We start from the raw sequence: 142,119 nt of genomic DNA on the forward strand, positions 1-142,119 counted from the left end.
AAAAAACAAACTATTTTGTCAAACTTTCCCAAGCTGTCTTAGTTTTGAGTGGGTGATTTGGTATACTATAATTAGGAGCTCGTTTCGGAAATGTTCCTGTAGGCCACCATCACCGAGCGCTGTCGTATCCATAGCAACAGCGGTTGCCTGGATTCCTCCAAGAAGCTATTCGGTTCTTAAAAGGGACGGCCTCCGTTCTGACGTTGCTGTTTACATTCCCCCAAAGGCTTTTCCTGGCTTGGAGACAGCCATGGTACAGCTTTGCAGAGGAGAGAACATTATGGCAACAGATGACGTGAAACGGCTTTTTCTCCTACGTTCTCCCTTGGTACCTGGCTAAGTGTGAGCAACATAATTCTGTTTCATGCCGCCTGCTTTGGGATGCTTAGACAGCTCATAAAACAGAATTTGCCAGGGATGAGTCAAGCGGAAACAAGGGCACATCCGCCCCATACATTTAAAGCACACTTACGCCACTTTGGGACGCAGGTGGCGCTGTGGGTTAAGCCACAGAGCCTAGGACTTGCCAATCAGAAGGTCGGTGGTTCAAATCCCCACGACGGGATGAGCTCCCGTTGCTCGGTCCCTGCTCCTGCCAATCTAGCAGTTTGAAAGCACGTCAAAGTGCAAGTAGATAAATAGGTACCGCTCCAGCGGGAAGGTAAACGGCGTTTCTGTGCACTGCTCTGGTTCGCCAGAAGCGGCTCAGTCATGCTGGCCACATGACCTGGAAGCTGTATGCCGGCTCCCTTGGCCAATAAAGCGAGATGAGCACCGCAACCCAGAGTCGGTCACAACTGGACCAAATGGTCAGGGGTCCCTTTACCTTTACCTCTTTAACAATTCTGCCTTTCAACCCCCCCAAAAAAAGAATCCTGGGAAATGTAATTTCATAGGGAACTCTGGGAGTTCTAGCTCCGGGAGGGTAATAGGCATATCTAAGCAATGCTCAGCACCCTTAGCAAACTACAGCTCCCAGAATTCTGCTGGGGAAGCCATGACTGTTTATTGCCACTTCTCTAAATCTAACATTGAGTTAGATTTATGGGAACAATTGTGGAAAATGTTATGAGCTGAAGTTCTCACCCTGGGCCAGCAGGGGGATACCATAGATAGTTTTCATTCAGGTCCACATATGCAAATAAGGAATTGAAAGTGACGTTCAGTGATTGGATAGTTACAGAAATTTGTTACAGTTGCATTGTAGTGGAGCTCTATATAAGCAGACTGGCTGAACCCTTCAGTTCAGTTCTGTTCTGGGCCTGTGAATAAACAAGAGCTGTTTGAAGAATCGCTGTGTCATCTGATATGCTCACCCACAACTTAACAGAAAAGTGGATTGAAGTTCGCTGCATGTCATACACTAAAGGAAAACTACTTGAAGATGATCCATAGGTGGTATTTAACACCAAACAGACCAGCAAAGATGTTTAAATCAGAGGCAGGTAAATGCTGGAAGAGGTTGAAGGGTTGAAAGAGGTTGAAGGGTCATTTTTCCGCATGTGATGGTCTTGCAGCATACTTAAAGGTTATTGGGGAAAAATATATAATGAACTTTAAAAAATAATGTTTAAAAGAACATTTCCCCCCAAACCCAGAAGCTTTCCTCCTGGGTATAATAACATCAGAATCCCCCCCCCCCATCAGAATAACCTATTCATATATGCGACTACGGCCGCAAGGATGCTAGCAGCGCAAAAAATGGAAAACAGATGCAGGACCAATGAAAGAAGAGTGGCACGTTAAAATGTTAGAATATGTGGAATTAGCAGGAATCACCAGTAGAATAAGAAATTGAGATGAAAAATGGTTTAAGGAGGACTGGATAATATATAGATAGATAAATAGATTAGATGAAAAACAATGATAAGCAGGATGCTAGTAACTTCAGCAGTGTAAGTAAGAACAAGAAATAAGGAGAGTAAAAGAGAAAGGATTGGAAAACTAAGAAGATGCAAGGGGGGGGGGGGAGAGAGTGGATTATAAGAGGAGCCATGGAAGGAGAGGGAGGGAAGTCCACTAATGTTTGTACAGTGGTACCTCTGGTTGCGAACGGGATCCGTTCCGGAGGCCCGTTTGCAACATGAAAAGAGCGCAACCCGCAGCGCCGCGTCTGCACACACGCACGTTGCGATTCGCCGCTTCTGCGCATGCGCGTGACGTCATTTTGTGCTTCTGCACATGCGCAAGTGGCGAAACCCGGAAGTAACCCTTTCCAGTACTTCCGGGTCACCCCGGGACGTAACCTGAAAGAACGTAACATGAAGCGGACGTAACATGAGGTACGACTGTATCTTTGAAAGAAATAGAAGACATTACAATTTTGAATTGTATTTGAAATGCAAATAAATAAAATATGGGGGGGGGGAATAGAGCGGTGTCTATTGTTAGCATCTGTCTGTCTTGAGAGACAGTGCACTGCGCCTCCGGGGGTGAAGTCAAACCGCCACACAACTATGGGAAGGGAAGTGGCGAATTAGGGCCGGGGATACCAGACTGTTGCTATGTTCAGGCGGGATTAAATCACATGTGATATGCCACCCATTTTTAAAAGCGTGCTTAGAACTGGTCACTGTCTCCCCATCCCCTGAAATACCCACCACACAGGGTTTTAATCCAGATTGGAGCCACTTCCCTCCATTTCTGGGAATGGAGTTGAGAGACGACCTAACCTGGGGAGAAAACAGCAGAGACCTGGTGAAGAGAGCACAGCAGAGGTTATATTTTCTGAGAATCCTCCGGAAAAACACTCTCTCAAAGGACCCGTTGATGGCATTTTACCATTGCACTGTGGAGAGCGTACTAACTTATGGTCTGTGTGTGGTTTGGGAGCTGCACAGCCAGGGAAAAAACAATGCTATCCAGGGTTGTAAAGACTGCAGAGAGAATTATTGGGTGCACTCTTCCCACCTTAGATCAAATCTATGCTTCCAGGTACCATAAGAATGCGGCAGAGATAGCGCAGGATAGTGCACACCCTGGAAAGGATCTCTTTCAGCTTCTGCCTTCTGGAAGAAGGTATAGGGTTATAAAGGCCAGGACTAGCCGCCTGAGAAACAGTTTCTACACAAATGCAATTCTGGTTCTAAACGCAGAATAAGGGGTCTCTATAGTATAGTGTATTTTAAAATGGGGTTTTAGAGTTTTTAGGGTTTTTTAAAATTATTTATGTAGTTTTATGTAGTTTTTATGTGGTTTTATGTAGTTTTTCAATTTCATTGTTCTACATGGGACAATGACAATAAAGATATTGTATATATATAACATTTTACCCACTCAAAATCTATGCCAAACACACACACACACACACACACACACACACACACACACCTGTGTTGCTCTTTCTCCCGAAGGCGCTGTTTATTTCAAACAGCACATTGGGGGATAAACAGCAGTGGTCTTGCTCAATTAAAGTGCTCTGCATACATTCAAATTCGGGTTGACTTTTATTTGAAGGGCAAAGGGAACTCTCCCAAGTAGAACACAAAGCAACAAGAAAGTGTAATTCAGAAAACCGGAAGTTTATCGAGTCAGGACAGAACTTTGTATTGTTGTTTTTTTAAAACTTAAATATATGACATAAATGACTCTATAATACAATAAAATCAGATAAAAATTACAGAAAATTCATAAAAGAAAAATGTTTTGCTTTTCCAAATATATATATATATATATAAAAACCATCATTTACTGCTACTAGAAGAGATTCCACATATCAATGTTTGCTGAATATTCAGTGACATGGAGGAGGGGGAAAAACTTGTTCACAGCAGACAAGTAACAAGGTAAAAGATAATTTCACACCAATCAACCTACAATAATATCTTCAGGTTGATTAATCATATTTTATATCTGGATAAAAATATACAGTTTAATCACTGCAATGCTTTCCCACACTCTTATAATCAGTTAATTCATCTTTCACTAAACCTTCCTTGGAACCATGAGAACATATTGCAAATTACTAAAGGCTCATCTTACTTTTAGAATATTTGGTATAGCAATATCGCACTAAAATACTCTCATATTTGTTAACTACAAGGGAAGAATATATTTCAGTTCTTAAAAGTGCTCTGTACATCAACATTCAATTTCAGAATGTATCACAATCTGTAGCATAATAAATTCAAAATGCTTTCTTCTAGTATTGTCAACTGACCTCCCCCTCTCTCTGCCAGACACACACACATCAAATTGAAGACAATTGTGCAAGACTTAGGATATCAGTTTGTACCTTTTTAGGGGGACAATATTTCTTCTTGGTTGGCATATGGCTAAAATAAAATTATTGCTAGCCAGTATTAGAAAACAGAAAACACAAGTTAATTCCCTTAATTGCCCAGATACATTTTAACTCAAAACATTTTAATAACTCACACTATGTTTCCTAAATGCCACGGGGGCAGTCCTGTGTGCTATCAGCCATGCTCAAAATAAGTCAAACTCAGGGGGCTAAAATATGCCCAGAACTGTACTGGATCATGGCCATTACGTTAAAATGAAATATACGGTATTTTTTGCTCTATAAGACTCACTTTTTCCCTCCTAAGAAGTAAGGGGAAATGTGTGTGCATCTTATGGAGTGAATGCAGGCTGCACAGCTATCCCAGAAGCCAGAACAGCAAGAGGGATTGCTGCTTTCACTGCGCAGTGATCCCTCTTGCTGTTCTGGCTTCTGAGATTCAGAATATTTTTTTTTCTTGTTTTCCTCCTCCAAAAACTAGGTGCGTCTTGTGGTCTGGTGCGTCTTATAGAGTGAAAAATACGGTACTTGTAAGGAATTGTGCTTAGAATAATGGCCTCACATTCCTGATCCATTTAAGGTAATAACAGCTTCAATAGCCCAGAATCACTACAGGAATCCAAAATCTGCCAACCCACTACTTGTTGCCACTACAAGAGTCAAACCAAAACTTGAGAAGTTGAAGCATATGATGCTCACCCAGACCAGCAGTCTTCCAAAGTCTCAAGCAAAGAGCTTTTTGAGACCTGCTAGGATAATTTGTCCCTGGGAGTTTCACTATTTGTGATGGCAGCCAGTTCTCCCCACAATGCCGTTAAATGACTCAACTTCTGTGGCATTGTCAGAAATCCAAGATGGCGGCTGTGAATCTCCAAGGCAAAGGCTTCAGGGCCCATGGGACAGCTCCCCAATGATGGAGCTGGCCCTGTCTGTATGCAGTGCAAATGCCCCGTTAAGGTATCCAGTCCTGCCACACTGGGACAAATCCATTCAATTATGGCACCTGATACGAACTTGCTATCAATGCTTCCAAATGCTACAAAGGCCGGGTGGCCACATCTATGCTGTGTACTGTACAGTGCCGGTGTCAAAGCTTTGTCACAAAGCATGAGCTATGGTTGCAGAAGCACCCTTGGATTTAAATGCAGCTGGGTTAAACCACAGAGCCTAGGACTTGCCGATCAGAAGGTTGGCGGTTCGAATCCCCGTAAAGGGGTGAGCTCCCGTTGCTCGGTCCCTGCTCCTGCCAAACTAGCAGTTTGAAAGCACGTCAAAGTGCAAGTAGATAAATAGGTACCACTCCGGCGGGAAGGTAAACGGTGTTTCCGTGCGCTGCTCTGGTTCGCCAGAAGCGGCTTAGTCATGCTGGCCACATGAGCTGTACGCCGGCTCCCTCGGCCAGTAAAGCGAGATGAGCGCCGCAACCCAGAGTTGGTCACAACTGGACCAAATGGTCAGGGGTCCCTTTACCTTTACCTCTCCTCCTTCTACAATAGGTGGAAAGCAACACTAACCTCCCTCCCCAGGTTGTTGCAAGTATTACTCTGATGATGTTACATGAAGCACATTGAACACCTCAGGAAGAGCTACATATATAAATGCCAACAGTGATCTCAAGTGATCGACACACATCCATCCAGCTACTCTGGTTGCACTGTAACAAGTTACAAGACTGCAGATGGCTACATACTCCACTTAGAAGCCATGTTGGCTTATAAGCAGCATATAAATGAGTAAATAATAATTATTGCAAACTGAACTTGTCATTGTGCACCAGTTTCCCACAAGATATATTTTCATCCCTTAAAAGAGCGGTGTGTCTGCATGATTTCCACTAAGTGGTAAGGTTGACATCATTAGAGTGGGTTACTAACAGATCCCAGCAATTCATCTTTTGCCCCAGTCCAGCAATTTACATGAAGCGGCCTTCAGGTTATGATCGCAAGCACACTTTTGTGAAAGCACCACTGGAATCGATGGAAAGTTGCATCCAGGTAATTAGAATAATCTACAGGTACAGATGAAACACATAGTACAGAGCTTTGGGGATAGTTCCATTTCAAAACCACAGCTGGCGTAACTATCCCCATTTGAGTCCTTTCCATAGTAAAAGCAGCCTTCACACAAACACACCCTAATGTGAAATGGTACAGTCCAAAGAACCATGGGATTTACCTACAGAATGGCTCAGCGTTCTTAAGACCAGGGGTATAAGAAGCCAAAGCAATAGAAAGAAGCAATCTAGTAGGCAATCAATCGTTTACAAATATGCATATAAACTTTATGTGCATATATAGGCACCTTGATGATTTAAAAGTTAATTTCTACCTCTTCATTTTATCACAGTAAAATGTCATACTGGCTAGCCATTCTACAAACTCTATTCAACACTTCTTCCACCAACATAATATACTTATTTATATCAAGCGTATTAGCCAAGGGCTGTGGCCAACTAAGGTCTACTCAGAGTAAACCCACTGAAATGAATGAACCTAAGTTAGTCATGTCTATTAACTTCAGTGGGTCTACGTTGAGCAAGGCAAGCCTTGGTTACAACCCCAGCGTTCTTTAATAGATACCTTATATATAGTAAGTACCCTTTTTGACTCAAGGTATCTTATTACTACTGAACATAGCATACAGTATTTCAGACAATAACTTCTTCAAAATTGCTAGCCCACACACACACACCCCGGTCTGAAGATGGTGCTTTGGAGTGCCAGATCACTAAATGGAAAATTGACAGCCACCGAGGGGTTAATCCTGGATGAGAGAACTGTCAAAAGTTTCAATTTCCTGATCAGGGTACCAGACATATCAGGTTTTGGGTTTCGGGGCTTGTAATTGAGGATAAAGTAGCGAGAACAGAATGAGTATTTTGTGGGTATAACCTGCTCCCCAACTATCTCCCTAGCTTATCTAACCCGGGCGGTCTTAGGTGTGGTTTTGAAGACTGGTGGTGATGGGTGGACACGGGTGGTGCTGTGGGTTAAACCACAGAGCCTAGGGCTTGCCGATCAGAAGGTTGACGGTTCGAATCCCTGCGATGGGGTGAGCTCCCATTGCTCAGTCCCCACTCCTGCCAACCTAGCAGTTTGAAAGCATGTCAAAGTAGATAAACAGGTACCACTCCGGCGGGAAGGTAAACAGCATTTCCGTGCGCTGTTCTGGTTCGCCAGAAGCGGCTTAGTCATGCTGGCCACAAGACCCGGAATCTGTATACCGGCTCCCTCGGCCAGCAAAGTGAGATGAGTGCCGCAACCCCAGAGTCGGTCATGACTGGACCTAACGGTCAGGGGTCCCTTTACCTTTTAGTGCTGGGTGTCTTCAGCATTCAGGCTCCAGATGTCTCACAGGCTTGGATGGTCCACACCAGTTCTAACTGTGGGGATGCTTTTATGTCTTCTTCTCTACTGCCTTTGATCTGGGCTCCATGTTGCTGAACCAAATGGGCCCTTGCTTAGCCACACTGAAGCTGTTCCAAATGGAACTAACTGGTACTGTGCAAAGCATGAAATAATGCTATGCGTGAAAGCATCTCTTGGGCATTTTGATCCAGCCTGCCTTTGTTTACGCTGTGCTTGGGAAAAGTTTGTTGTTGGTTTTAAATTCATGACATTGCAATGCCAATTGTATTGTATTTGTTGACCATTGGTTATTATGCTCATTTTATGCACTTCAAATTTATTCTGCAAACCATCTTGTGAGGGCAATGCACCCTGAAAGTCTGGTTAGAAATCCATTCAGTTATGCAAATAAACCTGCTGAGGTCTGACTAGGTTCCTCTGAATTTTGGTAACTCTGAATTTCTTGTGTATCCAGTCTTAAGTCCCGTTCTCCACATCAGTTTGAGAAATGCACTTCCTCATGAAAGTTCACCAGCATTTTAGTGCAAATCCCTCTTAATATGTACACATACTTGTATGCAGTTTCCCATAAAATGCACATTTTTGCAAAGCAATTTACCCAAATATTGTAATTTTTTGTATACAGCTTATTTTCGCTTTACCCTGGAATATTCATTCTTTGTACCCATTACTTGCCTGTAGAACAGCATTGCAAAATTCAGAAATGCGTACATTCCAAAAGATGGCTGTGTTTCAATTTACTGTATTTTTTGCTCTATAAGACTCACTTTTTCCCTCCTAAAAAGTAAGGGGAAATGTGTGTGCGTCTTATGGAGCGAATGCAGGCTGCGCAGCTATCCCAGAAGCCAGAACAGCAAGAGGGATTGCTGCTTTCACTGTGCAGCGATCCCTCTTGCTGTTCTGGCTTCTGAGATTCAGAATATTTTTTTTCTTGTTTTCCTCCTCCAAAAATTAGGTGCGTCTTGTGGTCTGGTGCGTCTTATAGAGCTAAAAATACAGTATGTATTTGAATAGTGCAAATTATGTAGCTTCATTCACATTCAAATATGAACTGAATCAAATTTCTTACCCATCTCCAGGCATGCCATGCAAAGTCCTCAGGGAAACACAATGCTAGCATGGACCCTTTTTGCCATTTTTTAAATTGGGAGCAAGCATTTCCCACACCTTGAATAAGATATGGCAGCAGCACCTGAGGCTCCCCCAAATTGCTTTAGGAGCCAGATTCGGGGTACAGGAAGATGCAGCCTTATGATATCAGAATATTTGTTCATTTAGCCAATAGTGACTGACTGAATGCAACTGACAATTCTCCAGGGGAGAGTGGTTGTTATCATAACCTGCTACTTGACCCTTTTTAAATGCAAATGCTGGGGACTGAAGCTGGCATCACTGCATGCCCTCTACCAATGAGCAATGGTTCTAAGCACCACTTGATCCCAAATGATCTGGTTTGTGGTCGCTTCAAAAGAGGAGAAAATATCTATGATCAACTTCTTGAAATCTTTTGACTACTGCTAGGACAGCCCCACTTTCTGGGAAGACAGAGGTAGCCAACTTAATAGCACAACAAACGTGCCATCTCTCCTGGCCAACTTACCACTACACAAAACCAGTGCAGCAGATGGTTGACTAAGGAAGGGGCTGGGGTGTAAAAACACAGGCCTTTAAATGATTTTTGTAAAAAAATAAAATACAAGGCAGCCTTGGTGTCATTTATGGCAGCTGTAGGTTTTATAGAAGCCTGTTTTCAGTTCTAAAATGTCAAAGGCTTTGCTCCTGGCAAAGAACTGCCTCCGTGTTTTAATTGCCAAAGAAGAGGACATAACACAGAAGGCCAGTCCTGTCACCCTGTTGGCCTTGACCTGTGCTGCCCACATGCTCCTCATCTTGGCTTCAGCTCAGCCTAACACACCTAAGTCACCTGGCTCTGACCTGAAAGAGAAGCCCTTCACCGGCACCTGCACAGATAAAACTTGTGATCTTGGATCAGGAGCCTGTGAATTGTGGAAGAAGGGGAAAGTGGGTTAGGCGTAGGCTCAAAGCAGCGAGAAATCAGATTAGAGGCACGGGGTGGGTGAGTGGGCAGGAAATTTGGTTCCAAGGAGTTCAGTGGGAAAGGTTTACTGGTGAGCAGATGGCTTTGCTCTCAAGAGCAAAAGGAAGCAAAAATTAAGGAGAGCTGTGTGCTTTGGGTGCAGCCAAATGCTTGGCTTGCTATTTCAGATCTGTCTTGTTAACTCTGCTTGTGCATTCAGATCCTTGTGCCTCGTGCCTCTCTATGGACCACTCACTACTCTGAACCTCCTTTCCTAGGCCCATCTGCTAACCCTGCCTCTCTAGAATCTGAGAAGCTCACCCAATGGCAGCCAGACTCCTCTCTCCGCTCCCCACTATCCACCACGACATTAGGCAAAAGCTCAAGCAATCACGGACTCCGTCACCACCATAAAACCCCATGGCACACTGCAATATAGATATGCATATATATCAGCAGAAAGAATAGCTAACTGTTTTGGCAGTGGATCAGGTTTCATCAGCTAAGAAGCTGTTGCAAACTGCCCTCTTCATACTTTGCACCTTATGAGGAAATGGGAGAGTCACACAGTCCAAAATGAGAGCTTTATGTCCGCTTTTTCAATAGGAAGGTGGCTTTTTATGTTAAGAGCAGAGAAAATTGAATCACACACCCATGCAATGGCAGACACAAAAGGAGAGAGCGCTGCGAATGATGAGTTGAACTCCCTCCTGCAGTTCTAAAAGCAGTTAGGCACCGCAGGCGCTTAACACACAGGACAGAAAAATGGAAGAGGAGGCAGCCCACAGTTAGGCAGGGCACCTTTGAGCTTCCACACATCTGCCTAGCAGGCAAAGGAGGTGAGTTCAGGTAACTGCCAGTACTAAGATCCATAACGGGCATGACTAAGAAGTGTTTTCCAGTGTGATACAGTCTCAGTAGCTGACAGACATTTGTGTCAGCAGCCTTCCCCAGTGCCCTCTAGAAGTTTTAGACAACTCCCATCCGCCCCAGCTAGCACAGCCAGGGTGTTGGAAGATGTAGCCCCAAACATGTAGAAGGCACAAGATTGGGAAGGTTCGTACAGAGCTTAGTTTGAGATACGACTCTGCCCCAGGACCCGGTTTTTGTAATTCCAGGGGCTCAGCCCTGAAAGAAGCTGAAGGCGCTAACGGGAGTGTTTTGGAGCATGTGAAAATGACGTTCTCGTTTCATCCCAGCTGTGACCACCGCCAGCCTTGATTCGTCTGGAATTAAAGAGCGGGTCTTTGGGGACAGAGCAGAAACCTTCAAGGTGGGTTGATGTCCCAGGATGTTCCATTTTAGGTGGCCGTGTGTCTTGATGCTTAGTTTGAAGACACCCCCCTTGGATGGAGGACTCTTGGATGGAGACTTAATTCTAAAACCCAGTTGCTACCAGTGCCACTGTCTGCAACAACTCTTCCATTCCCTTCCCCTCCAATTCATGTCTGCTTGCTGCTGCATCTAATATCTTTACATCAGGCACCAACCTCATAGCCAGTACGGCACCAATTAAACACATTTTTCCCTTGTTGCCCAGACTTTTGGCAACAACTGAGAAATTCAGAACCATTTATTTATAATTTACCTGCTCCTTTGTCTTGCTTCCACCTTTATTTCCATGTCACTGATACTTTTGTTCTAACAGGCTCTTTAAATCCTTATGGTGGTTTAAAGCATGGGTAGACAAACTAAGACCCGGGGGCCAGATCCAGCCCAATCGCCTTCTAAATCCGGCCGGTGGACAGTCTGGGAATCAGTGTGTTTTTGCATGAGCAGAATGTGCCCTTTTATTTAAAATGCATCTCTGGGTTATTTGTGGGGCATAGGAATCCATTCATTTTTCTTCTTCTTCAAAATATAGTCCGGCCCCCCACAAGATCTGAGGGACAGTGAACCGGCCCCCTGCTGAAAAAGTTTGCTGACCCCTGGTTTAAAGTCTTTGTTGCAACCAACGTCTGAGGTTTCTCTGGGTGAAGAGGTGGCCCATAAATGGTTTTAAAACAAATACCTGTATCCTGAATGTAAAAATGGTGCTGCCAGCCAGTGCTAGGGGCAGCGACTTGCAGGGCCAACTGCTTACATCAGGGATGGGAAACCTGTTCTAGCCCAAGGGCCACATGGTCTTCTGGGCCCTTTCCAAGGGCTACATGCCAGTGGATGGAGCAAAGAACATTAATATTACCTCCGTGTAACAGGTTAGTTCCTATGCAGGCTCACACAGCCTGCTCTGTTCTCCCATCCAGAGAAGCAAAAGGCATTGCCAGAGTTCAAGGGCAAATTCCAGCCAGGCAAAAACACTTGTGGTACAAAGCAGGACCAGCGAGGGATGTGGTGTTGGAGAACTTCCAAGGGGCAGCTGGAGAGGCATTTGACTCCTGGGCGTGAGGTTCCCTACTTAACATCCTTTACTACGGGAGTGATCTGACCCTGGTTCCTAGGAAGAGTGCCCATTTCCCTGGCATTCAGATGGCTAATGTACAACATCTGCATTTCTAAACACCCTCAAAGGCTTGGAAACCGCCAACCAACTTTGGGTAACTACCTCCACGTCCATTCTACCAGAAGTGCAAAGGGCCACACCCGAACACATTGTGATTTCTACACTGATTTCAAATGCACATTGTTGAACATGGCAAATTCTGTATGAAAAGGCCTCGTGGGTATTTTTTTTTATTAAAAAAAAAAAAAGCCACCACTGAATTCTTCAAATGAGGCTTCACAATTTGATCCTAAGGCCATGAGCATCTACTAAAAGAATATTTCTCTACCTGCCAATGGCTGCTCCCAAGTGCACTTCTCTTTTTCAAGCCCATGGACAAATTGCAAGCATCTCCTCTCATCTTCACTGTGGTCTGTTACACACACACACAAATAAAACTGCACAGGGCTTGATAATCAAGATTAGGAAAAGGCTCGCTTCCTGTTTCTATGGTTGCAGCAGCCCTTAAGATAGAAATTTCCCTGCAACAACTAATGCATATTCATTTTAAGGTAGGTCTAGTTCCATTTTCCTGAGGCAAGAACCTTCCCCCACCTGTTCACAATCCGTTAAAGTCCAGAAGCAGCAAGATAAACAAAGCTCTACCTTAAAAAAGAAAAGTCAACAACAATTTTTGGAAAGAAAGAAAGAAAGAAAGAAAGAAAGAAAGAAAGAAAGAAAGAAAGAAAGAAAAGGAAGAGTGGGTAGTAGGGGAGAGAACCATTAAATCTTTAAATTCTATGTACAAATCACATTGCAAACAAGAAGAATACTCTGGTTATTTTTTTTGTGGAACAGACATTTAGGATTAAAATGCACACCCACCAAATGTTAGTTTACAAAAAGATATATGTTGCTATTCCCTAGTTATCAACTCCCAGTTTAGATAGTCCTTGCCGGAAGTCATGCAATTCATCAATCTTTCCATCTAGTACGTCTAAAAAAGTCTGTAACTCAGTCTTAAGGTTGTTTTGTCTGTGTTTGCTCTCTTCCACCTCTGTCCTTAGAGCTCTGACTTTCTCTTCCAGGTCTTTATTCCTTTTCTCAGCAGCCTTAAAAAAAAAAAAAAGTTCCATTAAAGTCTCAACAATAACAAAAGGAGCAATGGCCCTCCCCACACCTGCCCCATCGCTGCATCTCTTATTTATTGTGTCCATTGCAAACCTACCTGCAAGCAAACTCTGTCAGGGGAAAGGCTATTATTTTAATCTGACTCCTTCACGGAAGGATGTGGAAGAGATGCTTTGCCTTGAATGAGGTCACTTTGGGCAGCATTTGGCTGGAATTTACGTGCCCTGCTCTGCATATATTACTGCCATTGCTAGCACTTCAGAATTTGTTCTAAACATTATCTGAAGTTGGTTTGGGTCCTGGCTCACCCGTCCACAAATACAACCTGACAAAACAGCGCCTGGGAACTGATACTGTTTTGTTCTGGAACTCAATGTCGTTTTTTAAAAAAAATAGGAAAAAGAAATATCTGGAGTCTCCCTGGCTGAATGTGTAGGAAGACAGTGATAATCATCATCATCATCATCATCATCATCATCATCATCTTTAAGTTCCCTAGCAATGGAGTTTACATCATCAATATAAACCTGTACTTGAAATGCTTTGCCCGAGAGGATACAGTCCCATGCTGCTTCTCCTCAACAAATTCATGATGCATGGGTTGAGATGAAAGATTTACAGATGAAGCCGTTCCTAAATTGTGAAACAGGGTACATCTTCTACAGGCTTGAGCTTCCAAGGCAGAAGAAGGGTAAGTCAGTGGAGTGCCAGCAGCACAGAACAGCAACTAGGACTTTAGCACCGAAGGCTCTCTCATCCCTTGAGTAATCCAGGCCCCTCCCTGAACATACTGCTTTTATTGAAAAATATGTCTCCAGCCATGGGTGTAGCCAGAGGAGTGCAGGGGGGCAGCTGCCCCCTAATTAAATAAATCAAATAAATCAAAATATTTAACTGACCAATTGCATCACAGATTACTCGGTTCTGCTGCACCTAACATAAAGCCTGCCTCCCTCCCAAATAAATCCTTGTTGTTGTTGTTTAGTTGTTTAGTCGTGTCCGACTCTTCGTGACCCCATGGACCAGAGCACGCCAGGCCCTCCTGTCCTCCACTGCCTCCCGCAGTTGGGTCAAACTCATGCTGGTGGCTTCGAGAACACTGTCCAACCATCTCGTCCTCTGTTGTCCCCTTCTCCTTGTGCCCTCCATCTTTCCCAACATCAGGGTCTTGTCCAGGGAGTCTTCTCTTCTCATGAGGTGGCCAAAGTATTGGAGCCTCAGCTTCACGATCTGTCCTTCCAGTGAGCACTCAGGGCTGATTTCCTTAAGAATGGAGAGGTTTGATCTTCTTGCAGTCCATGGGAGTCTCAAGAGTTTCCTCCAGCACCATACTTCAAAAGCATCAATTCTTCAGCGATCAGCCTTCTTTATGGTCCAGCTCTCACTTCCATACATCACTACTGGGAAAATCTTAGCTACGCCCATTTCTCTAGCTCTTTTATTTTATGGAGATAAGGAACACAAAACATGGAGGTGGTATTCTACCCAATTGCACACTAATGCAATTAAATAAATGGAAGCATGAATTTATGATTTGGTTGTTCTGCAGTTATTCCCTGGTTCCCTTAGGTCCTGCAAAGACAGCATTGCACTAAGCCATTATTGTACTGTTGGCCTGAGCAGTTAAGGTGTCTTAATATTTTCCATCTGTGTTATGATTATACCTGCACTACAGTAACTTGCGTTCATGAATGGAAGGGAAAACGCTGTGGCTACTTCCTTACTGCTTGGCTCTCCAAGCAAGCAAGCAAGTAGCATTATCCTGACATGACCCCAGAGGAGTAGAGGACCAAGAGGAAAAACTGGGTGAAAGTTAAGAGGGAATCGTTTTTCCAACCTTCACTTCTCTACCTGAGCCATCATCATCCAGCATGAATCATACGCTTCAGTTTCTCCAACATAAACATTCTGGCTATAGGTCTTAAGTGGAGTATAATTTTCCTTTTAAAACTGAAAATACATACTGAATAATAATAACCATTCATACCTGCAATTTCTCAGATACTGTTTCACATTCTGTCATCAACTCTGGTATGATTTCACCCTGTTTCCGAAGATCCTCTATTTCCTAGAGAAAGTAACACAAAAATATAAAGGTTATGAATTTCAACCAGATAATAAAACTTTTTTTAAAAAAAAATCAGCATCAGCGATATACACATTACCCAGCCTTCAGAAATATATACAGGCATTCCCCGCCCCCCAATTTACGCACATTTAATTCACATGCGACTGTGCATACAAACAGCCCCAGAAACCCAGAGGTTGAGGGAGGGGAGGCCTGCAAAGGCTTGATGAAGTCCTACTGTGTCTCCAGCTTGCAAGGAGACTCTCCCTGAAGCCTGAAGGGGGTGTCCTCTTTGGGCTCCTAGGAAGGTCTCCATGTGAGCCAGAGGCACAGCGGGGGTTTGTCCAGCCTCCCAGCTAACAGCTGATGCGCATAAAAGCAACAGCGATAGCTGCTGCGCTTTCCCACATAGCAGCTGCTAGCAGGAATGTCCCCTGCGCCTCCGGCTCACGCAACCCGGATAGGTAGAGGGACTTAGCGGGGCTTTACTGAGCACAGCCTCAACAAGTCTCTGGCTCACTGAGACCCTCCCTCCCCAAAGAGGACGTCCCCTTCGGGTTCCGGGGAGGGTCTCCTCACGAGCAAGAGGCACCGTAGGACTTTGTTGAGGCTCTTCAGGCCTCTCCTCCCACTTCTGGGCTTCTGGGGCTGCTCCCCATTTGCACTCATTTCACGTATGTGTGCAAGGGGTCGGAGTGTAACAGTAGTGGCTACTGTCTGTGGAATAGTCTTCCAGGCAGGGAGATGTGCTTGGTGCCATCTCTGGCAGTTCTTAGGCACCAGGCTAAGACCTTTCTGTTTCTCCAAGTCATTAGTTAATTAATGCTTCCTTCTATGGTGGCGCTTACCTTTAAATAAATCTAAAGCAATCTGCATTAGGGTTTTTTATGTTTTTGTTTTACAAGTACTGCGGAAGCGGATTAGATAGATTTATTTATTGCGGCCATTGGCCCATATCGAAAACAATACATCAAAATTTATCCATAAACAATACAATTTAAACGCTTCCAAATTAAAACACCCATATAAAACCAATTTTACTTCAGTTAAGTAAACACTATACACAATAAGCTCCCTCTATGTAAACTGCAATTCAAATCCATCAGATTTTGGGGGGTATGCGTCTTAGTTCTGGCACTTATTGATGGTACTTAAGTTTAGCTAAGCTGTCAGAGTCATACAGTGATCCATTTCTCCTCTTTTGAAATAAAACATTAATCAGGTATCTAGCGACTGCAAGGGATCTACTTGTATCTTCGTCGTTTAATAAGTATATTATTTGGGCTTCCTGAGGTCTATCAGCAATTCTCGATAAATATGGGGCCAGAAACTTGGACCGTGAAGCCGAATATAATGGACAACAGAAGATTATATGGTATAACGATTCTATAGATCCACTTTTACAGTCACAGAGGAGTGAGATCTGTCCTTTGGAGAGTCTGTTACCCAACACGTTTGATGGGAAAACATTGAATCTAGCCTTTATAAAGGCATACCTGTGCGTCACCACAGATAAGGTAGTTAAATAAGATGGAAGTTTCATTGGTGGTGTTAAGCCAAGGCTAAGACCTTTCTGTTTCTCCAAGTCATTAGTTAATTAATGCTTCCTTCTATGGTGGCGCTTACCTTTCAGTGGGCTTGGCCCTTATTTTATTTTTTAAAATTTTATTTTCTAAATATTTTTTAAAAATAAATCTTTATTAAACATTCAACACATATTTACACAACAATTCACCATGTTACAATTTATGCACATACACTACATGGAAAAAAGAAAAATCTAACAAAAAATAGAGAAGAAGAAAAAAGAATAAAAAAAACTTCCGATTATTCTCAAAAAACTGAATCTCATTTGCTATTTTTTACACAGTATCATGTTATTGTATTTTGTTTCCTTAATTTCCTTCAGAGAAAAATTCTTTAGTTTATTATCTATACATTAGAAGAATCATTCAAGGTCTGCCAGGAGATTTTTGCTATCATAGTAGTTTTTCAAGTATTCGTTTAATACTATCCATTCTTTATTCACCCTCTGCATTGAGTATCCTAACTCTCCCCGTCATTATTGCCAATTGGATGTATTCTGTCATTTTTACCTGCCATTCATTCTGACTTTGTAGGTGTAATTTCACTCTTCCAATTCATTGTGAGCAGAATCCTGGCTGCAGATGTTGCTTACATAAAGAGTGGTCTTACTTCTTTATTGATTTCAGTTGACATTATCCCTAATAAGAAGGCCTCTGGTCTTTTTGTGAATGGGAATTTGAGTATCTTTTTAAATTCATTATATAAAATGTCCCAGAACTCTCTGATTTTTTCACATTCCCACCACATATGCATATATGAACCTCTCCCCTTTTTACATCTCCCAACAAGTTTCTTATACATTTTGGTCAGTTTGCCAAAGGTGCCACCGACAGAGCATTTTCATAACATTTTCTCTTAGATTGCAACACGCTATAAACCTAATATCCTCCCTCCTTGATCCTTATTAACATACTGCTAGATGGGCATTTTATGTATTCTGTATTTTGCTTTTCCCCCCTTTTCTTTTCAGCCTTTGAATAGCTTTTATGAGTTGTATTTTATTTTTGTCAAGTTGCTTTGAGATTTTTTTTTATTGTAAAAAACGATAAAGGAAACAACACACCCCAATTCAGATATCATCACCAAACTATGATGTGCATGTGTAAACACTTCAACACATACTTCCTCCTTTACACTCTGTTTCGCTTCCTGATTTGCACTGTACAAAGTTTGTCCCTAAAGCAGTATTGGAAAACAGCATTTAAATAAGATTTCCAGTCCTGCTTTGGAAGCAAGCTATAGTTTGTGCAAAACCTAATTTATTGGATTTGGTTGTTATACGAAACTATAGGAACTGCAACCATGAAGGGGAACGAGGGAGCATGGGAACCCAAATCCTGTGTTGATGGTCAAAATTTGGCCAGGTCACCTGAACCATACCTCTTGGAATTAAGGGGGCAGCAATTTGGAATTGCTATGGCTGCAGAATGAACTCATTTTGTGTACAAATAGGGTCTGTTTGATTTTCGCCCTTAATGTTCCCTAATGGCTCAAGGTGATGCAAACAATATGTATGCCAAAGCTCTTTTCAGGGATGATATTGCTAACACTCTCAACAATCAGGCTTGTTAAAAGAGCCCCAAGCACAAGGAAATTGATTAGGGCGATGGATTTTGATGGATTTTAAGACATCTCCCAGGGACACGGGTGGTGCTGTGGGTTAAACCACAGAGCCTAGGACTTGCCGATCAGAAGGTCGGTGGTTCGAATCCCCGCAACAGGGTGAGCTCCCGTTGTTTGGTCCCTGCTCCTGCCAACCTAGCAGTGCGAAAGCACATCAAAGTGCAAGTAGATAAATAGGTACCACTCCGGCGGGAAGGTAAACAGTGTTTCCGTGCGCTGCTCTGGTTCGCCAGAAGCAGCTTAGTCAAGCTGGCCACATGAACCGGAAACTGTATGCTGGCTCCCTCGGCCAATAAAGCGAGATGAGCGCCGCAACCCCAGAGTCCAGAGTCGACTGGACCTAATGGTCAAGGGTCCCTTACCTTTACCTTTAAGACAGCTTTTCCCAAAGAAAAAATGTCATGCTTTCTAACCCTGGCCCTTTGCGCTGGTAATAGCATTCACAAAGAGCAGTATTTTGTAACTTTCAGCACTCCCACTCAGCCGGAAAATGGGCTCATTAATATTACAGACTTCTTTCTCACTTGCTGTGGAGGGCTGCCCCAACTTGCTTCCAGGCTGTGTGCTCTTACACGAGCAGCCACAAAACAACCCAGACACAAGCTATTCTTGGCGTTGCAAGACAAGCCCAGTGTGCACTCTGCTCAGTGTGAAACTGCACGTAAGGAGCACCTTTGAAAACCTCATATTTAGAGGAACACCGGAAGGCCAAGGAAGAACGACAGAGCAGCAAGGCAGATGTAAATATTTTAAATTTTAATTGCAACTTGGAAACCTTGGCAAGCAGCAGCAGCAAGATGTACACCCCTCTACAGCATAGGAGAGTTGCCCCTTCCAAAAAGATGGTCGTCGCTGTCCACTTAAGACAGTGAGGATAATTGGTTGAGGAAACTGGGGTCCTGGAATCAGTCCACACTCTTCCAAGCAGGTGGTGGGCACAAGCAGAACTCACAGCATTGACAGTCAGTGGTGTACACCAAAACTGCAGCAGCTTGGACCCTCGGGTGCTGGAGGGGGAGAATTCCCTCCCCCAGCAATTCCCATTTTTGCATGTTTTGCAAAATGTCTGTCCAAGGATGAATCACCCCTACTATTCTGAGCCAAAAGTCTTTGTCACTTAATCACTTGCTGTAGGTCTCTGTTTATTACTACCTCAATCCATTTCCCCCCTTCCCACCTTGTGTAATATGAATTTTTATGTGTAGGTGTAACTGTGTGTGTGTGTGTTGATAATTTAATGAAGAACAAAATAGCTTGGATTCTTGGGAGTCGGATAAATGCTTAGGGTTGTGATAAAATAAAATAAAAATGAGTTGGTGTGAGTGCAAAACGTTTTAACTTTCTAATATATTCATTTTTCATTCTTCTGTAGCCACCCCCTACACCCCCCCTTGTGCAGGGTCCACAGAGAAGAGCCTCTGATGAAGACCACAAGGCAGGGGTGGCCCAGAATGTTTTGCCACTAGAGGCGAAAACCCTGGCTGTGATCCCACCTCCTGCCCCTCTTCCCACTGCTGGGTACTTGCTCCCTCCAGCTCAATCCTGCTGTTGTGCTCCTCTACCCCAGGCGAACTCAAAGAGGGTGAGCAGGAGGAAGACAGTGGCCCAGGAGCAAATAGAGGAGTTGCCACTTGAGCATGCTGCTGCAGCCCCCAGGGTTGTGGAGGTGGAAAGCACTGAGGAGCAATAAGTGTCTGGCAGTGGCAAGAGCTGGGAGCCAACCACCAGGTGCCCAGCAGTGGCAAGAGGCAGAAGGTAGCAGCAGGGGCACCAGATCATAGCTGTCAACTTTTCCCTTTTTTTAAAGGGAAATTCCCTTATTCCAAATAGGATTCCTTGCAAGAAAAGGGAAAAGTTGACAGCTATGCACGGCCAGCTCCACCTGTGCAGGGGGGAAGTGTGATGGTGTGGGGAGTGGTGGCACTGCTGCTGGTGGAGAGGCGACGGGAGGTGCAGCCCCAGCTATTAGCAGTGGCTTCTGCTCCTCCTCCTCTCAGGGTGATGCCCTCTCACAGCTTGCTTCAGACTGCTTCGTGGACTGCCTGCCTGTGTTGCAGGGTCTGGGCTGGTTTATAAGGTGGATGGGTGGTCCTTAAGGTTTCGTGGTACCAAGCTGAACTGAACCCAGAAACTAATTGGGGGTTTTGTGTGTGTAAATTCCAAAAAGGGACGTGGGTGGCGCTGTGGGTTAAACCACAGAACCTAGGACTTGCTGATCAGAAGGTCGGCAGTTCGAATCCCCGCGACGGGGTGAGCTCCCATTGCTCGGTCCCTGCCCCTGCCCCTGCCAACCTAGCAGTTCAAAAGCACATCAAAGTGCAAGTAGATAAATAGGTACCGCTCTGGCGGGAAGGTAAACGGCATTTCCGTGCACTGCTCTGGTTCGCCAGAAGCAGCTTAGTCATGCTGGCCACATCACCCGGAAGCTGTACGCCGGCTCCCTCGGCCAATAAAGCGAGATGAGCACCGCAACCCCAGGGTCGGCTGCGACTGGACCTAATGGTCAGGGGTCCCTTTACCTTTTACCTTTAAATTCCAAAACTAAACTCTATTTGTGTCTCTGCCTCGGCCCCATCAAGCCACCTCAATCCCTTATTCCAGTTCAATGAATATATGCATGCTACAACAAGAAGGTGTGGGGTTTTTTTGTTTTTTTGCGCTGTGTCACCATTATCCTAAGATGTCAATCTTCCTTCCAGCTGCAGCTGCTGAAAAGCAGGAAGAGGCGGGTGGGGAAACAAGAAGGAATAGATCTGAGACAGCTCCAACAAGTTTTCCAGACAGCTGTTAATTCAGTACAATGCAATTGTCTGTCAGGGACCAGGAGTCAGGTTCCTCTTCTGCAGGTGAGGAAGAGTCGAGGACTCTGAACAAGAAGAGGAAGGGCACACAAGGACAGCCTCAGAAGTGCTGCTTCCCAATGAGCCTGTACGGCCAGAGCCTCTCTGGTCTGAGAATGTGGCACTGTATCAGAGTTCTGGATTCCTAGAGTACAGGACAAGCACTGCTCTACCTTAAAACCTGCTCTGCCCTCATCAAGCCTGAGCCTCGCCTTACCTTCATCCAGTCAGAACCTTGTCCTGCATCCAGCATGAACATCACCTTGCCTTGACTTGCCCCTAGCATGAGCCATGCCTTGCGTTCAGCCTAGGCCTTGTTTCAGCACAGAAAAGGGTCATATCTTTTAGTACTGCTCTATTCTGCCTTGGTCAAGCCGCACCTGGAATAAGGTAAAGGTAAAGGACCCCTGGATGGTTTAGTCCAGTCAAAGGCGACTATGGGCTTGCGCCGCTCATCTCGCTTTCAGGCCGAGGGAGCCGGCATTCGTCCACAGACAGCTTTCCAGGTCATGTGGCCAGCAGGACTAAAACAACTTCTGGCACAACGGAACACCGTGACGGAAACCAGAGAGCATTGAAACAGCATTTACCTTCCCACTGCAGTGGTACCTATTTATCTACGTGCACTGGTGTGCTTTCGAACTGCTAGGTTGGCAGGAGCTGGGACAGAGCAACGGGAGCTCACCTTGTTGCGGGGATTCAAACTCCCAACCTTCTAATCAGCAAGCCCAAGAGGCTTAGTGGTTTAGACCACAGTGCCACCCACATCCCTGCTCTATTCTGCCTTGGTCAAGCCACACCTGGAATACTGTGTCTAGTTCTGGGCACCACAGTTTAAGGACTGTAGAGTTGGAAGGGACCACAAGGGTCATCTAGTCTATGAAGATGAAGAAGAAGAGTTTGAATTTGATATCCCACTTTATCACTATCCGAAGGAGTCTCAAAGCAGCTAATATTCTCCTTTCCCTTCCCCACAACAAACACTCTGTGAGGTGAGTGGGGCCAAGAGACTTCAAAGAAGTGTGACTAGCCCAAGGTGACCCAGCAGCTGCATGTGGAAGAGCAGTGACACCAACCTGGTTCACAAGATTACGAGTCCACCGCTCTTAACCACTACACCACACTGGCTCTCTATGTGCTACCAACTGATCCAGGATATTGACAAGGGGAAACATATGTAGAGGAAGGCGACCAAAATGATAAAGTGGCTGGAAACCAAGCCTTATGAGGAACAGTTGAGGGAGTTGGGTATGTTTCGAAGAGGAGACTGAGAGGTGAAAGGATAGCCGTCTTCAAATATCTAAAGGGCTGTCACATGGAAGATGGGGGAAGCTTGTTTTCAGCTGTTCCGGAGGGCAGGACCCGAACCAGTGGATTAAAATTAGGAGGAAGGTGATTCCAACTAAACTTTAGGAAGAACTTTCTGATTGTAAGAGTTACTTGACAGTGGAACAAACTGCCTCAGAAAGTGGTCAACTCTTCTTCATAGGAGGTTTTGAAGCAGCAGTTGGATGGCCATCTGTCAGGGATTCCTTAGGTGTGATCCCTGTGTTGCAGGGGGTTGGACTAGATGGCCCTTGGGAGCCCTTCCAACTCTACAATTCTATGCTCCTTTTTTGTCCCTTGTATTGAGCAGATGGAGTTGAAACCAAGCAGGAAATGTTGGTATAGACTTAATACAACGCGCAACAGCTTTCAAGAGATCTATATAAACGTCTTCCAACACTGGGTAGCTGTTGGATTGGTATAGCTTGACAACTCTGTGAGGTAGGTTAGGCTGAGAGGCCAGTGACTGCCCCAAGACCACCCAGTGAGCTTCAAGGCCGAGTGGTGATTTGGTCTCCCGGGTCCCTAGTTTGACACTCTAATCCAGAGAGCCAGTGTGGTGTAGTGGTTAAAAGCGGTGGACTCGTAATCTGTTGAACCAGGTTCGATTCCTCGCTCCTCCACATGCAGCTGCTGGGTGACCTTGGGCTAGTCACACTTCTCTGAAGGCTCTCAGCCTCACTCACCTCACAGAGTGTTTGTTGTGGGGGAGGAAGGGAAAGGAGAATGTTAGCCGCTTTGAGACTCCTTAGGGTAGTTATGAAGTGGGATATTAAATCCAAACTAAGGCCCGGGGGCTGGATAAGGCCCGAGGGACTCGTTTATCCAGCCCGCGGCAACCCCTGCCGCCCACTCTTACCGGCGCTGTGCTGCTGCCCACTTCCAGGTCAGAGGAGCACTGGAAATAGCTTGTGCGCATGCGCAAGCGTTATTTGCACATGCGCAAGCGTTATTTCTGGTGCACGTCTGGGTCGGAGGAGGCCCGTGCACATGCGCACAAGCTATTTCTGGTGCTCCTCCGACCCAGAAGTGCGCCGGACATAGCGTGTGCTCACATGTATGGGCAAGCGCTTCCCCGCCCTCCACACGATCGGCACTGGAGACACCAGCCCGAGGCGCGGTAAGTTTGCTGACCCCTGCTCTAAGTGCTCTATCCCACTGTGTCTCTCTGGTTTCCTCTGCGTAGAAGAAAAACACCTTCCTCACACATTTCTCAAAGGACAAATCCCCAGGGTTCTTTGGAGGAAGCTTGCAGTATACACGTATCTTAAGAAGGGTACCAACCATCACTTCTACCTGCCCCTGTGGGTTATCTAACCCTCCCAGCTCCCCCAGGAGGGCTCAGTTTGCTCACTTAGAAAAGAAAAACCATTCTACCCAACTTAAAATTTTGTCCAGCTTTTGTTACTACATTAAAACAGAACACCAAAAAAAAATGAGAATAAGGTCCCAAGGTAAAACAGACAGAGCACAAAAGCCTAATGTTTTGCTAGGAACCCATGGCATTTTCAGGAGCATCCGTCATGTCGTTGTGCCCAAAGCCTCCAGGGCCTGCTCAGCTTCTAAAGCAATCTGCATTAGGGTTTTTTATGTTTTTGTTTTACAAGTACTGCGGAAGCGGATTGATTCCCCAAAGATGTTGTGGCTGCATGTCCGCAGCTTTAAGCACTTCATTACCATTCTTTGTTTTACATACCAGCTCCTTGTCTTGCAGCTCTGTTTCCAATTCCTGGAGGCGCCTGCTCAGCTGCGCATTTCGTTCTCTCTCCTTATCTATTTCATTGCACTGCTCTTCCAGTTCGTCAATCTTAAAAGAAGGGTTGAAAGGAGCCAGTCTGAGTTCCCAATCCACTACAAATACTTATCATTTGCTTTTCACGTTTTTTAAATAATGGAAATCGTTGCAGGAAAATAAGGAGGTAGCAGCAGGTTGCTGAAGGGGCTGGGGAAGGCCTAGAGCAGGGTTTTTACCAAACTTGGGTCTCCAACTGTTTTGTGTACTGCAGTTCCCAGCGTCCCTGACCTGATAGCTAGGGATGATGAGAGTTGTAGTCCAAAAACAGCTAGAGACTGATTTAAAGCACTTGTTTGTTAAAGTTGCTAGAAACTGTAACTCTGAGGGATAAACTACAACACCCAGAATTCTTTGAGGGAAACAGTGTTCTTTGGATGTGCTTTGGAGGGAGAAGCAAAGAGGCTGCAACTGCGGCAAAAAGGTTTGTGTATAGGTCTGCTTATGAAGCCAAGATGCAATCATCCAAATGCAGCCAGTGTGTTCAAGGTGTAGGTCCTTATGAAGGAAAAAAAGAACTCATCTCTGCATAGTTCTCCCAGCACTGAGCAAAGCTGCCTTTCCCCACAGATCAAGTTCAGTGTTGTGGGATCCTTGCTACAAGTAGCATTGATGGAAACCAAAAAACTCTGCTGTCAATAAACTTCTGCCAGGAGTGTGTGGGTCAATTAAAAGCTTCTGAAATACCGCACCATATTATTTAATGGCAGTGCACACTACTATTCCTGGACTGCTCCAAAGTTTAGACCTTTTTGTTATTCTCCCCTGACATTTACATCCGGTACATCTAATATTGGGCAAAGCAGTTTTTAGGAGACAGGAATGATTGTGCCTTGACCTCACTCCCTCCAGCAATTTTTGGACTATCCCAGGGCAACTCAGCACAGCTAGGAATGCATGAAACGGCACCAGGATTTTTATATTGGTTAAAATATATTTTATTTTTGCAAGTTGCCAATGCATTAGATAAGTGAAATAAACGGATCTACCACCAAGGTTTGTTACGGACCAGGATCCGTAGGCTAGCTATTAAGTCTAGATACTAAAATATTCATCCCAGAGTAAGAACCAATTTATTTGTTACCACAAATGCTTAAGACCCCTATTCTTCTCCTCACAGAGCTATACAGTGGACCCTCCAGATATGAATTAAATTTGTTCCGGGGGTCCGTTGGCAACCCAAAAAGTCCATGGGCAGAGGCGCCGTTTCTGCGCATGTGCACGGCATGATTGAGTGCTTTTGCCCATGAGCGCGCATGGCGAAACCCGGAAGTATACACAACCCGAAAGTTACGTATCCTGAGCAGTACATAACTAGAAGGTCCACTGTAGTTCCCTGAATGGTTTAACAATAAATCTCTCTTCCCAAGGAACCCTCAGAACCCTGTGGTTCTTGTTCAATACTCCAGTCCAGAGATGGTGGCTCTCGGGTCCATGTGCCCCTCCTTTGGACACGCCCCCTCCTCAAGCCACACCCCTGACTAGCTGCTGCTGCTGGAGCAACATCTGAGCTCTCCTCTTCTGGAGCCTTCGCCCTGAGCCCTGCCTGGAGCTGTCCAGGGTACCACTGAAGCTTTGCCTCTGTAAATTGCCCAAACCATCATTCAGAAGAGAAGGTTTCCCAAAAGGAAATGCAGCCCTCAGGGTTGGAGAAGTTTCCTCACTCCTCATCTAATCATTACAGCACACTGGCATGTTTTCTGACTAATAAAATTAGTAAAGCACCACCGTTTCAATTTGCTGCATCCAGTACCTTGCTCCTAAGTTGATCGTTCTCATCTTTGCAGATGGAAAACTGCTTCTTCCAGTGTTCTATGCTGGCTGCAGATTCTTGGAGTGCAGAAGTCAGTCTGGCATTGCTCTCCCTAAGACTGTGGAGTTCTGTTTCCCATTTCTTTACATTGGAGGAGCTAAAAGAAAGAGGGGGGTGGGGAATCACACAAACATTGGAGATTTCTCTATAGTTTTTTCTATAGACCAGATAAGAGGCACTCATTATGCGGCATATAAAATACCTCAGAACTGGGAGGGGGAAGTAGTTTGAAATATACATAATCCTGATTAACAGGGATGGATTAAGCGTTTTTTAAGATTAATCACACACACACATATTCCAGCTCTCTCGCTCGCTCTCTCTCTCTCTCTCTCTCTCTCACACACACACACACACACACACATCATTCAAGTTTACTACAATACAACAGCTCTGTTCATGGTATAATACCTTTGTATTTGGTGAATATTACTCATATTCATATTTACTGTTACAGCAGGTCAAATAAAAAAACTTTATACCTCATGAATTGTGTGCCTTATTATGCAAACCTATTCCAGTTCTGCAAAAAAACTGTATTTTTTTTGGCTCCTTTCTTGCACCCTTATATAACTGGTAAGCTCTGTCATTATGAAATATCCATATTTTCTCAGTTCCCACTGTCACCTTATAAGTTTATAACCATTTGCTATGTCCAGCCTTCCAAGCATATTCCCAAACTGCAAATGTAACTTGATTACTCAAACCCTTGCAACATTTATTTTGGGCAGTCGTGGAACCAGGGAGTTTCCTAAAGAGAAAACACGTGCCATTTTGGCTGCTTTCACCCGGGCAATTTACTGGAATGGTCACACTTTGCACACCTACTTTGTGGCGGCAGGGTGCTAGAGTAAATGGCCCTACGCTCTTCTTTTGTTCTTAATGCTAGAAAATCTCTCTCATGGAAGTCTTTTGTTCTTAATACTAGAAAATCTCTCTCATGGAAGGCTGACTGTTAAACACCTCTCTCGTCAATATCATAAATACATCTGAGGGCATAACAGTGTCCAAGAACAGTATCGGTATTGCTTTAAATCCTTCCAGCAGGACAAATACATGTGGCGTGGCGAAACTTCTCTGATCCTCTTTAAACAGCATAAAGGTATAAAGTCTCTTAGCGAAACAAAACAAGGCACACAAAGTGACCCCAAAGCTTCTCTCTGTCTCTCTCTCACGCACAGAGCACTATTTGTATTGCTCTAGTATTGGTGGATCACAATAGACCTCCTACTTATTTGATTTTGGCTTCCAACAAGGTTGACCATGTTTGGGTGGGCCTGTGTTTAAAAGGGCAGGGGAGGAGATTGCCACATGGGGAACCTCCAGGTGTTCCCAGCTCCCAACTCGCATCAGTCTCAGCAAGGATGGGCAGTGGCCAGGGATTGCGGGAAGTGGAGTTCAACAACACTGCACACCACTGTAGGGAATGCTTAAGTCAGAGCATGGAGTTAAAAGGAGCATGGACTGGAAGCGGCCGCCGAGACAACATAACAATGGTCCTGAAAGACCTACATTGACTCCCAGTACGTTTCCAGGCACAATTCAAAGTGTTGGTACTGACCTTTAAAGCCCTAAACGGCCTCGGCCCAGTATAGCTGAAGGAGCGTCTCCACCCCCATCGTTCTGCCCGGAACACTGAGGTCCAGCGCCGAAGGCCTTCTGGTGGTTCCCTCGCTGCAAGAAGCCAAGTTACAGGGAACCAGGCAGAGGGCCTTCTTGGTAGTGGCACCCGCCCTGTGGAACGCCCTCCCACCAGATGTCAAAGAGAAAAACAACTACCAGACTTTTAGAAGACATCTGAAGGCAGCCCTGTTTAGGGAAGCTTTTAATATTTATTAATTATTGTATTTTAATATTTTGTTGGAAGCTGCCCAGAGTGGCTGGGGAAACCCAGCCAGGTGGGCAGGGTCTAAATAATAAATATTATTATTATTATTATTAAGTGAGTCAGTGTAATGTAGTGGTTAGGGGATTGGGCGGGGACCTGGGAGACCAGGGTTCAAAGCTCCATACAGCCAAAAAGCTCTATGGTTGACCTTGGGCCTGTCATAGTCTCTCAGCCTAACCCATTTCATGGGGTTGCTGTGAGGATGAAACTGAGAGGAAGAGAACCTCATGTGTCACCTCAAGCTCCTTGGAGGGAAAGTGGGATAACTGACAGTTGGGATGGTGGTGGGATTTTATTTTATTTTTCAGCTGACAATTTGAAAAACAAGAGGGTGGTAGTAGGTTTAAGAAGTTACTACAGTGGTACCTCGCAAGACGAAATTAATTCGTTCTGCGAGTTTTTCCGTCTTGTGAATTTTTCGTCTTGTGAAGCACGGATTCCCTGGGTATTAACGGTTTTAAGAAAAAGGAAACAAACTCGCAAGACGTTTTCGTCTTGCGAAGCAAGCCCACAGGGAAATTCGTCTTGCGAAGCAACTCAAAAAACGAAAAACTCTTTCGTCTTGCGAGTTTTTCGTCTTACGAGGCATTCGTCTTGCGAGGTACCACTGTAGTTCTAACTGCGTATCACCCTAAGCTTCACTTTACTGTGAATTTGGTTTTTTATATGGTCCTCCCAAAAACACTCCCTGTCAGGTTTATACCTTGGGTAATTGCCATGCTTAGAGGGCTTGGACACTTACCCTGATACCTATATTAATACAGTGCTGCTACCGCAGTAATAATGTGGCATGACTTTATCCCAACATGTTTGTAAGACATGCTTGTATTATGTGAATTGCAGAGCTAAGTTTATAACATGTCACAGTTACTGGTGTCCAGATCAGAAAATGACCAATCCACTTAAGAAATAGAAAATATCATAATAAAAACCATATAAAAAAGCAAGTTGTATCAGATTTAAAAGAGCAGCCTGTTAAAAACATAATTAAATTAAAAATGGATTAAAACACAGCGAAGCAGGAAAAAACAATCAGCTTGGTAGGCCAAACACCTGTTTAAATAAAGAGGGTTTTTGCCTTCTGGCAGGAGAATATCAACAAGAGAACTAGATGAGTTATCTCAGCAGGGAGTTTCAAAGTCAAATCAGAGCCCCACAACTCCCATAGGATAAAGTTAGCTCTCAACTCCTGCTTGCTATTTAACCAGGCATTTAAAGCACATGACTTCCCACAAAGAAACTTGGGAACTCTGTGTTGTTGAGGGTGTTGGGAATTGTAGTTCTGTTAAGGGAAACTACAGTTCCCATGATTCGGGGGGGGGGTTGTGCTTTAAATGTGGTGTGGATCTGCCCCAAGAAGTGGCCGTTGGTGCTAATTGGGACAGACAGGGTGGAAAGCAGGGAGGACCAACAGTAGGGGGAGCCAGAGCGCAGCCACTTCCCTGACTGTTTGTTTGTAAGTAGGCAGTGACTGGCTGAGGGCAGACTGAGGTTGTTTGGGCAATGCTTCATCCACCCTAATAGCCCAGCCCCCACCGTTAGTACAAAAGAAGTACCGTATTTTTTGCTCTATAAGACTCACTTTTTCCCTCTTAAAAAGTAAGGGGAAATGTGTGTGCGTCTTATGGAGCGAATGCAGGCTGCACAGCTATCCCAGAAGCCAGAACACCAAGAGGGATTGCTGCTTTCACTGTGCAGCGATCCCTCTTGCTGTTCTGGCTTCTGAGATTCAGAATTTTTTTTTTCTTGTTTTCCTCCTCCAAAAACTAGGTGCGTCTTGTGGTCTGGTGTGTCTTATAGAGCGAAAAATACGGTACTTTCCCACTAAAAAGCATGGGCACTTCTTTTGGCCTGGGAATGCAGTGACCAACAAATAGCCAACAATAATGTAAGTCATGAAAGCAGCTTCACCTCTGGGCTAAGGCAAGTTTCAGTTTGTCATTCTCTGTTTTCAGTTGTGCATCTGAGGGACCACCATGTGATGCCTTCTCATCGTCCGTCCCATTGACGCTGGACGCCCGAGTAGAACACGGAGTTTCACGGCCTGATTCCTGCACAAGGCATTCCGCAAACCAAAAAAATTGTTACGATAAAGGCCTGCTGCTTCTCAACGTGCTACAAGATGGCGCAGAACCCCCGCGGGCGCCCCCACCATCTTCCAAGCGACCCAAAGGGAACACCTTCTGCAAGAAAGGATAGTCATTGTATTTCAGAGGGCGGGTCAACGCAATCGGATCACTTGGCAAAATTGTTCCTGGACTGTATCACCTCAGCTTTGAATGCTATTGGAAAATTCCCCGTACGCAAAGATTTTCAAGCCAGGCTGGGAGATGGCTCGGCCCAAACTCTTCTCCTTAAGATGCAAAAATTTCTATTTCAGGGGCAGGCCGAAGGTAGATTTGGATCTACTGGTAGATTTCTAAGTGATTTGCAGTAGATTTCAAAATGTCTCTGCCTACCAATGCTTTAACAAGTTCAAGTAAAAATTGAAGTAAAAAAAAATAATCTATCATGGCTGGTCTTGTGTTAATTGCTTCTCTCTTAACATCAGTGTCCCTTGCTTGTCAAATGAGAGTACTAATTGGCTGCCATATGTCTTCATTCAGCAATGTGGGCCAGTTTGGGAGGGTTGTGTTAGAAGCATTGATGCCTGGAAACTTACAGGTAGATTTGTATGCATTCCAGTGTGCAGGTAAAACTGGCTTCACCATTTTGTGACTGGCTGTCGCTTGCAGACCTTGACATTCTAGCAAAACACAAAAAAAGATCCTGCACCTCTGAATTCTCCCTGCTATGAGTGCAAATGAAGGGAGCTCTGGAGATGCCTTTTTTAAGGATAGCGTGCCAAACATGTGACTCCCTTTACCTAAGGTCAGAAGTCGTACAGTCCAGGAACAGCTTTCTCAGCTCATCCGCTGTATGTGGCATCTGCCATCAGCCTGGGCCATTAGGTATCAAGCAAGCAAGCAGATCCACCAAAAGCAATTGCCAAGAATCATTTTTGTTGCTGCTGTTAAAATACTTTATTTCTTTGCTAACGCTCACCTGAAGCTGACCTTGGGTAGCACTTTCAACTGCTCTTCTCTTTCACAAAATCCATTTTCAAATCAACGAGATCATGTTCCCATATTCCACATTCAGATAAATCACTTACTTGGGAATGATTGCTAGAAGTCTCTGTTTTTTCTTGAGACCGGTCTCTTGCCAGTCTGGCAGCTTCTTTCACCTCTTGAAATTTCTCGGCAAACTGAACATAAACACATAAGCGAAGTGTTACATTAGGACAGCCGCAAATAACAGCTTACTCTAACTGATTTTAAATTAGCCTGCATGAATTATGAAGGTCCACAGATCAGGAATGTCCAGCTTTCAAGAGACTGAATCCACTCCCACTATAAAATAACTGGCAGTGATCTACCAAAGTTGTTGAGCCTTTTTTATATAAAAAAATTATTGGGTGGGGTGGGTGGTATCTGTGATCTACCGAAATCTACAACATACCCCCCACGATCTACCAGTAGATCACAATCTACCTGTTGGACATCCGTGGCATAGAGAAAAGTGAGCTTTAAGGTATTCCTCTGGGGGCATCCAAAACAATCAGAAATTGAGGTGGAGGGGTTCTAGTTTTGTTTCTATACAATGAGGTGCTGGTGGGGAACCTCAGGCCAGTAAAAATCAGGCTCTCCTATGCATGTTAATATATATATTTAATTTGCATTTTATTGGTATTCAGTTACAAATGAATTAAGATGTAAAAAAGGAGGAACGAAAAAATTCAGCAGCAACAGCAAAGGGTACACAAAAAGATATATAGCTGCAAGCTGCATAATTAAGATAACATTTAAATGTGGCCCTGAGACGATTGCAGAAAGCACACAATTAACATCTGGATGCTGAGAGCCGGAATCAGAGCTCCAGTTGTGTAACACTGCACACTGGCAGATCTCCTTTCCCCACAGATTAGCTGCAAACTTGGCTAATTCTGATTTATAGAAGGTCAAAATTAGAGACAAATCACACAGGATGCAAGATAATATATCTATATGTCTATTTATTTGTTTCCTATACCATCCTTGTGTCCAGCGGGGAGCTCAGAGCAATGTACTGCATCATTAAAACACAGTCAATTCAAAAACACTGTCTTAAAACTGATTCTAAAACTCTCCATACATGCAATGCAACTTAATTTAGAACTGTCCTTCCCTCCCTTTCTCTTAACAGGTTGGAGGGGTGTCCACATTTGATTGATGCAACAGTGCTGTGGGAAGCTGCGCTTCATACTCTCCCTGATCTAAAGACCACCGCCCATTCAATCCTACAAGGGGAAAATTAAAGGTTCAAATAAGACGGGGAATAGAAGGGGAATTTCCTGCTCCCACCCTTGGGTGTGGTGCCCACTCCCAATTCTGATCTTGAAACGTCAATTTAATGAAAGAGAAATGTCTGTGATGGTTTGAGGCGAAGGCAGGAGTGACAGGTAATGACAAATAATCATTTGAGAGCACATTTGGGGTATGTGTGTATGTGAGGAAAGCGCCTTAATAAATTCTTGCAGCTGACCATGAATGTAATTTGGCTGTCAGCCTTACAGTAACCTCTGGCCTCAGACATCATAAAAATAATGGATGTGAGGCTGTTAAATGTTGAAAATTTATTGCTGGGTTTAGGGAGCAACAAGAATACAGATCCATTATTTCATTATTGTCATCCCATTGTAATCCAGCAAGCCTAACTAATGCATGTCCTATTGTACAACTTACCTTAAGGTTGCACAATTCTCATTAAATAAAATAAGATAATATTATCCCTGCAATGCTTAGGGTCTCAGAATCCTGATCTGGATAAGGAATCCACCCCCTTTTAAAAATGCAAAACCAGACAGAATCACATGTTTCCATCTTGCATAAGTCTTCCACAGATTTTGACATTTAGCCTGCATGAAATTTTTATGATTCTTGCTTTGTGTGGGATTTAATGATGCAAGCCAGCAGGGAAAGCTACAGCTTTAAGAAGATGAGCCTATATCAAAAACTGTTTGCAAAACCTTTGAACTTCATTGTAATCCCATGCAGGCACATTCATAAATGACACTGAAGTCCAATTAACAGTTATCGCCGCATCCTCCTCCTCATTCCTGTGGACCGGCATGTCATTACTACTGTAATTTACTTCTTCCCAAATGGTAAACTAAGGCTCAATCAGAAGAATAATTTCTGACTTAGCTGGAGGGATCAACAGTGGTGGGCTTCTCTCTGTTTAAAAATAAATAAATCTTGAAATTGCTGCTTTAATTAATTCACAGCAATCCACATTGACAAAAGTTTGGAATTTGTGCATTGTGGGGCATCTCTTTAAGACACATCTACACCATGTATTTAAAACACCTTTTTACCACCTTAACGGTCACGTCTTCCCCCAAAGAATCCTAGGAACTGTAGTATACCAATCACAGAGCTACAATTCCCAGCATGGTTACAAGCTATAGTTCCCATGATTATTTGGGGAAAACCATGCACTCTGAATGCTATTTAAATGTACAGTGTGGAGCAATATAAACAATTCTGATAAGAGCAGAGCACATCATCCCTAAAAGTTTATCACAAATTTCTGATGCTATTACGCTATCACTATAGTTATGACACTACCTACTTTTTGAAGTTATTTCAGTTACTCTAGGACAGGGGTCGGCAACGTGTGGCCCATGGGCTGGATCCGGCCCATGAAGACCGTTTTACCGGCCCATGAGCCACCCCCAAACCAAGCCGCCCGCTCGGTGAGTCCCCTCTGCGCTATGCTAAACCAGCACAGCGCGGGGACTCGCTGAGCAGCACTGGAAATCGCGTCTGTGCATGCAGATACCGGAAATCACTTCTGCGCATGCCCTGACACTGAAAATCGCTTCCAGGATCTCAAGCCAGGAGACCAGCTTGAGATACAAGAGACTGAACATACAAAGCATTTTCGGCATGAAAAGCATGTGCTCTGTCCCTGAGCTATGACTCCCTCCCCTTCCGCCATATATGTTTCCAGGGCAGCTTCAGACTCTTGCCGGAGCACTGACACGGCCAACCCTATCATTAGGCCAAATGAAGCAGCTGCTTCAGATGGCAGGTGCTAAGGGGCAGGGAGTGGAGAGGAAGCACTGGGAGGATTGAACTGCACGCACCACACAACCTGCCCTTACAGCTCCAAAGCTGGGTGTGGTGGCAATGGACGTTTTCCCATCAGCAGTGTTGGAAGTATAGCCATAGCTGCACTATATACATTTAAAGCAGCATGCCAACTTAAACAGCTGTGGCTCCCTGCAAAGAATCCTGGGAACCGTAGTTTAAGGGTGCTGAGAGTTGTTAGGAAACCCCGGTTCCCCTGGCAGAGCTGCAATTTTCAGAGTGGTTTAACAAGAGCACCTCTTCCCAGAGAATTCTGGGAAGTGTAGCTCCACTAGGGGAATAGGGTTCTACTACAGTTCCCAGGATTCTTCATAGGAACCCATGATTGAAAAAGTGCTAGAATAGTGCTGAAAATTTACAGTGTGGCCTAAGAACCAGCGTGGCATAGCAGAATGTTGGGTTCGGACCTGGGTTCAAGGCAGCCTTTCCTTATAGATATTTAATTACAGAACAAAGACCACTCCTCCAATGCAAGTCAAAATAATTTAATAGAAGCAGAGAAGGTGCATTATGTCTGTGCATGCATTTGCTCTAGAATTCTGCTTTGTGCCTATTTTCTTATGGAGGTGGCATGGGGAATCTTTCAGGGAATTTCAGAAGGGGACCAGTCAAAGGAAAATGCAGGGGACTGGAAGAGTGTGAGCTGCAAGGTACCCATATGGTAAGCTTAGTCCAAGGGGAACAGAGAACGAACTGAGCAAAGGACTATTCTTTGGAACCTGGGAAAAGACTGGGAGGTTCACAGCTGACTGTTTAGTCTCTCACTCTGCCAATTTACATAGCCCTAAAATACAGTAGAAAAAAACAACAACATTGGCCCCATTCATAAGCCACAATTAATGGTTTATGGTCAATGCTCTGATCTTCTCACCTTTGCTCTTCCCCATTCCTGCCAGGAGGAATGAAAGCATTATGCCTGGCTTAGCATTATGTTCAAACTGGGGATCCCAGTCTGTCTAGCAACAAAACAAACCATGGTCTGCAGCCAAGGTTTGCTCTAGTTTGTTTGAATGAAATAAACCATGATCCCTGGTTTGGGCATAACACTAAGCCGGGAACCAGGGTTTCTTTCTTCCACACATTAGAGCAAAGCAGTGAGACAGGTGCCTGCATGGTAAACCATTAAATATGGTTTGTTGTGACGTGTGAACTAGGTCCTTGAGTTGCTTGGCCTTCAATTTGGGCTTCTTTAGGTTCTGTGACACACTTGCAGAGAAAGCAGTATTAGGCTAGACCCTCCAGACTAAGCCAGCTGAAATTAAGTCCCGTTGAACTCAGTGTACTTAATCATCATAACTTGGGTCCCATTAGGGAACCAAGTGGAACTAACCAGGAGTAGATCCAACCCGTAGTCTTTACTTGAGGTTCCAATTTTGTCTTTTGGATTTCTTCACATGGATGTTCATCACTGACCTGCTTGCAGAACTGTTCAGCGTACTTGAGGAGAAACCATTTCCTTGGAGTAAGCCCCATTGAACTCAGTGGGACCCAATTTTGAATAGACATGTATAGGAGTCTGCTGCAGGGCACCCCAGGAACCCCAAACGAAAAGCAACAATCCACAATGGTGCAGACATACTTGGGAAAGTACAAAGGATCTATTTGGAAGAACTAATTCACAGCCTGATTTAGTTTCAGTTATAGAAGCAGGGGTGCAGTGCGGGGACCCAAAGGTTGCTTTATCTACATTGCTAATATCAAAGGGAGAAAACTGCTGAGCACAAGCGGGTGGGTGGTTAAGTGCCTAATATTTAGATCAAATGCTTTTGGGTGGGGAATAGAGCTCTGCTCTCAAGACAGTTACAAAATTATTGCAGATCACAAGAACTGGAACAACCACTTATTGAAAATATAGATGGAAAGAATGCTACATTTCAGACCGAACCGGATTTGAAGCATGCTCCATGCACCCGCAGAAAAGTTCCTGTGAACAATGGTTATTTTCCCCAAGGTTCTCTTTGACAGGTGGCAAACTGAAGGGCACTGCATCGATTCTTAGGAAGATGTCCACAACTGTAGCAAACTATGCTGAGGATCTGTCAGAAGTAGCTAAATTACGCAACAATGAAACTGTATTTATTTATTTTCCGTACCACCGTTCATCCAAATATCACAGGGCGGGTTACAATATTAAAAAACCAAAACAAAAATACATACCATAGTAGCAAGTAAAAACAATAGCACCCCCCCCCCCACAGATTAAAAGTCCATTGCCAGGGAGAGCATTCCACAAGTGGGGAGCCACAGCAGAAAAAGGCCCATTCTCGTGTTGCTGACCTCCGGACCTCTCGTGGAGGTGGTACACGAAGAATTGCCTCCAGTGATGATTTTAAAGTCCTAAACGGCTTTGGCCGTATATACCTGAAGGAGCATCTCCACCCCCATCATTCAGCCCAGACACTGAGATTCAACTCCGAGGGCCTTCTGGTGGTTCCTTCACTGCGAGAATTGAGGCGACAGGGAACCAGACAGAGGGCCTTCTCAGTAGTGGCGCCCGCCCTGTGGAACGCCCTCCCATCAGATGTCAAGGAAATAAACTATCTGAGTTGTAGAAGACATCTGAAGGCCGTCCAGTATGGAGAAGTTTTTTAATGTTTGATGTCTTACTGTGTTTTAATTTGTGGGAAATTGCCCAGAGTGGCTGCATCATAATAATAATAATAATAATAATAATAATAATAATAATAATATTGCAGGGTCCGGGCCAGTTCATAAGAGGACAAGCATTCCTTGAGGTATTGCAGCCCTGAGCCATTTAAGGCTTTATAGGTCAGAACCAGCACTTTGAATTGGGCCCAGAAACTAATTGGCAGCCACGGCAGCCCAGTCCAGGATTGGCATTATACAGTGGTACCCTGATTTAAGAACAGCTTAGTTTATGAACAACTTGGATTAAGAATGCTGCAAACCCAGAAGGTGTTTTGGTTTGTGAACTTTGCCTTGGAAGCAGAACATATTCTGCTTCCTGTTGAGTGTGTTCCATTTGTAAATTGAGCCCCCCGCTGCTATGGGAAAGCACGCCTTGGTTTAAGAATGCTTTGGTTTAAGGATGGACTTCTGGAATGGATTAAGTTCGTAAACCAAGGTACCACTGTATACTCAATCCGTATTACCCTTTTCTGCCTGGCACAGCAAGCCAGATGTCTTGGGGATGGAGTGGGGTCCTCCCATGTGGTCGAAAGGGGGCAAAAGGTCTCCCCCATCCAGACGCTTGTCAAATCAAATCAAATCCATTTATTGTGAGGACCATGCCTGTGCACAAACATCAACACTACAATAGTTAAAAATATTAAAATTCATTACATACTATGCCAACAAAACCTTCTTCCCACAGAATAGAAAAGGAGGGAAAACGAGCAACAAGTTAAACAGACGATGAAGGGGTCTTTACATTGTCGTCCATAAATCTTTCCCTGGCTTTCATGGCCTTCATCACAAAAACCGCCACCACATGGGTAATGCGTGGGTTTGCATCAACTAACAAAAATTTTACTCTATCTTCAGGACTGGTTATAGAATTGGGTATAATTTGCAGCAATGCGTCTCTAAAGCCCGAGTAAATGGGGCAATAGAGGAGGTAATGTGTAAGATCCTCTTTAATTTTCATAAGGCAAGGACATAAACGGTGTTCTACTGGGGTTTTTGTGTATCTACCGGTCAAATAAGCAGTTGGCAATGTTTGGAACCGTGCCATAGTAAAAGCTCTCCGAAGGGTGGGATCAGTGATCTCCACCAAGTAGTTGGCACAGATTTTGACTGCTTTTACTCAAGGGAACCAGTAGGAAAACCCAGAGTTTTTTATCTTAGTGGAGTCCAAAAAGGCGTCTTTTTCAAAGATCCATTCCCGAACTTTATCAGGGCTCCACAATTTGAGAGTATTAAACTCAGGTAGGTTGTATCTAGATAAAATCAGACGCTTGTCAGTCTCGTGGGAAACTGGCCAGGACTCAGCCAATTGCAGATGGGTCAAGGGGCCAAGTGAGGGCAGAGGCCTGGCTGCAACTGGGACCGCCTCTCCCCTTTAAAGGGTGAGTGGAGTCCAAAGCTCAGCTTCTTGTCATTATTGTTGGATTGCCCCTTTTCCCACCCTGTATATATTCTCTTGTTGTAGGTGGTCCAGCCTAAAAGTGAGCCGCACATGGACACTGCTATGGAATAATAATTGTTATGTACTGAAGTTCTCACCCTGGGACAGCAGGGGGATACTGTAGATAGTTATGCAAATAAGGGATCGAAAGTGACGTTCAGTGATTGGATAGTTTTAGAAAGTTGTTACAATTATGTTGTACTGGAGCTCTGTATAAGCAGGCTGACTGAACCCTTCAGTTCTGTTCTGTCCTGGCCTGTGAATAAACAAGAGCTGTTTGAAGAATCGCTGTGTCGGCTGATATGTTCACCCACAACTTAACAATAATAATAATAAGTTTTTATTTATACTCTGCCCTTCCTAGTTCAAAAACCGGGCTCAGGGCGGCTAACAACAAATTTAAAACACTTTAAAACACTTAATTATAAAAGCAGCATAAAATACAGTATAAAAACAGGAATAACAATAAAAATCAAAAATCAAATACTCAGTCGCCGAAAATGGCTGCCATAGGCAGCAACAAAGAAAGTTCCGGTACTCTGTCCCAATGCATATTGTCACAAAAAAGGACTGTGGCTCTTCCTCCCGAAAGAGTCCAGAAGTATGAGGAGTCTGCACCATGTTTTCATCCAGCTGACAAACACAGCCACCACTTTTAGCTGTTTGATGCAGCAGCTGGGACTTCTGTTAACATGGCCTCTAATCGAACATCTCATGGCCTATAGCCTTCAAGGCTATGGAGGACAAGATTAATGAGGAAGTTGTGGAATGTTCAAGGGCATCACGTTTTGTGAACTAATGCGATCCGGAGACACTAATGGTGAGTAGTTCTTTTTTTAAAATGTCAACTATCTGTCCTGATAAGTGACTCATTTCTAGCCTGGGAAAAATTTGAAGTTTGGCTCAACAAATAGAGTGCACATTGTGTACACCATTGGGCTATTCATCACCAAGCTACTACTGCTAGTTTAAAAGGGTCTATAATAGGAAGACTCCCAAAGTAATAAAACATTTCTACGACATCCAATTCGCCTGGATCTACTGGTACCTAGGGTCCATCTGTGTTATACATTTAAAGCAGTATCTGAAAACTTTTGACCGTCACGGCTTCCTCCAAAGTATCCTTGTTATGTACTGAGTTGAATAGGATCCAAACTGCAGCAGTCTGATTGGTCCTAGAACAATAGGATCCAAAAGGCAGCAGTCTGATTGGTCCTAGAACAATAGGATTCAGAATGCAGCAGTCTGATTGGTCCTAGAACAATGCAGCAGTATGATTGGTTGGCAGGAACCACCCAATCATGCTCCAGATAGAAGTGAATCCACAACCTGATTGGCTTACAGTAGAATTCCGGAATTAGCCAATCATGTGCAGCCCATTGTGTAAATAATGTATATATAGCAGATACTTTGAGGGGACATTCATTCATTCCTCCTCACCACTATGAGCTGAATGAAGAGCATGAAATCACTTTGCGACTCTGAGTATATTTCAATCCTGGAAATGTAGTTTATAAGGTATGCTGAGAGGTTGTTACGAGACCCCTTAATCCACAACTACTGCACTATTATTGTATCAAGAACACAGCCCCATCTGCACCATACATTTAAAGCAGCACCATAAACAGCTATGGCTCCCCCCCAACTCCTGGGAAGTGTAGTTTGTTAAAAGGGGTTTATTGTTGTTAGTAGAACCCTTTTCTGCTTCCCGGAGCTACAGTTTCCAGAGTTCTCTGGGAAGATTGTAAAACCATTCTGGGAATTGCAGGTCTATAAGGGGAACAGCTCTCAGCATCCCTAAAGAAACTACACTTTCCAGGATACTTTGGAGCAAACCATGGCTGTTAAAGTGGTATGATGCTGCTTTAAATGTATAGTGCAGATGCAGTATGAGCAACACTGTAGCTCCACTGCCAAAGGCTAGATCTAGCACACGGTTCTTATGTTCTTAGATGGGATGTCGTGTTGAAGTGAGGAGCAGAACACACAGCTGTTCTGTTGAGCAATGCCTTTGCATATAGCCTAACACCTAGTTTGGCTTCAAGGCAGGCACAGAAAACTAGGCATAGAAAACCATATGATCAAACACACTCAGAAAATTTCTAGCTTGAACGTTAACACCTCCCACAAACTCTGGCCCACTCATTGATTACAGGAGATTAATCGTTTGCAAAGAGCCAAGTTGCTATTAATTAAGACTAAGTGGAAGAAATCCAGTTTCTCTCTCTCTCTCTCTCTCTCTCTCTCTCTCTCTCTCTCTCTCACACACACACACACGGAGAGAGAGACTCCCACAAGATCTATATGTTCCTTCTTTTAATTCATTGAGATTGCAGGAGATTTTACAAAAGCAACAAGAAGTGAAAAAGTAATTCAAACTCGTTACCTTTGTTAGCTGCTGTTCAGAAGAAAACCCCAGGCCAAACACAGTGTTTGCTCGGCTATCAGCCCACTGGCCAAACTTCTGTGATGTTTTGGTGAAGGTCATATTAGGTGTGATTGTGCTATTTATAATCACCTGGAGAGAGGGGGGGGGATGGAAACACAAAACAAAAAGAGGTACACAATTCAGAAAAGAATATCAGGATTACATATTATAGGAGAAACAGCAACTTGCAAAAAAGCTTGCTGTGCAAAAGAAATATTCAGATGAATAACAACAATCAGCATATTGGTACATGGGCTTCAGCTGCATACCATACTGATTTGACTTGTATATATGTATGTTTCTCCTTTAGTTTATTGTCTTGAATCAATCATTAAAAAAAAAAGAACAGATAAGAGATATTCATATCCATTGCTAGATTTGAAAATGGAATTCAACTGCAGAGGATTGATCTTCCAATTCTGAGTTCATTGAACCTACAAGTCAAAATCTTCCAAACAGTCAAAAGGTTGCTTTAACAGCAAGTTCAGACCAGAAGAGCAAGAACTAGACTTAATACCGGCACCTTAATTAAGATGGTGTTATGAAAAGCCGTAACAGTAGTCAGGGATAGGGCACTTCATAACTTTCAGTCTAGAAAGGAGACAACTTATTTTTTTAAAAAAAAACAACTCAAGGGTCTGGTGGCTCTGTCACTACCTAGTTGTAACCCCTACACACAACCCCATACATTAAGTCGTTATTATTCCTCATGTTGCAGGTAGGGGTCGGGGACTGAGGCTGTGAGCCATGTGATTTGCCTAAGGCCGCAAAGTAAGTTCATGGTAGAGGTGACATTTAAGCTCTTAGGCAGTGGCGTAGCGTGGGGGGTGCAGGGGGGGCGGGCCGCACCGGGCGCAACATCTGGGGTTAGGGCAAATCCATGGGTTAGGGGGCGCAAATCCATGGGTTAGGGGGCGCAAATCCACGGGTTAGGGGGCGCAAATTACTTGCCTTGCCCCGGGTGCTGACAACCCACGCTACGCCACTGCTCTTAGGCGCTACATTCCAACAGCATTTTCTCTTTTCAAAAGGAAAAACAGGTCAAAGGGTTGCATCCAACATAGTGCTAAGTTAAAGTTGCTTAGTGATATACAGTACTTGTTCTGCTGGCATAGTTGTGCAAGAGAATGCAAAAGCGGGTTGCTGGTAGCGCAGGTTGCAATTTGTTCTGCAATGAGTTTCTGCTAGGGTACTTGCTGCACTGGATTCCCCTGTTTCACAGCATTAAAACTCACCTGTCCAGTGGCGGGAAAAGAACGCTGGGTGGTGCCCAAGGTGGGCACAATAGAAACATTAAAACACAGGTGGGCCAAATGAAGCCAGTGGAAGGGCCCTCACTTTGTTTTCCTCTCTTGCTGAGTGGCAGACCACTGATGGAGGCAAGGGACTCAGTATCTTTAGGCAGCTGCCTGGGCTCACACTTCTCAGCAAGGCCCCTTGCCACCAGCCATCACTTTAAAAAATTCCCACAATGCCCAGAGAGAGACTGATCTGAGGTACTGATGTAGGCTGCCCAAGAGTGACACTGCTGTGTAAGCACACTTGGGAAGTGGGGGAGCAGTGGCAAACACAATCAACCTCAGCAAAGGCTGGATCCGGCGCTAGTGAGAAGGGAAGAGACCAGTGCAGCAGTTGGGCCAGGCAGGCAGGGAGGCAGGTGGACAGGAAAGGAAGATCTTATACTCTCTCCTTCTCCTACAGGCAAAGATGGAGAAGACCTGGGATGCACGCCAGTTCACGTTTGTTAAGAAGCACATTTGAAATAGTTTCCTTTTGCAGCAGCCGGGATTTAAAAGAGGAATATATTGCACAGGAAGCAGACACTGATAAGTCTCTGTGATTCACGCTAAGCGGCAATTAAGGCAAACTACTGGGGACCCAGCTTGAACCTGAATGGAGGAAGACGCAGTCCTGCCAATCATATGCAGAACAAAGGAGCTCCATTCTTGTTGCAAAAAATGAGACATAGCAAGAGAACATTGATGGGAGAGAAAAGGAGCTAAATTAGTCCAGGAATGCCTGCAAAACACAGAGCGCGTAGCACACCCACCCAACAACATTTTTTGACATGTAAAAAAGTTAATCAAACCTAGGAATAGGGGGCCACATCACCATCAGACCCAGAATCTGCAAGTCTTTCATGCAATTAAAATAGAGCTTATCTCTTGATCTGGGAAAACGTCAGCTGAAATATCTTTAAAACCTATTACGCTGCCCTTATTTTTAAGGAAATCCATCAAAATCTAAACTTGTGACATGGGTTGCCATATGTTCAGATTTTCCTGGACATTAAGTGATTTCTGCCTGGGACACTGTTTCTGAAGGCCAAATCCTGGCTACGTCTGGGATTTTCCGGACATATGGCAGCCCTAACTTCAGTGAACACTGAAGAAGTCCTTTTGGTTGAAATGTGTTGTGTCTTTTATATTTAAATTGTTTGGTTCTTTACCATTATATTTGTGTTATAAATCTTATCATAGCAGTGTCATAGCAATACTTTTTGTGATCCCAACTTGTTCGTTGTCATTGGAGGCAAGATTCATCACTGTTCGCTTTGCCGACCCCTGAACTGCTCCAGGAATCCAGGGACTGCTAGTTGTTTAACCTGACGACCTCACTTCTCTGATATTTCAACACCAGCTTCTTGTCCTTTGCTTTGCAGAAAGGATGAACAATTGCGACTGCTCTTTTTTTTGCCTTAGCATTACTTTAAAACAATGCATTTTTAAAACCAGGTATCTCTACCCATGAAAAGCTGAAGCAGTGTGTGAGATGAAGCCAGACAACTGCTAGATTTTATATGAGGGATGAGGGAGAGATTACCCATTGTTCTGAAACCTCATGCAACCTAATCTAATTAGGACTGCAACATCCTCCTACACTCCAACATTAGACAGTGACTAAATGCAGACTTGGTGGCTTCAACATCAAGCCCAGAATCTAGCCTGTTTTTGCTTAATATCCAGACTTGTAAAGAGCTCTCACTGCTTTACTTCCTTTTGGTTAGTCCAAATAATAAGCATTGCCCAGCTGTGGACCATACATATTGGCTATCAAAATGGATATGCAGATTAATATTTTTATTCAAGGCCGACAGAGGGTACCAATAGATCTCTTTGACAGCAACTTGCGGGGTAGGTTGGCATTCCAGGAGGATCCAGTCATTTGCAAATCCACACTGCAGAGGACAGTAAAATAGAATCCCTTTATCGCACCCACTCAAGGGCTTAATACGTTTGATAAATGAGGTCATTATTCTGCATGGTGCTTATTAGATTTACACTTCCTTCTTCTGTTCTCCAGTTTCATCACAGATTACATTAGTGCTCAGGGAACTCTTAAAGCATATTGGAGCAGCTATTGTTGACCAGATTGCTTAGTTTTTTTTGCCTTGTTATCTACCAGGAATGGAAGTTCAATGCATAGACAATCCTACTCATCCCAATAGTTTAAAAGCTCCTTTGCATATAGTTTTCCGGTTTCATAGGCCTCATAAACTGACAGGCCACTAAAACCCTAAGAAGAGCCTGCAGGATCAGGTCAATGGACCGTCTAGTCCAGCACTGTGTTCTCACAGTGGCAAATCAGATGCCTATAGGGACCCCACTAGGGTTAAGGCAGGGCCCTCGCCAATTCTGCCACAAGATCTCGCTAGTACCTGCCGCTGCCATCACCCCTTTGCGGGCAACACCACACCACCCTGCGAAGGTAGACTTTGGTCAGGAGAAGTGGGGCAGCACTTTCCTGTTTCACCTCAGGTAACAAAATGGGACGCCGCCCCCTGGACCCCGTCATGCACATCTCCTTTGCTAGAGTAGGGAAACAACAGATGCTGGCATAAGATAGTTTTATAGATTCCAAAAAAACCCCCAATTATCCCACCTTTCCCTCCCACTACAAAAATATGCATGGTACATTATAACTTTGGGTGAGCATAAACAACACATAAATGTATTTTTATGTATTTGAATGTATTTTAATTTGGATTTATTTAAAAAGTGTTTCTCCTTCCTCTTGGTTTTAGTGTATCTATGTGGTAGTACTGAGTGCTCACTGGAAGGACAGATCGTGAAGCTGAGGCTCCAATACTTTGGCCACCTCATGAGAAGAGAAGACTCCCTGGAAAAGACCCTGATGTTGGGAAAGATGGAGGGCACAAGGAGAAGGGGACGACAGAGGACGAGATGGTTGGATAGTGTCTTCGAAGCTACAAACATGAGTCTGAACAAACTGCGGGAGGCAGTGGAAGACAGAAGTGCCTGGCGTGCTCTGGTCCATGGGGTCACGAAGAGTCGGACACGACTAAACGACTAAACAACAACAATGTGGTAGTACATTGTCTGTTTGGTTGTAAGTTGCTTTGGGTTGCCCTGGACTAGACAAAATGACTGACAAGTTAATCCACCAAATTCCAATGGCTCTTATCCCTTCTGTCTTTGTTCCGTTATGCCTATTTTTCTATACTGTCAAATATTTAGCAAGGACTGTGTTCCACTTAGGGACTCGGGTGGTGCTGTGGGTTAAACCACAGAGCCTAGGACTTGCTGATCAGGAGGTCGACGGTTCGAATCCCCACGATGGGCTGAGCTCCCGTTGCTCGGTCCCTGCTCCTGCCATCCTAGCAGTTCAAAAGCACGTCAAAGTGCAAGTAGATAAATAGGTACCACTCCGGCGGGAAGGTAAACGGCGTTTCCGTGCGCTGCTCTAGTTTCGCCAGAAGCAGCTTAGTCACCCTGGCCACATGACCCGGAAGCTGTACACCAGCTCCCTCAGCCAATAAAGCGAGATGAGCGCCGCAACTCCAGAGTCGGTCACGACTGGACCTAATGGTCAGGGGTTCCTTTACCCTTTACCTTTACGTTCCACTTAACGTCTTAGGAAATGCAGCATTACAAATTATGTCAAAGAAACGGCAGCAAAGTTACTTGTGTGGGAGTTTTACGTGCCTTTGATGCAGGGTGCCAGGGAAGGTGCTGTGGCTCACTGGAAAAGTATCTGCTCTGCCTGCAGGATCAATCCCCAAAATTTCCAGGTAGGGGTGAGAATGTCTCCTCTCCGAAATGCTGGATTGCCACTGCCAGTCGCAGTAAACGATAGTGAACTAGATGGGTCTTAACTTGGTACAAGGCAGCTGCCTAGGTTCATATGAAGAATTCAAGAACACCTGCAGATATTACCTGGTCCAATATCTCTCAGTATTCTCAATGAGAAGACAGAGTTGTGAATGCCTGGGCCTTTAGGGGCTGCTCCTTTTTACTTTCAGCATGACAGCGGGAGGTTAGCCGCTGAAACCTCTCCTGTTACTAGCGCTGTGGCAGAAGAAACTATAAGCTTCTCCCTGGAGGAGACCTCAGTTGCTAAAGAGATGGGAAGAACCTTATTTAGACTAGCAGCTAGCAACCCCTTACAGATGGAGAACACAGAAGATGGGCTGATTTTTAAATCCGACATTTCAATCACAACTTACGTCACTGCATTCAATGCAATGCTCTTTGGGGTTTTTCTTCATTTGCCCTTTAGGCACTTGGCATAACCATATCAGCCAAATAACTCCATGTCTTATTTTTAAATATGTTAACTAATAATAACTGAAGTTGCCATTATCTGTGCGTTTTAGCATGGGAAAAGTAAGCAAATACTGTCGCATTTTATCTGTCTAGTTACCAATTTGCTCCTCTGTAAGCTGCTTTAGGGCAGGGAGAAAGCAGGAAGTTTAACCTATCAAGAGTCCTTTGGCACATTAAAAGGCAAGCAAATTTATTGTGGCATTAGCGTTCATGGTTGCAGCCTATTTTAAGGCACCACAGGAATCTCATTTTCGCTCCAACGTAGTGACATGGCTGCTCTCCAGAAATTTAGCAGGATGTCACTTTGCCTTCGGTAAGGCAAGCAGATGCTTGTGTCACAGAGCCAGAGTTGCATCCTATGCCATCCTATGGGGTGCGGCGCTGTTCTCGCTTTCAGGCCAAGGGAGTCGGTGTTTGTTCGCAGACAGCTTTCTGGATCATGTGGCCAGCATGACTAAACCATTTCTGGTGCAACGGAACACCATGACGGTAACCAGGGCACACGGAAATGCCATTTACCTTCCCAGCACAGCAGTACTATTTATCTACTTGCACTGGCGTGCTTTTGAACTGCTATCTTGGCAGGAGCTGGGACAGAGCAATGGGAACTCACCCCATCGCAGGGATTCGAACCGCCGACCTTCTGATCGGCAAGCCCAAGAGGCTCGGTGGTTTAGACCACAGCGCCACCTGCGTCACCACTCAGCATCTGAAAAGTCACACAATAGAAGCAAGAGGGGTTGTTGACCCTTTCCTCACCAGCCTTTTAATAGAAGTACATAAAGACTAGCCTGTTGGATCATGTCAATAGCCCATCCAGTCCAGCATCCTGTTCTCACAGTGGTCAACTGGATGCCTGTGGGAGACCAGGAAACAGAACATGAGCACAAGAGCAAACTCCCCTCCTGTGGTTTCCAGCAACTGGTATTCAGAAGCACTGCTTCCTCCAACTGTGGATGCAGAATATAGTTATCATGGCTCTCTCCTCCTTTTTTCAAAGCCATCCAGTGGTGGTGATCACTGCCTCCCTGTAAGAGCGAGTTCCATCGTGTGACTGCATTGCATGAAGGAGTACTTTCTTTTATTTGCCCCCAACCCTTCCAAAATTCAGCTTCATTGGATGTCCCCTACAACCCTTTCCACCTTTCTCCAGCAAGTGACAGGATGTTTGTAACATCCCAGTGAAAAACACTGCTGGAGACGCAATGTACAGGAAAAGCATAGGGCAGTGGAAAGGTTAAGTAATTCTTCATGCTCCACCACCAACCCCACCATCTTGCAGCAGCCTTGGAGACTCACATGCCTAGACTTTAGCATTCACCTGCTGCCAGTTTTCTACTGGGCTACGTTCAAGGTTTTAGTACTAACTTATAAGACAATATACAGCTCAGTACTGGGTTAGTTGACACTAGGGCTAGGTGGTATCTGTTTTTCAACATTGTGATATATCACCAGCTAAACATCGCAATATACTGATATATTACAATGTCTGAAATAAGGGTGCAGCTATGCAGAGGCATTGGCTGGCCTCCTGGTTTTTCCCATATCGTGATTTTTGCGCACACACACACACACACACACACACACACTTTGCAATATATTGCCAGGTCAAAAAATTATGAAACCAGGATCACAATATGGACTTCAAACCGGTTTTATGTGATCTATTGCCCGGCCCTACTTGACACATCCTCTTATCCTTTAGGCCCCCATTTTCTGCAAGAGACTCTAGAGCAACGTTTGAATTTTTGCACCTGGCTATCGGCCACTTGCAAACCATGTGGAGATGCCTGGGCGCCAGAATGGCGCATGACATCTTCACCATTTGGAGGTGCATGCCTGGGGATCCTTGGATGTTGACTGTTTTCAACAGTCAGAATGAATTTCAGGAACCAAAAAGTTGTACAGTGGTACCTCGGGTTAAGTATTTAATTCGTTCCGGAGGTCTGTTATTAACCTGAAACTGTTCTTAACCTGAAGCACCACTTTAGCTAATGGGGCCTCCTGCTGCTGCTGCACCGCCGGAGCACAATTTCTATTCTCATCCTGAAGCAAAGTTCTTAACCTGAAGCACTATTTCTGGGTTAGCGGAGTCTGTAACCTGAAGCATATGTAACCTGAAGCGTATGTAACCCAAGGTACCACTGTACTGAAAAATATGACTTTAGAGCCATATGGCCCCCAAATGGCAACGAGGCAATCTGTTTTTGCGACAAGACTATAACCTTGGTTTAAGGAGTCATTTGGCACCTAGCTTATATATCAGAGTTTCTAACAGTGCTGCAGACATTTTTGTTTTGACAAGTTATTCTCCTTGGATGAAAGGGAGTTCATTTTGTACTGTTTTCAAACTATTTTAGCTGTTTCTAGGATATGTCTGTAAACTGCCTTGAGACATACATAAAAGGTGATTTATAAACTAATAAAATTAACAAACCATAGCCATATTCTAAAATGTAGTGCCACCCTGCATAGTTCTCATTTCCATTTGGATATCTGAACAGGTTCCTCTTTTTTCCTCTCTCCCTTTTTTTAAATGATTCAAAGCATGCACAAATCCAGCCACTGATCTCCTGCGCAAATGGACCTCAGGTACTCACAGGAGAAACAGCAGCATCTAAATTGAATTAATAAAAATATGTTTTGCAAGGCAGCAGGCAAACACCTGAAAGCAGCTTCACTTGCACAGTTGCTTACAGGCTTCGCAAACACGCTCTTACAAAACACCCAGAGATACCTTAAATTACCTTCCCATGAGGCAGAGACAGAAGCTTTAAATGTTTTCCTGTGGGTCGTGGTAAGAAAAAAAAAATCACAGCAGGAGGAACAAATTTAGCAAATTAAAAAAGAAAAAGAAAAAACAAGGGGGGAGGATAATCAACACCCATTCTTGTAATTATAAGAAACAGAAATAGAATGGTTAAAATTAAGCAAATGTTTAAACCCAACCAAGAGTTGAGGTTTGTGAGGGATTGGGGGGAATTTATTCAGGGAGAGAAAACATGGAAGGGGCTACAGGTGTGTGACCGACAGCTGAACCAGACCAGAGTCTGGTGATGCTGGAGCTTCTCTCTGATGGACTACAGGGGTCAGCAAACTTTTTCAACAGGGGGACGGTCCACTGTCCATCAGACCTTGTGGGAGGCCAGACTATATTGGGGGAGGGGGCAATGAACGAATTCCTATGCCCCACAAATAACCCAGAGATGCATTTTAAATAAAAGGACACATTCTACTCATGTAAAAACACCAGGCAGGCCCCACAAATAACCCAGAGATGCATTTTAAATAAAAGCACACATTCTACTCGTGTAAAAACACGCTGATTCCTGGACCGTCTGTGGGCCTTAGGTTCCCTACACATGGACTACAGAGTCAGCTAGCCACAGAGAGGGGAGGAACAGCACTTTGGGTGGCGGTGATGGGGAGAATAAAAGGTACAGTTTCTGAGGGAGGAGGTTAGCTGGGCTGGATTTAAGATAAGGCTGGATTTGAGAAGAGGGAAAGGATTTGATTTGAGATGTTGGACAGGTTTCAGGTTGGGAGATAGGTGGTGAGATGGGGAGAACTGATTCCGAGCTAAGTTAAACATCCACACTGTGGAGACTATCCATAGCGAGAGTACAGAGCCTCTCAGCTTGGATAGGGAGACCGGGTTGAGGGCCTGGGAAAGGTATACAGACAGGACTATCCTGGGAGGGCTGTGACTGAACCGGGAGAGGTAGATCTCGTGTGAATTCAGGCTACCTGGGTGTCAGTATAGCCAGGAGGGGAGAGTTCTCCTAGGTACTGAAGACTCCCAACGCAGTAACAAGAAGATCCCCTCGCTCATGAACCAAGGTATTAATCGGTGAAGGAAGTGATATGGTGTTGAAAGTATTTAATTGTAATATCTAAGAAACAGAAACTGAGTTGAGCATTTTACCATCTAATCCAGAAACCTGAACATCTACACCTGAAGTGCAACAACTGCTTTTTAGTAACAAGTTGAAGAAGAGCTGTGCCTGTAGTGTTGTGTTTAAGCCTGAAACATCCTAAAGTAAACCAGCTAACTTCTACCTGAAAAAACGCATTTCCTGACCCACTTTGTTTCATAAACCCTTTTTGTTCAATAAAACTTTTGATTATTTTCTGCCTGAGACTCTAATCATTAAGTTTTCCCTCACACAAGTCCCCCACTAGGATAATCTGTGGTAAATTGTAGAAATCCATGTAATTGGTGTACCGTGAGGTGGGTGCACTATTATTAATTGGGGGTAGTTAGCGGGAGTGGATCAGCTGCATTATTTACAGGTGGCATTAAGTGGTTGGGTCCGCTACAAGGTATATTAATTAAAAGTTTTCATTTTTGGATCATTAGAGTGGCTGGGTGGATTGGAAACTAAGTTTTAAGGGGAGTTCAGGGAGGGTATACCTTGGGACCTACTTTCAGAGTCCCGTATGAAGAAGTCTTCCCCCCCCCCCCACTTCAGACTTGTGTATTGAATTTGCACAAAACATAAACATTAAATTGTTGTTCAGTATCACAACTTGCATTACATATTTGCTGTAACAAAACAATACACGGGTGCCCTTATTTTGGCTTTAGACAAATCAGTTATTTAGATAACCTCTCCAAAGATCTTTTTGAGTAGTGGGCAATGGGAAATCTCTTCCATGTTCATTGACAAAAGTAATAAATGGATGCCACACCACGTCAGACTTGTCGGTTTTGGAAGTTCCTTGTACAACCCTAGGTACTGAAGACTCCCAACCCAGATTCATGGGTATTTCTGACTGGTTTCCCTACTGCTGGGCTATCACCAGGCAGGCTGCAGTCAGAAGAAAACCCATTAATTCCTTATGATCCTTAAGACAACTTGAGCTAAGGTCCAGCGTGAGGAGTGCTTAATGCTTGATTAAGCTGCATGACTTGTTTAGTGATAACGGAAATAACCATGAAGACAGTGGTTCAGAGTTTTTGATAAAATAATACATTCCCATCATACACTGATATATTATACATCCATCTTTTATCCAGGGTTCCCATACCATTTCCAGCACAGAGGGGGCAGCTAGTGGTTTATTTTAGCTAGCCGTATCAGTATCCAGTACCAATGGAAGATGATTTTGAGGAAGGCTTCCAGAAGGCATGCTGATACCCTCTTTAAGTGGGGAGCTTTGCCAGATGGTGTCCCACCTGTTGGGCCTCTATCTTTACTCCTACCTTTTCCTCTCATATTTGCCTTAAACCAGGCATCCCCATACTTGGCCCTCCAGATGTTTTGGGACTACAGTTCCCATCATCCCTGACCACTGGTCCTGTTAGCTAGGGATGATGGGAGTTGTAGTCCCAAAACATCTGGAGGGCCAAGTTTCGGGGTGCCTGCCTTAAACCTTTAGCATTTCCCATACTGTGCTCCAGTATTACAATATAGATTAGGAAGGCTGCCCCTTTGCATTCAGAGTTTGAGTTAAAGCACAGAGACCCAAATGCAGTGAGGGGATTGTAATCCTTCCCCTTTATGCTCCAGGTAGCATACAAAAGAGTAGCCTTGTAATGCTCCAAACCGTGACTTGTGGGCACCCCCCAGCTCTTCCATCATTGTTCCCCTAGAGATTGCGCCCTCCCCACTGTTGAGAAGACCGCAAATTCTATACAGCTCCTTTGACTCCCAGTCACTTAACTGCTGGTGATCTACCAGTCTAGAATGGGAGTCAGGGGTGAGGAAGCCAGGGTTAAAACTTTATGCCGCTCTTTCAATTAGGTCTGAAAAGAGGTCCCCATTGCATCAGAGCGCTGGATGAAAATTCATGTACTCTTTCCAAAACCAGTGCCATGCCGTTACAGAATAATAATAAAAAAAAAAACAAGAAACACAAAACTTTGCTGAATAGGCTTAATGAGCATAAGGCAATGTCATAGTGGCGCTCCACCTTCTTGCCACCACTCGACTGGTGACAGCTGCCAAACACTTTGCGACCATCTATTTATATCCAGGGTCTGGGCACATCTACCCTTTGATTATCAAAGCATATGCCCTACAAAGAATGCCAGACATGAAACCTGGGATTATAAATCAGTTGGAGGCTTGGCAGCCTCTTTTAAAAAAATGCACAAGGGTTATTAAACAAAAATTCTAGTTTGTTCTGAACAGCTAATATTGGTTCTGCTCCCAATTGTGACTTCCAAAATGTGGATAAACGGAGAGCCCCCTATAACAATACGCATAGTTTCATATGCAATGAAACATATTCAGATTTAATCTTTATTTATTACATGCCACTTTTGGGGGTTTACATTGAATTGATCAACCAAGAGTCCCTTAATCAGATGGCAACTCTAGCCCTTTCGGTCCACATCTGCACTGTACATTTAAAGTAGTATTATACCACCATATATGTTTGTTCACTGTGCTGTGAGTTGTTAAAGGTAAAGGTAAAGGGACCCCTGACCATTAGGTCCAGTCGTGACCGACTCTGGGGTTGCGGCGCTCATCTCGCTTTACTGGCTGAGGGAGCCGGCGTACAGCTTCCGGGTCATGTGGCCAGCATGACTAAGCCGCTTCTGGCGAACCAGAGCAGTGCACGGAAACGCCATTTACCTTCCCGTTGGAGCGGTACCTATTTATCTACTTGCACTTTGACGTGCTTTCGAACTGCTAGGTTGGCAGGAGCTGGGACCGAGCAACGGGAGCTCACCCCGTTGCGGGGATTCGAACCGCCGACCTTCTGGTTGGCAAGTCCTAGGCTCTGTGGTTTAACCCACAGCGCCACCCACGTTAGGAGACATCTATTCCCCTCACCAGTAGAAGTAACATCTGTGCCCTTTGTCTGTTAAGCTAGAAAATGGGAACAGGCAGCCGCACTGTCTTAAGTTGGTGCCTTGTTATTGTAGTGTAAACTTTGGAGACAAACAAAAGGCAATCTCTGTTCACAATACAGGCAAATGCTATGAAGTCATTAAAAGCCATGGAAACCTAGGATTTCATACATGTCAGGAACAGTTACAGTTCAGCGGGGAGGAATACATTAGGGATCCCAACAGCTACATGAAGTTATAATATACATAACTGCTGCAAGCCATTCTTAAGCTGGATAGCCATGTGTGTTCCATTAAAATTACTTTGCGAAGATAAATACACCACCCCTGATCTTTCACTGTACTTCCCATAAGCCAGACCCTGTAATTCGCTGGTGTGCAGAACAAGCACTGTGACTAGTGAGCAGGCATCTACTGACGTATTTCAATTTATTGGAAGTTGGATAATGCTCTGCGGCGCAATGGCGAAGATGTAACAGCATGAAGCTTCCTTTCATGGGAAAATAAATCTCAAAAGCTTCATCCGAGATTTGAACAGCAAACTAGTGACAAACCGAGTTTTATAAAGAGACATTAGTGGGAACACAAAAAGTAAAACTCCCTCCCCCCCCCAAAAAAAACCTAGCCTAAGGAAGAAGAGGTGTTCATCGTCAGTATGTGCAGGACTGTGCGTAATTCTAATTGTGCCACCTCAAAAAAAGGTAAGCTGTACAGCTGGAAAAGAGCAACTAACATGTTCAAGAGGATGAGATGCCTTCTCTGCGAAGAAAGGGCTGCAACATTTGCACTTTTCATTTAGAAAGCAAGATGATTAAGAGGAGACATGACATTTATATAATCATGTATAGTGCGCAAAGAGACCACTTCGCCCTCTTTCAACACTAGAACAGCTCAAAGATAAATTCAGTGATAAAACAGTACAATTAAAAACGAAACATGCTTAAAACGTTTAAAAACAATTTAAAACATAATCAAACCATCACGTAAGTGTTCTAATCCCAGTCAGTACCACCCTGGGAGGTAGGACAACACGCTAATTTAAAATTAATGAAATCTCCTTCCACTCTTTTGTGAGAAAGCCTAATTTCTCAGTAAGCACACCGAGCTGAAAGACTTCAAACAGCTTGGGACTCAGCTACATTAGTAAAAAAAAAAAAAAAAAAAAAGGTGATCTGAATGCATTATAAGCATGCAACACCAGATGGTGCCAGAGAGCACAAAACATTTCTATAACTTTTTTACATAGATTTTTTTTCTTTTGTTATAATTCTTTAATTTCTGGCTTATTCATAGCATCCCCCCCCCGTGTGTAGATCCACCCATGAAGTGCTCAGTGCAATATATACTTCTATATTCCATTATGAAATGAAAAAATCTACTTTTTCTCACTGCAGTCCACAGAAGTTAATTTGTTTGAGCCCAGATATTCAGTGCTGCAGTTATTTTTCTCAACAGGTAACAATAGGTAACTTGATTAGAACAAAAAGAAGTTTGGGCAGCCTTGTCCTTTGCATGGCTCCCAAGGGGAAGAGAAGGCAACTGCTTGTGCTCTTTCAAATCTGCATTCTTTTAGGTCACCGTTGTTCTGAAGGAATAACAATGTAGGTCGATTTTAATGAGCTGTCTGGTGTGTAGTTTTCCCCATGCGCTGTGCAGTAATTTTCATGAGCTCATGCCGTTTCTCCAGAATAATCCCTCTGTTAATTCTCCCTCTCTCTTTTACCTGCAATATTCCTTTTTATCAGGTAGCAAAGACACAAGTTAAGAGTCCTCACAGCATGTTCTTCATCTGCTTTGCAAGTTTGGCATTGCAACCTGCATTGCAAGTTGCATTATTTCCCGCAAACCCATCCTGGGGTAAAAATGCCTTAAAATGTTCCAGTACAAGTTGAATGTTGGACCAACTGTCAAGTCAGTCAGTTTTTAATTGTGTGTAGGCAATGATTGTTACAATATAAGAATCACAAAAGCACATTTTTTAAAAATCAGTTTTCCGAACTGCAGATCATCAAAACTTAAAATCGCAACATTCTCCAAAATAATTTAGTTTTAAAAATCCCCCTGGCAGACAACACCGTTTGGGGTCCAAAAATTAGTCCAGAACCTTCATGTGGATTAAGTGCATATAAAACTACCCAGTAGGTAACAAACTTGTCTACATCCATCAGCAACCAAATAATTTTGAAAACATCTGATTGGCCCCTTGGAAAATTCTTTGATATAGATGAGCTGTATCAAGTGGCAACACAATATACACAGCACAGTGTCTTCAATCTGGCCTGATATGCAAGCACAAAGGTGGTCATTTGTTGATCTGTTAAATAATTTACCAGCCAGATTTCCAATTATGCTTGAAGAATTTCTAAGCTGAGTAAATGGGTTTTAATAGGAGGGGAACTGGTTTTTCAGTTTGCTCTGAAAGGGCAATGTGTCCAATGTAGAGAGGTTCTTTCAAACCAGTCCTACTGATCTCTAAGTATTACACTCATCTTCACTCTCATATGCCATAGTAAATACACACATACACAAAGTGGATTCTATGTCTTCTAATGTGTCTTTCTTTGACATTTAGTACATCCCTATTGAAGCAGCAAGGATGCTCATTAGTAAAAGAACAGAAATAATTTCTTAGTCACAGTGGAAACTTTCTCTGTAACCATGCTTTAATGGAATTGCTTCATTGCATATTTTAATTATGTGTGTTTATATTTTAATGGGATTGTTTTATTGTGTATCTTAATTGTGTATTTTAATTATGGATGTTTAACATTTCTGAGGTTGTGCAATTGGCTTTTATGCTTGTAAACCATCTAGAGGTCTATTGCAGCATAAAGCAGTATATTCATGAATTAATTGGTGATTATTCCTGGGGGGGGGGGGAATCAAGTGATTTCACTGGTGTTTTTCTTATGGTCAAGAGCTATCATGAAACATTACATGTAGCTATTATATGCATTGCCAAGTTACAGGGAACCAGGCAGAGGGCCTTCTCAGTAGTGGCGCCCTCCCTGTGGAACACCCTCCCACCAGATGTCAAAGAGAACAACTACTACCAGACTTTTAGAAGACATCTGAAGGCAGCCCTGTTTAGGGAAGCTTTTAATGTTTGATGTATCACAGTATTTTAATATTCTTTTGGAAGCCACCCAGAGTGGCTGGGGAAGCCCAGCCAGATGGACGGGGTATAAATAATAAATTATTATTATTATTATTATTATTATTATTATTATTATTATTATTGCCTTTTCTGCGAAAAATTAAAACGAGGTGCTAGTAGTCATAGATTGATTAAAGGGTCTGGTACTCTGTGCCACTAACTGCTGTCACAAAAGGGACCCTGGTTATATGTAGTCGTATCTAGAAAGGTTGTTCTGCCAATGCCAAGATAAATAGCAATAATGGGAGCCTGCCCCATTTGACAAGACTAGAGGTGGTCTGCATGTAATCCTCAGCCTAATTTCAGACAGGTGGCAAGGAGAAGGAAAAGAAGGTGGCAGAGATAGAAAAGTCGGGTGCCTCTCCCATCACCAGCTAGCAATCTCCCAACAGAATAAAAGATTCTCCGCCCCTAAACTAGGTCTACTAATAGGCACATTCCCTATTTTCTACACAATCTATTGAATGTTTTCCTCACAATGGAACTTACCTGCCAGTTGCATCACTTGGTTAGACAAAATACAACCTGGGAACTGAATCTCACAATCTTGCTAATGTAGTCTGGATGTTAACATCCATAAGATGGATGGTGAGGCAACAAGAAGGAAAATGCAAATTGGTGCAAATTGATGCTAACTCCAGGTGGGAATGTGCTTTCTGGTTGAAGGCGAATATGTATTTAGATGTTATTACATCAATAAAAAATGTGGCAAGGCATGGCAACAGATTACATGGAAGTAGCTGCCTCAGCAGCCGAAAGTCGGATGACATCAACAAATTTTGAACTCGCTTAAAATTAAGAGTACCGCTTTCCTCTGCCAAGTGTTGGAGGCTATGCACTCCACTCTTCAGGTAGCCACATTTATCACCTAGCTTCACCACAAGAAAGCTGGAGACAGACAAGTAAGAGGTGAGGAAAAGTGTTTGAGATAAGTTTCACATCCCATTGCGCGTGCATACGTCCCTCTTGTCCCACTGTTGCCTTTGAACAAAAAAGCTCCACAGGTTGGTTTTTTGATTATTATTTTTTTGGTGTTGTTGTTGTTTTGAAACAATAGAAAAACATGTCTAGGGACTCGGCTAAAGTAAAGGTAAAGGGACCCCTGACCATTAGGTCCAGTCACGGATGATTCTGGGGTTGCGGTGCTCATCTCGCTTTACTGGCCGAGGGAGCCGGTGTACAGCTTCCGGGTCATGTGGCCAGCATGAATAAGCTGCTTCTGGCGAACCAGAGCAGCACACAGAAATGCCGTTTACCTTCCCGCCAGAGTGGTACCTATTTATCTAGTTGCACTTTGACGTGCTTTCAAACTGCTAGGTTGGCAGGAGCAGGGACCGAGCAACAGGAGCTCAACCCGTCACGGGGATTCGAACCACCAACCTTCTGATTGGCAAGTCCTAGGCTCTGTGGTTTAACCCACAATGCCACCCACGTCCCTTCGGGACTCGGCTATACAGCTGCAAATAAAACATTTTAAGTGTGTTTTAAGTGCAATATACAATGTGACACTAGATGGTGATGGTGAGCCTTATGGAAAATTCAATGTATTTTTTAAAAGGCTTTTTTAAAAAAAGCATTTTCAGAACAGTTTTTATATGTGTGTAGATTCCACCATAGTCTCTACCCACAAGTAACACATGAAGGGGGCTTTTAGACGTGAAGGGAAGATGAATTAGTGAGTCCACAACCACACACCATGAACCGCAGAAACACTTTCAAACAAAACACCCTTAACACTTAGAGAGACATCTGCAGCAAACAAGCAGATTTTCTTGTCTATCTACCAGTGTTTTTCTTTTGCAGGCCCTGCAACATGCTACCCTAGGGCAACAGACCAGTTGCACTCAGCAGGCCTTGTCAAAACTTTAAAAGTCTGGTCTGCATTAAATGGCCACATATCAGGTGCAATTTTCAAGTTTAGTACAAACTTTTCTGAGAGATGCAGCTATTATTTTTTAAGCGGAAGATTGCAGGCACACTGGAACTCACAGCAAGCCTGCAGAGTATATAACACAGACTCCCATTTACCTCAGGGTAGAAGGCCATTGTTGGTGCATGCAACAGTACCCCAGCAAACTTTTAAAACTGGAAAAGCCACTTCCCACAGAAAAAGCAACAGCAGGGAGGGGAGAGCTGAGCATTCTCCCTGCCATTTATCTAACCCAAACTGTGCACGGTATGAATGTGACAATCAGTGGAGTTAGCAGCAAATTCAGAAGTGGGTGAATTTTGTGATAGTAATAGCCACACGCCCTCACAGCCACACCCAGTATACAACTTCCAAAAGCATTATTGCATAATTATAACAATGTTATGCAATCAGGGATGCGTTGCAATGATTAATGCAGTTCTCCATATATTGCCTTTCAAGCTAGTTCTACTATTTTCTGTGTACATACATACTCAAGTGATGTGAAGTGCTCCAATATATTCTTTCGGGGTGACTTAAGTTGTGTTTCCCCAGAAGTTCCCTTGCACCTAAAATAACTTGCACACCATACTCTTGAAACTGAAGCACCTTGTGGTTTCAGTGTTTTTAAATGCTCAGCTTTAAATGCGCGCCACTGGTGGCAACCAAGTTTGCACGCATGAGCGTGGGTGTGTGAACACATGTGCAAACATACACAACCGGCTGCAGCACCCTGTCAATGCATGTTTGATGGCAAACCCCTTTGCAACACTATGCTTTTGTGCGGTGTGCAAAATGCCTCTTTATCCTCAGCAACAGATGGGCAAGAGAAACAAGCTTCTAGGCTGCCTACGAATTTCTCATGGGTAACCTGGAATTTGTCTGACACTCAGTTTCAAGTTGCGAATTTGACCTTGCCTTGCACAGAGGCAGAACACCAGCTTTACCTGCAGAAGATGCAGCTGGAGATGTACACATTTTTCGCTCTATAAGACGCACCAGACCATAAGACGCACCTAGTTTTTGGAGGAGGAAAACAAGAAAAAAAATATTCTGAATCCCAGAAGCCAGAACAGCAAGAGGGATCTGGCTTATGGGATAGCCGCGCGCAGCCTCTCCTGGGCAGCGGGATGAAGGCTCCACCAAGAGCCACGCTCCCTTTAAAGAGCGCATGGAGCGTGTGTGCGGCTCTTGGGGGCTTTTCCCCAAGGAGGGAGAAGGGCTGCCCTTCTCCCTCCTCGGGGTAAAGCCCCCAAGAGCCGCACACATGTTCCACGTGGCTCTTTAAAGGGAGCGCTGAGCAGAGCCTCCCACCTGCATTCGCTCCATAAGACGCACACACATTTCCCCTTACTTTTTAGGAGGGGAAAAGTGTGTCTTATGGAGCGAAAAATATAGTAAATGTCCCCTTCCCTGAAACCCATCACCAGTCAGTGTAGGAAGTACTGCCCTAGATGGACCAGTGGTCTGACTCAGCAGAAGGCAGTTTCCGTGTTCCTATGAGTCAACAACTTCACTCCTCCTATGCATTTAGCACTGTAACTGGCTCAAGTGGTATTAAAAATAGGTTAGAAACCCTTCCTCTCCTAATCCTCCGTATGTTCTATTCTGTGATGTCTTTACACATACACCTTCCCTGCGTTTCTCTTGGGGGAGTGCCATAGCTAAGCGGCAGAACACCTGTTTCATATGCAGAAGGTCCCGGCTTCAAACTGGTATCTCCAAGCAGGGTTTGGAAACTCTGGAGAGCGGCCATAAGTCAGTGTAGATAGACCGATAGCATAAGGTAGCTTCTTGTGTTAAAACTTCAGGGTTTCACTACAAGGGCATTGGGGTCAAATTCCACAGCACTACATTATCATCTAAATCAAGCCACATCCCTGATTACCTTTAGAAACAGGGTTCCTGATGAAGGCGACATTACTGCCAAACCATGGTTTAGTGCTGCGTGAATGAGTTGGTTGCGGCGGGGAGCAATCTATGGCTTGTGCAAACCACAGTTTGCAAGCAACAGCAAAATATGATTTTTCTAAAACTCAGAAATAAGGTGAGCAATGGGCTGGCCCAAGGAGAGGCAATGTTGCAGGCATATAGCTCGCTGCTATGCCTGAATGACGCCAGAGACCGCTGCTGTGATCATAAAATGAGGCAACGGTCGCAGCCAGTTTTTGGAAGTTACCTTGAACTTAGGAAGCTCAAGTCATAACATTAAGTATTGCAACAAAAAAAAAACACCCAACCAAAGCAACATCCTGTATCAAATAGATTCTTAGACTCACATACTATCTCTGTCTAGAGATCCAAACCTTGAGATAAAACTCCCATATTTTTACCTCCAAAATAAGTTTCTACAACCAATTCTGCTTGGAAGGGAGAGGAGAGAAAGAGAGGAGCAATATCCCTTTGTCCATTAAACAAAACGGTTAAGTAATGCACCCACACAATTAAAATGTATTTATGAAATGCCGTTAGCAAAGAGCTATTACTGATCATAGCTTTTCTGCAACACTAAAATTACAGTCTCATAATTCATGTCTTCCTTTAAGAACTCACAGAACAGCTTAACAAAAACTCCCAGTAATTTCCCATCTAGGCACTGAAAGGAGCTCCTCAGCTCCACCATTGCCACAATATGAGAACCTTACTAGACAATTTACCGAGGTACCTTTTATTCCAGCCTTGTAAATAAGCTAAAAAAAGTTGATAGCAATGTTTGTTTGTTTGTTGGTTTTACTAGTTTGGTAAGAGACTAGTAGCCTGTTTTTCCATGCTGCCCACCAAGGGTTATTATGGGATAGGGAACTCTCAGCAGCCAGCTGTCTTCTTAGCAGACATTGTGTGTATCGTAGGGGGAGGAACCTACATTTTATCAAACATACTGGTAAAGGAGAGATGGGTTTCCTGTCCTCCACAGCCAGATGGAATCCAAACAGACTGAAGAATAGAGAGGTCTGTCCCTCCTCCTCCTCCAGGACTCACTTGCAAGAAATTCCTGGCTGCCTGCGGCTATCAGGTGAGTTGGTAAGTAAAAGCCTCTCTAAGTCATCCTATGCTTTTCTTCCAATGAAATGCATACGTTTTCATGATTAACCATACACCCCAACTTTCCTGCAACAACTAAAGTTTATGAAATATGGACAAGCCTATTAAAGTTTCTCGTATATATATATATATATATATATATATATATATATATATATATGAATGAGAGAGAGAGAAATGTACATGAGTCACATTCATACAAATTTTCCCACTTCAATGATATTTCAATTCTGCAAGCATGCCAGATGTATCTGCGGCAACCTCCTACCTTGGTGCCATCCACACTGATTATCCGATAGCTGTTTCTTGTGCTGTCATAGAAGTAGGAAACAGTTACAGCCTGCTTGCTTGCAGGTACCCAGTTCTTCTTGGTGGTGTGGTCAATTTGGAACACATGCGCTCTGGTGGTGAAGATGGGCTGCTCTCTGGAATAGGGAGGGACAGGAGAAATGGAATGCATCATGAGTTTGTGAAAGATGGAAATGCTGCGTCTGTTCTGCCCTTGATCAACAACGTAAAGTTGATCAAGTCTAGCCCAGTGTTGAAACAGCTCAAGATGAGAACTCTGGAATTCTGAAGCAGGAGAGCAAAGCTACAAAGAGTTACACCACTCAAGTCTTATACCTATTCTGACCCATATCACCTTATATTTTACCTCCTCCTTATCCTGCGAAGTGTCAAAACTTGCTAGCACTGAGCTGCTTCTTCTTAAATTCCCACACTATTACCAAATAGCCAAATTCCACAGCTCCCTTTTCTGCATGTGTCACCCACCACTCACAGCTGTGAAGTTATAAGGTTTAAGTAGCTGTTTTCTTCTGGGATAAATGGTTGTGTGTGCGTGTAAAGAGAAAAGATCATGAGATCCTTGAAAGGATGATGGAATAAATATGTCAGATAGTTATGTGCTCCATGATCACATTCTCTTACCACCGCCACTTTGAAAGACAATAATGATTTTTAAAATATATATTTTTAAAGCTTTTAGATGTCGACACTTAAAACGGGAAAACATCCCATGCCCAGACCTGTGGCCAACTTTATGACAAATGTGTGTATTTTCAGCTAATGCTAGAAATTACCTTGTGCAAATACCAGAGACAACTGAAGCTTAGTACTGTAATTCAGGTACATAGTTTATACACAACACACGTTTCTAAGCAGGTGGCTCTGGTGAATGCTAATGCAGCAGGACGATAAAATGAATTCAAATATAATGTGAACAGCCAAATGGCATACAGGAAGCACCATCACTCTTCCCCAATCCCCTCCTGCATTCTAATAAGCAATCTCCAATGTAGATCCACGCATATAAAAATGACCAGTAACTAGATGGTCGAGAAGAAGATTGTGCCATGCATTTTATCTACAAAATGCAAAGGTTCCCTAGAGTAAAGCTTAATTTAAAAAACCCACAGTTTGAGGGATTAAAATTCTGCTTCTTGGTTTCATTCCAGGTGCAGGATTCTTATAGCAGGTATACCTCACAAACAAGTAAAGAACTAGTTTCCACCAGTTCTTGCAATTCTCCCTTTTACTTTGCCTTTTTGTAAGCGACTCGGTACAACCTACAAAAGTAAAAAAGGAATATGAGGTATCAACCACATGTAGTGCGCTCATTTTAAAGCTACATATGTATTCTTCCTCAACATTCCCAAGTGCCACAAGTTCCAGGGCAGTTTAAAAAAACAAACAAACTAAGGTCAGCGTCCTTCTGGAGAGAGGGAGAGAGAGAACGTGCTGCAAACAGGCATATGTGTGTGTGCGCGTGTGTGTTGAGCACAAGCACCCAAAAAACCATCAAGTCTCCAAAACACAAAGAATGCTCTTGGAAATTCAGCCAGCTGCACAACTCAAGCTTCTTTCTCCTTCACTGACCACAACACAACTGCTCTTCTGTTTCTTCTCTAGCCCCTAATCAAGCAAGATGTGGACCACAGCTAGTAGCCAAGAACCATCAATAAGGAAACAGTTTCTAGTCATCAAGGATGACTGAAGCAGCATTTTTGATAAAGACTCTTCCACCTACAGAGAAGGCTCCACATGCATAATAACCAAAACCTTGTCCTTAAATGTCCCCCTGCAGTAACACTCCTTGATATAGACACATAACTCCACCTTTTAACGGGGCTCAGACTAACAGACCCCCAAGTGTCCCTATTTTCCAGGGACAGACCCAGATTAACAGATGCTGTCCCAGTTTCTGATTTGATCCTGGAATGTCCCACTTTTCCTTAGGACGTCCCTATTTTCATCGGAGAAATGTTGAGGGGGATGGAGTTATGTGACCTCCAAGCCAAGGAGATAACTATACAACCTTTAGAAGACATCTGAAGGCAGCCCTATATAGGGACTTTTTAAATGTTTACTGTTTTATTGTGCTTATATATATGTTGAAAGTCTCCCAGAGTAGCTGGGGCAACCCAGTCAGATGGGAGAGGTGTTGTTGTCGATGATGATGATATGAACAGGATGTCCCTATTTTCATCAGATAAATGTTGGGGGGTAGGGACTAAACTCCTTACAGGCAAACACAGACAATGCTCTTTGACAGATACTTGCTAAGGGCAGAGGAAGGACATGGGAAACTGCTTTAGATCAAGTCAGACCATTCGTTAAGTGAGCTCAATATTGTCTATAAGGTAAAGGTAAAGGGACCCCTGACTATTAGGTCCAGTCGTGGTCAACTCTGGGGTTGCGGCGCTGATCTCACTTTATTGGCTGAGGGAGCCGGCGTACAGTTTCCAGGTCATGTGGCCAGCATGGCTAAGCCGCTTCTGGCAAACCAGAGCAGCGCACGGAAACGCTGCTTACCTTCCCGCTGGAGCGGTACCTATTTATCTACTTGCATTGTGACGTGCTTTCGAACTGCTAGGTGAGCAGGAGCAGGGACCGAGCAACAGGAGCTCACCCCGTCACGGGGATTCGAACTGCCGACCTTCTGATTGGCAAGTCCTAGGCTCTGTGGTTTAACCCACAGCGCCACCCGCATCCCTCTATACTGACTGACTAATATTGTCTATACTGACTGGCAATGGGTTTTAGGGAGGAGTCTTTCCCAGCCCTACCTGGCGATGCTGGGCACTGAACTCAGGACCTTTTGCATGCAAAACAGATGCTCTGCTACTGAGCTAAGTCCCTTCTCCAAAGGCCCAATCAGGTCTATCGTCTTCTAAATGAGCCATGAAGGCTAACCATTTAACAGACAACCATTCTACCCAAGGCTGCTTGATGCAGGAAAAATTATAACAAGTTTTCTTTTTCGTAAGTCACTGTGAGAGTTATTTTAGATGAAAAGCAACTAATTTACACCACACACCTGGGTATGCACTTAAATCATTACGAGCCAGGTGATCATTAATTGAAGCAATCTTTATTTGTGAAATATATCTGGGGAGTGCCTGATCACCTCATCTGCCTCCTGAGAAATCTCTATGTGGGACAAGAAGCCACAGTTAGAACTGGATATGGAACAACTGATTGGTTCAAAATTGGGAAAGGAGTATGACAAGGCTGTATACTGTCTCCCTGCTTATTTAACTTATATGCAGAATTCATCATGCGAAAGGCTGGGCTGGATGAATCCCAAGCCGGAATTAAGATTGCTGGAAGAAATATCAACAACCTCAGATATGCAGATGACACAACCTTGATGGCAGAAAGTGAGGAGGAATTAAAGAACCTTTTAATGAGGGTGAAAGAGGAGAGCGCAAAATATGGTCTGAAGCTCAACATCAAAAAAATGAAGATCATGGCCACTGGGCCCATCACCTCCTGGCAAATAGAAGGGGAAGAAATGGAGGCAGTGAGAGATTTTACTTTCTTGGGCTCCATGATCACTGCAAATGGTGACAGCAGTCACGAAATTAAAAGACGCCTGCTTAAAAAGCAGAGACATCAACTTGCCAACAAAGGTCTGTATAGTGAAAGCTATGGTTTTCCCAGTAGTGATGTATGGAAGTGAGAGCTGAACCATAAAGAAGGCTGATCGCCGAAGAATTGATGCTTTTGAATTATGGTGCTGGAGGAGACTCTTGAGAGTCCCATGGACTGCAAGAAGATCAAACCTCTCCATTCTTAAGGAAATCAGCCCTGAGTGCTCACTGGAAGGACAGATCGTGAAGCTGAGGCTCCAATACTTTGGTGACCTCATGAGAAGAGTAGACTCCCTGGAAAAGACCCTGATGTTGGGAAAGATGGAGGGCACAAGGAGAAGGGGACGACAGAGGATGAGATGGTTGGACAGTGTTGTCGAAGCTACCAGCATGAGTTTGACCAAACTGCGGGAGGCAGTGGAAGACAGGAGTGCCTGGCATGCTCTGGTCCATGGGGTCACAAAGAGTCAGACACGACTAAACAACTAAACAACAACAACAACAACAACATATCTGGGGAAACTAAGAGTTGTGGTGCTGTTTTGAAAATCAACCCTCTGATGAACCACCATGCTTCTAACACCTTGGTGTTCAAACCAATAGCAGCTCTGGAGTTCTTTCAACAGGGGCTCCATGAAGCCTACACACTTGAAAGTGTTGAGCCTATCACAGGAGATCAGGGGTCACCAACACAGCTCCAGGCGCCTGCAGAAGGCTTTAGTAAATGTGTCCTCAAAAATCAATCAGTCACTATAGTTGTATGCTACCTTCCCAAACTTAAAACCATGCTAAAGGCAGCTTACAACATACAAAAAATGACATAACCACAAACACAACATTAGTATTCATAAACAATGAAGAAAACATGAAAATGTGCACAACCAGGCTGAGCAATTTCCACCTGACTCATAGCACCTAAAATAAAGATGCAGAATTAACAGCAACCACCCTCTGCCAACAAACACCCCTTAACAACACCCCAGCCCAAGCATCTGTTCAGCAGACTCAGCTTTTGTAGCTGGAGTCAGTCCAGGCCCTGCCTTCCCAGGCCAGGTGGAAAAAGGCCTGCCTGCAAGACAGGGGTCAGGTCTTCCAAGCCAAGATGCATGAGACTGCTTGCTCTTTTGATTCACTTGCTCAGCTTCTCCTACACGGAACATGGTCCCTTCATCAAATCCACCTTTTCCTGGATGCCAGAATAGGACACCTACCTTCCTCTTCCTTCTGAATGGAAGTAGTGTGAAAGACCTTCTCCCTATGACCTAGTGCAGCGGTAGCTGATGTACGTGCCTCAGTCTATTGATTAGGGGGAAACCTGCCTGTTTCTGTACTTTTAAGGTGTGGTGACTATTTGTGACTGGCACCCACTGAACTTCCTCAAAATTCCCAATGTGCCAAGAAAGGATGGAGGCCCCTTCAATAGATAATGATGGCCACTGACATCAAGCATACACGTTACCAGCTTTTAACGTTTCCAAACCAGCCCTCATTAAACAGCTCTACATAGCGAATTTTCTCCAAGCATCCTACACACCCACAATGCCAGGGGAAGGGAAGAAATGGTATATGTACAAAAAAAGCTGAAAATCCAATAATGACAAAACAGTGGGTGGAACAAATGGTGAGTCTTCTTAAAGAGTTTCACTTGCTCAAGCTGCCTTACATCTTGTGTACACCTTCAGCTTCTGAACCAGAGCCAGATTTTTAAAAGCCTACATACCCAAGATTTATCCTTTAGCTAAAGAACAAGCTTACATCTGATGATTCGATTATAATTTGAACATATTTAGGTGTTCAGAAGCATGCCAGGTGTCAGGTGGTAAGGTAGCTGAAATGCTCTGTTCTGGGTTTGTAAACATTCCCAACAGCCAGGCATAAGCCAGCATGGCAGAGTGGCTAGTATAGGGGCAGGGAACCTGTAGCTCTCCAGATGATCATGAATCATAGCGTTGGAAGGGATCCTGAGAATCATCTAGGCAACCCCCTGCAATGCAGAAATATGCAGTTGCCCTATACAGTGGTACCTCGGGTTACATACACTTCAGGTTACAGACTCCGCTAACCCAGAAATAGTACCTTGGGTTAAGAACTTTGCTTCAGGATGAGAACAGAAATCGTGCTCCGGCGGCGCGGCAGCAGCAGGAGGCCCCATTAGCTAAAGTGGTGCTTCAGATTAAGAACAGTTTCGGGTTAAGAACGGACCTCCGGAACGAATTAAGTACTTAACCTGAGGTACCACTGTACAGGGATCAGACTTTGGCATTATCAGTGCCATGCTCTAACCAAATGAGCTATGGTGGTCATCTTGGACCCCAACTCATATCAATCAGGCTGAGATGGCCCAGCCAATGGTCAGGAACAGCAGGAGTTGGGAGCATAATAGCAGTCCTGCCAGATGAGACGAAAAGGCACATCTTTTGTCCAACATCCTGTTCTCACGATGGCCAACCAGAGGGATATAGGAAGCCTGCATATCTTAGTTCTTTGATAACTTTCTGGACAATGCCACCCAAGACCCAGGGATTTGTTCATTTTTAATATCACCTTTATAAGCCCTATGTGTTACAGTGCAACTCAGTTTATTAGACAGCAGTGCACATGTAAAAGTTTGTTTACTGAGCAGGTATCCTTCCCCATGCCCTGGTTCTTTCAAATGCTCACATCTGATGCCCAAAAATGTCTTTTGCGCCCAAACAGATGACAAGAGGGACAAGCTGAATACAAAATGGCCCCCTATTATATAATATAATCTTATGTGCGCACGCACACACACACACTTTAAGATTATTTTGTTTTTGTTGCAACAGACAAACACGGTTACCCGTCTGAAAATTGTTAGCTATAACTTATTTTAAATATGATAAAAGCAGAGCAATCATGTGTTTTAAAAAATGGATTTGGAGTTATTAATTCATGCCTGCAATTAATAATAGGCCTGGAGTGTATCAGCATAACTTGCCTATGTATATTCAGGAAGGAGGGGGTGAATGGATGAACCAGTTCACAACTTCAAAAATTAAAATGCATTTAAAAAAAGGGGGGGGAGCCTGTTCTTGTGCCTGAAGGCAAAGCTGAAGAAATATGTTAATTATGATGTAGTTATAAATCCTATTTTGTGTGGCCCTGAACTAAGCATAAACGAGACTCCACAGCCCATGTATACTTGAATTTTACACAAGGCTAGAAATTGTTCGGAAAGAAGCTGTGACAATGTATTTGGACACCTCAGATACCAACCAGGACACAGTATTAAAATGAAGAATATAAACCTGCCTGGCGCTCAGCTTCCTCCACTTCTAATTTATTTCTGTGCTCTTCACATGAAAATGAAGCTCCCCTGTCCACATCTATGCTTGCTAGCAGCAGGCCTTAAGGTAGAGACCCATTCCCAGACTATTCTAAGCACCTTTTAATCCCAAGGAAGGGAAAGCTATAGCCTTTCAGGGGTTGGACTACAACTCCCATCATCCTTCACCACCCATGGCCCCATCTGAGCTGTACATTTAAAGCGGTATCATTCATAGCTTCCCCCAGAAAACCCTGGGTAATGTAATTTATTAATAATGCTGAGAAGTTGCTTGTTGACCCCTATTCCCTTCACAGAGCTACAATTCCAAGAGTTCTCTGGGAAAAGAGGGATTGACTGTTAAACCAAGCCTATAAAGCTTCTCAACCTTCAACAAAAAGTTGAAAGGTTGGAGTTCTGTTCTGTTGTTGTGGCTGTTCCATTTCATTTGAATATTGATCCTAATAGGAGAAGACAGGTAGGCCAATCAAGCCTTTTATACTGCCAGCAACCAGCACTGCGAGGGATGTGAGCAGTGTCACTTATAGATTGACAAATGGAACAGATAGACTAATTGTATTTTAGTTGTCTTTGGACAGCTTGCAAAAATCACATAACCATATGGCGATTATTTCCACTGTGTTGGAAATAAATTTAACACTTACCACCCTCAAAAAACCATGTGGGTTTCTTTTTCACTGCCGCTGTTGTTGGAAAAAGTTAGAATCTAGGGTAAATGGAACACTGTCAAGCACTGATCAACAAACCGAGCACAGAACATTTCCTCCAGAATCCTAGTTCAGTATTAATCCCAGAGCCTGAGGGGAGCACAATCATTGATCCTGCTGCCTGTGTGATGGGTCGCTCTGCTTGTGTTCTGTACTGTCGGAGCAGCTGGATAATTTATCAGAGGAAGGATGCACAGCTGCTGCCCGCTCATTTGGTGGTCCATCATCCAAAAAGTGTGCCCTGGTACTGAATTCCAGGAACAGCAACACCCACACCAATAAATCTGCAATTGCAACCACTTTAGGACAGGCTTCTAATACACAGAGCTGACTGCCTTGACAGCTGAAACAATGAGGGTCTTATGAGGACAGACACACTTCAGGAGCCCTGTTAAGGAGGAAAGCAGATCAGGGGAAAGGTTTTGAAGTGGAAAACTGGTTGTAGGGGAAAGGATTCGTATATGCACATACTACTGCTTATCTCCACTCAGAAACTCAGTTGCTTTTTATTTTAAAAAAGCTGTGGGAGCATTTTTGCATATATTTGCATGCATCACATGGTCCCAGTGAATATCCTCAGGCAGACTGTGGTTGCTGCTTTTAGTGTGTTTTAAGGTGCCATGATAGAAGCATCATTGAGCATGGTATGTATGCTCACCTTACCGCCATCACTTGTCAATAAGGGGTTAAAAAAACATTTCCACGCACAAAAAACCTCAAAACCTTGGAAAGCCTATTTTGATGAGAATGGAGAAAAAAATATCAGAAAAACATACAAATGCCACAGAGGTGGGCCACAGAGCCTGTTTAACTTCCAGAATGAACAAATTCTCTCCTTTTAGCAGCACCATCACTTATTATTGGGACTGCAACAGGATTAAACAATTTTGTTAAAATGACTAATGCATGGTTTTTAGAGTGACTTTCAATTAAAGTTGAAGAAAGGTATGGCCTAAAGGCACATGAGGCCACCACCACCAGCGTTATTTAAGTGACTTTGCTAATAACCCTAGTTTTAAATACCAGTCTCTGCTATCAGCAGCAAACCCACTTATTGCACTCAGAACCCCAGTGGCAAGGCAGTTACAGGGCTCACAATGCTGAGAAAATGTGCAATTTTGGCACACTTATCCATGCACACAAGCGCAATCTTATTTATTGCCCTTTCAATGGGAATTAACCAACTGTCCCACGGATAATAAACCATGAAACATTTCCCCAGCCTGAGCTTGTATAAGCACATTCTTTTCGTTTTATTTATTAATTTAAGTGAGTGATTAACTCGCTCACCAACATTTGTACCCCACTGAAGCACTTAGGCACAATCTCTTTTCAATGCCAAAATTGCACTACCTTCATCCATTTGAATAAGCAGCAGCAGAACCTGACAAGATGCCAAAAATGTCAAACGAATGCGTCCTTCATTTCCATGGCAACTTCCACGCGTAAAGAATGTACAGAATTGCAAAGCTCATAAAAATAACTCTGCACTCTGTCCAAACATGCATATACTGTATACATCCCCCCCCCCCATTTCTCACTGCCCCATCTGCCTTCCTCGCATACCAGTTCATCAACAACAATCTATAATCAGAGACCAGAAAGAAGGTGAAATATGTCCAGATTCAACTTTCTTCAAGATTTGGTTCAAATCTCTTCCCCTCTTGGGATAGGACAGGATGCACCTGTTTGGATAAATTGCTCTTTTCATTCTGAACGCTCTAATTGTGCACCCCAAGTTTGTCCAGCATTACATTATACCCTTTCTCTGCTTCCCTCAGCAAGTCTGCATTATCCACACCCTAATTGCTGCCACACCCTGATCTACAGGAACTCATTCATACCTTCTGAATCAGGACTTAGCTGCAGCACTCCCATTTTTCACCTGCAACTGGGATGACAAGCACTCCTTAAAACTAAAGGTGTATCCAGATGCACAAAGCTTAGAGGGGCAAGCCCACTGCAGAACAGCACCCACTGCATTGTGTTAAGGCAGTAAGCCAACATGGTGCCATCCAGATGTTGGACTCCGAACCTCCCATCTAACGTGATCCAAGGAACTAGCCAATTTCCCTTCCACTCCAGAGGGGCTTCTGAACTTAAAAAAAAAAGATTTCTGGTGTGTGTTTTTAAAATGGGAAGAGAAATGAACATTCAGGCAAAGTGATACACATGTTCTACTCCAAAAGATTAATGCAGACAGTCTACCTGGAGGAAGAGCAACTAAGCAAATGCATATTCGGTGTGCACATAGATACATCTGTCATCATGGCATTTTGAATGCAGGAGCACACCAGGCTTACCCAAATGGGGAAACATATGCTGTTAACACCCATTTTGTTGTCATTTTATAAGTTTGAATGCACCCTGCAAAAAGGAATTCTTATGCTCTTCCGAGCAGTTTAGTAATGGCATGTTGAATAGAGTGCTGCAGACTCAACAGGTTTCACACCACATGCAACACGAGTGAAGAAAACTGCAATAAGCAGGCAATCCTCACCTAAAGCTCTGGCAGATTTGAGGCAATGCCTTCAGAGAACTTTCCTTCACCACACCAGTGGGTCTAGGAGACCATTTTGTGTGTGTTAAGCCTGTGGAACTGCGGAAATAAAGCAAGAACTCTAGAAATCCCTCTTTTATAAAAGAAAGCTGCATTTTAAGTTTTCTAAAGCATGGGTCCTATGTCGTAGCTAGGCTTTTGTGTATCTGTGACTCCTTGCAACAAGGAAGGGGGGGGAGAATATGCAGAATTCAGTTTCCTTCAATAATAATAATAATAATAATAATAATAATAATAATAATAATAATAGCTTTAAAAATGATTTTAATAGTATGTGGGACCTCAGTGCCAGCACTGCTTCTTGACTAGAAGATGTAAAATAAAGTTGCTCTCATAACACCTTGGTTATTAGGAAATCTAGCAGATGTAGTGCTACAATATGGCTAAAGGAAGCCTTGGAAGAGGAGAGTTCAGCTGGAAGGGCGAGCCCATGACACAATTCCAATCTCCTAACCATGCTTAGCAGATCAGGAAAGTTATGCCTTAGCAGAAATTAGTTTACAGCCGAGTTTTATTTTGAGGCGCGGATGAGGACTACAAAAGGTGGGTGGAGGCAGTCAACCTCACATCAGTTACAACTTGGAAGTTACTGTTTCAAATCGTTTGTCAATTTAATGCAAGTCTACACTAACAAGGAAAGAAAGGGCAACACACTTTAACCTTAAGCATCTACCGCTTGTTTGGTCAGAATACATCTGTATCTTCTCTCTCTCTATCTATCATCTGACATACACAATGCAGAGGTTATCAGAGGGCAGAGAAACAGAACACAGCAAGGTCTCTCTCTTCACCACTGGAATTCTGTGCCCCACTCCAAATCTATCTACAGTGCCATTAATATCAGTTTCAGTGTCTGTAGGCAAAAACAATGCAACAGAATACTTGTAATTCACAGGGGAAGCCTCTTATGGTCCTCAACAGAGCTAACACTTAATACAACACCACTTAATACAAATTCTACTTCACACATTACAGCACTTGTCACAGCTGAGACCCAACACAAAAAGGGGGTGAAATATCATGAGGATCAGGACTATTATTATTTTTTAAAGTCTAGATTACTGGCAAATCTTTGAGATGAACTTTTAGCTTTGCTTAAAGCCACCTCTTAAAGGGAGACGCCTTCCTTTCATCCTCTTCTTCCAACTTCCTCATTGTCTTCCACTAATTATTTTAAGCATTAAACAATACAAGGGAAAGTTATGGCAAATTTAACTGGGAATATTAAAGAGCATGCGGAGGGGTGGGGAAGGGAGGGGAGAGAATAAATCATGCAGCCAGCCTTTTCAGACAAGTATTCATCTCTAGCCCTACTTCAGTTCCTCGTGAGAATCTAATCCAACAGCCAAAGGGAAAATATAATGTAGCTAAACTGCTCATTATCCTGCCACTTTCAGTCGGCACAAAGAACTATCTGTTGAGCTATGCCTTACGCTGAGCACGGCGCTTTGGCCAACTCCACCCAGAACCAAATTGGCAACATTGCAAATGCATGCTGAGGAGAGCTCAAACATTACAGAGTACAAAATACAGTGGTGAAGGACAGGCATAGGTTTACTTAGCTCAGGAGCAGAGCACTTGCTTTGCATGCAGAAGGTGTCAGGTTCAATCCCAGTCATCTCCAGTTAAACTTGCAATGTATATAGCAGGAACAGAGAACCTTGAACCTTTTTCTGCATGAGGGTTGCACGCCGTTGTGGCCAATGTTTTGGGGACACCAATTCCAGGGATGGGCAAGGCCATTGGGAACAGTGGAAGTGGAGCAGTGGCTGTGACCTTTAGCTTTGTACAGTAGACTACATTTCAGCCACCCAGAAGGTAGACACACACACCTATCTATGAAAGGTTGCAGGATTTGGGACTCTTTCATTTTTAGAGGAAACGCAAGTTCGAGGTGATGTGAAAGATGTTTATTATTATTTAAATTTGCATACCGCCCTATCCCCACAGGTCTCAGGGCGGTTCACAAGATAAAATCACAAAATACAAACATAAAATACATAATAAAAACAAAACAACCCAATAACCCCCCATCTCCCCAACACATTTTAAAAAGGCACTGGATGCCAATCAGCCAAAGGCCTGGTTGATGAGGAACATTTTTGACTGGCACCTAAAAGGTCTATCATGAAGGCGCTAGCTCAACCTCCCTGGGGAGAGCATTGCACAAACGGGGAGCCACTGCAGAAAAGGCCTGTTCTCGTGTTGCCACCCTCTGGACCTCTTGTTGAGGAGGCACATGAAGAAGGGCCTCAGAAGATGATCTCAGGTAGGTTCATATAGAGAGAGGTAGTCCTTGAGGTTTAATAAAATTTCCTTTTGGAAAAGTGGCACAGCAGAGACTGTGGTGTCTTTAAGATATATGGTTTATTTACACATACAGTGGTACCTCGGGTTACAGACGCTTCAGGTTACAGACTCCGCTAACCCAGAAATAGTACCTCGGGTTAAGAACTTTGCTTCAGGATGAGAACAGAAATCGTGCGCCGGCGGCACACTGGCAGAGGGAGGCCCCATTAGCTAAAGTGGTACCTCAGGTTGAGAACAGTTTTAGGTTAAGAACAGACCTTCGGAGTGAATTAAGTTCTTAACCCGAGGTACCACTGTATATACATCCTGAGCCTAGTGGATAGCGATGTTTTTCTCCATCTCTCACAACGCTAGAACTCATGGTCATCCAGTGACGCTGAATCTTTGAAAATACAGGACAGACAAAAGGAAGCACTTCCACAAACCAGCATAGAGTCGAACGTATGGAATGGCTGCCAACTTGGAGAGCTTTAAAAAGCAAACCAGACAAATGTATGGAGGTGAAGGCTATCAATGGCTGCTAGCCATGATGCCTATGCTCTGCGCTTCCATGATCAGAGGCAAAAATGCTTCTGAATGTACTTGCTGGAAAGCACAGGAGACGAGAATGCTCCTGCCCTTGGGTCTTCCTTTCAGGTTTCCCACAGCATCTGATTGGCCACTGTGAGAACAGGATGCCAGACTAGATTGGCCACCAGCTCTTCTTTTTCCAGTTGCATTCTAAATAAAAGAAATATGCTGATACCACAGGTATGCATCTCTACAGCCTCCTCAGGAGCTTTTGCCTGAGTGAAACGTGTATTGCGGTAACATGCTCATTCAGGCAAGCAGGACGCATGATCACAAGACACATTCCAGTCAGGCAAAAGCTCTTGCGGGGGGTGTGGTGGTGTGGCCTTGAGAGCAGGGCTGATGACTGCAGAGGGTCCCAAGGGCCAGACAGAAAGGAATGGAGGGCCACATTTGAAGTCCCCCGCATCAGGTACATATAGTGGCATCCGTGTATTTCTTTTATTCAAAACATTAGTTGCTCTTCAGCCACAGCCCTCAAAGCAGCTTACAAAGAAAAACATAAAAATACCAGGAACGGCAGCCAATTCAGCTTTGAGCCTAGACAAATTGGCACCAGGCAAACCTCTCTGGGAAGAGAATTCCACAACTGAAAAAGATTCTTCCGTGTCTGATCTTCACCCCTCACCTGCCTTACTTCGAATGGCAGGGAGATGCAGAGCCTCCAAGACTAATTTTTACAGTCTTGCAGGTTAATGTAGCAGCAGGCAGTTTATCAGACTGTCCCCTGGTCCCAATCCATTAACTGCTTTGTTCAATGGAACTAACTTGCAAGCAGCAAACATGTATAAGATTACAACCTAGGTGCAAGAAAAAGAGGGTGCCAAGATCCTAAGGAGGTTTTATTTATGTTATATTTTGCTTACAGCTCCCTTTCCGTTTTTGTGCTCTTACTCAAGCTGACATACAGCCAGTTTGGACTTTATGATAAGCCATGATTTATCATGGCAGGGATGAGTCACATCAAGTCTCAGCCTCCTGTGCTCCGTGCTCCCCTCTCCCACTTTCCTCCCCTGGTATGGCTGCAAGGAGGAGATGTGGAAGCTTTCACTTCTGTTTTCCCTTAACCTCAGCTTGTCATTTTGTCCAAACTCAACAAACTGTGGTTAACGTTAACTGCAGCTCATTGGAAATAGGCCCACTTCAAAGCAAGTGAAGCTGTCTTATTTCAGCACACCATAAAGAGTAACCACAGTTTAGGGTTCAGACATATCACTAAACAGGAGTCAATCAAAACAGAGATGAAAGCTTCTGATCTCCTCCTCATGGCTGCAACAGACAAGGGAGAATTGTGGGGAGTGTGTGAGCACAAGACATGGTTTACTGTGATGTCTGGACCCACTCAATACATTTGCTCAAGAATCAGAGAGAAGGAAGGTGACTTGGGAAACCTACACATATTATTTTCATGTTAAGCAAGTCAAATCCATTTATCCCTGTTCGTTGTAGTTTTGTGATGGAATACCAGTCTCTCTGCTGAACAAGTGTCTTCTTGTTTGTAACATCAGACTCATAATCACATTCTTGGTACTCGCTGGTAATGAGTAGCTTCTGGGAAATTAGGAAGAGTCGTTCTTCCTTCTCACAGTATTGATGTGCCACAATTACCTAACACAGGTACTGGTAGGCAGACAAAGATGTTATGGGCTAGTGATTTTTGTGAACTAATTTACAAGGATATGTAGCACAGCATCTCTCCGCTCACTATTTTTAAGCAAGACGTTTCCCACAAATCCCTGACAGTTTTTTTTCACCTACACAATACTGCGTGGCAATCCCCTCTGAGTCATGCATGCAATCAGTGATGTGATCCGGTAATATCTCTTATATAAACCTCTGAAATTAGATTCTTAAGAACAATAACTTGAAGTGCCTTCTCTCTTCCAGAACCAGGCCTGAAGCATTTTGGCACATCTAAGAGTTTCAACAATGCTGGTATTGTCCATGGCAAGAATCACCGTTTGTACTCAACTTAAAATTGTTTGATGTCTTACTCACAAATTGTTGCTTCCTTTTCAGTTTACAAAGGCCTTTTCCATCTACAGGTAGATGAAGAATTACTTTGCTGCAGAAAACAGAAGTGCTTCAATTTCTAGCTAGGGATTTCCAATTGTTCTAAAAATAGTGGTGGGGATTTATAGCGCTCTGTCAATCGTCATAGCAGTAACAGACCACAAATACGCCATAAGGATATATGAAGAGTCTGCTGAATCATCCCAATGGCCCACTGAGTCCAGCATACACAAAAGACTAAGACTGGATATGACCCACAGGATTTTATTCCTAAACCACATCAGCACCATACATTTACAGCACTAATATACCATGTTGGCAGTCATGCCTTCACCCAAAGAACCCTGGGAACCTGAGTTTCTTGAGGATGCTAAGAGTTGTTAGGTTGAAGGATAGCTCAGTTGGTAGAGCATGAGACTGTTAATCTCAGGATCTTGGATTTCAGCCCCACCATGGGCAAAATATTCCTGCATTGCATGGGGTTGGACTAGATGACCATCGTGACCCCTTCCAATTCTATGACGACCAATTTCCCCCTTAAAGGTAAAGGGGCCCCTGACCATAGGTCCAGTCGTGACCGACTCTCGCTTTACTGGCCAAGGGAGCCGGCGTACAGCTTCTGGGTCATGTGGCCAGCATGACTAAGCCGCTTCTGGCGAACCAGAGCAGCGCACGGAAACGCCGTTTACCTTCCCGCCGGAGCGGTACCTATTTATCTACTTGCACTTTGATGTGCTTTCGAACTGCTAGGTTGGCAGGAGCAGGGATGAGCAACGGGAGATCACCCCGTCGCGGGGATTCGAACCGCCAACCTTCTGATCAGCAAGTGCTAGGCTCTGTGGTTTAACCCACAGCGCCACCCGCATCCCAAATTTCCCCCTTACAGAGCTTCAATTCCCAGAGTTCCCTGGACAGAGAGATTCCTTTTTTTGAAACCTTTCTGAGAACCGCAGTTCTGTGAGGGGAATAGGGGTCTCCTAACAATTCTCAGCACCCTTTACAAACTACTGTCCGCATGGTTCTTTCAGGGGGAGTCATGGCTGTTTAAAGTGGCACCATAGTGCTTTCAATGTATGGTGCAGATTTAGCCCTAGTCACAGGAGGGAAAATGCTATTCTCTCATCCAATTCTATACCCCCCCATCCTACCTGCAGCATCAAAGTGCCCCATTATCCAGCATTACCACTGATGGCTCAATCTAACAAGTTCTGAACAAGATGCTACAGAGCTTCAGTGACCCTCCTCCTTGGCATTAATGGCCTCCTTCCTGGTTTTCTTTGCGCATTAAGAATCTCCACCCACCCACCCACAAGCCCTCCAGAGCTAAAAGCTTCCTGTCCCTAGCGGCAGGCCACTGCCACTTGCCCTTGCCACATTTGGAAATTTAATCACAGCCTTCTTGACTGTTTTAGGGCAGTAGCATTCAACTGCTTGAGAGATGCAAATTATAAGGTTCCCCCACCTCCAACACCCCAAACACAACCACAACCAAGCAAATTCCAAGATGCTATTTAAGGGAAGCTGGCTTGCGGTATTTAGAAAATGGGTGGGGGGGAGAGAGGGGGGGAGAACAATATACATAAACATAGCTAGTAGTACACAGGGTGGGATGAGGAAAAAATAGACAATCAACTTTTATAGAAACCTTCCAGAACTGAACCAGCCCACACAAATCTGCACATCCAGCAAACTCCTTCTGTGCTGCAGCCATCATTACAGCAGCTGCTTTCTAAACATTCGCAAAATAATCACCTTTTCAAGGTTCAGATATTGCAGTGGTCTTCTAAAAGTCCTTTTAAATGTAGGGGCAGAGAAAGAGGTGCAAATCACAAGAAACTGGCGCATTAGCTGTTATCGTCTCTAAGCCATGTGTGCAAATGTTGTCACTCAAACAAGCCGCATACAACCCATAAGCTCTGTGTGACTTTCAGCTAGGGTAGGGATAGTGAGCGTGTGGCCATCCATACGTTGCTGGACCATAAACTGTGCTGGCTGGGGCTCATGGGAGTTGGAGTCCAATCAGAAACTGGTGGCCCAGAAGTTCCCCATCCTTGAACCAGGGGCCTGGAACTGCAAACAAAGGTGTTTCACCCCAAAGTGCATTTTCTACACTACAAATTTCAAACCACTTTGAAGCTGAGTTAACCAAGTCATGGATGGTTCCCCTAAATAACCCCTGCCAATTGTAGTTTTGAGACTATCCACTAGACACCCCTTATTAGGGTCAAACAAAATGGAAGGTTAAATGCATTATTATATTTAATGTGCACATTTGTAGGGGGGGTGCTATTAGTTGAAGTTGGGGATTCAAGTAGGATTGGGACCTTAACAGGTCCCAATGAAAACTGGAGTGCTCAGAGTGTTGGACTATGACCAGGGAGGCCAGGGTTCAAATCTTGACTCAGCCATGAAGCTCACTGGGCGACCCTGGTCCAGACGTTGTCTCTCAGCCTAACCTATCTCTTAGGGTTGTTGTGAAAATAAAATAGGGAGGGGGAGAGCTACGCATGCCACTCTGAGCTCCTTGAAGGATATAATTATTTAATACATACTGCCATTTTCACTGAGAGAAGGGCTCCTGGCGATGCCAATGGCAGTTTTACATCCAATGCAAATTAAGTTAGCATTTAGTTTGCAGACACAGTGAACACATAAAACACTTAAAATCAAAAACAACATGGCTTAAGAACGCCTTAACTTATACACTTGCTTCAAATATCAACAAGAAGATTACGGCATAAAACACTGTGCTCTACAACAAAGCATTGCAAAAGAAAGGAAAGCCTCCTCTAGCTGCTACATGTCCTGCTGTTAACTTTGGCAGAAGTAGATTCTTTTCTTCCCCATCCAAGATAGAAATGAACAAAGCCCATTATACCTCTGGAATGCTACACAACAGGCTTCCAAGTCCATCCACCTTTCTTTGCAGCCAAAGATTAAAATGTGTACAATTTCCTCCCTCCCTTCTGGCCCTTTACAATGCACAGCAGGTGGGGGGGGGAAGCCCCTAGGAAAAATCCCTGGCATCTCCAGGTAGGGCTTGGAAAGGCCCGTCTGAAATCCTGGAGAGACACTGCCAGTCAGAGCAGACAATATTGAGCTATATAGGCCAAGTGTCTGACTCAATATAAAGCAATTTCCTATGTTCCTATATTATTAGCTGCAGTGCAGAAGGTACTGGGTTAAATCCCTGACATCTCCAGAAAGTCGCTTACTTTAAACCCTGGAGAGCTGCCACCAGTCAGTATGGACCAGCTAGGTGGCAATTTATGTCCCTATTTATTTGTATTTCATAAAATTTACATACTGCTTGATTGTAACAAACCAAACCTCAAAGTGGTTTACTGAAGGGAAAAAAAAGTACTGTATCAGTAAAAACAGCTATTTTAAACACTCAAAAGAATAATTAAAATCAACGATAAGCTAAAAGCATATTGAAACATATGTCAACATTCTAGGCTTGTTTAAACAAACATGCTTTTAGCAGGTGTAAGAAAAGTGTACAATGGGGATGCCTGCTTTACGTCACTAGGTAGTGAGTTCCAAAGTAATGGGTGTTGCCACACTAGATCAATTTCTTATAAATACAGAATAAGTATTACGTGGCACCTGTAGCATTTCCAGTTCCGCAGATCAAAGCACTCCAGTGGGCATATAAGGGGCAAGGGAGCATCACGGTAAACCAGTCCCAAATTGTTAAAGCTTTGACTTATCAAGTGGTTAAGGGTGAAGGCCTCTTGTTTGTCCAGCATCAACAACCCAGTGAAGTAATTCCCTATTCTTTTGAAGACATCTAAATCCATCTGCGGATTCAAAGAGCCAGGCAGACAGTTCAAGATGCCCAAGGTGGTTTTGGGTTTGCGTTTCTCACCCATTTCTGAAAACAATGTGACTTGCAAAAGCAGTTGGGAAATAAAGTTTTTATAAAACAGTTTGCAGCAGAAGAGGGAGAGAGAAGGGGCTCAGGACCACTCCATCGGCCCTGCTTAAAGATCAGCTGGCTTTTGGCTCTTCCTCAATTGTGACCTAGCCATCAGCCATTCCATCAGGATGCTACAGAGGGAGAGATGAAAAGCAGGGTTACTGCACCGGCTGTGTTAAGAGAACAACTTATTTTAGGTCCCCTTTCCATTGAAGCTGATCCTTACAAAAACACTGTTAAAAACGGATGCCCAGGGTCAGGAACAGTCTTGATGACTTTGCGTTTTACTAATCGGTAAGCTGCCCAATGGGACACAGGTGGAGCTGTGGGTTAAACCACAGAGCCTAGGACTTGCCGATCAGAAGGTCGGCAGTTTGAATCCCCATGACGGGGTGAGCTCCCGTTGCTCGGTCCCTGCTCCTGCCAACCTAGCAGTTCAAAAGCACAAAGTGCAAGTAGATAAATAGGTACCGCTCCGGTGGGAAGGTAAACGGTGTTTCTGTGCGCTGCTCTGGTTTGCCAGAAGCGGCTTAGTCATGCTGACCACATGACCCAGAAGCTGTACGTCGGCTCCCTCCGCCAATAAAGCGAGATGAGCGCCGCTACCCCAGAGTTGGCCACGACTGGACCTAATGATCAGGGGTCCCTTTACCTTTAAGCTGCCCTAGGACTCTTTTTGCCAGAAGCATTGCGGGGGGGGGGGAAAGGTGTGTGCTTTAAATAAATAAGGCATTTGGGTGGGGTCTCTGCCTAGAGGAGTTCCTATGCAGCTTTCTCCATACACCCTTAATGCTTCAAAATTATCTCTGTAACTACCAGTCATATTCCAGCTTCCAATATAGCTTTCACCTCCTGTTCCTGCTTGATATTCATCTTGTTTGCTCAATTGTTCAGAGCTATGCCACTTCAGCACCATCACACAATTAACATTTATGCGCCCAATCTTCATAAATTCTGAACTGTGCATTTCCATGCTTAGAGTTGCATGAGTAGACAGAGAAGTGAGTGAACAGAAGGAGGGTGGAATATTTAAGGATGACTACTTGCCATGAAGGGCTAAATGAGAGGAGCAAGTAAGTCACAGGAGCACCATAACCTGAATCATAGAATCTTAAGAGTTGGAAGGGACCCGAAGGGTCATCTAGTCCAACCCCCTGTAATGCAGGAATCTCGACTAAAGCATCCATGACAGATGGCCATCCAACCTCTGTTTAAAAACCTCCAAGGAAGGAGAGTCTACCACCTCTTGTGGGAATCTGCTCCACTACTGAACAACTCTTACAGTCAGAAAGTTTTTCCGAACGCTTAATCAGAATCTCCTTTCTTGCTACTTGAAGCCATTGGTTCAAGTCCCACCCTCCAGAGCACAGTGCCCAGTGCGCCTGAACCAGTCGCACAACCATAAAACAGTCTCTGACCCAAATCTCCTTCCTGTCACCTCACCCCTCCCCATCACCTTGAGAACCTCTGTTTTACACAGACCTGAGAGATTCCTCTTTAGTGTGGTAACCTCAGTCTATTGTTTCATAATGACCTACATTCAACCAGCCCAGCCAGGCTACACCCAGGAGAACTGCTGCAGCTTGTACTTTGCATTCAACATCCCTCGTATTATGTATACTAATTTCTACTATTCACTAATAGACCCTGGTACCCCAAATCTGCAACACTATTTTTCCTTTGAAAATATCTGAACAGTATTCTAGGGCCAAGCATTTCAGGTTCGAGGTGGGGACTTGGGCAGAGTGCCATCTTAGGAAGATAGGAAGCTACCTTGTACAGAGTCAGGCCATTGCTCCAGCTAGCTCTGTATGGTCTACAACACTGACTGGCAGTGGCTCCCCAGCAGGTCAGGCAGGGGGTTCTCCCAGCCCTACCAGGAGATGTGGGGAATCAAACCTGAGACCTTCTGCATACAAAGCAGATACTCTACAACTGAGCCATGGCTCTTGGTCTGTGAGGCATGTCTGATTTACCTAGAGGCTGCCACGGCAGGCAGCAGCAACAGCACTCCAACAAAACCACTGCCTTAATTTCCCAAAATTCCCTGGTGTCACTGCTTTTTTTTTCAGGGGGTACTCGAGGGTACACAGTACTGACACCTCCTCTTCTTTTTTGTTAAAAAGTGTGGGACTTGCTGTAACAACTCCATGGTGAGTACCAGCACCTATTTTTCTAGGGGGGGAAGCAGTGCCTGGGCCCTGGAGCAACACTCTATGGGGCATTGTGGGAATTAAAACTGTGGGTCAAGGGCAGGCATCAGCTGTACTAGGGTGAAAACAGCTGCCCGAGAATGCTACAGGATGAGCTATGGCCTGAAATATTTCACCAAATCTTTTCTGGCCCGTCAAGTACCCATTCACTACCCAGTTTCGCAGACTGAAAACAAGGTGGCAAGGAGGACGGGTAGCTGGGGTCAGTAGGTGTGTTTCTGCTTGTTTCTATTTTCACACTTAGAAGAAGAGTTTGGATTTGAGATCCCGCTTTATCACTACCCGAAGGAGTCTCAAAGCGGCTAACATTCTCCTTTCCCTTCCTCCCCCACAACAAACACTCTGTGAGGTGAGTGGGGCTGAGAGACTTCAAAGAAGTGTGACTGGCCCAAGGTCACCCAGCAGCTGCATGTGGAGGAGCGGGGAAGCGAACCCGGTTCACCAGATTACGAGTCCACCGCTCTTAACCACTACACCACACTGCTTAGTGTTGTGTCAGCAGCTAACCTAGGTTTCCTAAGTATTCACTCCACAGGGAGTCCCAGCCAATTCCACCTCTCTGATGCGTCTTCCTATGCTTATGTAGTTCTTGGTCATGTTCAGAGCCTTCCCGCTTTTAGATGTATGCTTAAAAAAACACCTTTGATGCCCATCAGTGGTGGCGAGTGCTTTCTGTGCCAACTAATTCTAGCATTGTTCCCGTCCTCCTCCCTGTTGAGTCCTACAAAGGCAATACTTAGACTAAGGCTGGGGAAACTGATAGGTAGCAGCAGTTCCTGGACTGGTTTTAAGTAAGAAGGCAGGCAGGTGGGAGCTGCCTGAGGTTGGTGGGCAAGTCTTCTGGTCACCCTAATGAACCACATTGCACTGGTGTTTGCCCCCAAAATGTACAGCAATGTCCACAGTCAACAAGCTACTAAAGATTAAACAGCATATCCATCTCCAATACACTTATTTGGAAGCAGGTTTACTGATTTAAGTGGAACTTGCTTCCAAGTAAGCGAGATTTTAGGTTCCTAACACTTCTAAGAAACTCAAGCTAAAAATACTAGGAGAGATGCAAAGCCTAAATCTAGTTGCTTATGCAAGCAGACAGTATTCATATAAAGCAGCCGAAATACAAAAATCAACGCAATTTCTCTGATGAAAATATAAAGAAGTTGAAAATAAATCCCTAGCTCTGACATCACGTTAAATACTTGAAGGGTTTGTCACCTCGTGACATTTCACATTTACTTTTGCCAAATAGGTTTTAGTAATTCAACCCATAAAATGGGCTAATGAAGTCAAACATTTTACTTTCAAAGGCTGCCTGCCTGCTCACCTTGTGCAAAATGACATTCATTCAGCTATAATGACATTCATTCAGCTTAATATCAATGTCATGGGAGGCGTTTTGCTTAGCAAGAACCCAAGTCTTAAAAGCTTGTGCATGTCAAAAGCTACTTTTCCGTCACATGATTACCACTGAGAAAGTTAAAGAGGTTCCTAACATTCCCTTTGGCATGCAATAAGTTAATGGCCCAAGGCACCTCAGGCTACAACCTTAAGATTAGGTACCCTAAAATAATTATACTGAATTAACAGGAGTAACCTGAAGAAACTGGTCAGTGTACCTTAGAGAATTCAAGACTACTCTTCAAAGAAACATTTGGTACACTGATAATTGAAGTCTTAAGGATACAGAAGAACCCTTACAGGCACTGGAAATGGCAAGTCTTTTTTCCCCTTTTTGTAGGGAACATAGCTCAGCAGGAGAGCATATGGTTCGCACGCAGAAAGTCTAAGATTCAATCCCTGGCATCTCCAGTTTGGAACACAGGAAGCTGCCTTATCCCAGGAACTGATTATTTGTCCACCTTGTCTGGTACTCTCTGCTGTGGCTGATGGTGGCTCTCTAGAACCAGCTGTTATCCATTGAAACAAAGATGACAGGGAGAATCAAGTAGCAGCTGATGGGGGGAAAATCTTCCCGAGACCCATCAGAAGAGACAGTTCTGCGCTAGACAGCCAAATAAATCTAATAGGGTGTGAGACAGCTTCCTATTAGAGCAGTAAGCTAGACATCATACATGCTAGAATCCTGCAGGAATGTTGAGAAAGCTCAGAAGCTAGTGCTGAGTGTAGAAACAGAGTCCTAAGAATCTGGGAATTCCTTTTGGGGGAGGGAAATCAAGCTGCTAGTCCTTATGACTATGAAAATGTGTTTAAAGGTTTGTGGGCGACACCGGCTCAGATCTCAGCAGTCAGAAAGGTTTCCAGTGGTTGGGGTAGAGTTTCAACATACAGTGGTACCTCGGTTTATGAACTTAATCCGTTCCGGAAGTCCGTTCTTAAACCAAATCCGTTCTTAAACCGAGGTGCGCTTTCCCTAATAAGGCCTCCTGCTGCCGGTGCCCTTCCAGCATTCGGCTTCTGTTCTTAGACCGAAGTAAAGTTCACAAACCAAAACACTGCTTCCAGTTTTGCAGAGTTCTTAAACCGAACAGTTCATAAACAGGGCTGTTCTTAAACTGAGGTACCACTGTATCGTATTGCTCCTTGCCCCACTTCAAACCAGAACAAGAAGTAAAATGAGACAAATATTTTTATTTATTTTTAAAAGAATAAAAAGCACTGTGTAACATACCCCAATTTGCATCACCTATACAGGTTGCAGAATTCTTGGCATTAAGTAGTCACACAAAGGAAACTATGGAAGAGTTATTCCTATTTCCTAGATAAATGACGACGTGCTAATTTTCTCTTTTGGCAGACATTTTATGTAGGAAGCTGATTTTAAAAATAATTTTAAATGAAGCTGTGGCCTTCTAACTTGGTCACTCACTTCACACCTTCCTTTACATAACTCCCTGTCAAAGGCAGATAGCGGCCATTATTTCCTCTTTATCAGGGAGAATTTGGAAATCTCTCAGCTGCCAGACTTGCACTGCCTATTGTCCTTGACTTTTGTCCTTCAATTCAAAGTTCGAACTAGTCCACCAGTGCCTAAGGAAAACACCCACTTCTGTTCCCCCACAAAATGTATCCAAGTTTAAACATACATAGGTAAAGCAATTATAGGACAAATTACTCCTGGTCTAATCACTATGGTAAGCAACTGAGCAGTCTGAAGAGAGAGCTACTGTGATGTTAGTGGTTAGAGTAGCAGAGTAAAATGGGGAAAATTTCTTTGCCTAGCCTACCTTACAGGGCTGTTGTGAGGATAAAATGAGGTTGATATAAAATGAGGGGAGGCTATGTACACCATGCTCAGTTTTTTGAAGGAATGCTTTTTAAAATTATTATTAGCAAAAACAGTAGTGGACTTTTAAAAGGTACCACTGCTGAAATCTTAAGTTCAGTCACCCATGCTTTCAGTTAACTCTTCCAGCTCCTTCAGCTATTGAATGTACTGCACTGAGTCAGGCTGTAAATGCTGAGACTATGAAGATGCTACAATACTAGTCTGCCTGCACTTTCATCAAATCTCTGATCAATCAAATGCCTGGCTTTTTTGGAAACTTGGAAGCATGAGTAATTATTTCAGGTGGAAAACAAAATGTTACATGATTTTAGTACATGTCAATATGTTTCAGGAATTTTGGTGCCAGCTCCTATCCAGGCTGTGCCCAGGGAAAGTGGTTTTACTGGCCTAAATTCACTATTGCCAATATTCACCTGAAAAGCCCATCTCTTCCTATACCTTTAGAAGCTGCTAAGACTGCAGAAATCCAGCAGTAAAACTTTTCACGACGGGCAGATAAGCATTAACAAGTGTCAGGGAGCAGTCAAAGAGCCAGTAAACACACTGGTAATTCTACCTGTTGTGGATATTGTACTATGCTGTATGCCTTAAACCAGGCATCTTCCTCCCATCACATTGTCTGCAAGCCACAAATTATTTACCGTACAGTAATATAAATAACTGACTGGGCAATACTTCTGCGCAGATCACTGTTATGGTGGCCAACTCCTAAACCAGCCCCTGCAGCTATGCTTTAAAAGCGACGGTTATGTACTGAGTTGAAAGGATCCAAACTGCAGCAGTCTGATTGGTCCTAGAACAATAGGATCCAAAAGGCAGCAGTCTGATTGGTCCTAGAACAATAGGATTCAGAATGCAGCAGTCTGATTGGTCCTAGAACAATGCAGCAGTATGATTGGTTGGCAGGAACCACCCAATCATGCTCCAGATAGAAGTGAATCCACAACTTGATTGGCTTACAGTAGAATTCTGGAATTAGCCAATCATGTGCAGCCCATTGTGTAAATAATGTATATAAAGCAGATACTTTGAGGGGACTTTCATTCATTCATTCCTCCTCACCACTATGAGCTGAATAAAGAGCATGAAATCACTTTGCGACTCTGAGTATATTGCACTGGCGGCGAAGATGGGATCCCGCTGAGCTGACTGCCACACACAGCACCGCAACACCGCCACCTGCCGCACCGTTGCCTCGCACCATGTATCCAGGCTTCAGCTCTGGAACACAAGGAACTCAGAATGGCAACTGACAGCAGCTTCTCGCCGTTCAACCCAGCATCTGGAGACTGGGAAGCGTACGCCTCCCGTTTCACCTTCCTCCTAGAAGCCAAGGGGGTCACCGATGAAGAAGACGCCAAGAAGAGGGCAATATTCTTCAGCGTCTGCGGAGAGGAGATGTTTGAAATCGCCCGGGCTCTCCTTGCACCTGAAGACGTTGCTACTGTTCCATACAAAACAATAATGGAACAGCTGAAGGGGCACTTTTCGCCGCAGCCCTCAGTGGTGGCTCGTCGAAATGCCTTCTACGCAAAGCGGCAAGCCCCTGGGGAAACCATAACTGGGTTTGTGACCTCTCTCCGCCAAGCCGCCCGGTTCTGCAACTTCTCAGAGCTGGAGAACATGCTTCGTGACCGCCTCATCGGTGGCCTGAAGGATGAGAAGCTGCAACGACGCCTCTACGCTAAGAAGGACCTAACGTTCCAGGTCGCTCTGGAGGAGGCCCTGGCAACGGAAGCTGCCGAGAGGTCGACGCAAGAGGCACGGCCGAGCCTGCCATCCCAACCGAGGGTCCACCACAAAGACCTCACCGACAACTCAGGATCTGACAAGGAGGAGGTGCACCGAGTACAGCAGCGCACTCAAGCAGCCCACATACCACAGCTGCCTCGACGAGAAGGAGGGAACTGCGCAAGCTGCGGGGAAAGTCACGAGAGGAGGACCTGCCATTTCCGCAATGCAGAGTGCAGGCAGTGCAGAAAATTGCGACACATATCCCGGGTGTGTCGAGCTCGGCCCACCCGACGCCAGGCATCAGATGACCAATCCAAGAGCCCCAGGTCCCGGGGCCCAACACACCAAGGCAACTCGACGGAGCTCACGGACTTCCAGGTATACCAGTTGCCCCACCCCAACGTAGAGAAAATTTATGTAGAGGTACAGATAGAGGGGGCCCCATACCGCATGGAGCTTGACACGGGTTCAACTCTATCCATAATCTCGGCAAGGACCTTAAGGAAACTGTGTCCTACTGGGGGTCCCAAACTCAGGCTGGCCCCATTCACCCTCCGGGACTTCCAGAAACGTAAGGTCCCCACAATGGGGGTGGGGACCTTCAGGGTGCAATACCGAGGGCGGACGCGGCAACTGGACTTGCTTGTGGTCAAGGGCCCCTACATTAGCTTACTGGGATTGGCATGGTTTGGACCACTGGGGCTAGCCGTCACCGGGGTGAACCACACGAGCTTACAAGTGGACGTCGACGCCATATGCAAGGAATTTCCGGGGGTTTTTGATGGGAAATTGGGACAGTATACGGGCCCCCCCATTGCTCTACAGCTTGACCCCGCAGTACGACCAGTCAGGCTCAAGGCCCGCCGGGTCCCATTCGCCCTGAAACCCCGTATAGACGAGGAATTGGACCGACTCGTGGAGCAAGGAGTGCTGGAGCCGGTTGCCCCCTGGGAAACCCCAATCGTCACACCCGTCAAGCCTAATGGTTTGGTCCGCATCTGCGCAGGCTACAAATGTACCATAAACAAGGCCCTCACGGCCCATGCATACCCAGTGCCAGTGGTCAGCCATGTCCTTGCCACCCTGGCTGGGTCGAAAATTTTTGGCAAGCTGGACTTGGCCCAAGCATATCAACAGCTGCCAGTAGATGAGGCCACAGCAGAGGCACAGATGATTGTGACGCACAGAGGAGCGTTCAGGGTAAAGCGGCTGCAATTCGGTGTCAGCGTGGCACCAGGCATATTCCAGAATCTAATGGACTCTCTCCTTAAAGGGATTCCTGGCGTCACCCCCTTCTTCGATGATGTGTTGATTGCCGGGCCCACACCCGAGGAGTTTGAGGACCGCCTCTGCACCGTTCTGCACCGTTTCCAGACGGCGGGTCTCAAGGTGAAGCGGGAAAAATGTCTACTAGGAGTGCCTCAGGTGGACTTTCTGGGATTTATGGTGGACGCAGAAGGGGTCCACCCGACTGGGGACAAGGTACGGGCCATTTGTGATGCCCCAGCGCCCAAGAACAAGACTGAACTTCAGGCCTTCTTGGGACTATTGAACTTTTACCATTCCTTCCTTCCCCACAAGGCAGCGGTAGCGGAGCCCCTACACAGACTCCTGGACAAGCGGGCCCCTTGGGTGTGGGGCCAGCGCCAGGAGGCCGCATTCCAGGCAGTCAAGGACTTGCTGGTCTCAAACTCGGTCTTGGCACACTTCGACGAGAGGCTGCCGGTGGTGCTAGCATGCGACGCCTCACCCTATGGCATTGGCGCTGTCCTGGGACACCAACTACCGGATGGAAGAGAGGTACCGGTGGCATACTTTCCCCAGACACTCAACGCAACCGAGCGGAACTACTCGCAAATTGACAAGGAGGGTCTGGCAATCGTGAAGGGAGTAAAAAAATTCCATGATTTCTTGTACGGGCAGCCCTTCACCGTGGTGACTGACCACAAGCCGTTGCTTGGCTTGTTTGCCCCCGAAAAGCAGACCCCCCAAGTGCTGTCTCCTCGCGTCCTCAGGTGGTCAATTTTCCTTGCCAGCTACCAGTATGCACTGATTCCCCGCCCTGGGAAGGCGATGGGCCATGCGGACGCCCTCAGCAGGCTACCACTACCGGAAACAGGCCCCGACCCAGCACCTGCAAAGAGGTTATGAGCCTGGAGCTGCTTCCCGAGCGCCCCATTCAGGCACAAGAAGTTGCACACCATTCCAAGAAAGATAGGGTCATCTCCCAGGTCCTGGACTGGATGTGGAGGGGATGGCCCAGCAGCAGCCCCGGGCCAGAATTCGCCGGCTACACAACCCGCAAACATGAACTGTCGGCCCACAAGGGTTGCCTGTTATGGGGAAGCAGGGTCGTTGTTCCGCAGCCCCTCCGCAAAAGGGTCCTCACAGCCCTACACGAGAAACACCCAGGGGTAGTAAGAATGAAGGCCCTTGCCAGGAGTTATGTGTGGTGGCCGGGGATCGACGGAGAGATAGAGGCCTGGGTCAAACACTGCCAGGCCTGCCAAGAATCCTGCCCAGATCCCCCAAGGGCCCCAGTCCAGTCCTGGGAGTCCGCCCGAGCACCATGGTCACGCCTGCATGTGGACTTTGCTGGCCCCTTTCAGCGGAAAAGATTCTTCATAGTGGTGGACTCCTACACCAAATGGCTGGAAGTTGCACTGGTACCGTCCACTTCTACGTCCGCAGCCATCCGGGTACTACGCAGGCTGTTTGCAACCCACGGGCTCCCTGCCACTCTCGTCTCAGACAACGGGACTGCATTTACGCCAGGAGAATTCCAAACCTTCACAGCGCAGAACGCCATCCGCCACATCCGTTCGGTGCCATTCCACCCTGCCACCAATGGCCAAGCAGAACGCATGGTGCGGACCACCAAGGACACCCTTCGCCGCAGGACGCAAGGGGATTGGGAGTACCGCCTTGCCACATTCCTCCTAGCACAACACAGCACCCCCAGCTCAACGACTGGCCAGAGCCCCACTGAACTACTAATGGGTCGGCGCCTTGCAATCAGATTGGACTGCCTTCACCCCGATAGAGCTCAGGATGAGGTAGTGGTGGGGGAAGGCAGGAACCCCCGGACCTTCGAGGCCCAGGACCCAGTGTACACAGAGAATTTTGGGGCAGGCCCAGCATGGGTACCCGCCACAGTCACCAGGGTCACTGGTCCTGTGTCGTACGAGGATCTAACGGATGGGGGGCAATGCTGGCGCCGCCACTGCGACCAGATACGGCGACGATTCCCGGGAGAAAACCAGGAGGAGGAAAGGTCAGAGGAGTCCCAAGGGAACAGAGGGGCAGTGAGGCCCATAGAGCAGGAGGGGCCAGCAGGAGAGGCAGAATCAGTAAATACAGAGAGGACCCGCGAGGCCGAAAGGACACCGGAACCAGAACCACGACTGAGCGAGCCGGTTGCGCCAGACCAAACAGGCCCATCACAGCCAGCATCCTTGGAACACGAGCCAGAACCTGAACCCTGGACCAGGGAACACCACAGGCCGCAACGCACACGTAGGCCGCCAGCGTACCTCGAGGACTATGAATGCGACCTCCCGGGCAGGACTGGAACTTAGAGGGGAGGGGTGTTATGTACTGAGTTAAAAGGATCCAAACTGCAGCAGTCTGATTGGTCCTAGAACAATAGGATCCAAAAGGCAGCAGTCTGATTGGTCCTAGAACAATAGGATTCAGAATGCAGCAGTCTGATTGGTCCTAGAACAAGGCAGCAGCATGATTGGTTGGCAGGAACCACCCAATCATGCTCCAGATAGAAGTGAATCCACAACTTGATTGGCTTACAGTAGAATTCCGGAATTAGCCAATCATGTGCAGCCCATTGTGTAAATAATGTATATAAAGCAGATACTTTGAGGGGACTTTCATTCATTCATTCCTCCTCACCACTATGAGCTGAATAAAGAGCATGAAATCACTTTGCGACTCTGAGTATATTTCAGCGACTTAGTCAACACTCATTAGCGGGCGATCTAACCTGTTCTGTAGTTCTTAAACCAGTACAATCTACACTGGCCCAGCCTCACCCCCATGCCTTAACAACACATTTGTGCAGAGCAACACACAGCTTGTATCCTCCAGCAGCGGATTACACCCACTTTCAAGGAAGTCCGAACATGGCAAATGTTTGTGCCTTAGAAAGCTTCAATTGCCAAAGTCTGCTTTTAAAGGCACAACTACAGCAGCTTGTTGAGGAGTTGGTGACCTGACCCATAACCCAAATGGCACATGTTCAGATTTGGGAGGGGAGGGGCAAAAGCTTGACTGCTGGTTGTCTTATTGCCCCAGTCACAATACATCTCACTCCCCAATACTGGAATGCAACATGCAAAAATGTGAGCATGTAAAGTATTCATCCTCAGCATGCTCACTTGAAGGAAAACTCAATGGAAGTCCGCAGTGCTTATTTGCAGGTAAAGGATCAGAGTGCAAGTCAAACTGGTGGCAATCAAAACAGATGTTGAAAGTTGCCTGCCAAATTGCATCGAGTACTCACATCCCAACAAAACAGTATGCACACTATAGAACTTGCAAAAGGCAACTCTCCTGGCTGCCCATAGTGAGCGAAAGTCACATCCTGGTAACCAGCAGGAAATATGTAAAATGGGAAGGGTGTTGTTTCATCCACTCAGCCTCCAAGCCATCCATACAATCCCAACAGCTGTGCTGAAAGAAGGCTGAAAGAAGTGTTTTGTGAGCACCTAACTTTTGTAAAACTCATATGCAAAGCTACACTTTACCCTAGAGAAACATCTCAAGCACTTGCTTTGGACAGCAATATTTTTATTTTTAGGGGCAGACATGAAGCAGCATGCAATATGAGAGCCCTTGGGACTCTTTGCCACATCATGGAGAACGCTGGCGTGAAATCAGATGCCTTTTACCAGTCAGACCCAATGGTCCATCTAGCTCAGTATTGGCTACACCAGGGGTCAGCAAACCTTTCCAGCAGGGGGCCAGTCCACTGTCCCTCAGACCTTGTGGGGGGCCTGACTATATTTTGAAAAAAGAATGAACGAATTCTTATGTCCCACAAATAACCCAGAGATGCATTTTAAACAAAAGGACACATTCTACTCATGTAAAAATGCGCTGATTCCCGGACCGTCCGCAGGCTGGATTTAGAAGGCGACTGGGCCAGATCCGGCCCCCGGGCCTTAGTTTGCCTACCCATGGGCTACACCACTGGTCTACAACTGGTGGGCTGGGAACCACTACTGGGTCACGATCTGATCCAAGGTGCATCACAGCAGCAAATATATGGGGAGGGGAAAGTTTAAGAAATGGGTACCCAAATCCATGTTTGATTAAAGGTGGGTTCTGAGTCTGAAAAAGTTGAAGAATACTTACTGGTCTATATTGACTGGCAACAGCTCTCCAGAAACTGAGGCAGGAGACATTCTGCGCCCTCCCTGGAGATACCAGGGACTGAACCTGGGATCTTCTGCATGCAAAACGCGTAGTCTACCACTGAACTATGGCTCTTCTTCATGATGTCTGGAATTGCATCCTTGGCTGACACACTGTTGCACACTTGCAGCAGCATCTTTGCAATGGGAGTTTCTGGGAGGTGCATCTCCCGGATTGCACAGTGCAGCTTTTTGGGAGCCATTTCTGACCATACCAGCCAGTTCCTGTCCCCATAACCCAATCCCATGCAGGTTTATTCAGAAGTATAACTCCAATTGCATTCAGCGAAGTTTATTCCAGGTATACATGCAAAGAATTGGCGCCTTAGAGCACATGGACTCAATGCGTGAAACAGGCTTTACCCGAAGGTAAGCGAGTATAATATTTCACCTTTAGTGTTGTAGTATTAGATTGGAAGGTGTGGGAAATATGCTGCAAAAATGAGGTAACAATTGGGGGGCGGGGTTGTTAAGCTGCCACCTGCACCAGTCTTGCCAAGTCAATGTACTGTCTGGACCTGTTCCCTTCCTGTTCGCTTCCTGCGGGCAGGGCTTGTCTCTAGATTTCTATCACGGCAGAATGCCTAGCAGATTTCAATAACTTTCAAAATATTGCTCATATGAACAGCCAAGATCAGACTAAGGCTGACAGTCAGCCCCTGCTTGGCTTGACCCTGACACAACCAGATGATCTGAATCTGAGATTATTTTTTATTTAAATATAGTCCAGCTCTTGAGTCACACGACCCTTCCATTCCTCCCATTTAAGCAAGGCACCGGCTTCCTTTTTAGCCGTCCCAAAGCTAAGTGGCGATCTGAAAGCACACCCTGCTGAAGTCTATGAGACTTTTACTTCTGACACGGCTGCCAGGCAGAAAATCCTACAGGGACCAAGGCTGGACATCCTCTGCGAAAGGCGCAGGAGATCTAGAAGCATTCGAGCCAGAACCTGTACCTATTTACTCTGAAGTAACCCCCACTGTTTTCCAGGAGGCTTAAGTCTCGCATAGTGGGAAGGGCTCGATCCCGTCGAGCTCAGCTCAGCAGGACTCCTTTCAGAAAGGGAAAGGAGCCCAGGGCGCGCCGAGAGAAAGTGGCCAGGCGGCGCCGGAGAGCCGCGCCGAAGTTCGAGCGCCTCCTCCTCCGCAGGGCGCCCCCTCCCCCGCCAGGCCCCTTCCTCACAAGGAGCAATCCCCCCCCCCCGCGCGCGCGCGCGCTCCCTCCAAAAAGGCGCGAATTTCGAGGCGGGAAAGTGTCGCCCCCCACACTCCGTCGCTGGCGCCCGCACTCACCCCATCTCTCGGCACTTGTCGCCGGCCACGCAGCCCGGCGGCGACAGCGCGCTGGCCGGGGGAGTCTCTCCGCCGCCTCGGTCGCCGGCGGGGAGCGGAGGGCGCGTCCCGACTTCGCACATACGGCCGCCCCGGGGAGAGCTTTCTCTTCAGCTCCCTCTCGGGGTGTATGTGGAGGAGCTTCCGAGCTGTGGCGGCGGCGGCGGCGCGCGCAAAGCAGCCTCTGGCTTCGCGGCGACGGCGGCGGCACCCAACCTCTTCGGCGTCCTCGGAGCTGCCCGCCCTGCTCTTTAATTGCCTCTGGTCCTTTTACATAAGCGCCTCTCGCAGGCGGGGAGCGCAGCGAGGGCAGCCCGCTGCGTTGCGCGACTAGCGGCTGGGCTGGCGAGCCTGGAGCCGGGCGCGCTGCGCTGTCCTCTCCCGCTTCGGAAGTCGGCGCTTTGGAGCGGCGGCTCCGAGTTCCACCTGCTTTTGCGCGCCCGCTGCCGCCTCCCACTCGCTTACTGGCAGGGGGGGAGCGAGTCGCACACGCGGCCGCTGCCGCAGTTTCTCCCGAGGGCGAGGGGCGGGACGGCGCGCGACGCGTCCAATCAAAGCGGCAGCTGCCACCGCGCAGGGGCTCCCCCGCGCGCGATCCTGGGCGCCGGAGCGATTCCTCGGACCTCACCCCCGCCAGGCTCTCTCTGCGGACGGAGGGAAATCCACTGAGCGCGGTGGGGTTTTTAACTCGCGAGGCAACGGGCATAGGATCGGACTGCGCTACTTCGGAAACAAAAGGATACCGAGTGCTGCACCCAGGCTCAGAAATGTCTGGTCTCCCATGAAGTTCACAGCATGACCTTGCGCACACAGCACACTTTCTCTCCGCCTGACCTTCCTCGCAAGATTGTTGTTGTGAGGATAAGTTGGGAACAGGGGAAAGGAACAAAATAGGCCAGCTGGAGCTACTTGGAAGGAAGGTGCTATATGAATGCAATTAATAAAGAAGAATGTGCTAAGGCTGGCACACATCTGGAGGGCACCAGGTTGACAAAGACTGCTACAAAACTTGGTTTGAGCTGAAACCTGGGGGAAATGGGGTTTTGGTGTGAGCTCAGTTCTGAGAGCAAACAAATATTCACAGGTATATATATAAACAAAGATTTATCAGAAAAGGTTTTCTCGGGCTGATTTTAAACTAGCAAATGTAAATTTTATCCTGTGAAGCTGGGTTTTTTATGGGGGGAGGTGTTTTTAAAATATTGTATTTCCATTGAGTGAATAAACATAACATGCTTTACTGCCATTTTGGAAACTGTACAAAAAAACCTTCACATTGGGTGCCTTGGAAAGGACATTAATTTCTCTTGTTATTTATTAACCACCTTCCACATGTGTGTCTCAAGGCGAAGTACCTGTCTTTAATCCTCTCAGGAAAAGTTTCTAATTTGAAGTATGCCAAAGGGTGGGCCAACAAGTTATAAATTCATTCTCTAACTCCTGAATTGTGGATTCAAACATACAAGAGCAGTTTTCAAAAGCACCAGGACTGTGCTGCGTTTACTATGATAACAAAGTAACAACCATCATATGAACACAATAATTGGCATGTGGATTACTACAATTTGACAAACATTGCAGGCAGCTGTGTTGGTACAATAGTGGGGAAAACTGGAAAACAGTAGCATAAAAGCTTTATTAGGACCAACTGAAACATCATAAAGTAATAAGCAAAATTTCAAATTTCACCGGAATTCTAAGCACCCTCACTTTTCTTCCTTTCTTTGTTTCCCCCTTGCTTTGGGAGACTGCTTTCCATACAGAAGGACCCTGGTTCATTATCACTTCATGTTGGTGCAAAATGGGTATTACAGAGCAGCTTCACTCACTTCCAAAAGATGGTACCACTTGCATCAAAGATGCCTTGAATCGGGAGTTGCCAGAACTTGCCAGATTTAAGTTTCAGACATTCTGGAATCTAGAATGTGTGTTGGAAATGGACTTGAGCTACAATTCACAGAACTACGATTCGCAAAGTTCCCTATGAAGAGAGATTGATTGTCAAACTACTCTGTGAATTATAGCTCTGGGAGGGGAGAAGTGGTCTCTCTCTGTCTGGCACCCTTAACAAACCGCAGTTCCCATAATTCTTTGGGGGAAGCCATGGTTGCTGTTGTATAAGAGTGCTTTAAATATATGGCGCAAATGTGGCCTTTGAGGTTACATGGCAAGGATCTGAGATGACTCACAATATTAGGGCCGATGATGCTCGGAATATGAATGTGGGAATTCTCCCTTAGGCTGAAAAAATTCACGGACAGACATTTTAAATGTGTAAGACTTGCTGTTGGGTATTAGTGAGCAAGGCATTTCTACATCTATGTTCTGAAGCAAGACTGTGAGAGGACGAGCACGTATTTTTATGACGCGTGTTTAAAAGTTGATGTCATCTGTTTGAGTATAATAAATGGCTCGTTCATAAACAATCCAGTAATTGCTATATATGGTTCTTCCAATACGTTTTGGAGGCATAAACATTTCATTTTTGTCTTGTGACTTAGGAACACTTCTTCTGTGGAACCTCTGTTTCCAAAATAGTTTGAACACAGAAGTTCTTTTAACCTGCTTTGTGTTTCTACTAAAAAAAGAAAGAACAATAAAAGACTTCTTTCTCATGATGCCAGCAATTTGCAGACTGGGTCATATCCAACTAAGTTTCAACTCAAGAGTAGACCAATTCAAATTAACGAGTCTAAGTTAGTCATAGGGGGATGCGGATGGCGCTGTGGTCTAAACCACTGAGCCTAGGGCTTACCGATCAGAAAGTCGGCTGTTTGAATCCCCGCGACAGAGTGAGCTCCCGTTGCTCGGTCCCAGCTCCTGCCAACCTAGCAGTTTGAAAGCACGTCAAAGTGCAAGTAGATAAATAGGTACCGCTCCGGCGGGAAGGTAAACGGCATTTCCGTGTGCTGCTCTGGTTTCGCCAGAAGCGGCTTAGTCATGCTGGCCACATGACCCAGAAAAACTCTGCCGACAAACGTTGGCTCCCTTGGCCAGTAAAACGAGATGAGTGCCACAACCCTAGAGTCATTCACAACTGGACTTAACTGTCAGGGGTCCTTTACCTTTTTTAAAGTTAATCGTGCCCTGTAATTTCAATGGATTTACTCTGAGTAAAACCTAGTTGGCTACCACCCCATCTCCTAACCCTTTGTATCTTCCTGAAAGATCACACTGCAACGTTGTCTCTTAACCAAACAACGCTAAAACCATAGCCATGTTGGCCCATAAGATACAATCCAAAAGCAGGGCAACATCTTTCTTATGCCAACCAAACTAGTGCACAGTTTGCAGAGGTAGCCATCCCTTGGCTAGGCTGGCTGAGTTGCAGGCAGCCCTGGCTCCTGTAAAGGTGGATTGGGTCTTCTTAAAGGGATACCTAACGTAGAGGCCATTCTTCCCAAGGCAACCCCTGCAGACCATCACACTTGATTTTTAATGTTTTGTTTTTGCAGGGTAAATCACTTTGGGTGGGGGGGGGCAACAAAAGTGTGGTGCAGTGGTTAGAGTGTCAAACTAGGACCAGGAAGGTCAGAATTTGGCTCCCCACTTGGCCAGGAAGCTCACCAGGTGACCTTGGGCCACTCACTGCCTCCCAGCCTAACCTACCTCACCAGGTTGTTGCAGGGATTAAATGAGGAAGAGGAGACCCATGTGTGCCACCCTAAGCTCCTATGTGGGAAATAAACACACACATACAATCCTAACCAAATAATGGGGCTAGGAGGTGCTGCCCCACCAACCTCTGTCTACCCTCACCCAGGCCCCACCTGCCTGCCTTCTTAGTTACAACCAGCCCAGTGGGTGGCCCTGGATATCAGCTCCCCCCCCTACTTAGTCTCAGCGTTGCCCCTTGCAAAACTCAGCAGGTAGGAAGATGTATACAAACCTAAATTATAGTTGGCCCTGCCTGTAAGTGGCTCTGTCGCCACCTACTGTTGGTCTTCCTGCCTTCTGCCCTACCCATCCCAATGGGCACCAGCCACCACTGCTCCCAGGCAAGCGTGCATAGAGTTGCAGTCAGCTGGGTTTTAAAAAAATATATATGTATATATAAATATGAATTAAGGGTAGCTTTGTTAAAAGTTCTGTGTGAATTAGGGATATTGCCAAGCCAGAGAAAAGAGAGAGAAAGCGAGAAAGCAAAGTATAGCACCCACGCCACATAGCATCTTCTGCCAACTGTGCAGAATGAGGGTGAAATTCCATCTAGGTAGCGATATCGCCGACCACTCAAGTGAAGCTCAAGCCGTTTAATGTCACCAGAGCCCTCAGATGGAATTACATCCCCCGCCGTCCCCCTCCTCCATATGCATCATGCTAAGAGGTTTCAAGCGTTGCCATTAGCTGTAACGTTGAGACAGGCTTTCTGAAATATCTAGTGCAAATTCTGAAAAGCCTTCCAAGATAAGCAGCTGCACCATTCTGACACATGAGACGAATGTAGTTCAGCGGATTTTCCTCACATAAGCATTGTCAGACCCTCAACAGTCTAATGTACGCCCATAGATTTTAAACACTTGTAACTCCAGCCACTAAGTCTGCTTGAAGGAGATTTAAAGGCCATGATCCTCAAGGCAGATTTCCAAACAGCAGTCCTGGAAAAGTTGAAAAGGGGCACTGCAAAAAAGGGTACTGCAGAGTCAGTGATTTTTCTTCAGATTGCATTATACTCTGTGTGTGTGTGTGTGTGTGTGTGTGTGTGTGTGTGTACACACACACACACACACACACTTATTTGACACCTTCAATCAAAAAGATTTAAAGGCACTGTGAATAAAACCATTCACACAACATATGAATGCAGTATTAAAAGCAACAAATAAGCATAACAGCACACAGCATAAATGTATGGTAGAGCAAAATCATACAACTTAAGAGTGGAGTAAAGTAAAATTCCAGCTAAGGTTAAAGCATATTTAATGCACTTGGTCTTCTCCCAAATAAGTCTGAGAACTGTAGTTTGTTAAGGGTGCTGATCTCATACAGCTACAGTTCCCAGTGCCCTGTAACAAACTACAATTCCCAGGATTATCCATGACTGTTAAAAGTGGTTTAAGAGTCCTTTAAATATACAGTGTGGATATGATCAATGAATCAGCCTAGCATCCTTAGCCTCTAACCATTAAGGGCTTTAACCAGTCTTTCTGGCCACAATTAAGAGTTTTCTGTCCGAACCCAGATTCCTTCACAACAACCAAATAGCTATCCTAATAATCTAAGAACTGTGAATTAACCTGACATGCCTGTCCACAATATTCCAGCTGGGTCATCTATAGTCTAAACAAGGAGAGGGTGAAATCCATATATTTTATGAACATTTCCTTCCTTGGTCCTGGAGAAGTCTTACCCCACCTGGCTTACAAGACTAGTTTTGTAACGGTTTCCATCTAGGAGCTGCAAGCATGGGAAACCTTAGGCCCAGGGGCCAAATGCGGCTCCCAGGCCTCTCTTATATGGCCCTTCAGACTCTCCCCAAGCTACACCCTCTCATTCTCAGGACACACCCTTATTGTTCTTGCCTGGCTGGACTATGTCCCTGAACTCTTAATTTTTAACTGTTCCTTGCCTGGATGCAGGGAGGCTAGAGAGGGGTATATATAGAAACTAGCCTATGGTACAAAGGTGAATTCATTCCTCCCTTCCCTTTTGGTATGTGGGAGCTGAAAACATTTCCCCACCCCTTGCTCTAAATCTCACATACATGTACTGATGGTAACAGGCCAACTTTGATGATGTTAAGAGGGTAGCACAGCAGAGTTATGGATTATGCCCATAGAGCGCACAACCTTCCAGTTCCACACGTCTATGAACTGTAAAGGGACCATAGCCAGGACAACAAATTGTGGAACAACAGGGCAGACTATGCAGTTTTGGAGGACAGCAGCATAATTTTCAGGCTAATTAAATCACAGAATCATTTTGTTCTCCAAAATATTTTTCTCACATATCAACTTGTATGTTGTTCGGGTGTTTTGAATTCTCAGCCTCTTGTCACCATCTGTAACTCAAATCCCCGTGTCTTAAAGAAATGGTAGGCATCTGTTGAAAATATTCATCTCTTCTGTGGCATGGGAGGTTCATAATCCAAGCTTATCTAATAAAAACTGGGCTATATTTCAAAGCAACCAGGGAGAGATTGTCATTATTAGAGTTGTTCCCCCCCCAAAAAAAAATCTGCAATGGACATCATCCTGCATGTGATGTTGTCCTTCTACAACAGATTGAAAAGTCAAATGATGCTTCAATGGGAATATCACCATGTTGTATCAAGTGAAGAGGTCATCTTTAGACTTTTATACAGTTTGACAGCTTGCTTCATGGCATTGGATCACTAGTAGCTGGTGGATGCACCTCAAACTGGGGTGCTGCGGCTGCTTTTTTTCTTCACATAAAAATTGTCATTTAATAATATATTATGAACAACTTAACATGTGTTTTATCTGAGTTTTGCCAGTGGATGTCGAGGAGGAATCTTGGTGTGGACTGCAAGTTACTGTATTTTTCGCTCTATAAGACGCACCAGACCACAAGATGCACCTAGTTTTTGGAGGAGGAAAACAAGAAAAAAAAATATTCTGAATCTCAGAAGCCAGAACAGCAAGAGGGATCGCTGCGCAGTGAAAGCAGCAATCCCTCTTGCTGTTCTGGCTTCTGGGATAGCTGCACAGCCTGCATTCGCTCCATAAGACACACACACATTTCCCCTTACTTTTTAGGAGGGAAAAAGTGAGTCTTATAGAGCAAAAAATATGGTAATTCTGTTGCTTTGCTGGAGTGGGAACCAATGCTGCTTTAAAAACCGTATGGTTATTTGCTTGCTCAACCTGCATAGTTTGTAAATAAACTAATACCGCAACACTCAATTTTATATCTAGTTTTTTCTCTTCAGCTGAAAAATACAGCTGTTAGAATCATCACTTGAGGAGATGCGAAGCACAAAACAATACCTTTAATTTTCAAGAGGCATGCATGTGCAGGTGATTGTAAAATTCCAGACATCTTCCTGATTCCCTGCTTGCAAATGATGAGTATAGTCAGTTTATCAAAAGGCATTCTTTGGCACCTGCAGCCCATCAAAGCAAAACTCTGGTTTGGTTGTCATTCAGTTTGGCGGTGAAGATATGAATTATTTGAATCACATGTCCTTACATAATTAGAAAGTCACAGTGAGCTCTCTTATTAATTTCTGCTACCATTTTTCAAATATGACAGCTCCTGTATCTTTCCACTAACATAAGAAAAGCTCTTCTAGATCAGGCCAAAAGTGCATCTAGTCCACTATCCTTTTTCTAACAGTGGCCAAAGATATGGTTCTAGGAAGTCCACAAGAAGACACAAAAGCAACATCCTTCCCATTTGATTTTTTAGAAAATAAATCATATTTGAAAAGGTGGAAGGAACTAGGAATAATCAGCCCAAATAACAGAAGACTCAAGGGATGTTCACATTACTACTTATGCTACATCCACTGCTAGTTTTTGAAGCCACATTCCCATGGAGTTAGCTGCAATCCATAATGATCCAGTAGTTTCTTGACACATACTGCTATTTGATGTGCTTTCCTCAAATCAGTTTCAATCCAGCTAGAGTACAGTGGTCCCTTGGTTTACGAACTTAATCCGTTCCAGAAGTCCATTCTTAAACCAAAGCATTCTTAAACCAAGGCGTGCTTTCCCATAGCAGCGGGGGACTCAATTTACAAATGGAACACACTCAACAGGAAGCAGAACATGTTCTTATTCCAAGGCAAAGTTCGCGAACCAAAACACCTACTTCCAGGTTTGCAGCGTTCTTAATACAAGTTGTTCATAAACTAAGCTGCTCTTAAACCAAGGTACCACTGTAATGTGAATGTTTGAGACCACCATTGTGCACAGATGGCAGCTTCATGAATAGCAGTGTGTGTGTGTGTGTGTGTGTGTGTGTGTGTGTGTGTGTGTTGCAGGTGTGGGGAAACCAAAAAGGGCATTCACTTTTGGTGAAGACATCCCTGCTCCCTCTCTGATGTGAACAACACCGTCCCAATTCAGTTTGAAATACAGCAGGGGAAAAGGACCTTACCGTATTTGCTGGACTTAGGCTTGCAGTCCTTGGTTCAGGCTCACGGGCATCTGACATCTCAATTCCGGAAGGCTACGGCAGCTTGGCTTTGGGGATCTGCAGTAAGTGCCAATGCCTCAATGGTCATGGCAAGTACTTTGTTATCTCTTCAATGTAGGCTTCATTTAGCTGTCATGGTTCACAGCTGCTGCCAGATGAGGGATGGGAAACCCATGGCTTTCCATACATTGTTGGACCACAACTCTCACCTCCCACTGGCCACTGTTTATATGAGCCTTGAGAAATTAAGACTTGAAATCAAGAGCAAAAATCTGTTTTTCAGTCTTTATTTGCAGGGCTTGTACAAAGCACAGTTAGCTGAAATGACATGGCTTGCTGAAAATAATAAGTGATTAATTAAGTAAGGTCTGCTACCTGCTGAGTTTTGTCAATGAGCTTCCCATGCATATCCTTCCTCATTATTGTTGCACTAACCTTATCAGACTCGGCTAGTACTAGATTACTATACTTCAAGTATTTGTAGTCTGGCACTCCATGTTACTTGCTACTTAACTGGCTTGCACATATAACACTGTATATATTTCTCATGCAGCTTTTCACCCCAAATCAGTTTATACAACTGTGAACAAAAACAAGCCACAATGTTCCCTGACTGAATCAGCCTTTAGTGTACAAAGAAAACAGCATGATGCCACCTCATATGGCCACGTTTTATTTTTCCCATGCCAAAAAACAATGTATTCATTAAGATTAATAATTGAAATTTGCTTTAGGATAAGCTGCATTGATTTTTACCTCCTGGTAGGAGGCCAGCCTTCACCCAAGTCTTCAAATATGTTCATGTCCATCTGGCATGTCCCTGGCGCATCCTTCCTGTTGCTTTGTCCATCTGTTTTAAAATCACTTCCAAAATACTGCATGACTCCCCCCACCCCAAAATAGGTTAGACAAATCTTTGGTATAATCTGAAAATATCCAAGCCTGGCTCCAGGTTTGAGTATTCCTTTGGCAAAATGTCCTCTGGTGGGTCTCCCTAGCTGGTATATTTGGTTCTGGTGATAGCAGTGAGCAGCAGCAGAGCTCTGATGGAGTCAACTTCAGTGCCTCTGATCTATCGTCACCATTGTGGAAAATCTGAAAGATGGCTCCAGCTACCCAGCACACACAAAACATGATTAGAATGGGGGCACATGCAACAGGAATATCAGCTTAGTTTAAAGTAACTGTCCTGAAGCTCTACTGATTAGCCAAAGATGCAATCTATGGAAGTACGTTATGCTCACATCTACAATATTTAACCCTGACTTAAGAAAACAGAGTGTCTTATTGGGCTGTGCATACACATATATTTAAAGCACATGACTTCCCCCAAAGAGGCCTGGGAACTGTAGCTTCCCCTTCACAGAGGTACATTTCCCAGCACCCTTCCCCCTCTTTTGGGGGGGAAGGCATGTGTTTTAAATGTATGCTGTGTACACAACCTGGGTGCGAATTACTGGTAAATTCCATCTCTGTAAGTTTTAGTCTGTGAGAAATGCTTGGCGTCAGGGGGAGGTTTCCCCCCAAAAGCTCAACAATTAACTCCATCGACTTCAATGGGACTTACTCCAAAGTAAATGTGTAAATATTTGCAATCTAAATGTTACTTCCTAGGCTGCATACACTCTATACCTTTAAAGTACATCTGAGGCACATTTCTCCCTTCAAAAAATTATGGGTCCCATTGTTTATTAAAGGTTGATGGGAACTGTAACTCTGTGAGGGGTAAACTACAGTGCTCGGGGTTCTTTGAGCAAAATAATGTGATTTTAAAGGTACAGTTTGTGTGCAGTCCTCTTAGTTTTCCTTGGCCAGAGAGAGGTGGCCCTATGCCTCATCTCTTCATACATGTGGGCGGTGTTCCTGGAGCTGCTATGCTCCTGATGATGCACACTCCTCTTAATAGTGGCATTTAAGTTTTAACTGTCTAATTTTTGTGTGCTGTTGCTGCTTTTATAATAAAGAAATAGAAATAAAGCTTTTGCTTCCAGGACATTTATTCGTGCCTGGTGTTGTTGGCCTTGTTGTTGTTGCTGCCATTCTTTGCAAAAAGGGGGGATTGCTAAATTTTCAGATTAAATGCACCCCACAATGCACTACCATGATGTAACTTCTGCTTATCTAAATCCCAAAGCAAGAACCACTCACTCTGCTTTGTGAACTGCAGCCTGAGTCTTCCTGAGTCATAATAGGATTTTATTTACTCATATTTGAATCGGTAGCTCCTAAACTATGTGTCAGCAGCAAGAGGAAGGGGGACATTCGAGAAAGAAAGAAAGAAAGAAAGAAAGAGTTTGTGGTTTCTGTGGCCCTAAGGCACCCATTTACTGAAGAAAGTTACCCATTCTTCCTCTGCAATATCCACTCCTCTGGCCTTGCCTACTTCTAACCAACCTGTATTCAAAGCAAGTGAGTCTGTCACATTTCTCTGTCACAACTAGATCATTCAGTCACTTGGGCTGTGGAACCACTGCATCAAAGGGACATTACTGGTGCTGCAGTGGCGCAGCAGCCAAGGGATGAGAAGGAGCTGTGGTTCAGTGATAAAGCACATGTTTTGCATGTAAACGGTCCCAGGTGCAGTTTCCAGCAACTCCAGACAGGGCTAGAAAAAGACTCCTGTCTGAAACCCTGGAGAGCTGCAGCTGGTCAGTGCATACAAACTGAGCAAGGCGATCTGATTCTGTATAAGGAAATTCCCCATGTTGGCCCTACCGTTAGGTGAAGTGAGGCAGCTGCCTCAGGTAACTTATTAGACTGTCCTGAAACCACAGCACAATTTTAGTGGTTTAATTTACTTTTGTTGTTTCCCTTTTTTCAGCCAAGGAATGGAAAGAGGGGATGGTGAGATTTTCTGCCTCAGATGCAAAAAATAACTTGACTGTCTTGCAAGGGAGCATTTGTTGTTCTGCCTCAACCAGCAGAGACTCTCAAGTAGCACTTTAAGAACAGGTAGGAGCAGGAGCAGCTCTACCATTAGGTACTGAGACAGCCGCTTCAGACAGCAGATGCTGGGGAGGCAGGGAGTGGCAGGGATGTGTTGGTGGGCAGAGGCTGTGCGTCACTTGACCTGCTCTGCAGACTAGTCTGCTACCCTCAGGTGTGGTAGAAGACTGTCTCATTACCAGAACTGAAGCAAAATTCAACCAGTAAGTTTCTGTAAATGGAATTGGGTGGGGAGGGATCTCATCCTTTGTCTCATGCAGCATAAATGTCCTGAAATTGACCCCCACCCAGCTGATGGGAGGATGTCCATTGCATCTCTGCATGAGTCACAGGGTTGGGACTTGCCATGACTTTTTTCAGATTCTAATTATAAATCCAACTATAAATCAGAACTAAAGTGTACTTCAGTTGCCAGAGGTTTGGAGAACGCTGCCTAATATTATGAAGTTGACCCAGTGATGTACCCAAGTACGAGAGGGCAAGCGTGTATCCGAGCAGAGCAATCCTATCTGTGAATTAGGCCTATTGGACAGGAAAAGAAATTCCTTTGCACACTGGTGAGAAATAATATGTTGCAATGTAACTGAGATCTCTCTGCACCAGTAGAGGCTAAAGCCAGTGAAAGGCAGGGTGAGTGGTAATGGAATATGTAGCATTGAGGAGGGAAGAATGGAATTTGTAGAACCTTCTCCCCATGGAGGCTTGCCTGACACCTTCATTTCATATCTTTAGGCACCTGCCAAAAAACGTTCCTTTTTTCTCATGCCTTTGGCTGATTACACAATCTATTACCTTTTCATAGAATCACAGAATTGTAGAGTTGGAAGGGACCCTGAGGGTGATCTAGTCCAAACTCCGGTGTGTCTGTGGGGGCGGGCAGTATGGTTTTATTTTGTTACTGTTGTGTATTGTATGCTATTGTACTGTAAACCACCCTGTGATCATCAGATGAAGGGTGGCATATGAATGTAATAAATAATGATAACAATAAGAGTGAAATTTAGTTGGAATCTTATGCTTGTATCGGTCCCAAGGTGCAGCAATAAAATATTCTGGAAGCATTCACCACCAACCTCCCTGCTCCATTTCAGAAAATGTCTTCTCTTCAATATAAAAACAACTTTTTTCCTTTTTTGTTACACAGGCAGTTAACATTTAAAGGTCACTGTTAAGAGAAATGCTCTCCTAGCAAGTATTATATTGGAAACTCAAGTCTTATCAGGGCCTTTGGGATTGTACTCTGTGCTCTAAAGGTGCCTATTTTAAAAGCCGTACTAATGCACACACACCCGATCATGAAAGGCAATGTTGATTTAGCAGCTCTGTTGATTCCAGTGGGAACTTACTTGGAAGTAGCCTAGAATATTTAGGATTGCTGTCTATAACCAAAGCTTTTTCTGAACCAAGACTAACCTCTGGCCATTACACCTGTGGCAGCAGCTGGTCAGTGGTGGTGGACTCTCACCAGCCAGGCCTGCAGCAAATGACGTATATTCCAATATTTATTTGTTGGTTAGGTGCGGACTGGCCCTTCGCCTCAGGCAGCAGCAACACTCTTGCATCCTGGTATTTATTAACCGAACAGGTGGCAGATCCTTGACTGAAGCTGACTGGGGGTGGGCACCCATCCTTCATTGACAACGTTGCATTTCAATTTCATATTTGGGTGTAGCGGCAGTATCTCAATTTTGCCTCGGGCAGCCATTGGCAACAATTGATTTCTCTCCCTGCCGCCTCCAGGCAGCAGGGAAAAGTGCACAGTTAAACTACGGAACTCACTTCCACAGGATGGCCACCAACATGAATGGCTTTAAAGTCTGCGGTTGTCTTTGCTCCACAGTTAGCAATACTTTATGTATGAGAGAGCGTGCAATGAGGACTTGGTGCATAAAATATGAATATGAATAAAGGGGCGCGGGTGGCGGCGCTGAGGGTTAAACCACAGAGCCTTGGGCTTGCCGATCGGAAGGTTGGCAGTTCGAATCCCCGTGACGGGGTGAGCTCCCGTTGCTCGGTCCCTGCTCCTGCCAACCTAGCAGTTCGAAAGCACGTCAAAGTACAAGTAGATAAATAGGTACCACTCCGGCGGGAAGGTAAACGACGTTTCCATGCATTGCTCTGGTTCGCCAGAAGCAGCTTAGTCATGCTGGCCACATGACCCAGAAGCTGTACGCCGGCTCCCTCGGCCAGTAAAGCGAGATGAGCGCCGCAACCCCAGAGTCGGCCACGACTGGACCTAATGGTCAGGGGGTCCCTTTTGCTCAGTTGGTTAGAGCGCAGTGCTGATAATGCCAAAATTGCAGGTTCGATTCCTGCATTGCAGGGGGGTTGGACTGAATGACCCTCTGGGTCCCTTCCAGCTCTGCAGTTCTCTGATCCTTCGTGTCGTCTAAAAAGTGGGGGACGGACGGACGGACTCGCAGCTGGTGGTCAATTTCAACCTTGGAGGAATGGCTCCATAGTCTTCTTATTATTTATCCGATTTGTATACCCAACCTTTTATTTCGATATGTGTTGTTTTTCCGTGCTGAACCCTTGCCCTGAGTCGAGATTACTTCCCTCCCCGTCCCCTCAAACAACAAGGTTGGTGTTTCACTGTGTGAGGCGGCGGCGGGCGCACTTTTAGGGGGAAGAGCAATTCCCCGCCCCTCGGCCGCCGCCGCCTCGACTCGAGAGGTTTCCCTCGTCGTCAAAACTGTGTATTTTATTCGGATGTTAATCGCGCGAGTCCGCGAAGGGACACGAATCGAGCCGAAACCAGCCCGAAAGCTCAGCCCCTGAGGAGACTGAGAAGAGACGAGGCCCGCCTTTCCGATTTACCTCAGGCCGAGCAAGCCACGCCCACCGCCGGCGAGGCCAGTTGGGGAGGGCGGGACAAGGGGCGGAACCGGAAGCTGGAGGCCGCCGGCGCGCGGAAGAAGAAACAGGATCTCCTCCTGCTGCAGCCTCAGGTGAGGGGCTGCGGGTTCTCCTTCTCCTCAGGGTCGGGCTGAGTGCGGCGCATCCCCTTTTCGGGGGTTTGGACGGGGCTGTGTGCTCCTCAAGGTTTCATTTGAGCCCATATATTGCCACAGCGGGGCCAGCCCCTCAGCCGTGGGAAAGGGGACGAGAGCGCCTCTGGGCATGTCGAGAGGGCCTGTGCAGCACAGGCACGCGGTACTTTGCAGAGGGAGGGGGGCGGGCGGGTAGAGATGGGGGACGACGAGGGGCTCCAGGAGGGTCGCCGCCACCCCCTCTCTCTGCTTACCCCGCCCCCCAAACACACACACTGTGTCTCAGGACCTCTGAGGTTTTTGAGCAGAGGTTCGACGGCCACCTGCTGTGTATGATTAAGCTGAGAACTAGATGACCCCAGGGGGTCCCTTCCAACTGTACAGTGGTACCTCGGGTTACATACGCTTCAGGTTACAGACGCTTCAGGTTACACACTCCGCTAACCCAGAAATAGTACCTCGGGTTAAGAACTTTGCTTCAGGATGAGAACAGAAATCGCCTGGCAGCAGCAGCGGGAGGCCCCATTAGCCAAAGTGGTGCTTCAGCTTAAGAACAGTTTCAGGTTAAGTACGGACCTCCGGAACGAATTAAGTACTTAATCCGAGGTACCACTGTACATGTTTTACGATTCTGTGATCGGAACGAAACCGTCCTATATTGTATCAGACCATTTGGCCTGCGTAGGCCTGTGTTGTTTTGACTCCCAGCTATAAGCCTTAAGAATCTTAGGTCTCAGAATCAAGGCAAAGTCTTTTTAACTGGCAAGATTCTAGAGATTAAATTCGGACTTCAAAACTCAGTACAGTGGTACCTCGGGTTAAGAACTTAATTCGTTCTGGAAGTCTGTTCTTAACCTGAAACTGTTCTTAATCTGAGTTACCACTTTAACTAATGGGGCCTCCCACTGCCGCCACGCAATTTCTGTTCTCATCCTGAAGCAAAGTTCTTAACCCGAGGTTCTGTTTCTGGGTTAACAGAGTCTGTAACCTGAAGCATCTGTAACGCGAGGTACCACTGTACTGTTGTTATTTTTTACTTTTATATCCCAACTTTCCCCCCAGTGAGCTCGGGGTGCAGGTGTACATGGTTCTCTCTCTCATTTAACCCCCACAGCAACCCTGTAAGGTAGGTTGTTCTCCCACACAGTTCCATGGTTTAGTGCTCAGCCATCTCAGAAGCAGGTGGCTGAGCACTACGGTAATTATGGAGGAGTCTTGGAAGAGAGGGCTGTCGAAGGCTACTAGCCATGATAGCTATGCTCTGCTTCTAGCTAGAGGCACAAATGCATCTGAATACCAGTTTTTGGAAACCACCAGAGAGGAGTGTGCTATTGTACCCAAATTCTTCTTGCTGGTTTCTCACAGGCATCTGGTTGTTCACTTTAAAAACAAGATGCTGGAGTAGATGGGCCATTGGCCTGATCCAGCAGGCTCTCAGTATTTGTTTAGTATATTTGTATCTTACTTCTTGACTCAAGTTTCCAAAGCAGCTAACAGCATTGAACACTGTTCAAGTGTTCCAAAAGAACACTGTTGGAACAGAATGTGAGACTTGATGGACTTTTGACCTGATGCAGCAGTGTTTTTTTCTGTTACTATATTCACTCTCATTCACATCCACCATTGTTGAAGAAAAGTGAGTATGGATCTCTCCCTCCCTCCTCCCACCCCACTTTTGACTCATCTTCATTTATTTGAGTTGAAGCAGGTTTTCTGATCCATCTGAGTTAAGTGCAACTGCGGAACCATATATTGCAGTTCACTGTTCAGATCAATTAAGGCAGAGATGTGTAGTAAAAGATTAGAATCCACATGTTATCTACAATCATGCATTGAGAAGATGGTGAAAAGGCCACTTTCTTCCCACGCTTTTAACAGTTCTGGCAATACCTCGAGAAGATTAAAGCACGTTGGGGCAACTAATCCCAGTAACGAGGGGAATGTACTCTGAATATATTTAGAGTCATTTTCCTGGAAACAGCTGGGATGTTTCATTAGGTGGAGGATGAAAAAATCACATGTACTGAAGCAACCTGCACCATGTGCCTGCATAATACAGAACCCACAGAATACAAATGCCCACCTAACAAAATGTACAGGGATAGTATTCCCCATTGTATAACTTTGAGTGAGTGAGTGTGTTGGAGGGGGGCACTAAGAATCTTAATCCAAATTACGGAGAGGCTGACATTTTAAATTAACTATCTGTGATAATAGCTATAGAAAGGATAAACAGCAGACTTATTAGGTAGCAGTCAACTAAGTTTTACTCAGAGTGGACCAATGGCCCATGACGAAAGCCCATTAATTTCAATAGCTCTAATTAGTGTAAAAATTTAGTTGAATACCACCCATTGTTTGAAACAGAAAATTTAAGCTTTATGTTATATTTTTCACTCCATTCTGTAATCCACTTTGTTGACAGTTTCAACCCAATGATTTACACAAGTATTTGGTTTCCAAAGGTGGTCAAAATAATTTTTTTTCCATATTTGCAGAGATTATAGAATGGCTTCCACAATTGACATCCTTCAGAATTATAATAACCTGTTTGCTCATCGATATACTTCTGAAGATGAGGAGTATCAGAAATATGTCCAACGCCCTGCAGACCCACCTCCCATCGTGGAAGACTGGGCAAACAGGTCTGTTGAAAACATTCCCGTACCAACACTTTGCTTGTTTGGTGGTTGTAGGAGTACGCTATGCAATAAGGAAGCACCATAAACCAAAGCAAAGTGGCAAAAACCTAAATACAATTATGCCATTAATCTATTTGTTTAATTTTAATCCTGTGTCTACAGTTCTTTGGTGCCTCTCTTTTAACTGCTGACATATTAATGATTAAGAATAGAACATGCAAGTCACAGGCAAAGCAACACGCAACCTATTCAAATCTATAGAAGAGTGTTTTGAGTTATTAGCACGGTGAGAAACCGTAAAAGTTTTCTGCCCAGTTTGTGTTCTGTCCAGTGCTAATGCTACTCAGAGTAGACCCATTTAAATCAATGGACTAAAGGAGCCTTGAGTCACTTCCACAACATACATTTAAAGTACTCTTATACTGTAGAATCATAGAATCATAGAATCATAGAGTTGGAAGAGACCACAAGGGCCATCGAGTCCAACCCCCTGCCAAGCAGGAAACACCATCAGAGCACTCCTGACATATGGTTGTCAAGCCTCTGCTTAAAGACCTCCAAAGAAGGAGACTCCACCACACTCCTTGGCAGCAAATTCCACTGTCGAACAGCTCTTACTGTCAGGAAGTTCTTCCTAATGTTTAGGTGGAATCTTCTTTCTTGTAGTTTGGATCCATTGCTCCGTGTCCGCTTCTCTGGAGCAGCAGAAAACAACCTTTCTCCCTCCTCTATGTGACATCCTTTTATATATTTGAACATGGCTATCATATCACCCCTTAATCTCCTCTTCTCCAGGCTAAACATGCCCAGCTCCCTTAGCCGTTCCTCATAAGGCATCGTTTCCAGGCCTTTGACCATTTTGGTTGCCCTCCTCTGGACACGTTCCAGTTTGTCAATGTCCTTCTTGAACTGTGGTGCCCAGAACTGGACACAGTACTCCAGGTGAGGTCTGACCAGAGCAGAATACAGTGGCACTATTACTTCCCTTGATCTAGATGCTATACTCCTATTGATGCAGCCCAGAATTGCATTGGCTTTTTTAGCTGCCGCGTCACACTGTTGGCTCATGTCAAGTTTGTGGTCAACCAAGACTCCTAGATCCTTTTCACATGTAGTGCTCTCAAGCCAGGTGTCACCCATCTTGTATTTGTGCCTCTCATTTTTTTTGCCCAAGTGCAATACTTTACATTTCTCCCTGTTAAAATTCATCTTGTTTGTTTTGGCCCAGTTCTCTAATCTGTCAAGGTCGTTTTGAAGTATGATCCTGTCCTCTGGGGTGTTAGCCACCCCTCCCAGTTTGGTGTCATCTGCAAATTTGATCAGGATGCCCTTGAGTCCATCATCCAAGTCGTTGATAAAGATGTTGAATAAGACCGGGCCCAAGACAGAACCCTGTGGCACTCCACTAGTCACTCTTCTCCAGGATGAAGAGGAACCATTGATGAGCACCCTTTGGGTTCGGTCAGTCAGCCAGTTACAAATCCACTGAGTGGTAGCATAGTCAAGACCGCATTTTACCAGCTTCTTTACAAGAATATCATGGGGCACCCTGTCAAATGCCTTGCTGAAATCAAGGTAGGCTACATCCACTGTGTTCCCTTCATCTACCAGGCTTGTAATTCTGTCAAAAAACGAGATCAGGTTAGTCTGACATGACTTATTTTTCAGAAATCCATGCTGACTATTGGTGATCACAGCATTCCTTTCTAGGTGCTCACAGACTGTTTGCTTAATGATCTGCTCCAGAATCTTCCCTGGTATTGATGTCAGACTGACTGGGCGGTAATTATTTGGGTCCTCTCTTTTCCCCTTTTTGAAAATAGGGACAACATTTGCCCTCCTCCAGTCTGCCGGGACTTCGCCTGTTCTCCAGGAATTCTCAAAGATGACTGCCAGTGGTTCTGAGATCACATCTGCCAGTTCTTTTAATACTCTTGGATGTAGTTCATCTGGCCCTGGAGACTTGAATACATCTAGACTAGCCAAGTATTCTTGTACTATCTCCTTAGTTATTCTGGGCTGTGTTTCCTCTGCTGAATCATTTGCTCCAAATTCTTCAGGTCGGGCATTGTTTTCTTTATCGGAGAAGACTGAGGCAAAGAAGGCATTGAGGAGTTCAGCCCTTTCTGTGTCCCCTGTTTGCATTTCACCATCTTCTCCTCTGAGTGACCCCACTGTTTCTTTGTTCTTCCTTTTGCTACGAACATACCCATAAAAGCCTTTTTTGTTGCTTTTAACCTCTCTAGCAAGCCTGAGTTCATTCTGTGCTTTAGCTTTTCTGACTTTGTGTCGACACGTGCTGGCTATTTGTTTGAATTCCTCTTTGGTGGTTTCCCCCCTTTTCCATTTTTTGTACACATCCTTTTTTAATCTTAACTCAGTTAAAAGTTCTTTAGATAGCCACCCTGGCTTCTTTAGGCACCTTCCATGTTTCCGTCTCATTGGTATTGCGTGAAGTTGTGCTTTTACTATCTCCCTCTTAACAAACTCCCAGCCATCATGAACTCCCTTTCCTTTTAGTATTACTGTAGCACTTTAACTGTCATGGCTTCCCCCAAGGAATCCTGGGTTGTTTAGGGTGCTAGGAATTGTAGGTCTGTGAGGTGTCTCCTAATCACTCTCAAAGGCAAATTAGTGGTCCAGGTTGAATATCTCCCTGCTTGACTAGTGTTATAGCCTGTAACAAACCAGCCAGCGGAGCTATAGGCCTCCTGAGTGCTCCCCTGGTTAACATCAACAGAGTGTGTGTTTCTTGTGATGGGAGGGACGTATCTTCTCAAAAAAGTTTAATGCACTGTGGATTCAGTCTGTTTAACACAACCTCTTTGATTTCACACAATCTTTCTAACACAGGGAAATATTGAGTATTCTAATAGCTACCTTGAGAATACATGCTTTTCCTCTTTTATTTAGAAAATTTAGAAACTGTTTGATTAAAAAAAAGGTTCTCCCAGGAGGTCGAATGATGATAAATAAATAAATATGCATATATGCTTGAGGGGCAAATGCTTCATTTTTAGTTGTTCCAGAAATTACATAGATATGATAACATACCCTGGAGTTTGGAATAACTTCAGGTTCCATGATGGAAGAAAAGCAGGATATAAATGTGAGGAAATTAAAATAAATCAGCAAACCTCAAGATCATACAGGGAAAACCTGAACAATGTGTGAACTAAATCAAGCTTAATGCAAGATATCTAGGGGTGATTAGTAGCTTGCCAGGGGTTTAATAAACCTTCCAAGAGAGAGATGGAACTGTTCACCCTGGAAAGTGATGCCTTTCTGAAATCATGTTCAGTCACCGTGAGCACTGTTGTCTTGTCTTCAGCCATAGGGAGGTTGCCAAGCATCAGACAGGCCACAGTATGTAGTTGATGAGCTATATTCAACTTGATAGGCCAAAGGTTGAATAGCTTTGATTCAGAGTTTGTCAGTGTCTGATTTTCTACAAATAGCTTGTATACGTGGCTCGCCCACAATTGTGGAAATTCTTGTATGCATTGCTGAAAGCTGCAGATGGTTAAGTGCATGACATTTTGATTACTGCCTCGATCATAAGAAAAGTTTGAATTTGATATCCCACTTTATCTACCCTAAGGGGTCTCAAAGCAGCTAACATTCTCCTTTCCGTTCCTCCCCCACAACAAACACTCTGTGAGGTGAGTGGGGCTGAGAGACTTCAGAGAAGTGTGACTAGCCCAAGGTCACCCAGCAGCTGCATGTGGAGGAGCGGGGAATCGAACCCGGTTCACCAGATTACGAGTCCACCACTCTAACCACTACACCACACTGGCTCTCAAAGAAGAGCTGCTCTCAGTGTACCCTTGATGTATGAAACAAATCTCACTGGCAAATCCAGTTTGTAAACAACTTTAATCCACAAACTTCCACAGATAATGTAATTTAGGAGAGACTTTTTTTTTAAACTTCCAGAGAACCCACCGTGCCTTCTGTATCTGAGATACTTCAGAATTATGAAAAGATGTTTGCAAATCGATTTTCTTCAGAAGATGAAGAATATCAGAAATACGTCCAGCGTACTGCAGATCTACCTCCTCTAGTAGAGGACTGGAGAAATAGATCAGGTGGCAACCAGCGATACAGAGACAGGTATTTCTCTTATTTATTGGCTCTATATAAATGTTAACCTCTCCACTGATGCTCTCAGCAGCCACCATTTTTACTGTAAGAAACTAAAGCACAAGAGAATGACATCTAGCCTCCAATGCAAAACACAAAAGAGCAAGTTGGGGAAGGACAAAAGGAGAAATTGTGTGAACAGCTACCCATCAAATATGGTGGAGAGATAAAATTCAGTTCATGTCCCAGAGTGGCTGGGACAACCCAGTCAGATGGGCGGCATAACAATAGCAACATCATCAATAATAATACCACCTCCCAGGTCCCTCAAAGGAAGTGTGATTAGGCACTACCACAATGACAACTCAATTGGTAATATTTATCCTTTTACATGAGCGTGGCTTTGGATTTTTTACAGTGATTTGATTGCTATGAGGAGAGGTCATTTCCCCACATCATTGGGCATGTTGGCTAAGAGGCCGGATTCATGTTATAAGTTGTTCGATACTTTTTTGAGCCACTGAGGAAGACTTGTAGGGTAGAAACAAGTTTAGGTTTTGGTATATGCTATAATTTGTCACACAAGGTTTTTGACCACATATACAGACAGATTATTTTAATGTGTTTTTGTGCTAAAGCGTTTATGTTTTTCCTCTTCCTAAGATTTGAGTAGTAGCTGTTGCCATGGGGCTGTACCCAATGCTAGTCCTACTCGGAGTAGACATGTTGCAGTTAATCATCATTACTATCTTAGGTTCCTTATTTTCAAGGGGTCTGCTTTTGAGAAGGTCTAGCATTGGGTGCCTCCCACTGTGTGGAAATCAGCATCGCACTCTTCCAATAATCCTTCTGTATAAGCATGCCAGGTTGCCAGATGCAACAATGCCCCTTCTCCCCCACTCCATGGGTTTTTCTAGAGATTTCTCCTGACCTCCTCTCTTTGCTGAGCTAATGGTTAGGTGAACCCCACCCCTTGTTTTTACTTTTGCCCAGCATACTTTTACTGTAAGGCAATTATGCTGGTGATGGGCCCGGATCCTACTTTATAATCTCTGTAAAACAAGACGGTTACCTTTTGGTTGGCAACTGAGGACCATATAGTAAAAAGGTAAAGGACCCCTGGACAGTTAAGTCCAGTCAAAGGCGACTATGGGATTGTGGCGCTCATCTCACTTTCAGGCCGAGGGAGCCGGTGTTTGTCCACAGACAGCTTTCTGGGTCATGTCGCCAGCAGGACTAAATTGCTTCTTGCGCAACGGAACACCGTGACGGAAATCAGAGCGCATGGAGATGCCATTTACTTTCCTGCCTTTGATTGGACTTAACCATCCAGGGGTCCTTTACCTTACGTGGATCATATAGTATCCCTGATGGAGCCATCAGTTGCGGATGCTTTGGGTTAATTTTCTTTCTCTCTCCCCTCTCCCTTTTGCCAAGCCAGTAGCCACAGGGGTGGGGAATCTAGGCACTCTGCTTAAGCAACAGAGCCAGGGGTTTTAAATTCTGTGTGGAGCTGAATCAAAGTGCTGCTTATGCCAAAAGGAATGAACTGAAACTCTTGAAACAAATTGCCCTTGGGAACAGTTGCTTCCTTGGGCATGAAGTGATTTTTTTCCCCCCATGGCAAAGAAAAGAGATCCAGGCTTCACCTCGTCAGCCAAATAGCCTTTCTTCTGTGACATAATTATTAGCAGAAAAATGACTTTGCCAATCAGCAGGCTAAATATTTATATTTATTTTGGCCTTTTATTTTATAACATAAAATAAAATTCATTTGCATTCTTAGATAACATATCTCGCTGTGCGTGGTCTGATCTACGTTTCTTATGATTCTTTGTGACAAATGTATACTTCAGCCCCACTACAAGACACTTGGGATTTTCTACCTACTGAAAATATTCTGAGTCATATACTCCAGGCTGTACATACTGTGCTTCCTTAGTTTTAACTTAATCTTGGCTGCTGACACTAGGGAAACAAGAAAGGACATTGTGCATTAGATTTACTTGGTGCTTCTTGTGCTGCATTTCATAGTATTTGGGCCATGCGAGTGAGACAGTTTAGCTGTTGCTTGGATGTAACATTCTGAAACAAGAAACTTTAGCCCAGGGCTGTAGTCAAGTCCTACTCATAGTAGACCCATTAGCATGAATGGACATGACCACTGTAAATCTAATACTTTCACTGGGTCTACTCTGTAAGCCAAAACCTGGAGAGCCAAAGGCTCCCCATCCCAGGTTCAGATACAAAATTATTATTATTATTATTATTATTATTATTATTATTAATTGCTTACACCCCGCCCCTCTGGCTGGGCCTCCCCAGCCACTCCAACAGAATATTCCAACAGAATATTAAAAACACAATAAACATCAAACATTAAAAACTTCCCTAAACAGGACTGTTTCAAATACAAAATCTGCAAATCAGGTAGAGTGTAAATATGCACATTTGAGAAATGAGAAAACTGGTTCTTTGTTTACAAGGAAAAGCTTCTTTTAACTCTGTGCATCTGGCAGAAGGCAATGATTCAGATTAGATATTAAATCTAACATGCTTGTGCTCAGATTTTTTAAAAAAATATTAACCAAGTGCTTCTGTAAGAGAAACGTAAGTCTTTATACTTCAATTTTCAAATTGGATTTTTTTTTTTAAAGTGGCTGTATCCAATGTTCTCTGTTCACTTAACACAAATACAAGTTTAAATATTACGCAACAGAGGAATCCAGTGCAGTAGTTGCACTAACAGAAACCTGCTGTGCAACAGATTGCTGGTAACTTTGTCGCGCAAAAAGATTGAGCAATCTTCTTACGCATTCTCCCGTGCAACAACTTCCTGCTGGCAGACAACATCTTGCCAGCAGAATCTGTATTGTGCTAACTGACTTGAACATACCGCCACGTTGGATACAACCCAATATATTTTATCCACCCTACTGAGACAGTGTATGTCGATGCAATTTGAAAATAAATATTGTTAAAATGCATACCATTTGCTTCCTTCTACAGATTCAGAGACAGCAGACAGTTCAGAGGCAGAGGGGACAGATACGACCGGCAAGGAGGCTATAGATACGGTCAATGGCAAGAGAGAAGCTGGGGAAATAACTACCAGCAGCACAGACAAGGACAGTCTTCCTACTCCTATCATGGGCGACCGTCCCACTATGGCTATAGTTCTTATTCCCAGGGGTCACAGTATGGCCATTACTAGTATTGTCTCCATCCTGTCAGACATTGCTTTATTCCGTTTTACATTTTTTTAGGGAAAAGTGATGGTGTTGGTGCTTTAAAACAAATCTTGTTGATGTATTTTGGCAGTACTCACTTAACAAAGGAACCAGAGATAGGCTTGATGAATAAGCCATTTGCCTGTGCATGCAGCCCTTTCTGTTCCTTCGTGTGAGCTGCAATTAAAACAGTAAGTCTAACCATAGTCACCCGAACTGGGGAAATGCAGTTACCACCTTCAAGACAAGAAAAGACCTTAAACCGCAATATGAAGTTGGTTTAAGAACCTGGCTAGCTCCAAAGCTGGTAACCGTAGTCTCCTGGTTTGGATGAAATAGGAAGCAGTTGGTTAATTAGAAAGTTTCTGGTTTAATTGCGGCTTCAGTGAAGGAGCTGAATGCGTGGGCAAAACCTTATTCACATCTCCACTTATTAAGTCAAGATACCAATATGGCCACCGTGAAACTGATGTTCAAATGCTAAAGGGTAAACTTGTTACCTTACATTCCCTTTCCCCTTCAACATATTGGCTGTACAAATATGTAATAATTTGGGGGTGAGAAGGGATTGCTTTGCATCAGAAGAATTTGGCAGCGACCCTCAGCAAAAAGGGCTGTTCTTCCTGAAATTCTGACTCATACTATTTCATTGCAAATGGGTAGAAAAACGATTAACATTCACAATGCATCATGGCAGACAAATGTGCAGGTTGCAGGGAGTGGGGCTGGCTGTTGATAATAAGCAGGTTTAGCAGTTTTCATTTTGATTACTCTGAAACTTTTTTTTAGCCCCTTTAGCGCCGTTGGTTTAATTTTCTTTTTAACTCACTAATAACTGATGAGCAAAGATGTCAAAATAAGCAGGAAATGTAAAAGATGCAGTATTTGGGTTTGCTTGCTTTTTAGAAACTCCCCCACAAGATTCATCATGATTAAATGGTGTCCTCTTGAATATGTTTTTCCTGCCATTCATCTGATCATTTCTCACGTTAAATTGACTGTTGTGATTGTACACTGTGGAATAAAATCCAGTGGCTTAATGAAAATTCTGGACATGCATGTGAATGTTTCGTTTCAAGGGAAGGAGAGCACCTAGGGCAGATGTGGAAAACCTCTGGCGCTCCTGATGTTGCCAAACTACAGCTTCTATAGCCATTGGCTATGCTAGCTGGGGGCTGAGGGGAGTTGTAAAGCAACAACCTATGGAGAACCAAGCACAGGAAACTATGAGTATTTATTGCATTTATATCTCACCTTTCCATTCAAGGAACTCAAAGTGGCCTAGATAGTTCTCCCCCTCCTCATTTAATCCCCACAACTACTCTGTGAGGTAGGTTAGGCTGAGAGGCAGCGACTGGCCCAAGGTCAGTTATTATAGATAGATGATAGACAGATGGACAGACAGACAGACAGATAGATAGAGTTTTCAGTGCAGGATTACAACATAAAAGACAAATAAAATGAAACAATCAGAAAACCAATACAAAGAGTAAAAAAGAAATAAAAGAAAAACAACTATAACAAAACATAACCAGACACGTATACATACATTTTGACTTACTTCCATCCTTTAGCGACTTCCAATTTTCAATTTTTCATTGTGTTTTTTATATATATGTATGTGTGTGTGTGTGTGTGTACACACACACACACACACACACACACACACACTTATTACTTCCGGTTTTATGCCTTTATTTCCTTTCCTCAAGCCTACAAACTTCATTCCTCCATCTCGATATATTTATTCCAGAACAATGTTTTTTCATATACTCTTTGACACAGTGGCCCAAGGTCAGATATGTGACTCATGCACCAAGGCTCCTCTCAAGAATATGAGAAATCCACAAGAAAGTCTAGAATGTCCCTTTGAGGACGTTTGAGGAGGGCAGCACTCCGGACAGAGGACAAGTGTATCTTCTGATGCAACTTCCAGAGGAGTAGCTTTATAGCAGAGCCTTGCAGTACCTGAAAGCCTAACAGATTTATTGTGCCAATACCTTTTTCCATCCAGGAAGACTTATGCCACAACAGATCTGTTAAATTTAAGGTGTCACAAGATTATGTTTGTTTATTTATTTTAGAACAGCTTGTTTCTGTTTGATTTTCCGAAATCCATTACATGTCTTTCCGAAGTGAGACGAGGTCTGCGTTAGTTTTAAACCTTTTTAAGGGGTGGGGGAGTAGATGAAGGACACTTGGCCTCACTCCTCTCCATTCCAATTACAGTGGCTATTTAATTAAAATAGTGTCTTCTTCTTTACAGAAATAATCTGTGGTTGTCTTGGCAACCTTTCTTTGGCTCCTGGTAATCTTGCACGCAAGAAGAAGCGTGTACAATGTGCCACAGATTGCTTAACCTATTATCTCCTCCAGCGTTTTGGGGCACAGCCTTGCGTACGGGCCAAGGTGAAGTAGATTAAAAACTTGAAACACGGGGGGAGGGCTTAAGAATTCTCAGTGAAGCTTCCCAGAATGGGCCTAGCAGCGCTGTCTCAGGCCTAAGTGTGACGAAAGGTTGTGTCGAGGCTCACTTAAGGAGTTAAAACCAAAGTGCCAAAGAGTAAAGGTAAAGGGACCCCTGACCATTAGGTCCAGTCGTGGCCGACTCTGGGGTTGCAGCGCTCATCTCGCTTTATTGGCCGAGGGAGCCGGCGTACAGCTTCCGGGTCATGTGGCCAGCATGACTAAGCCGCTTCTGGCGAACCAGAGCAGCGCACGGAAAGACCGTTTACCTTCCTGCCGGAGCGGTACCTATTTATCTACTTGCACTTTGACGTGCTTTTGAACTGCTAGGTTGGCAGGAGCAGGAACCGAGCAACGGGAGCTCAACCCATCGCGGGGATTCGAACTGCCAACCTTCCGATCGGCAAGCCCAAGGCTCTGTGGTTTAACCCACAGCGCCACCCGCGTCCCTTTGCCAAAGAGTAGGGGCTGGCAAACTTTTAAGGCCTTTGGATCTTTGAGTGAGTGCTGTAGGTGCCACTCTGCATAATTGCTTCTCCCCCTATGTATTCAGAGAGGGAGAGTGCAGACATTTCACTTATCCAACGGAGCTGGTTTGGATTGAGTAGAAATAATATTGAGCCTTGAAAGGTGTAGAAAACTGCACTTTTCAAGGAGAAAAAGGTCACCACTGTTGGGTTTTTTTTTGGGGGGGGGGGCGGCTCCCTCAATGCCAGGGAAGACAAGGGCACTTAGATAGTGGGAACACATGGACCCTTTCCCTTATTCCTTGTCCTTTTACTGTTGGCTATTTGCAGATTACTTCCTCTGCAGAAGGCGTATTGGGGAGACCACACATTACAAGGAACGCAAAAAAACTTTAGCTAGGTTTTAATAACAAAAACTCCTTTTACATTAATTATAATATATCAATAAGCATGACCCAACCACGAGGGTACTGAGAGAGCTAGCTGCTGCTCTTTATATACTATACCCAACAGCTTAATTACCAGACCTTAACAGCACCTGCTATACTGCTAAAACTAGGTCATGTTATTTGCTTTAGCCCTTAAAGAAACACACATCTTGTGGAACAATAATGAACCTTCAAATTTAAAGAAACCATTCAACAAGCCCCCACATCCCCTTCCTCCTGGTTTTGACACTAGCCCTCAGTCAGGAGAGCATGAGACCCTTAACCTCAGGGCTGTGGGTTCAAGCCCCACATCAGGTGAAAAGGGGGGTTGGGTGAGATGACCCTCATGGTCCCATCCAACTTCTATGATTTGGTGTTCCTGCAAAGCTGGTGGCCATCATTGCCGTTTGTGGGAGCTAATTCCATAGTTTAACTCTGCACTGTGGGAAGAAGGACTTTCTTTTCGTGATATGTGAGATGAGGGGGGAATTCTCTTCGTTCACTTCCTCCATGCCACGCATAATTTTGTATACCTCCACCATGTCTCCTTGTCCTTGCCTTTTCTCTAAACTAAAAAGCTCTACCCCTTTTGTTATGTACTGAAGTTTTCACCCTGGGCCAGCAGGGGGAATACTGTAGATAGTTTTCACTCAGGTCCACATATGCAAATAAGGGATTGAAAGTGACGTTCAGTGATTGGATAGTTACAGAAAGTGGTTACTGTTGCGTTGCAGTGGAGCTCTGTATAAGCAGGCTGGCTGAACCCTTCAGTTCAGTTCTGTTCTGGCCTGTGAATAAACAAGAGCTGTTTGAAGAATCGCTGGGTCGTCAGATATGTTCACCCACAACTTAACACCTTTGATCATTGGCTGGGGAAACCCAGCCAGATGGGCAGGGTATAAATAATAAAATTATTGTTGTTATTTTGGTTGCCCTTTTCTGAACCTTTTCCAGCTCTACCTTATCCTTTTCGAGGTGAGGCTGTGGGAACCAGGCCGTTATTGTAAACTCAAGCGAAGGAACCTGGCTGACAACAGATGAGTTACTTAAGTTGCGGGGGTAAGAGGCAGAAATCCTTCGGTTTTACCATTCAGCTGATAAGCTCCTCTTACGGGAAGGAGGAGGCCATTTCATGCCATTTTCTTAAAAGTTCCCCAGCAGGATGCGTAAAGAGCTCAGCTGGCCCCGAAATAAATACCAAGATGCCCTGCTGTGAAGCCACGTCATGAATGACAGGGGTACACCTCTGTATAAACAAAACAGAGATGAGAAATGGTAAAAGGGTGACTAGAATTGAGTTTCCTCTGTTCCTCGGGATTTTATTTTCTTTCTTTTTTTAGATAGGAACACAGAAAGCTGCCTTCTGCTGAGTCAGAACATCAGTCCATTAATGTGTGAAGTAGGAGTTGGAATCTAGCCCAGTGATTGGTTAATTTTGTTGTTACCACCTCCGATGGCAGCTTCGTTTCCTTTCCCAGTGATTTTCTTGAGTCAAAATGAGAATACAGTGGTACCTCGGGTTATATATGCTTCAGGTTACATACGCTTCAGGTTACAGACTCTGCTAACCCAGAAATAGTACCTTGGGTTAAGAACTTTGCTTCAGGATGAGAACAGAAATCGTGCTCCGACGGCGCAGCAGCAGCAGGAGGCCCCATTAGCTAAAGTGGTGCTTCAGGTTAAGAACAGTTTCAGGTTAAGAACAGACCTCTGGAACGAATTAAGTACTTAAACTGAGGTACCATTGTACCCCTAAACATTTTTTAGGGAAAAAAAGCACTGGTTCTGACATGTCGTCCCTTTCTGAATATTTGGGTAGATGACAAGAAGAAGAAGAAGAAGAAGAAGAAGAAGAAGAAGAAGAAGAAGAAGAGGAGAAGAGTTTGGATTTGATATCCCGCCTTTCACTCCCCTTCAGGAGTCTCAAAGCGGCTAACATTCTCCTTTCCCTTCCTCCCCCACAACAAACACTCTGTGAGGTGAGTGGGGCTGAGAGACTTCAAAGAAGTGTGACTAGCCCAAGGTCACCCAGCAGCTGCATGTGGAGGAGCGGAGACGCGAACCCGGTTCCCCAGATTACGTGACTACCGCTCTTAACCACTACACCACAATGGCAGAGGAGGAGGAGGAGGAGGATGACGACAACGACATGACTACCCCCAAGGGTCAGGGACCTCTGGTCCTCTAGCTCAGGCATGGCCAAACTTGACCCTCCAGATGTTTTGGGACTACAATTCCCATCATCCCCAACCACTGGTCCTGTTAGCTATGGATGATGGGAGTTGTAGTCCCAAAACATCTGGAAGGCCAAGTTTGGCCATGCCTGAGCTAGCTGAATGTTGCCTGCATGGATCTTCAGAGGCTCTCCAAGGTTTCAGACAGTGGATATTCTCAGCCTTACCAGGAGAAGACAGGGTTTGAACCAAAGACAGTATACATGCAAAGCAGATGGTCTGCTGCCAAGCTGCATCCCTTCCCTTGCAGCTGGAAGAGAGATGCAGAAGCTGAGAAGTCTTCACTTGTTAAGAATTCATCCTTCCTTCCCCCCCTCCCCGCCAACTGTCAGTATTAATAGTTTTCCTCGCCTCGGTTGATAATTGTTTCCAGGGAGGCTGCTGTGTTTGTATGCGGCAGCAAAAACAAGAAAGAGGCTTCTGGCACCTTAATGACAGATAAATTATGGCTTCAGCTTTCATGGACTAGAGTCTTGTCCACATATGTATAAAGTGTTCTCCTGAATTGGCAGATTTTATACAGGGGTGCAGGTGGGAGCTGAACGCTGCAGCCTGCAAGGTCAAATGGCAACGAAGGCGAAAAGTGCAGTATCGGATAGGTCTTTACAGAGAATTGTCACAGGCTAGACTTTTTGTAGCGTGTTGGCATTTGACCTCACAGTTTACAATACACACCTCCCTCTGTGTGTGGGGTGGTTGGTGGTATGTGTATATATTTTCTTCTTCTATTATTGTTGTTGTTGTTATTTACATGCCCTTCACTCTAAGGTCCCAGAGTGGATTACAGCATTACAAGAACATTACAACACACTATTAAAAACAGGTTAAAACAATTATACAAATAAAGTAAAGGTAAAGGAACCCCTGACCATTAGGTCCAGTCGTGGCCGACTCTGGGGTTGCGGCGCTCATCTCGCTTTATTGGCCGAGGGAGCCGGCGTATAGCTTCCAGGTCATGTGGCCAGCATGACTAAGCCACTTCTAGCGAATCAGAGCAGCGCACGGAAACGCCGTTTACCTTCCTGCCGGATTGGTACCTATTTATCTACTTGCACTTTGACATGCTTTTGAACTGCTAGGTTGGCAGGAGCAGGGACCGAGCAGCAGGAGCTCACCCCGTTGCGGGGATTCGATAATTATACAAATAAGGTGGGTCCTAAAAACTATATTTTTTAATCTACATCTATACATATACACACACACACACACTATCTAGCTACCAACAGAGGATATCACTTCATGCATCTAGTGGTAGACTCTAGTCCATTAAAGTTTTTGCCATAATAGATATTTGAATAAATTGTGGGATTCAAACATAGGAATCTGCCTTCAACTGAGTCAGGCCGTTGGTCCATCTAGCTCAGTATTGTCTACACTGGCTGGCAGTAGTTCTCTGGCATCTCAGACAGGGAATGTTCCCCAGGCCTGCCTGGAGATGCCAGGGATTGTACCCAGGTCCTTCTGTGTACAAAGCAGTTGTTCTACCACTGAGCTATGGCTCTTCATTCCAGCTGGTCACATAAACCTGCTGGTTTGAGAAGGCGACGCTTGCTCTCTTGCTCTCTTTTCACCTGAAATAATAATAATAATAATAATTTATTTATTTATTTATTTATTTATTTATTTATTTATACCCCACCCATCTGGCTGGGCTTCCCCAGCCACTCTGGGCGGCTTCCAACAAAATAGTAAAATACTGTAATACATCAAACATTAAAAGTTTCCCTAAACAGGGCTGCCTTCAGATGTCTTCTAAAAGTCTGGTCGTTGTTGTTCTCTTTGATATCTGGTGGGAGGGCATTCCACAGGGCGGGCGCCACTACCGAGAAGGCCCTCTGCCTGGTTCCCTGTAACTAGGCTTCTTGCAGCGAGGGAACCGCCAGAAGGCCCTCAGCGCTGGACCTCAGTGTCCGGGCAGAACGATGGGGGTGGAGACGCTCCTTCAGCTATACTGGACCGAGGCCATTTAGGGCCTTAATGGTCAGCACCAACACTTTGAATTGTGCTCAGAAACGTACTGGGAGCCAATGTAGGTCTTTCAAGACCGGTGTTATGTGGTCTTGGCAGCCGCATAAACTCTTTCTTTGAGCATCCCTAGTGTGAAGAAGCCACTTGGCTCATGCCTGCCTCCTCTGGGGCAAGCACAACCTCTGCTTACCTAAGAGTTGGCAATCCCCAAGCTATATGGAAGTCATAAATGGCGCCAAGGCAACAAAGCACACTGATAAATGCTGTGTTTGCAGAATGAATTCATCACCATGATATTTAGTAGAGCAACCCTCCACCCACCGTCCCTGATCATTAGCCATGCTGACTAGGGCTGGTGCAAGTCGTGAGGCAACGCCTTGAATCCTCTGGTAGTCAAATGGCTTGGCTCCTGAATAAATCGGCTCCTGAATGCCGCAAACCCGGAAGTGAGTGTTCCGGTTTGCGAACATTTTTCGGAAGCTGAACGTCTGACGTGGCTTCCACGGCTTCCAATGGAGTGCAGGAAGCTCCTGCAGCCAATCAGAAGCCACGTCTTGGTTTTTGAACCGTTTCGGGAGTCAAACGGATTCCTGGAACGGATTAAGTTCGAGAACCAAGGTACCACTGTATACATTTAAACCACCATGATACCACAGTTATGGCTTCACCCAAAGAATTCTGGGAGCTGTAGTTTGTTAAGGGCGCTGAGAGTGGTTAGGAGGCCCCATTCTCCTCCCAGAGCTACAATTTCCAAAAGCCCTGTGAAGAATTGAAAACTGTAGCTCCGAGGTCTCCTCACGACTCTCAGCACCCTTAACAAACTACAGTTCCCAGAATTCTTTGGGGGGCAAGCCCTGCCTGTGCTTTAAATGTATGGTGTGAATGTGTCAGAGACGGGCAGCAATGCAAAAGGGGAAAGTGGAATATCTTGGAAATAAATCGTCAGGTGGTCACAATTCAAGAATGAATTGAGCGGCTTTTGATGTTTTAGAATGCAAGAGTCCAATATGGTAAAGTTGATGGGCCGGGAAGACATGGGACATTTGGCAGTTTATGATGGAGAGTGAATTTTGTTCGCACACAAACTTAGGAAATGAGTGATGCATTTTTCAGGAAAGACGAGTATTTGCCTGAAGATTTCTGGAAATAATGGTCCCAGCATCTGCAGCTGTGATCTCAAGAATTAGTAAATTCTTGCCGTTTTATCATTGCTGTCAGGGGCATGAACTTCATAAGGATAGATGTCACAAGGCTATGAACAAAGATATCCTGTTCACCTTCCTCTGGGCCAAACCTATCTATTTGTCAAAGGGAAGAAAAGATGTAGATAAACATGTCTTGAAGGTCATCCATTTATACTTGTCAAATTAATAACATGTTGCTGCTATCTGTCGAAAGATTTCTTACAGCCTCCAACAGGAGATTATTTATTGTTTTATTCTTGGTTATCTGAAATATATATATATATATATATATATATATATAATTAGTTTTTTAACATATCATTTTCAACAGTAATGAAACATACTTTTACATCTTATTCAATTTTTTTGACTTCCATCAATCCTGTCTGAAAATTTTCCAATCTAATCTCTTAGTATGCATTTCTTATCTTCCCTATTACATTTCAAACTCATAACCAATATCTCTGTCTTTTTCTACTTTGTAACACTTCGTATATTTCTCCTTACAAAACTTCTTGTTGTCCTACTAGTGTAATTTGCTGATTACAGTTGCTCTTCAAATAATTCATATACCGTATTTTTCGCCCTATAGGACGCACTTTTCCCCCTCCAAAAATGAAGGGGAAATGTGTGTGCGTTCTATGGGGCGAATGCAGGCTTTCGCTGAAGCCTGGAGAGCAAGAGGGGTGGGTGCGCCGGAAGTCGCGCCGGTCTCCCAAGGGTTGCGCAGAGCTGCCTGCATTCCAAAGCCTGGGGCACACTGAAGAGTGCGCCCGGGCTTCGCACAGCTCTCCACAAGCCTGGGGAGACTGGCGCGACTTCCCGTCGGGCTCCCTAGGCTTGCGGATAGCAGGCTGTTCTTGGGGCTGGGGTCGGGGGAAGCTCGGGCTTCCCCCGCGCCAGCCCCGCACCTGGGGGGGGGGAAATAATTTTTTTCCTTTATTCCCCCCCAAAAAAAACACTAGGTGCGTCCTATGGGGCGGTGTGCCCTATGGGGCGAAAAATACAGTACTTCTTCCAATCTTCTGTAAATCTCTGGTCCCACAGGTTTCAAATCCTTCCTGTCATTTTGTCCAATTCTGCATAGTCCATTAATTTCGTCTGCCATTCTTCTTTCGTTGGAATTTCTTCCTGTTTCCATTTCTGGGCTAACAATACTCTTGCCGAATATCTGAAATCCTTTTAAAGGAAGGATGAACTTGCTCATTGCTTTTTCTGGAATATGTTCCAGAGATTCCAAAACATGGATAGATGGGGGGTCTTATAGCTCTTCAAAATGTCCTAGCAGTATTCCAGTATTACCTTTTGCACCCCAACTTTCCTCCAAGGAGCTCAAAGTGATGGATGTAGTTTCCCCCACTTTATCCCCTCACGACAACCCTGGGAGGTAGGCTAGGGCAAGAGTTTGAGACTGGCCCAAGGTCACCCAGCAAGCTTCATGGCTAAGCAGGGTTTTGAAGCCCAGTCTCACAGGGCCTGATCCAACAACTAGCATAATAAAAATAATAAAAACAAATACAGTGGTACATCGGGTTACATACGCTTCAGGTTACATACGCTTCAGGTTACAGACTCCACTAACCCAGAAATAGTACTTCGGGTTAAGAACTTTGCTTCAGGATGAGAACAGAAATTGTGCTCCGGCAGCGTGGCGGCAGCGGGAGGCCCCATTAGCTAAAGTGGTGCTTCAGGTTAAGAACAGTTTCAGGTTAAGAACGGACCTCCGGAACGAATTAAGTACTTAACCCGAGGTACCACTATAATGAATAAAGCAATGAATTGCTTCAGAAGCGAAAGAGAGCTTATTAAGGGCATGCGTAGCTTTGCCTTCCTCTAAACTTACTCAGTACAAGAGATTATATCCTTTGACGCTCACAACTGCCCTAGGAGGTAGGCACAGAGAAATGGCGACTGGCCCTGGTACACCTCACAGCCGAGAGGCAGAAATGGAGCCCTGGTCTCTTCCACCCTCCAGTTCTGTCCAACAGCCTTAACACTGTGCTTCTTCATTCTTAGTGAAAGACTCTGAAATGGGAAAAATGGGAAATCCTGCTTTTTTTCTTTTTAAAAAAGAATATAAATACAGGGGCTAGGGACCTGTAGTTGGACTTGTCTACTGTCTATAATTATATGCAAATCAGAGCTAAAATAGGATAATCATGCAGAGCGCACTTGCACGAGCTGTTTTTTGGACGTCAGTGGCAGATTGAAGTCCCCAGCTCTAACCTGCCTTGGCTGAGCTGAAAAAGCATTTTGTTGCAGCCTTGGCTTCTTGCAGAAATCAGCCATTACTCTCTGACCCTCTGCTTTCTGGTTTTTCTCCAGCTTCTCGCTTGCATAACCACAAACTCTGCCCTGAAACTCCTGCTTTGTCGTACTAACTTTCTAAGAGAGGGAGGAGGGCCCCCACACATTTGTCATCGAGCACAGAACCCCCTTTCCTCTGTTTTCTTCCCCCCCCAATTTTTTTATTAAATTTTCCACAATTATAACACATATAACCTAACAAAAAAGAGAAAGAAAAAAACATACCAAAGGAAAAAACCAGTACAATACATTACAAGAAAAAACATGACCAGAACCACAACATAAAGAAATAATCTTAATCCCTTAAAACCCAACCTTGTTTACATATTAATTGACTTCCTCTAATCCTTCCCTTCTGAATTTCCTTGTATCTGTATGTAACAGCTTTCCAGTATCATTCTTAAACAAAGATGTTTCCAGTTATTATCTAACTTATTCACTTTTCTTACTATTCTGAACCCCATTTATTGAATAAATCCTAATCTAATCCTAGGCCTCTTTGGTACTTTCAAGTGATTTCTAATTTTTAATGTTACAATATTTGTTCAAATAGTCCTTGAATTTCTTCCAATCTTCTTGGTATTCCTCTTCTTTCTGGTCGCGGATTCTTCCTGTCAGGTCAGCTAGCTCCGAACCCTTTCCTCTGTTCTCTTAACAACCCATTACCTTTCCTCCCTCCCCCCAGGTGACCACCTCGCGAGGAAGCAAGCCTGGCAGTGGTGACTGGTGCCCATTGGGAATAGAAGGGTGGAAGTCAGGGAGATCAACAGATGAACAGGCTGTCCTGTTTTAAGGAAGGAAGCAGGGAGGTGGGGGCTGGCTGAGAGCAAACAGGTTGGTGGGGCAGCACCACATTTGTCCCAATGGTCCGGCCTCCGATGCATCTTGGTTAAGGGGTGGGTGGGTGAGAGAATCTACTTTTAACAAAATTAAAGGTGAATTGGCTCCAGGAGATAGAGAAGAAGAAAGTGTTGAAATGAAGAAAGGGGGACACTCTTTTCCCCCGTTTCTAGGAACAACATGCAAGAGTGCATTTTAATAAGCTGTTCCCTGAGCCAAGAAAGTGGCGTGAATGATAAGGCAGATGAAATAAAACGGAGGCAAAATAAAACCCCATCTCAAAGCCCAAACGGGTGACGAGAGTTGGAAGCAAGAAGAACTGGCGTCATTTTTTCCCCTTGGCACAAAACCCAGTCCAGATTGCATGTGTTTGTCATGAATGTTCTTGGGAAGATCAGAGATTTCTCAGTCTCTCTTCATAACTCTGGAATCAAAGCTGCTCTTCAAAGCACAGTGCCACCACTAATAATTATGATAACGTACACTTTTACATTGGAGGTCTCAATTGTTTCATATAGACTACAGTAGCAAGCTGTATAACAGCATAATGTTTCCAAATGGTTAGTGTTTTATTTTGCCTGTATTCTCCAACATGCTCTGGGCATAATAATAATAATAATAATAATAATAATAATAATAATAATAATAATAATAGTTTTTATTTATACCCCACCCTCCCCAGCCAAGGCCAGGCTCAGGGCGGCTTAATGCATTAGTTGTTGATTTATTCTGCTTTGTTAAGCTGTTCTGCAACACACTGGTGCAGTATAGTGGTTAGAATTTTGGGTTAGGACCTGGGAGACCAGGATTCAAATTCCCGCTCAGGCATGAAGCCTTGGGCCAGTCACTATCTCTCAGCCTAACCTACCAACCACAAGGGGCTGTTGTCAGAATAAAATGGGGAGCGAACCATGCATGCCCTTTTGAACACCTGGGAGGAAAAGTGGGATATAAATATAATAATAAATAACAACAACAACAATACTTTTAACAAATGTTTTCCCAATGCTCCCACAGTACTGCTGTCTAGGAGGGCTGTAGCACAATAAAAGCGGGACGGTAAAAAAAATCCCTGAACATTTGTGGCATGAAAAGTTATGCAATTTCATCAAGAAGCTGCAGAATAATACACACTGATTGGAAAACAAAGGGTATGACTGGCTTGAAAACATAGCAGGTTCAAATAATATTGAAAGCAGGATCGCGTACCTCGATAAGCACAAATAATCAAGAATGCATAGTGCGCCAGGAGGCACCCTTAATTTTTCGGCTCAAGATTTGAGTCAGGGACCCCCTGGATCACAATGGCTCACAGTTCTAGCTACCATGCTCACTATTTTCCTTGCCACCATCTTAGTCCTACTTTTCTATTTATCATGTCCAAAGCACAGCCACATGGGGCCATATCTCATGATACACCTGTGCCTGCTTTGTTGCTAGGATGGAAACTCTGTGGGGGAGATGGGAATGATGGGAATAAACTCTTCTTCCCCAAGGGAAAATCTCTCGTAAACATCCTGATGTAATAATAGCCTCTGGGGAACACCTGTACTCTAGTCATCAAAATAGATTGGGAAACTTGTGGTTGTTAGAAGTCACAAATCGAATCACCTGCACAGAAAACATTGCCACACAGGAATTTCCAAGCACCTCATGTAAATTATTACACAAGCCTTTTCCTTATGGGACAACCACATTTGCTAGGGTTCTGTGCCACATTTGGACGAAATCCAAGACAAACTGGGTCAAGATGGGTTGAGATAGCCACGAATGGCTTTGGGTCAGATGGCTCAGAGCAAATCAGGGCTGTCAGGTAAGGAGAGGCAGGCAAGACCAACCTGACTGCCAACTGTATCTTCCCTGGAGAAGATAAAAGGCAATGCCGCCTGACTCTCCTTCACGTCTGCTATCCCATTCCTGAAACAGCACTCACTATGATCAGTGAGTGGATTTCCCAGTAGTGATGTATGGAAGTGAGAGCTGGACCATAAAGAAGGCTGATCGCCGAAGAATTGATGCTTTTGAATTCTGGTGCTGGAGAAGACTCTTGAGAATCCCATGGACTGCAAGAAGATCAAACCTCTCCATTCTGAAGGAAATCAGCCCTGAGTGCTCACTGGAAGGACAGATCGTGAAGCTGAGGCTCCAATACTTTGGCCACCTCATGAGAAGAGAAGACTCCCTGGAAAAGTCCCTGATGCTGGGAAAGATGGAGGGCACAAGGAGAAGGGGACGACAGAGGACGAGATGGTTGGACAGTGTTCTTGAAGCTGCCAGCATGAATTTGACCAAACTGCGGGAGGCAGTGGAAGACAGGAGTGCCTGGCATGCTCTGGTCCATGGGGTCACGAAGAGTCGGACACGACTAAACGACTAAACAACAGCAAATGATCAGTGCCTCCATCATGCAACAGCTGTTCAGCAGATGCACTGATCCTGCACGGTGCAGGTTGCTCCTTCGCAAGCTGGAAGGAGCACGCTGCATAATTGACCCCTGGAACTGTCATGTGCTAGGAAGCCGTGATCAGGCCTGTGTGAATTTTTGATTCTGCAGAAGCATGGGGTGGGCTGGTGGTTGGGAAATAAGCGCTACATGTGGTATTGGGCATAGAATTCAGATTCTTGAGAATCCTTTCCTTTCCTAGCCCCTAGGACAGCAAAGATACACAGTACTTGAAAATGCGATTTGAAAGCATTGCCTGCTGAAATCTTGGAAGCCAGAGGGGTTGCTGAATAAAATTAAAAGTGATTAGGGTTGACTTTCAGTGCCCTGCACAGCTCATTGCTTCTTCAGAGGCAGCAATGCTTCTAACTACCAGTTGCTGAGAATTACAAGAGTGGACAGTGCTCTTGTGTTTGTGTGCTTCTCATGGGGTTCTGGTTGACCACTTTTTAAAATCCATCCTGGGACTTTAGGGTGAAGGGTGGGTAATTATCATCATTAACAAAAGTTAATGCATAATTAGAAAGCACAAATTGGCACGCTCAAGATGTGAATAAGTATCTATACCAGGGGTCAGCAAACTTTTTCAGCAGGGGGCCAGTCCACTGTTCCTCAGACCTTGTGGGGGGGGCCGGACTATACAGTGGCACCTCAGGTTACATACGCTTCAGGTTACATACCCTTCAGGTTACACACTGCGCTAACCCAGAAATAGTGCTTCAGATTAAGAACTTTGCTTCAGGATGAGAACAGAAATCGTGCTCCGGCGGCACAGCAGCAACAGGAGGCCCTATTAGCTAAAGTGGTGCTTCAGGTTAAGAACAGTTTCAGGTTAAGTACGGACCTCCGGAACGAATTAAGTACTTAACCCGAGGTACCACTGTATATATTTTTTTTTGGGGGGGGGGGAGAGAACGAATTCCCACAAATAAACCAGAGATGCATTTTAAATAAAAGGGCACATTCTACTCATGTAAAAACACGCTGATTCCCAGACCGTCCGTGAGCTGGATTGAGGTGGTGATCGGGCCAGATCCTGCCCCCATGCCTTATTTTGCCTACCCATGGCCTATACAGCTCCGACCACCGCTTTAGAGGGCTGCCTGCTGCCTGGCCTCATTTTAGGCATTAAAATTTGGCTTTCCGGTATTAATGATAAAAGGCCCTCCTCTTTATAGCAGTCTCCCCCACCGACCCCCTAAAATCTGTCATCATCCTGCCTCCTCTTGAACAGAACCAGTGCTTATGGAGGTAGTACGATTATCCAAGAGAAGATGATGGCAGGTAACTCTTCTGATGGAGTTACCAATTTAGCACAATGGGAATTTGCCACACTTTGCATTCACATTTAGCTGAAGATACCTCCACCCCCACCCCCACTTTGCCTCTTTGTTTGGCTCGTATGGCAGAGAGACTCTGCCAGCATCTCACAGTAATGACAGGGTGTTAGTTTTGCCTCACTGCAAAAGATAAGTGTCCCCCACACACATTGTGGTGGGAATGATCAGAACTTGGCAAATACCAAGAGCTTTGGATGAATCAAATGGATTTAATTAGATTTTGGGAGATGTGTGTGCATGTGGGAAGGTTGCAGGAGATGGAATTCTTTTGTAGGGGCTCCCTTTAATTTCATCAGATGTGGCCAATTTTCTTCTATTCCTAAAAAAGTCGAGGTCGTCTCAAGATGATGATTCACATGACTATTTTAGCAGGGACAGAAGAAGCTGGTTCCTCAGGCAGAAATGCAAGTTTTCTTCATTCAAGTTCATTTGATAGCTCCATTGGACCTGAGCATCTCAGCTTTGTGGTGGTTCTGGTCATACTTGGATGGTCATTTTTGGTAAGCAGTGCTTGAGGAATGTCATTTGGCCGTATGGAGCCTTCAATGTGGGGTTCCTCAGCTTTAATTTTATCCCTCATGCTGTTTAACATCTACATGAAACCACTGAGTGGGGTCATCTGGAGTTTCGGAGTATGTTGTCTTCAATATGCTGATGACACACAGCTCTACTTCTCCCTTACATCTGCAGGTGTGGCAATGGATGTGCTGGACCGTTGCCTTGCATCTATAATGGACTGGATGAGAGCCAACAAACTGAAGCTCAATCCAGAAAAGGTGGAGGCACTGTCAGTAGGGGGTTCCCTAGACCGGATGGAAGGGAGGTTGCCTGCTTTTGATGGGGTTACACTCCTTCTGAAGGAGCAGGTTTGTAGCTTACAGGCTCAGGTGGCCTTGGTGGCTTAGTTGCACCCCTATCTGGACAGGGATAGCCTAACTTCTGTCATCTAAGCTTTGGTAACCTCTAGGTTAGGTTACTGCAACACATTATATGTGGAGCTGTCTCTGAAGATGGTTTGGAAACTTCAGCTGGTGCAGAATTCAGTGGCCAGGTTTCTCACTGGGTCAAGATAGCTTGAGCATGTAATACCAATCTTGGCTCAACTACATGGACTGCCAATTAATTTCTGGGCCCAATTCAAAGTGCTAGTATTGACCTCTAAAGCTTTCAATGGCTCAGGACTGTAATTAATTTCTGGGCCCAATTCAAAGTGCTAGTATTGACCTCTAAAGCTTTCAATGGCTCAGGACTGTAATACCTCAAGGACTGCCTCTGCCCATATGAACTGACCCAGACTCTGTGATCATCAACTAAGGTCCCCTCCAGGGGAGGTCTGGTGGGTGGCAAACAAGAATGGACTTTTTTCTGCAGTGGCTCCTAGTTTGTGGAACATTCTCCCTAGGGAGACCCACCTGGCGCCTTCATTACATACAGACAAAAACATTCCTCTTCAACCAGGCCTTTGGCTGATTAAGCAATCCATGGCCTTTAAAATGTGTTGGGGTGGTTTTTGTTTTGTTTCGTTACCATGTTATATGCGTTGTGTTTTCATGTTGTAAATGGCCCTGTGTGCTGGTCCCGGGGGGGGGGGTACCGTGCGGCATGGTCCGTGTCCGGTCTGAGGCTGAAGCGGGCTCCAAGGCAGGGAGTCGGGCGTGGTCAGGAACTCTGGCAGAAAGCAGGACAGGGTGCCGGCAGGAACAGGTAACCAACAATGTTGTTCCCACAACCTGGGACTGGGCTGGCTGGCTTTTATCTGCCCCGAGGCATAGGGCGGCCTCGGTCCACAGGTGACTCGCCTCTCCTGGCCTGGAGGCGAGCACTCCTCCTGCAAGAACTTAGTTCCCTCCGCCTCTCTGCCCTGAGCCTCTGCAGCTCAGGAGAGGCTGGAGGGTTACTAGACCCAGAGGCAACCTCACCTTCCCAACAGGGTTGGGAGAGGAGCACCTGCAGGCAATGGGTCCTCGATCACCTCCGGAGCCAGAGCGGATTCAGCCTCTGAATCAGATTCCCAGGCCATCACACCCTGTGATCTTCAGACGAAAGGCAGTCTATAAATTTAATAAATAAGAAAAATAATAAACAAGAAGAATAATGAAGCGTCCTGCAAGGGGGTTTCGAGCAAGCACAAATAAGAACAAGAAGCACAGGCACCCCATTGTTGTGAAGGCAATAAAAATTTCCAGTATGGTGGCAGTTCTTTGGAAACTTGAAAGATGGACTTATTGCACTTGCAGAGAAGAGCCAGCATCTTAACCTGAAACTGGGGAATGTAGGAAGTCAGAACACTGGGCAATTAGCTCTGTATTGTCTCTACTGGAAGAGGCTCTCCAGGATTTCAGGCGGGGGGCAATTCCAGCCCTATAGTTGCCAGGGATTGAGCCTGGAGTCCTGCATATATAGCATGGGATCTGCCCACTGAGCCTTCGCCACTGCTAATTCTTTTTTTTTTTTTATTTTCCACCTTATTCTCCTGCCTGCGCTCTCAGCTCAGGAAGCTTTTCAAAAGGCACAGATGTCTCTTAGCTGTCCAGAAGGGATTAGCCGCTTAAGTTCCCCAATATACTCTAATAGGATCTTCCATCCCACAAACTGTCTGTCCATATGTACAAAAGCCTTAAGGTCTTAACAGAAACCGTGGGTTGTGTGTGTGGTGTTTTTTTGTTAAGTCGAAATGTGGCGTTTTGATCAGGATGTTCTGCCCATTAGGGAAGGGGAAAAACAAACTCAACACACCAGTGATATCCACTCACCAGCTATTCCTTGGGTTATTTGCAGGGCATTTTTGAGAGCTGTTGTGGTCATTCCTCTTCAGAAATGAAGGCTGGGGGAATGGGGGAAGAGAAATGTACAAAAGCAATCTGCTAGATGTTCCTACGAATATCTGGATGTACAAGTCTGCTGAAAACCAACATTATCCCCATCACAGATCCTTCCTTTCCTGTTCTGACACAAGTGCTTGAGCTGAAAGCCAGCTGCCAGGAGGCATTTCAATGTGCTCTCATCATGCACTTTGCAAAACATCCCTTTGGTAGAACACAGACACGGTGACATGTAGCAAATGCTACAAAAATTACTTCCAAAAAGCCAAACCGGATTGCTAAGAGCTCAATGACACAGGGAGCTACGGAGGGATCCGCAGAGCCTAATTTAAATGAAGCATGCCTTTATATTCATTTTATTTGGGGGGGGAAGGGGCATGGATAAATCCACATATCTCGCTGCTCCAGATATCTGTCACCGTGCGGGACCTAAAACAAGTTATTGGCTCTTCTCATCAGGATTAAGAAATGTAACCTATGAAGGACATGCCCTACTTCAGTGGGAGATATTCTGGGTGGGAATCGGGAGGGGCCGTTTTCAGTTGTTAGAGGTTAAGGCAGTCATTCTGTGTGCCATGAGAAACAGATTTGGTTTTTAAACAGTCAAGTCTGAGAGCCCAAAACAGCTGCCGGCTGTATCTCTGTATGAGTCACTGCTCTGGGCTTTCATCCTTTCAAACAGCCCTTGCTGGGGGCAGGTAATTCTCCTTTGTATCAGGTGTGCTTGGATCATCCAATCATTCCAGAAGAAAAGGTGAAGCTGAATGATCAGGCTTCAGAGCGCTGGCCAGCTGGGCTCTTCCCTGTGTGGGTGGGCAGGCGGCTCAGAGTGGCCCCTCTTTGCTGCGGTGGCGATGAGGACTGGGCTGATGCCCACCCAGTGCACACACCCATGTGCTCTCCCTGGCGAGCAGCAACTGATGGTACACCGCTGCCTCGAATGTTGCCTTTAGAGATTACCGCCTCTTCAGCCGACTCTCAAGGCATGCCACCCAGCTGCATCATATCAGCTATGAACAAAAGTCGAGGCAGAACTGCCTAGTTAGGTGCTGCTACGTGCCTACGGTTGCATATCTAGATTGATTAAAAGGCACACCCAAATTAACTTGCAGCGCTGAACTAAGCAGCTACGCGAAGCTGAATATTGTCAGCTAGGAAGGCCAAGTGTCCTACTTTACAGAGGGTATGAAGATCTGCTTGGTCCAAGTCCTGTTTGCTTATTTCAGAGTCTTAATACCACACCCTTCCTTCTGATGGGAGGTAAAGGATGGAATTCAAAGTAGCGCTAAGGAGATTGCTCCATCAAATGATCTCTCCTCTCCTCCCCCTGCAAGCTGTTCTGGTGGTTCTTCCCATTCCTCCCTTCCAGCTATTTTTTTGGGGTGCTGGGAACAGTCGCAGGAAAGCCCCATTGTGCTAAGCCAGACTCACGCTGGCTCCACTAGTGTAGCTATTTCATTGAATCTGGCCATAAAAAATGAGTTTGATGGCCTTGTCGTTGTCCATCAGTGGTTACAGTAGAATCTTCGGAATAAAGGAACCTGCAAATCAGGCCATTAGTCCATCTTCAGCATTGTCTACATTGACTGCCAGCAGCTCTCCAAAGTTGTAGGTGGGGTTCACTCCCAGTCCTACCTGAAGATGCCGGGGATTGAACCTTGGAACTTCTGGGTGTGAATAGGTGCTTGACTCCCACTAAGCTGTGGGCCTTCCACTGAGACAGCACACTGAGCAAGCACACAGGTCGCTTGGCCACAGTCTTCTCCACTATGGTGAAGTATCTTTCTATTAAAACTATCACTATTTCAGAAGTTGCTCCTATGCACATTGGTTTGCATAGCATACACAATTTCAGTGCAAATCTGTGTCCTCTTCTGCCCTCTCTTTTTGCAGTTTGGAAGTGGCCACCACTGGAGCAACGAAGGTGGCACTGTGGTCTAAACCACAGAGCCTAGGTCTTGCAGATCAGAAGGTCGGCGGTTTGAATCCCCGCGATGGGGTGAGCTCCCGTTGTTCAGTCCCTGCTCCTGCCAACCTAGCAGTTCAAAAGCACATCAAAGTGCAAGTAGATAAATAGGTACCGCTCCGGCGGGAAGGTAAACGGCATTTCTGTGCGCTGCTCTGGTTCACCAGAAGCGGCTTAGTCATGCTGGCCACATGACCTGGAAGCTGTCTGCGGACAAACGCCGGCTCCCTCAGCCTACAGAGCGAGATGAGCACGCAACCCCAGAGTTGTCCGCGACTGGACCTAACGGTCAGGGGTACCTTTACCTTTACTTTAAGTGACCACCATATTCTTACCTCCAGTGATAGAAGCTCCATTCATATTTGGGTCATTACAGCCAGCCAGCCAGCCAGCCAGCCAGCCAGCCAGTTCAGTTTCCAGAGAGGCTTTTGCCTGCTAATAAAATATCCATTTACATAAGCATATGTTTTATTTGTGTGCACTGCCTCTGTTGTGATATAAATGTACAGATACGGTTTTATGCGACATTGGGATTTTGAATTGTTATAAGCTGCCCCAGTCCTGCATAGGCACTGGGAGGATAGAAATTTCTAAACAAACAAACACACTAGTAAATTAATAAATACATCCTGAGCAAGGAATGTGATAGCAATAAATTATCCTCAAATGCAGGAAATACAGTGTGTCATAATTTCGATGTAAAATTCAGAAGGATTTGCAAATGGTATATCATCCTGACTTTCCTACAGCCAAAGGTACTATGACCATTAAATAGGACCTAGCAGAAGTATACAGGCAAAATTACATCAAAATAACCAGTCTTTACATTGTGCCTTGGATATACGTGCATCTACAACAGTGACCAGAGGAGGAATGACTGCTGGGAGGAGCAGAGAGAAAGAAATACCATGGTGCATCTGAAGCAGCAAAAGCAAACACCTTTTTGCTTTTACTATGTATTTCATGTTCTCGTTTTGTATTTTTACGTTGTGAACTGCCCTGTGATTTTCAGATAATGGGCAGTATACGAATAATAATAATAATAATAATAATAATAATAATAATAATAATAGACCAATGGTCTGGCCCAGGATACAGCTACGTCCTAGGTTCTGTCCATGCTGAGACAGAAAATTATGTTGCGCCGTCCAGCTATCCTGCCTGATACTTAATAGTATAACACACAGGCACAGTTCTATTTTGAGCCTTCTCCCTATTCGCCCACCACCTCCTTTCTCTTAAGAGCACCATTGCATTACTTCCCAGCAGGGCAGAGACAGGTTCACTGAGCTCAGGCACAAAAGCGACAGTTTCCTAATGGATCTGCTCACTACTTCCTTTCGGTGCTGGCTGGCAGCTTTAAATAAAGGATTAAAATTAAAACTCCCAGATAAATGCAAAAGCTCGGGCAGGGGACAGCTTAGCACTCTGCCACCCAGTGGCCGCTGCTTGAACGGCAGGCTCGTTCCAAAAGCAGCGCTGCATACTCTGGGGCCTTCTTGTGTACCCGTGCTAAATAAATTAAATGCAAGCTCTGCAGCAAGAGAAGCTGAATTTTGCAACCTCAATGAATCACACAAAATCATGACATTTGAAAGTATGCGAAATAAGAACACTATATTTTGTCATTCTTGGGGAGGCCCAAGTAGGTACAGTGGTACCTCGGGTTAAGTACTTAATTCGTTCCGGAGGTCTGTTCTTAACCTGAAACTGTTCTTAACCTGAAGCACCACTTTAGCTAATGGGGCCTCCCGCTGCTGCCGCGAGCATGATTTCTGTTCTCATCCTGAAGCAAAGTTCTTAACCTGAAGCACTATTTCTGGGTTAGTGGAGTCTGTAACCTGAAGCGTATGTAACCCGAGGTACCACTGTATACAGGACTCTGAAGTTACGCCAGCTCTAGATTTGCGGTAGGGGGACGGGTGAGGGGAGGCTCCCTTTCACATTGGAGAGCCCCCTCCCCGGCTTACTTGCTGGTGGAAGCAAGCAACAGCAGTGCTGCAATCTATGTATCTGCCCACTGTTTTAATTATCCAAAGACACCTGACATAGCACCAGCCTGGTGCATTGCAGGGAATTTAAAAGTGTGTGGGGGGGTACCCTTTTAACTTCCATGTGGGGCCTTCTGGGACTCTAGTAACTTCCCAAAGATGCCAGCTGCCGATACCAAGCCTGCCCTGACACCTCTTTCTGTCCCCCACGACCCACAACGTTTTGCTGGAAAACTTTGTTTGGCAATCCGTTTGCCTCTCGGGTATCACAAGGCCTAGGCCCTGCAACTTTCAAGTTTGTCTTACAACCATATAGGTTATAAAGGCTGCCTTTTAAAGATGTTGGCGACCATTGCCACTTTTCTTTTCTTTTCAGTTTTCCTATGAAAGCATGGCAACACTGCCTACGTGTTCAGATTTGGGCCGGACAACAGGGCCGCCCGTGCCTTTGTAAGTTCAAAAGCTGACAACTACTCCAGGTGCTTTGGGGGCTGCCCTTGAGAGCTGCAGATGGGTCAATGTGGTGATTCACCTCCTAATAAAGGTAAAAGGAACCTTGACTGTTAGGTCCAGTCGCCGACATCTCTGGGGTTGCGGCGCTCATCTCGCTTTACTGGCCGAGGGAGCTGGCATACAGCTTCCGGGTCATGTGGCCAGCATGACTAAGCTGCTTCTGGCGAACCAGAGCAGCGCACGGAAAAGCTGTTTACCTTCCCGCTGGAGTGGTACCTATTTATCTACTTGCACTTTGATGTGCTCTCAAACTGCTAGTTGGCAGGAGCAGGGACCGAACAACAGGAGCTCACCCTGTCGCGGGGATTCGAACCGCCGACCATCTGATCAGCAAGTCCTAGGCTCTGTGGTTTAGACCACAGCGCCACCCGCGTCCTTAAAACACCTTCTGATAGGGCCACTCAGAAGACATTGCTGCTGCTTCCAGGCTCAGGTTCAAGGTGTCCTTTAACATTAGCTGATGATAATCTGCTGAAGCATTTGTTCAGCAGCTGCAGCAGCTGGTTCTAATGGCTTGGGTCCAGCACTGTCTATGGACCATTTTGCAGGAGACATTATTGCTCCTATGTGGAGATGATCTCAAGGCAGAGACGGTGTATGATATATATTGTGTAAAGTACACTGTGAAAGT

The 142,119-nt window shown here is 44.8% G+C and overlaps 2 protein-coding genes and 1 long non-coding RNA gene across 3 annotated transcripts; 2 read left to right on the forward strand and 1 right to left on the reverse strand.

Annotated features, from left to right (window-relative positions):
• Window positions 1-3,352: 3,352 nt before the first annotated feature.
• On the forward strand, window positions 3,353-6,490 carry LOC310749762. Its single transcript, XR_014541755.1, has 2 exons — window positions 3,353-4,492; window positions 4,755-6,490. It is a non-coding gene; the product is annotated as an uncharacterized lncRNA (long non-coding RNA).
• A 5,799-nt stretch (window positions 6,491-12,289) lies between these two features.
• HOMER2 (homer scaffold protein 2) lies at window positions 12,290-94,951 on the reverse strand. The gene is made up of 9 exons (XM_083586884.1): window positions 94,484-94,951; window positions 61,573-61,729; window positions 40,786-40,917; window positions 31,294-31,386; window positions 30,051-30,190; window positions 26,192-26,348; window positions 24,343-24,453; window positions 15,190-15,270; window positions 12,290-13,183 (listed from the first exon to the last, which is right to left on the reverse strand). Exons 1-9 carry the CDS (start codon window positions 94,603-94,605, stop codon window positions 12,995-12,997), a joined length of 1,182 nt encoding a protein of 393 aa, XP_083443010.1. The 5' UTR covers window positions 94,606-94,951; the 3' UTR covers window positions 12,290-12,994.
• A 13,445-nt stretch (window positions 94,952-108,396) lies between these two features.
• Window positions 108,397-119,565, forward strand: RAMAC (RNA guanine-7 methyltransferase activating subunit). Its single transcript, XM_083587130.1, has 4 exons — window positions 108,397-108,522; window positions 111,063-111,209; window positions 115,143-115,319; window positions 118,299-119,565. The coding sequence occupies exons 2-4, from the start codon at window positions 111,073-111,075 to the stop codon at window positions 118,501-118,503; spliced, it is 519 nt and encodes a 172-aa protein (XP_083443256.1). The 5' UTR covers window positions 108,397-108,522; window positions 111,063-111,072; the 3' UTR covers window positions 118,504-119,565.
• The last annotated feature ends 22,554 nt before the right edge of the window (window positions 119,566-142,119 follow it).

This window comes from Podarcis filfolensis (genome assembly GCF_964270895.1).
Source record: "Podarcis filfolensis genome assembly, chromosome: 14".
Classification (NCBI taxonomy): Eukaryota; Metazoa; Chordata; class Lepidosauria; order Squamata; family Lacertidae; genus Podarcis; species Podarcis filfolensis.

What these genes read in the sequence shown, in the direction of transcription:
- HOMER2 (XM_083586884.1), bottom strand. Translation starts at nt 94,605, where the DNA reads ATGTGCGAAGTCGGGACGCGCCCTCCGCTCCCCGCCGGCGACCGAGGC. An exon ending in AGCTGCAAGACAAGGAGCTG is followed by an intron (nt 15,271 to 24,342) that starts GTATGTAAAACA and finishes TACTTTCTCTAG; the next exon opens with GAAATAGAGGATCTTCGGAA. An exon ending in CAGTATCTGAGAAATTGCAG is followed by an intron (nt 13,184 to 15,189) that starts GTATGAATGGTT and finishes TTTTTTTTTAAG; the next exon opens with GCTGCTGAGAAAAGGAATAA.
- RAMAC (XM_083587130.1), top strand. Translation starts at nt 111,073, where the DNA reads ATGGCTTCCACAATTGACATCCTTCAGAATTATAATAACCTGTTTGCT. An exon ending in GTGGAAGACTGGGCAAACAG is followed by an intron (nt 111,210 to 115,142) that starts GTCTGTTGAAAA and finishes TTAAACTTCCAG; the next exon opens with AGAACCCACCGTGCCTTCTG. An exon ending in AACCAGCGATACAGAGACAG is followed by an intron (nt 115,320 to 118,298) that starts GTATTTCTCTTA and finishes TTCCTTCTACAG; the next exon opens with ATTCAGAGACAGCAGACAGT.